This window comes from Budorcas taxicolor, chromosome 12 (genome assembly GCF_023091745.1).
Source record: "Budorcas taxicolor isolate Tak-1 chromosome 12, Takin1.1, whole genome shotgun sequence".
NCBI classification, from domain to species: domain Eukaryota; kingdom Metazoa; phylum Chordata; class Mammalia; order Artiodactyla; family Bovidae; genus Budorcas; species Budorcas taxicolor.
Window position 1 is genome coordinate 72550398 of NC_068921.1, and position 144179 is coordinate 72694576.

The window sequence follows — 144179 nt, forward strand, 5'->3', positions numbered from 1 at the left end:
CTAACACAATGATTCCATTTACGTAAGACTCAGAAACACACAAAATTAAAGCAATGGGTCAAGTAAGCCTTCACTGTTACTGTATAATTTGTACTTTGTAATATCTGGTCATTCCATGGTTCGTTAAGCTTCAGACTAACAGAAAATTAAGCATTAACTACGGAGCCAGGAAAAAAAAATCTGCAAACTCAAAACCTTTAGAATCGGTCTACAAAGTTTTAGTAAATAACCGTGTAGAAAGATTGTCTTTGGCTACTTCTAAAACGCCATCGGTAAATCAGACTGTATCCTAAATTCCAGTCCTTCCTCCGGCCATCCGAGCATGAAGCGCTGTCACCTACCCGCATTGACTCGCTGCCACGCTGGTCCACGCGGGTTGTGCCCGCTGCATGCCTAGACCACGGCTTCCATCTGTCTGGACAGTGTCCCCGGAGACGCCTGAGCGACATGTCCAGGGCTCAGATCTCGGCTCTGGTGTTCGGCGTCGGGGGCTTTGGCGCTCTCGTCGCGGCCACCGCGTCCAATGAGTGGAAAGTAACCACCAGAGCATCTTCGGTGATAACGGCCACTTGGGTTTACCAGGGGCTCTGGATGAACTGCGCAGGCAACGCATTGGGTTCTTTCCACTGCCGGCCGCACTTTACTATCTTCAAAGTAGAAGGTAAATATAATAGCTTTGCTTGGGGTGGAAGCAAAATGTCGCTTTTCCCCCTCACGGCGATCAAGTGTCTGCGTTCAGTCTGCTGTTGACTGGGTGCTTAATCCAAGTGCCAAGATTTGCCTAAGACGGATGATGTGTGTGAGTATTGGCTGAAAGAATTAAATCATGCCTTTTATATGGAAAAGGAAAATTAAGAATAACTATGAATATGGTGAAAGTCATTCAGTCGTGTCCCACTTTTTGTGACCCCTCCCCCATGGACTATACAGTCCATGGAATTCTCCAGGCCAGAATATTGGAGTGTGTAGCTGTTCTCTGCTCCAGGGGATCTTCTCAACCCAGGGATCAAACTCAGGTCTCCTGAATTGAAGGGGGATGCTTTACTGTCTGAGCCACCAGGGAAGGCCAATGGTTGTGTTAGAAATATCTAATGTGAATAATAGATGCCAAGGGAAAGGGCAGAGGTGACTGGCTTGTTTTCAGACTCGTTTCGATTTGCCTTATGTCATGGAGGACTCCATATACACACATATAGGAACACACACCACCAGAAACCATATGTTATACTGTTTTGTTTTCTTGGCCTCCCTGCCTGGCATGTGGGGATCTTAGTTCCCCAACCAGGGATCCAACTTTTGCCCCCTACAGTGGAAGCAGAGTCTTAACAACTAGACCACCAGGGAAGTCGTGATCCTATGTTATCCGAAATCCTTGTATTTCCTCAGGCCATTCTAACATGAAATCCATACACACACATGTATATACTCATATATATGTGTATATATACTTATATTCACAGTGATATGAACATATGAGAAGACATATAGTATTGAGAGTAAGAGTTTTTAGAGGGGTTTCCATATTTTTAAAGAACTATGCTTAGTAATAAAATAGCAGGACAAGAAATTTTTAAAGTAGAAGGGAAATAAAATGCACATGAGGTTTTCGTCAGGATTTATCAAAAATATGTATGTAGATGAGCTTTCAACTTTATGCGTATTAGAAACTATTGCAAGGGGTTTTCTTGCAACATACTGCAAGTATATGTATCCTCAAGAGGAAAAAAATTTAAAGGTTTTTCAGTATAATTTATAAGAATACCAAATCACTGTATAGTACACCTGAAATTAATATGATATTTAAATCAACTATACTTCAAAGAAAGATATTTTCATACCTTGGGATACCTCCAGGCAACAACTATTGGCTACTTGCTTGTTTGACATTATGGAATTACTATCTGCATCTGTTTTCTGCCTATTAGGTATGTTTACAAATCAGTCACAAGTTGTGGGTTTATTATACTAAAAATTCCCCCAGTAATTTATAATACATAGAGTTTTCACAATCAAATGGCAAAACTGAACCTTGGCCCCAGTAAAGAAAATGAAATAAAATTTTAACTAGGAAGTTACTAAAGCTTAATATTTTAAGGGGTTTTTGTGTCAAGTATTCATGTCATTAGTCCACAATGTGTGCCAAGGGATAAAGAGAGGATATTTAGCTAAATTCAGGAGATTCTAATGACAATCAAGGGAACAGTTCAAGCTTGGACACAGGCCTCCAAATAACATGGGCTCTCCTAAGCCCTCGTTATAGGAATCAATGCTCATCTCTCTTCAGTCCCAACTTGTAAACTTATCTTGGGATAGTTCAAAATTGTTCCTTCGGCTGTGGAAGGTTTCCCGAGGTGCAGGGGAAACTGTTAAAGGAGAGTGTTGTGGGGGACATGGTTGTCATTCCACAGACCTCTTGGCCCAGTTCCACCTCGGGCAGCAAGTAGAAGATATCTCATGTGGGTAAGTGTATTTCTTTGTTCTTTCCGGGTTTGTTCTTTATATATATACATACATATATATGCTCTGCTGCACTGTGCGTTAGTCGCTCCAGTCATGTCCGACACCTTGCAACACTATGGATTGTAGCCCGCCAGGCTCCTCTGTCCATGAGGATTCTACAGGTGAGAATACTGGACTGGGTAGCCGTTCCCTTCTCCAGGGGATCTTCCCGACCCAGGAATTGAACCAGAGTCTCCTGCATTGCAGATGGATTATTTACCAGCTAAGCTGGTATATATTTATGGTCTTCTATCTTTCATTCTCTATTCCTTAATGAAACCTAGTTATTGTGAAAAATAGGCAATCAACCTTAGCTCCAAAGTGGGCTAAAGAATCATTGTAACCTTTTATAACGATTTCAACAGCTACTTCCCTAAATGTATCTTAGAAAATGTGGAGTTAGAAATTTTGTTTCTAAATATTGTTGATGGTGATCCAAACAACCTTCTACCCTTAAACTTCATGCTCTTGACTTTGCTTCTCCATAGAAATATAGCGTGTTCTGTTCTATGTCTGCTGTGTACGCTGCACATGAGAGGTAATTTGGAAAAATTTCTTCACTGACAATGCTTCAATTAGAATTTTTTAAATTCATTTAGGGCTTCCCTGGTGGCTCAGAGGGTAAAGTGTCTGCCTACAATGCGGGAGACCTGGGTTGGATCCCTGGGATGGGAAGATCCCCTGGAGAAGCAACACAATCTTTCTACTTTCTTCATCCTGAATCAAAATCTTTATCAAAGACACAGGTTACTATTGAGATGTATGTTCAACATCAGGAACACTGATTCATAGTTTCAAGAAAATGGACACACAAACTTGGATTTCCTCATTCACACAGAGTCATTGCTGTCAACGCTAATTACTTTTCTTTTATTCTTTTTTTAAAGCATAACAGTGAGATGTTTGGAAAGTTTTCTATGCCAATAAGCTCTTAAATGTCACAATAATTTCAAACTGAGTTAAAAAACTCAGAAGCCAAAGAGGAATGAAAATGGTTGTATCGTGTTTTAAAATAATTAATTGATTTAAGCCTATACTGTCAATTTGAGACAAATCTTCTTAGGCCAGATTAAGCCTCCTCTAAGAAAGAAAAAGAGAAGATCTTTTTAAGCTGCAAGATTTTTTTCTTTGATGTTTACATAACTTCATGTCAAAGTCATACCTTCTTGTTGCTCACCATCTTAGATGCCCCAGTATAGCTACAGATTTTTAGGAACTCATTTAGATTAATAATGATGACATCCTTAAAAGATTTGATGTAAGCCAGGACCTCTTTGGACAAGAGGCATTTCCAGTTGTGAAAAATACAAGCCCCCTTTTACTGTAGTTATAAGGAATCAGTTTTAGGAGATTACCATATACTTTATTTTTCTGGGCTCCAAAATCACTGCAGATGGTGATTTCAGCCACAAAGTTAAAAGATGCTTACTCCTTGGAAGGAAAGTTATGACCAACCTAGACAGCATATTGAAAAGCAGAGACATCACTTTGTCAACAAAGTTCTGTTTAGTCAAGGCTATGGTTTTCCCAGTAGTCATGTATGGATGTGAGAGTTGGACTATAAAGAAAGCTGAGCACCGAAGAATTGATACTTTTGAACTGTGGTGTTGGAGAAGACTCTTGAGAGTCCCTTGGACTGCAAGGAGATCCAACCAGTCCATCCTAAAGGAGATCAGGCCTGGGTGTTCAACGGTAGGACTGATGTTGAAGCTGAAACTCCAGTACTTTGGCAACCTGATGCAAAGAGCTGACTCATTTGAAAAGACCCTGATGCTGCGAAAGATTGAGGGCAGGAGGAGAAGGGGACAACAGAGGATGAGATGGTTGGATGACATCACCAACTCAATGGACATGGGTTTGGGTGAACTCTGGGAGTTGGTGATGGACAGGGAAGCCTAGTGTACTCTGGTTCATGGGGTCGCAAAGAGTCGGACACAACTGAGCGACTAAACTGAACTGAACCATAGTTGTTCAGTTACTCAGTCGTGTTTGACTCTTTGCGACCCCATGAACCGCAGCACACCAGGCTTCCCTGTCCACAATCCCCTGGAGTTTGCTCAAAGTCATGTCCCTTGTGTCGATGACACCATCCAACCTTCTCATCCTCTGTCACCCTCTTCTCCTCCTGAATGCAATCTTTCCCGGCATTAGGGTCTTTTCCAATGAGGCAGATCCTCACATCGAGTGGCCAGAGTATTGGAGCTTCAGCTTCAGATCATAGGAACACTTGTAATTCAGTCCTCACTGTGGCCTGAAAGCTTCTTGACTCAATTTCAAAGCACTTTGTCGTCTTTAGACGCAATATCCACTCTAAGCTGTGTCTCTTGTTTTGTCTTCTTTGGTTGTTCTTACCTGTGAAATGGTGATGAAACGAAAGAACATAGGCAAAGCGCCTTGTACAGTGCCTGACACAGAGCCGTGCACTATAAAGGGCAGCAATCATTCCTATGAATACAGATTTTGATGCCGGGAGAGCTCACATCTCAGTGGTAGGAAGGTGACTGTTTCTTCTGCTCCATCTATTTGTTTCTAGCCAGGACAGTCGTAGCTGCTACCTGGGATCCAAAACCAAATAGAAGGAGGCCTCTGATCCTTTGTTGCACACCCTATGTCATATTTATGACAAAGTGAAGGCTATTGTGTTCATTGGATTAAAGTTTGTGCTTATCCTACAGGTTAGGATTCACTGTACATCATTAGCCAGGACCACACTTTGTGTCGAAGACAGTTTCTCACCGCAGATGTGGACCTGTTCCTTCTGTCAGTCACATGTTGCATCTGCTGGAATGGGGAGAAAAGGCCCCCTTCAGGCTTCATGGTGGGAAGTAGAGCCTCACCAGACCTAGGATGTGTTTGTATGCTCCTACCGTTACCATGCCGTGCTCAGTCATGTCCGACTCTTTGCAACCCTATACACTGTAGGCCACCAGGCTCTTCTGTCCATAGGATTTCCAGGCAGGAATATTGGAGTGGTTTGTCATTTCCTTCTCCAGGGGATCTTCCCAACCCAGGGATGGAACTGTGTCTCCTGAGCCTCTTGCATTCCAGGCAGATTCTTTACCTGCTGAGCCGTTAGGAAAGCCATTGGGATAGCCTATTTGTGTTCTGGGCAGTCAAAAATAGACAAAGGTTCCTTAAATATTCCTGGTTCTGAGCACTGGGAAAAACTTTGTGACAGTTTAATGTACTGATTTGATTCACATTTGCATTTTACAAAGTAATTTCACATACATGATCATATTTATCCAAAAGATGGTACTCTGTAGTTCCCATTTTACAGATTAACCGAGACTCACAGGAGAGTGTATTTATAACCTTGTATGGTTGTCTATAGAATTTTGGGGGAAATGTCCAGTGTTTGTACCAGCCTAAAACCTGAGTTGAAGTCCTAGCTCGACCACTATTTTTTTGTGTGACATGCATGCACAGATAAGCTACTTAAATTCATTGTTTCCTTTTCTCACTGAGAAGATGATGATATTAGTTACATACCAAAATTTGTGGAAGATCAAGAAAAAGAATCCTCTGTGTATGTGCGTGCTCAGTTGTGTCCGACTCTTTGCAGCCCCACCAACTATAGCCCACCAGACTCTTCTGTCCATGGAAATCTCCAGGCAAGAATACTGGAGTGGGTTGCCATTTCCTTCTCCAGAAGATCTTCTCAACCCACGGATCGAACCCATGTCTCTTACATCTCCTGCACTGGCATAGGATTTCTTTACCACTAATGCCACCTGGGAAGCCCTATTAAGTATATATTTTTAAATGTGCCTGGAATTTGTTTTAATCAGGGATGGTAAGATGCACAGACATGAAATGCCATCGAGGAGGAAGTTTCCACACTCACAGATCCCCAGAAGTAGGAGCCTGGATCCCCACACAGGCCCAGGCTAGGAAGCACTAGAGTCAGTCAGGAGGCTGAGGAGTGAGAGGAAAACAGAGGCAAGAGCTTTTATTGAGTTGTCGGGTACCCGCCCCAGGTTGATCACGATGGAGGAACATTGGCTTGATGTATGAAAGCTTGATCAAGGAGATCACTGGGATGTGGGCTTTGGATTAGTTGATTTGTCTCTGAAAGTGGCACATGTATTTTATCTCTAAGAATCCACTGGCCTTGGTACTGCCCTCCCCTACCTGCCACAGTGATGCCCTGGATGCCAGAGCACCGAGAATGCAGAAAGCAAGAAAATACAGGGACTTTCCAGATGGTCCGGTGGTTGAGATTCTGCCTTGCCATGCAGGGGACATGGGTTCGAGCTCTGATAAACAGCGAAGCCTGCCTGCATGCTCCAGCACTCGTGTGCCATAACTAGGGAGCCCGAGCATGGGAACAAATCATGCGCTAAGACCCCATTGCTGCAGCTAAGACCCAACACAGCCTAATAAATAATTTAAAAAAAAAAAAACAAGAAAATACAGTAAACACAGTATGGCTATGGAATCCTTTGGTAGTGTTTGCATAGGTAGGTCAGGAAGGCAAGTGCTTTGCCATCCCCCCTCCCCTTTATGGCCTCTCTTGCTTATCTAATGGGAGAAGGCAATGGCACCCCACTCCAGTACTCTTGCCTGGAAAATCCCATGGACAGAGGAGCCTGGTAGGCTGCAGTCCACGGGGTCGCTGAGGGTCGGACACGACTGAACGACTTCACTTTCACTCTTCACTTTCATGCATTGGAGAAGGAAATGGCAACCCACTCCAGTGTTCTTGCCTGGAGAATCCCAGGGACAGGGGAGCCTGGTGGGCTGCCGTCTATGGGCTCACACAGAGTCGGACACGACTGAAGTGACTCACCAGCAGCAGCAGCAGCAGCTTATCTGATTGTCAGTCTGTGTTTTCTTGTGGTGAATATTTTGTGTAGAAAAGGTTCAGATGTGTTTCTTCCCAGGTCCAGGGCTCCTCTCTCGCTCATTGTCCTTTTGACCCCGAGTGCGGCCAGCTGGCGCCGGTGAGTCTCTTCTGCTCCGATTCCCTGACTCACCCACAGACTAATTCGCATCCTCAAGCGGATGAACTCAAAGCGCATCTAAGCAAAGAGCATGCTGGGACTGGTAAAACCCACCACTGTTATGCATTTTTAGACACTTGCAGAGCATTTCAGAAAGCAGTAACACTCTTAAATAAAGCCAGGATAATTGGGCAGATTTTCAGGAGACAGCTGGTCTACAATTTAACTTGGACCAAATTTTTGTACACATTACAGAAAAAACTGATGATCAAAATTAACAGTCTGGCAAATGGCTATGGTATCATATTACAGCTACAAAAGGAATCCTCTAAGTAGTTGATTTGCTTATTCACTAATAAGTTCCTTTCCATTCATTAGATTCCCAGGGCAGCAGATGGGGACAAGTGAGGACAGGACCCAGGCCTATCCTCTGTGGATATATGGCTTAGAGGAGATGATCATTTAGCAAGCGATTAGCCCAGGACAGTAAGTGCTGTCTGGGGTTAAGTTCAGGGCATAGGCAGACTTCCCAGAAAAGCTAATGCTTGAACTGACTTAAAAGATGGGTAGAAGTTGGCCCAGAGAAAGGAAGGGAGGGCATTTCAGGTCAGGGGACTTATCCAGCTCTACAATTTATTAACTGTGTGACTCCAGACAAAAATGCTTGAAATATGAGCTCCCTTGTCTGTAAAATGGAAGTAATATTATTACTACTCTTTAATTAATTAAATATAATTAATATTATTATTACTTAGTAATATTATCTACTTTAGAGGGCTGTGGTGAGGAGAAAGTGAATTAATTTGTGCAGAGGATTCAGAGCAGGGCCTGAAGCATCTACAAACAAAGACCTCAAGGCAGAAGGAGCTAAGTGCATCAGGGACCATCAAGCACATCGGAAAGGCTGACACGTGGACATGCAGGAGCAGGCTCAGACGGGGTGCAGGTGCAGAGAGAGGGGAATTTGCAAAGAGACCTTTAAGCTTCATTAGGGGACTTAGACTTTGTCTTAGAGGCGCTAGAAAGCCATTGAAACATTCTGAGCAGAGAATTTCTGATGGGACTTGCATTTCAGAAAGATCCTGCAGTATTTCATGTGAGAATCTGAACCATGAGGGCAGCATTGGGAACTGACAAGGAGGGTGCTTAGAGGTAGAGATGATGAGACCAACTAACTTGGTGACTCATGAGGGATGAAGGGGTCATAGATGCTCTGAAGTTCCTGCCCAGAGACTTGTGGGCAGCGAAAGAAGAAGCTGGCTACAGAGCAGGTCCCAAACTAATTTCCATCCCTTCTCCCAGAAGTGTTTTCCAATACATAGCAAGATCTCAAGCAATCAGATCCTCAACTTAATGTCTGGCTTTAAACATCAATTGGATAGAATGAAAGATAATAGTTTGAACCGAATTTTTTTAAAAAACTGTGCGTTTTAGATGTTTAATAAAGAACAACAGGAAAAGGTGGCAGCCATAAGGATTAATGCAATCTGAAGTGCCATTAATAGCATAAGAATGTTAAGTTAGAAGACATATTCTCCCCATATGCTCCCCTGGGCACCATACTTCAAGGAACACAAATACAAACCACATTCATTGATTTGAGAGGAGGGTAACTAGGAGGATGGAAGGTCTTGAAATAAATTCACATGAGAAATTGTTTCACCTGGAAAAAGGAAAAAAAAAATGCTGGGTGTAGGAGGGACTGAGGAATGGGAAGAAGATGAGTAGGACCGATGGGTAGATGGTACCAGGGAATCAGATTCACAGGGGCTATGGAGAAATTTCTGAGTTGCCCAATGATGGAACAGGATGTCCCACAAAGAACTGGCTAGAAGCATCCGGAGGAGGCTGCTATTGGTCCTCTGTTAAAAGGTGGTAGAAATAATTCCTGCACTGGCTGGAAATACAGACTGTGTGCATACTCAGTCACTCAGTCATGTGCAGCTCTTTGCGACCCTATGGACTGTAGCCCACAAGACTCCTCTGTCCATGGGATTTTTCAGGCAAGAATACTGGAGTGGGTTGCCATCTCCTCCTCCAGGGGATCTTCCCAACCCAGGGGTTGAACCTGGGTCTCCTGCACTGCCAGGTGGATTCTTTACCACTGAGCCACTTAGGAAGCCCAGAAAGACAGACTAGGTAATCCCTCAAGTCAATTCCAGTTTGAGATCTGAGATTCTGTGACATGTAAGTAGAGAATATTTAAACATCAGTATTTCTGATTTGCATATTGCCTTATTTTTGGACAACTCACGAGCTCCATGCTGGTTACTTTGGAACAAAATAATAAAAAGACCTGTCTGACCTGGAGATTGTTCACAGTCCAGAAGGGAACATGAATTAAGGTAGTAAATGTTATAGTAATGTTATTAAATTTAAATCAATATATTAAGGTACGTTAGAATTAACATAATAATCATGCAATTCTCTATCTTGAACTGATAACTTCAAAGGTCCTAAGCAAGCCCTAGGGGTGTGCCTCCTAACCCTTGCAGAGGAAGGAAGGACTCCTGCTAAATCCAGGCATAGGGTAAGCCCTGGTGGCTGGGGGGAGAGGTGGATATAAGAGCACAAGTCTTGCCTTTAACTGGATTTCTTTGAATCAGTATTTTTGCTTTATATGAATCAAACATAGTCCATGAATATCACAGCCAAAGCAATCACCTTATTGGGAGACACATTTTCTGCATAACACAAAATGTGACTCTCAGTGACATGGGCAGGAAAATGAAGGCTAGTTTCTCCCTGTCTGACCACAGCAGAGGCCCTCATTCATTTACCAGCAAACCTCCAGCCAGTCACGTCTGGGGATTTTCACCCACTCTGCAGGACTCTTACAAACGTCCCCAGGGAAGCTGAGTCTCTCTTCCTTCCTCAGTCCTGCATGCCTGCTCTGTGCTCTTCCCACTATGATCAGCCTCCCACTTTCTGGAACAGAACAGTAAAACCGCTCTCCTGTTGAAACCTGGACCTCAAACCTCACATTTTGCTCTGCCCGCTGATGTCTGGGCTCCAGACAGTACATCTGTCTCATGACTGTCCTACCCACGAATTGCAACCTGCCAGGCCACTCAGTCCTGACCCAATGCCTGATTTCAACTCTGAGCTCCAGTCCCAGCTGGCCGGACTGCCTGCTGGTTTGCCCAGCGGGTTCTCCTGCCCCAGGTTCTATTTCCTTAGCAGAACAGGCTCCTCTCCTACCCTCTACCTTGGGAAGGACTATTCTCCAAGATGTGAGAATGTGGGCGGGAAGGAGTGAAGCAGGAATCACTTCCATGGTCCAGTTAATAAAGGGAATGCAGTGGGTGGTGGTCTTGGTAGGAGATGGAGCCACAAAGAGGAGCCAACAGATGCTATTTACAGAATTATCTAGAACTGATTTATGTCACCTGGGAAAATACCCAAGTTATCCTAATATCTTGTCCTATCACTTCATGACAAATAGATGGGGAAACAATGCAAACAGTGACAACTTTATTTTGGGGGACTCCAAAATCACTGCAGATGGTGACTGCAGCCATTAAATTAAAAGATGCTTGCTTCTTGGAAGAAAAGCTATGACCAACCTAGACAGTATATTAGAAAGCAGAGACATTGCTTTACCAACAAAGGTCTGTCTAGTCAGGGCTATGGTTTTTCCAGTAGTCATGTATGGATGTAAGAGTTGAACTATAAAGAAAGCTGAGCACTGAAGAATGGATGCTTTTGAACTGTGGTATTGGAGAAGACTCTTGAGAGTCCCTTGGACTGCAAGGAGATTAAACCAGTCCATCCTAAAGGAAATCAGTCCTGAATATTCATTGGAAGGACTGACGCTGAAGCTGAAATTCCAATACTTTGGCCACCTGATGTGAAGATCTGACTCATTGGAAGACCCTGATGCTGGGAAAGATTGAAGGCAGGAGGAGAAAGGAATGACAGAGGATGAGGTTGTTGGATGGCATCACCAACTCAATGGACATGAGTTTGAGTAAGCTCTGTGAGTTGGTAATGGACAGGGAAGCCTGGCATGCTGCAGTCCCTGGGCTCACAAAGAGTCGGACATGACTGAGTGACTTAACTGAACTGAACTATCCTAACTCCCTCTATTCCAGATTCAAGTCAGTACCGGAGGGTTAGGAGACCATAGCAGCCTCCCCAGGGAACTTCTGTTCCAATGCTGTCCTGTAGGGGCGCCCGAAGGTTCTTAGGGAGCAGTAACTACACTCTGCTTTATAGGGCTCTTTCTGCTTCTGCTTCCTGCTCCTTCATTAATCTCCCCTGGGAGTGCTAGGGGTGGGGGGGACTGCCATCGCCCAGGGTGGTGAGCCATCCAGCTTGTGCTCCAGTTACTCTAGAATCATAAGACAGACTCGCACCAGAGTGCTCACTCCATGTGGGCACAGGCATGCACACAGACACAGCTGGTTCTACAGCTAACTACACGTCCATACAAACTCTCACCATGAAAACACCTCTACACATCATGTGCACACACACACGCACACACAACTCACCATGTAGACATCTCACCCATATCCCACACCACAATCATCAGAGTCAAAAGACAGACTTAGAGACCAAGATTTTCACAGACAGAAATGTGGACCCAATGAATAGAAATGACCGATCACCATTCATCCTGGCCATAGTAACAAATAATTCACGTAGATCTGGGGTCAACACAAAAAAGCCATAATCCTGCCTCATCCTCAAATGCCTTCCTAGGCCTGGGCAGTGCCTAAAAATAACCTTCTATTACATCGCCATCATCTTTCACCAGGTCCTACTTTAAATCATTTCATCTCCTTCCAGGCCTTCCAGCTTCCTAAGTATTCCCTTGGGGGAATTTGGTCTCTGGCAGATTATAAATACTCCATGACCATCAGTTTCCTTCCTACTTCCTTCTGGAGGGCAGAACCTGAAACCTGACTTCCTGTTCAAATCCTAGGTTTACCATTATCAGCTGTGTGACCTTGGTCTAGTTTCTTAACCTCTCGTGTTTCAGTTTCTTTCCCTGTAAAATAAGGATGATAATAATATCTCCCTTATGAAAAAAATTAAATGAGCTAACAAGCGAGTTCATTATTATTGTGGTGGTTGTTTTCTCCAACCAACAAATCTTGCCTTCGAGACGATTTTGAATCCCGATTTGGTCATCTCCATGTTGGGTGTTCATTGGTAGGACTGATGTTGCAGCTGAAATTCCAGTACTTTGTCCACCTGATGTGAAGAGCTGACTCATTTGCAAAGACCCTGATGCTGGGAAAGATTGAGAGCAGGAGGAGAAGGGGACAACAGAGGATGAGATGGTTGGATGGCATCACCAACTCAATGGACATGGATTTGAGTGAGCTCCAGGAGTTGATGATGGACAGGGAGGCCTGGCATGCTGCAGTTCATGGGGTCACAAAGAGTCGGACACGACTGAGCGACTGAACTGAGCTGAACTGATGTTTAATATTGGGCTTCCCTGGTAGCTCAGCTGGTAGAGAATCTGCCTGCAGTGCAGGAGACCTGGGTTTGATCCCTGGGTTGGGAAGATCCCTTGGAGATGGAAACAGCTACCCACTCCAGTATTCTGGCCTGGAGAATTCCACGGACTGTATAGTCCATGGGGTCCCACAGAGTCCAACGTGACTGAGCAACTTTTACTTTCACTGTTTAATATCATACAAAAGCCTTCTGCATACTCCCTGTGGTCTCTGTGGAGCTCCTCCTCCAAAGGTAAAGACATCTTCCACCCAGTTGCACACTTAGCCCTGGATTTCCAAATCCAAGAGGATGCAGCATGATTTCTCCTCTTTGTTTTTCCCAGACTGCTGATCGCACACTCTAGTGGTGGTGGTTTAGTAGCTAAGTCATGTCCGACTCTTGCGACCCCATGAACTATAGCCTGCCAGGGTCCTCTGAGCCCCAACCTTGTCAACTGCCCAATCCTGCAGAATCCGCCTACCGCCCTCCCATTGCCCCTCCAGGAAGCTCTGCCTTGTCTGTGGCTCAGCCAGCGGTTCACCTGAGCTCAGCCTCCCCGCTCACCTGCTGCACTAGATTGAGAAAGACACTGTCTGCTCTTTGACTTGCCATCTGGTGCTGCCAGTTCATGCTTGCAAAACAGAGCTTCTTCCAGTTTAATTCTGAGAGCTTCTTGCCTTACTAAGAGCTCTAAAACCACCTCTTTAGTTATCTATTCTAGAATCGATCTGGGGTTTGCTATCAAGCACACCAATGGCCATTTCTGAAATGTACCCTTTTGAAATTTGGGGTATTTCCTTGACCTTTGCCCTTCTCCCTGGTCATTGCCTTCATGCTGAGATCATACCTGGTCCTTTCATCCAGATATTAACATTATGAAAAATCTCAGGCACCATTCACAACGTTTCCTTAGGGCCATAGCAAACAGCTTATATTTGAAAGGCGCAGCTGAGAAAGCAGAAAGTGATTTTATTAAAAAAAAAAAAATGTCTGATTATTCTGATTATTCGAGCATACTCACTCTCTGAGAACTTTCTATCCTCTGAGTGGTTGTGGGCTGAGTCCTTCTCTTGGTAATTAGTGACTCTGAGATATGGATGTGGCTGTTGGTCTTGACCATAAATCACCCAGCCATGCATGACCACCGTCAGCAGAAAACAGAGCTCCCCAGCTCCTCATCCGCTGAATTCTGAAGAGGGGCTGGACTGTGGGGCCCTTTCTGTGAGAGTTACTTTCTGCAGGTTACAAGCAACTGGGTAGAAAGTGCAGGGTAAACATAAATGTCATTCACTGCAAGCAGACCAGATTAGAGGCCGTCCCCAGCAGCAGCAGCAGCAGCAGCACCTCGAGATAGCCTGGTACCACTCGGGTTAACTGTGCTACAAAACATGTTTGAGGACAATTTCTCTGGAAGCAGTGGTTCTTTCGCAGGTCTTACTTTAACTCAAATGGTTGACAGGAGGAGGGGAAATCAGTAAGCTACTTCCTTCCTGAATTTTTTTCTCGTCAGGATTTTCTCCTCATTACTCTGTTGCCTGGCCATACACCACCCCCACAACTGAACTGTGCTTTCTTAGCTTCTTAAAAAAACATTTATAATTATTGTTATTAACTTAATTGAGAGCCCTTCTCTTCCTATTTACAAATCTTGATTCTTCCCTTAATCAGGATGCAATTTTTTTTTACTATTTAATCTTTATCTTATATATTTTCTTCTTATGTGTAAAAGTTATATTCTACACTACACCAACCTATGGGAACAAATGCTAAATCTTCACATTTCTGCCCCCAGTTCAAATGAAATCCAGGCAGAAACTCCAGACTTTTCCAGGGGTCGCTGCCCTAAATATCTCCGAGCTCCCCGGTAATGCCTATGATGATCTCGTCTCCTACTTGCTCTTGTCTCAGGGGAGAACGTGGATTCTCCTCAGCAGGGCTCAAGTTCCATGACTACCACCTCTGCACCATCAGCCTTTCCTCTATGTGAACACACTTTGCTTTCTATGCAACAAGTCTTCTAGAAAAGACCCCTAGGCATAAGTTTCCCAATGACATCACTGCACACAAGCTCCTCCCACCTAGAAATCCAGCACCTGCATTTCTCGTCAAGGTCATTCCACTATTGCTGGCCTCTGCGTCCACCTGGCTCCTTCCCCCTCCCTCCCAATGTCAACTGCAGAGAGGCTTGTCCCAGGGCCCCAAGATGGTGACACTTTCAGCTCACCTATGGGCAGGTGTTTCCCACAGAGACACCACAGCCGGGATGGCCAAGGCAAGACAGGTTTTAGTGTTGGTGCCACATTGGACCAAGACCTGGTCCTCCTCTCCAACGATTTAAAGAAGGCTGATGCTGAGACCACACCGCTGCTCAAGCTCCTCGCCCATTCTCCCCACCCATTTATGGGGTTGATGGCCAGGTGGGAAGGGAAGTGCTGTCCTTTCTACACTCTGGCCTCATCTTAGCAGTTCAGGGGGGATGACAGCAGAGTGGGTGGTGTGTGTGAGGAGAGAAGGATGCGAGGGGGCCTGGAAATGATGTCAGGGTCAGAACGCTTGACTCCCATGAAAATTTGTCAATATGAATAGATATTGAAGACAAACTCCATAGGACATGTCATAGTTACATGTAATGCAAAAGGACATTTGGGGGCTTAATTCCATTCCCCCATGTCACAATAAAGTTTGAATTCCAAGCCTTTAAGTCCAGTTGAAGGAAAAAATGCCCCTTTACAGAAAACCCTGGCTGGTGGACTTTGGCCAGTGGGACTAGGCCATTTTCTCTCCAGGTTGTTCTGTGCTAACCAGTCCTGGAGCCACAGAAAGAGATGGACATTGCTGTTTCTAGAGGTGTTGATAGTTCCTGAGCACACCGTGTCTTCTCATGCAATGTTTTGTGGTTCTCAGAGGCTGAATCTCATCCTGGGTTCCAGAAAATACAGCACACTGACAACCTCAGGCAGGCACCGGCCCCCTTGTGACTGGTCCCTTCTTCCCCCAGGGACCAGTGGGACAAGCAAAGCCAAGGGCCTCCCCCAAAATGGTTCCCTCGAGTTCTTCTGCCTCTAGCCTCCTCTGGTCCTCATCGCCTCCATGAAGCCCATGACAGAGTCCTCATCTCCCAGGGATTCCACAGCCTCATGCAACTCTCTTATGACTATTACTACCATCCACCATGTTTGTTTGTTTGTTTGTTTGTTTTTTGGACAATGATGTGTTGGTAAATGTTAACAACCAGTGCCCCAAAAAAGTACAGATAAAGCATAAATAAAGATATACAGATATATATCCTTATATGCACATGTAAGTACATATGTATGTTTATGATAGATTTTACTGATGCAGGACTTCCCAGGTAGCTCACAGTAAAGAATCTGCCTGCCAATGCAGGAGACACAGAAGATGCAGCTTTGATCCCTGGGTCGGGAAGATCCCCTAGAGGAGGAAATGGCAACCCACTCCAGTATTCTTGGCTGGAAAATCACATGGACAGAGGAGCAGGACAGGCCGCAGTCCATGGGGTCACAAAGAGTCACACACAAATGAGCAACTGAGCATGCACTGATATAAGGAATACGTAGCACACAATTTATAAATAGAAATAAGATGCACAGTAGTGGCGTTTTTTGACAATTTTTTAAATATTTATTTATTTATTTTACTTTTTGGCTGCACCACACAAGACATGGGATCTTATTTCCCTGACCAGGGATTGAACCTGGGTCTCCTGCAGTGGAAGCGCAGAGTCTTAACCACTGCCCATGAGGGAAGTCCCTAGATGCACAATATTCTTTATCATAAACCACATGTAATCTTCAGCAAATTGGACCAAGAATCTCCCAGTGAGTTGAACATTAATCCAGTGAAATGTTCTTTTTGTTTTGGATGAGGGAATTCTATCCCAGATAGGTCACACTCTCTCACTAACCTCAGGTCTGGTTGAAAGAAGATTCCTGTAATCCAAAACATCCTGCGATTTTAATTTAATTACAGAACACATTTTGCAAGTTAAGTTGGACTTCAGGATGACTTAGCAGAAAGACTCTGCTTTTACAAGAAAACAGGTGCCATCTAGAGCAATAAAAATGACCGCACCAGGCCAAGCAGTTAGAGACAAGTGAAAAAAAAATAAAAACAAAACTGGGATGGCGTTTACTTAACATGACATTAGGAGCAATAAATCTCTGTGTCATTCAAGGTTAAATTTTAATTTCACATTCTATAAGCATAAAATGCATTTGTTATTTTCATACTTCTCAAATCACAACTTATTTTTAGGTTCTGCCAACTCTTCCTTCTGATCTTTTACATCTGTCTGGAAAGATCACCAGCCTTTTCCAACCTCTGCTCTCCTCCTGACTCACTTTCCTCTAAGGAACTCCAAGGAGCAAAGGGAAATCTCTGCTCAGGAACATTTGAATATTCATCCACTCATCCATCCATCCATCCATTCACCTATCCATTCAATATCTTCTACGTGTAAGTCATCTTGCTTGGTCGTGAGGTCAAATCAAAGAAAACCAAGCTCTTTCTATTCTTCAAGAGAGGTTTAAACTTGAAGGGAAGAATGAAGCGAAGCGGGAACAAGAGAAAGATGGAGCTGATACACATAAATATATGATATGAATTCACCAGGTCATAAGTAGGTCCTGAACGGAACTCATCATATTCCCCTACAAACCACTTCCTTTTCCAGCCTTCCTCATGTAGTCATGGTCCCACAGCTGCTCCTTTGTCTTCAGGTAGCATTTCACTGTACCTGTCTCCTGTCCACCTCTATCGTTGTCAGTTATGCTTTGGCCCACTTCTTGAGGAGGTCTGTACCTTAAACCTGGCAGATCTGATTCCTAGTTACGTCCTCATCCCTGGAGATGACTCCAGTTTCCACAGGGAAGGACACTTCTCAAGACCATTATTTATGTAAAAAAACACTTTACTTTTTTCCTTCCCCATTCATCCCCATTGATAACCATTCACTCCCATCTCTAAATTATTTGGCTTTTCTCGTCAGAGGATTAACTTTCTAGAATTCTGCCTGAGTCCTTCCACTCTCTCACGCTGCACCGCAGTTTAAATCAAAGCTAACTATTCCTGCTACAGTGCAAATGCTTGAATTCTCTGTTCCTCTGTGAGACACAGGACAACAGAACCTGCTCTTTATAAAGCAATTTCCATGTAGTACCTAACGCTTTCGCTAGGCCAGCCTTTTTTCCTCCACATTTTTATAAAATATTTACAAGCATTTTCCCACAGTCCGTAATACACACAGGGAACATTCACCCAAGCCTAGGATTCCTTGTGATTTTGGGGAAGGAAGCAAGGAATGGGGCTGAAGAGGGGATGGGGAGATGTTAATAAAACGAAGGAAGAAGCTGTGAAAGATGCTGAAAGGGCGAGAGTAGCTACAGAATATCACTTCAGTGAAATGCTGGATTATGACCGTTTGCAGGGTTGTTTTATCCTGCTGAGGTGAGCACCTTGGTCTTTCAACTAGCTTGTTTTACAGCTCTGTTAAGGCAGCAGTTAACTTGTAGAAAACGAATGGTGATACAAATGATTGCTGCTCACAGCAGTGCAAACGATCCTGCACATGGCAATAGCGAGGAGGAGTTTGTCAGGGATGGACTATAAAAACTAATTGTATTATCTTACTGATTCCATCATGAATTAATAACAGTTCATTTTAAAATCCATTTTAAATTTACAATGGACTAATAATGACCATTTATTATTTGCATGAAAGCCATGATTTTTTTATTTTTTCACTTAAATGGTTTTTAAATTAATTTTTATTGGCATATAGTTGCTTTACAGTGCCGTGTTAGTTTTTCAGTCAGTCAGTTCAGTCACTCAGTCAGGTCCGACTCTTCGTGACCCCGTGGACTGCAGCACGCCAGGCTTCCTTGTCCATCACCAACTCCCGGAGCCTGCTCAAACTCAGGTCCATCGAGTCGGTGATGCCATGCAAGCATCTCGTCCTCTGTCGTCCCCTTCTCCTCCTGCACAGTTAGTTTCTCCTGTGCAGTGAAATGAGTCAGCCACACATATACATATATCCTCTGCCTGTTGGACTTCCTTCCCATTAAGGTCACCACAGTGCATTAAGCAGAGGTCCTGGTGCTATAGAGTATGCTTTCATTAGTTGCCTATTTCACACAGAGTGTCAACAGTGCATATGTGTTGATCCCAACCTCCCAATTCCTTCCACCCACTCCCTTTCCCCCTTGGTGTCCATATATTTGTTCTCACTCATGTCTGTGTCCCTCTTTCTGCTTTGAAAATAAGATCATGTATACCATTTTTCTAGATTCCACACATATGCATTAATATACAATACTTGTTTTCTCTTTCTGACTTATTTCACTCTGTATGACAGTCTCTAGGTCCATCTACAGCTCTACAAATGACCCAATTTCTTTCCTTTTTATGGTTGAATAATATTCCATGGTATACATGTACCACATCTTCTTTATTCATTCCTCTGCTGATGGACATTTATGTTGCTTTCATATTTTTGGCTATTGTAAATAGTGCTACAGTGAACATCAGAATACATGTATCCTTTCAAACCATGGTTTTCTCCAGATCTATGCCCAGGAGTGAGATTGTTGCATCAAACAGTAGCTCTATTTTTAGTTTCTTAGGGGAACCTCCATACTGTTCTCCATAGTGGCTATACCAGTTTATAACCCACCAACATTGTAGGAGGGTTCCCTTTTTTCCACGCCCTCACCAACATTTATTGTTTGTAGATTTCTTGATGATGGCCATTCAAACCAATCTGAGGTGATACCCCATTGTAGTTCCATTTGCATTTCTCTAGTAATTAGTGATGTTGAGCATCTTTTCATGTGCTTTTTAGCCATCTGTATATCTTCTTTACAGAAATGTCTATTTAGATCTTCAGCCCATTTTTTCTTAAGTCGTTTGCTTTTTGATGTTGAGTTGCATGAGCTTTTTGTATATTTTGGAGATTAATCCCTTGTTGTTTGCTTCATTTATAAATATTTTCTCCCATTCTGAGGGTTGTAGTTTTTGTTTTTTGTGTGATGTCTCTGTCTGGTTTTGCTATCAGGGTAATATTGCTCTCATTAAATGGATTTGACTTCCCTGGTGGCTCAGACAGTAAAACGTCTGTCTACAATGCAGGAGACCCAGGTTTGATCCCTGGGTCAGGAAGGGAAATTGCAATCCACTCTAGTACTATTGCCTGGAAAACCCCATGGACAGAGGAGCCTGATAGGCTACAGTCCATGGGGTTGCAAAGAGTTGGACACGACTGAGCGACTTCACTTACTTCATTTATACTTTGGAAGAGTTTGTCTGCCACATAGAATGGAATTGATTATTGAAGGCTTGCTTTGTCAAAATAGAGGGTATCTGCATTTTATTACTTACTAGAATATACATTTCAATAAAATTTTTAAAATCACTACAAGTAAATACAACTTAAACAAGCATTATCTTTATAAGATAAAAAGTGTTAAAAACATATAGTTTAGGAGGCAGATGAGTGTATTTCCAATAGTGAAAATGGAATTGGTTTTGAATGGTACCTTAAAAATGGAGAAGCATTTGAAAAAACAGCATTTATTTGTAAAAAAATTTATTGTGGAAATAAAATACAAAAATAGAGAAAATAATATAATCAGCTCCCATGTTCTCATATTCTACTCTCCAGTGATTATCAATACATGGCAACTTCTGTTTTTCTATAGCCACTCTACTCCTCAGCCTTACTCCTACCCTTCCTGAATTATTTTGAAGTGTCAGATATTAAAATTATTTCACTCACATATATTTCAGCCTATATCTGAAAAATATGTGGGCATTAAAAAGCATAGTCACAGGGCTTCCCTGGTGATTCAGTGGTAAAGAATCCACCTGCCAGTGCAGGAGACATGGGTTCGATCCCTGATCCAGGAAGATCCCACGTGCCACAGAGTAACTAAGGCCACATGTCACCTGCCACAACTATTGAGCCTGTGTCTAGAGCCAGGGAGCTGCAACTACTAAAGTCCGTGCACCCTGGAGTCCACACTCTGCAGCAAGAAAAGCCAGCATAGTGAGAAGCCCTTGCACCTCTAGAGAGCAGCCCCCGCTCACTGCAATGAGAGAAAAGTCTGCACCGCGACAAAGACCCAGCACAGCCTTACTAATAGCACAGTCTTATTAATATAAATAAATAAAATTATTTTTTAATGTCCCACATCAAAAAACCTTTTTTAAAAGAAAGTATAGCCACATAAATATCATGCCACCTCTCCCAGTTTACAGTATTTCCATAACACCATCATATCTCCAAGCAATGTTTTAAATAGACCTTATTTCTTCATAATTTTATCATTTTTACAGTTGATTTGTTTTAGTTGGTCTCCATACTAGACCCCTATATTCACTATATTGCATTTGGTTGGTGTGTCTCTTAAATCTCTTTTCATCTATAGGTTCTGGTCCCTCTCTCTTTTTTTATGCAATTTATCTGTAGAATGTCCCATACTTGTTGTTTTTTTTTTAATTATATTCCTGTGGGGATGTATTTCCTATAAAATGGTCATAAGATCTAGGCTGACTTCATCATGTTCATTTGTTTGGTCTTGCTTTGTTTGTGAAGAAGGCTTCATAGGAGGTGTTGTGAACTCTCACTGCATCTTATCAAGAGGTTCATGAAGCCACATTAAGAATCATTGGTGGGTTCTGGTGTTACAGCCTGTTCCATTCATTGTAAAATTTCCTATCCGTGTTTCACCTAATCTTTTAAGTCATTGAAAACCATTTGCCTTCATCCATCAGTTCAATGCTGCTGCTGCTGCTAAGTCACTTCAGTCGTGTCCAACTCTGTGCGACCCCATAGACAGAAGCCCACCAGGCTCCGCCATCCCTGGGATTCTCCAGGCAAGAACACTGGAGTGGGTTGCCATTATGAAAATGAAAAGGGAAAGTGAAGTCACTCAGTCGTGTCCTACTCTTAGTGACCCCATGGACTACAGCCTACCAGGCTCCTCCGTCCATGGGATATTCCAGGCAAGAGTACTGGCTGCTGTTGCTGCTAAGTCACTTCAGTCTTGCCCAACTCTGTGCGACCCCAGAGACGGCAGCCCACCAGGCTCCGCCATCCCTGGGATTCTCCAGGCAAGAACACTGGAGTGGGTTGCCATTTCCTTCTCCAATGCATGAAAGTGAAAAGTGAAAAGTGAAAAGTGAGAGTGAAGTCACTCAGTCGTGTCCAACTCTTAGTGACCCCATGGACTATAGCCTACCAGGCTCCTCCGTCCATGGGATTTTCCAGGCAAGAGTACTGGAGTAGAGGTCATAAAATAGCAATATTCCAATTCTATTATCCCTCTTCATTTATTAGCTCAAATTCCTCTAAAAGAAGAAATTTAGTTTGTAAACTATTTGGTTATCCTTCAATAACAACTTCAGTATAATTCTGCAGGAAAAATGTTGAGCAATTATTTTTCCCTTCTCTTTATTTCCCAATTTTCAGAATAAGAGTTTTAGCTTCCTTCAAAGGTGTGTGTGGGTGGGTGGAGGGAGGTAATGACATGAGCTCATAGATTTTTAACATATTCATTGTGCCTCAATCCTTCCTTTTCGTGTTGAAACTGTATAATCTCTGGCCTACAGAGATCTCTGTTTCTTCAGTTTGGACCCTAAGTCTTTGGGGTACAATCTTGTGGTCTTTGATAGTTCCGTGGCTTGTTGGTATATCAAGATATTCCAGGCTCATCCTTGACTTGGATTCAGCCATTTCTCCAAGAAGCTCTGTTCCTTTTAGTGGAAAATGTTATTTAGTAGCACAATCTAGATGCTAAAGGTGTTGGGGCTATGGGTTAGTCAAGGTATCTAGGCCTTTGTAACAGGCAGAGCTAGAAAGGATATTTTTTAAAAAAACAGAAAACACATATGCATTGTTACTAATATTTCTAAATCAAACTTAAGCTACAGGGTTTTTATTTAACCTCTTTGATTCAATCTGTATATCACTTTTTTCTTGCACTGAAAATCTTGGTTCCTAACAAAAAACATACATTTTATTCTGTGGCAAAATATATTATTATTTAATAACTGTATCAGAAGTCATAATATCAGTCAGGGGGAAATCAGCTAAAAAGTAAACTCCTGAAAACCATTTGAAATTTCTTTGAAGTTTGGGGATTGTTTCTTTTTATCTTTTCTTTCTTTTTTAAAAAATTAATTAATTTTAATTGGAGGCTAATTACTTTATAATATTGTAGTGGTTTTTGCCATACATCGATATGAATCAGCCATGGGTGTACATGTGTCCCCCATCCTGAACTCCCCTCCCACCTCCCTCCCCATCCCATCCCTCAGGGTCAGCCCAGTACACCAGCCCTGAGCACCCTGTCTCATGCATCGAACCTGGACTGGTAATCTGTTTCACATATGCTAATATACATGTTTCAGTGCTATTCTTTCAAAACATCCCACCCTCGCCTTCTCCCACAGAGTCCAAAAGTCTGTTCTTTACATCTGTGTTTCTTTTGCTGTCTCACATATAGCTAATCAATGACTATAGTAAAATTGCCAGATATAAAATTAACACAGAGAAATCCCTTGCCTTCCTATACATTAACAATGAGAAAACAGAGAAATTAAGGAAACAATTCCATTCACCATTGGGACAAAAAGAATAAAATACTTAGGAATAAATCTATCTTTTCTTTCTTGATATGTACCCAGCTAGAAATAAATGATCTAATTGGCTTGGCTTTGTGCTTGGTCATGTCCGACTCTTTGTGACCCCCTGGACTGTAGGCCCTCCAGGCTCCTCAGTCCATGGAATTTTCCAGGCAAGAACATTGGCGTGGCTTGCCATTCCCTTCTCCAGGGGATCTTCCTGATCCAGGGATCAAACTTGTGCCTCCTGCATTGGCAGGCAGATTCTTTACCACTGTGCCACCTGGGATGTCTACAGTCCAATTAGTGTGGTTTAAAAATAGAAGCATTTAAAAAGTTCAGGTTCAGCTGAAGAGAATTTTAGCTAACTTTGGAGGCAGAAATGACACAACCTGGAGCCATTATGATCTCAGGGCTGTAATCAACTATTTATTAACTCAGGTTTCTGCTAATTCAGGAAAGGATATGCACATTGTTATATTTGCAATAATTGCTTTCACTTAACCAGCTATATTTAGTAGGAGGTAGAACCTTGCTAATTATCAATTTCCCAACTGGTTGAGAGTTCATTTCACTCGTGAGGCTTTGGTCTTCTGGAGGCAAGTACAAAGTCCTAGAGCCACGGAGGGCTGGCTTGTTACTGAAACTTACAGGTCACCTGGTTTAACCACTTCAGTTAGCAGAGGCAGAAACTAAGCCCAACAGAGTCTGTTAACCTCTCTGACATCACACAGCTAGTTAACAGCAGGGACAGAACCAGAAAGCAACCTACCCTCACCCTCCATATACTTTGCCCTGCTCCCTTGCTCCCCTTGTGTGAATTTTTGCAATGAGCAGAGGCCCAGTGGAAACTTGAATCTCAAGACTCAAAATGATCAATGTTTATGAGCACCTGCCCTCCATCATTTGGTAGATATTCCTAATTGGCTCTGAGTACATAGCAAGATGGCTTTTACTGTCTACTTTTTCCCCTGTACAGGTAATAAACTGAAGAAAACCTGGATTTTGTACAAAGTTAAACCAGGAGATTCTCAAACATTTGAGACAACTTTCCCATACTCTTTTACAACATTACTTTAAAAGTAATTTCTACTGTCCTGGTTGTAAATGTTGTCTGTGTTTATCTAATTCAATAAATCACAACCATGGACTGGGCTAACGGAGATTTTCCAATAACCAGAACTCTCCAACTATGGAACTGGCTGCCTTGTAAATTAGTGAACGGAAGGCTGTGAGTTATCATCAGAACCTGCAGAGGCCACTTCTGCAGAGGTCGAGCGATGGGAATCAATGATATCCACGTCCTTTATAACCCTGAGAATGGATGAGAGATTCGGACACTATAACTTGTGTAATGTTTCTATTAAAGTGGCTTATTTGGGTTGGAGAGCAGAAACTGTACAAAGACACAACCTCTGTCTCCCTCCAGTTCAGTTTCCACTCACAGCTTTGACCTCAGAGCCTCAACATATCAGAGAACCAGCCAGAGTGAGCCCTGGAGGAACATTTCCATGGCAGGATCGTTCTGGGAGCCCCCTTCACACACACACAGGACAGGCTTTGTGCAAATCACAGCAACTGGCTGTCAGCCACGCTCTTCCTGATCTAGCAAGTTCTTTCCTTCTTTCTCTCTCTAGTTGACTTCTATTTAAATCATACACGTGTCCTCACTCTGATACCTCCCTGCACACATCTGAAGTTTATTAGAAGCTAACTCCTTAGTCCAAGGGAAAAAGAGAAGTGGACTCAGAAATTTGGGACTCGGAAAGTTGTTCACCTACAGCCTGGGTGCTTTCAAAGTCACCCACCAGGTACTGAGCCCTCCTGTGCCCAGGTTCCCAGACATATGCTAACGTCCCTGGAGAGGACACAGCTGCTGCTCTTCCAGGCTGAAGGAGGAAGGAGAGGAGAAAGGAGCTGACGCAGGAGAGTCTGGGCCAGAGCAGGGGTGGGGGTGGGGGTTCATCTCACAGAGGAGGAGGCATCCTGCTGGGCAAAGCAATGTTTCACTTGTGACCTGAGAGCAGAATGAGTCAGTCAGTAAAAGACAGAGGAGGGTTTCCAGGCAGTGGAAAGACAGGCCCAAAGGTCAGAACAAAGGAGACGTTTGTGGGTTCGAGGAACTGAAAGGGATTAAGACACATTGGAACTCAGGCTGGAGAGAGAGAAAGTCTGGAGATGAAGCAGGAGAGGAGGCAGGACTCAGGTGGTGGAGGCCTGTCCCCTCACCCTCTGATGGGCCGCATGCCTGTGTGCTAAGCCACTTCAGTCGTATCTGACTCGGCGACCCCATGGACTGTAGCCCGCCAGGCTCCTCTGTCCATGGGATTCTCCAGGCAAGAGTACTGGAGTGGGTTGCCATGCCCTCCTCCAGGGAATCTTCCCAATCCCTTCTATGCACACCGTCTTCAGTCCTAAAGGAGTCCTTCCGCAGCTTCTTACACACCTGTCAGGGTTTTTCACTGGGTAGTTAAAGTCCAACATTTGCTCAGCACCTTTTAGGGGCAGGCATGATATTGGGCCTGGAGAAAAGCAGTAATAACACACAACCCCCCATAAACTCATAAAATTATGTTCTGTCTTTTTAAAACACCAAATATTAACCACAACAAATACATCCAAGAGCCCAGAGACAAAAATTAAGGAATAAAAACACAAAACAAAACAACCCACCCCATTAACAACTTTAGACTAAACTTTAGAAGAGACACTTCTCTACAGTCAAAATCAAAACTTTAAGGCAATAACATTCTAACTTATTTGACAGTGCTTTTCAATTGAGGTATAATTGACATAAAACATATTAGTTTCAGGTGTACAACATGATTTGATACTTGAATATATTGCAAAGTGATTTCCACAGTAAGTCTAGCTAACATCCATCACCACTTTTAAGATCTACTCTTAGCAACTTTCAAATACACAATACAGTGTTACTGACTATTGTCACCATGCTCTATGTTACATCCCCATGACTTATTTTATAATTAGAAGTTTCTATATTTTTACTACCTTCAATCATTTCATCAGTTCAATTCAGTCGCTCAGTCGTGTCCGACTCTTTGTGACACCGTGAATCGCAGCACGCCAGGCCTCCCTGTCCACCACCAACTCCCAGAGTTCACTCACACTCACATCCATCGAGTCCGTGATGCCATCCAGCCATCTCATCCTCTGTTGTCCCCTTCTCCTCCTGCCCCCAATCCCTCCCAGCATCAGAGTCTTTTCCAATGACTCAACTCTTCCCATGAGGTGGCCAAAGTACTGGAGTTTCAGTTTTAGCATCATTCCTTCCAAAGAAATCCCAGGGCTGATCTCCTTCAGAATGGACTGGTTGGATCTCCTTGCAGTCCAAGGGACTCTCAAGAGTCTTCTCCAGCACCACAGTTCAAAAGCATCAATTCTTCGGCGCTCAGCCTTCTTCACAGTCCAACTCTCACATCCATACATGACCACTGGAAAAACCATAGCCTTGACTAAATGGACCTTAGTCGGCAAAGTAATGTCTCTGCTTTTGAATATGGTATCTAGGTTGGTCATAACTTTTCTTCCAAGGAGTAAGCGTCTTTTAATTTCATGGCTGCAGTCACCATCATTTCATACCACCCACCATATCTTCAACTACCAATTTGTTCTCTGCATCTCTGAGTTTTGTTGTGGTGGGTGGGTTTTTTTTTAGGGGGGTGGGGCTTTTGTTTTTGATAAAGTATTTTTAACTTCAGAGTGTGGATGAGAAGCCGGGCACCATGACCAGCCTCACAGTGGAGGCTGACTCTACTGACCATGGTGTTTAGAATCCAGGGCTCCCTGGAAATCGGGTTTCTGCTCAGGACACACCTGAGATCTTTATGTATATTAACAACACCCTGGGGAAGGGATGCATCACAACACGATGATACAACAAGGGCTGAGGAAGAGATGGGTCATGGGCATCCCAGGCAGCTGTAATACCCCATGACCCCAAGTAACAGGGACCAGGGAAGAGTTCTGTCAACCAGGCACCACCCTGTGACGGCTGAGTCGAGGCTAAATACTAAGAGCAATTTCCCTTCACATCCTATTTCCTGAAGTTCTCATTTTTCAGATTCAGCTGATCTCCAACCTGAGTATGCATTAGAATCACCTGGAGGGTTTGTGAAACCTGAGCCCCACTCCTGGAGTCTGACTCAGCAGGTCTGGGGAAGGGCAGGATATCTGTATTTGTGGCAAGTTCCCAGGTAACGCTGCTGCTGGCGGTCCAGGGACCACACTCAGAGAATCATTGATGTACTCCTTCCACAAAAACTGCCCAAGCCCTGCTTGGAGCCAGCTATTCAGCTTCAGAGGACACAAATCCCTGCCCCCCAGGGGCTCGCCCACTAGGGGAGGAAACAAATACAAAGGAAGTAAGGGTAACATAAGGCAGTAAAACAAGGCTCTACTGGGGGTTAGAAGAGGCTGTGATGAGCTCACTGAAGAGGAATGCCCCCCACCCCCACCCCACCCCCCCACCCCCCACCCCCCACCCCACCCCCCCACCCCCCACCCCACCCCCCCACCCCCCACCCCCCACCCCCCCATAGTCCTGGGGAGCTGAGAGCAGCTCAGCCCGGGCTTCCCGCATGCAGGGAGGGGAGTAGATGCAAGACCAGGAAGAAGGAGCCACGTGCATGGAAAGGGCAGGAGGCCCATGGACAGTGGTCTGTGTCTCAGTGGAACTGGTGGGGGAAGGGGGAGATAGTTCATAGAAAGTGACCAGGGATGGAGGAGGCATCAGAGAGACTGATAAACGGTCCTGAGGGGGGTCAACTGATGGGATCTGCCTTTTCGGAGGATGGTTCTGGGGCTGGGGTGGGGCCGGGGCGGTCTGGAGGCTGATGAGTGTAACAGATGAGACCATGATCCTGAGCTCAAGCAGGAGATAAAAGGATGAGGCTGGTGGCTCCCAGGGACACTTTAGCACGTATCAGCGCCTTGGTGAGGAGTGTTAAACCTCACAGGTTCCCTGGCTTTGGGCTTGTCTGGGGTGAACTGAGTCTGCTAAGCAGTTAAGGACACACACACACCAGCATCTCATGGTTTGAGCAGGAGTGTGGGAGTCACTGGCTGTGTCCCACAGCTTAGACGGGGCAGCAGCAGCAGCTCAGGTCCAGGGTTTAAGGGCCTCCTTGCCCCCTGCCTCCCGCACCCGCTACATATGGGGCCAGGGGGCATCCGAGTGGCCGTGGAAGCCCCCTGATGGGAGAAGCAAGAGGTGAGAAAGAAGAGCATCTGGACCTCAGCGAGGTCCTCTCTTCTGGGAGCTGCAGTTTCCTGGCGCTGCCATGACAAGCTCCACGGACTGGGTGGCTTAAGCAGCAGAAATTCAATCTCTCACCGTTCGGGAGTCCAAAAATCTGAAATCAAGGTCTGGGCGGGGCGGGGGTGGGGGCACTCCCTCTGAGGGCTGTGATGACCTGCTTCTCTTCTAGTTTCTGCTAATATGGTGACAATCTCTGGGGCTCCTTGGCTTGGAGACAAGGCACCACCATCTCTGCCCTTCTCTTCACCTGGTGTTCCCGCTATGTCCAAATGCCCCCTTTTCATAAGGACAGAAGTCAGACAAGCTGGATTAGGGCTGCCCTAGTGACCTCATCTTAATTACACCTGCAACAACTCCCAGTCCCATTCCGAAGGACTGAGGATGAGGAATTCTATGTATGAATTTGGGGGGTGGGAGACACAATTTAACCCATAATGTGCGTGCATGCTGAGTTGCTTCAGTCGTGTCCAACTCTGTGTGACCCTATGGACTGCAGACCTCCAGGCTCCTCTGTCCATGGGATTCTCCAGGCAAGAATACTGGAGTGGGTTGTCATTTCCTCCTCCAGGGAATCTTCCCATCCCAGGGATCAAACCTGGCATCACCTGCATTGACAGGCAGACTCTTTACCCCTGGGCCACCTGGGAAGCTCCAGTGATCCACAGGCACATTCAAATATGGAAAGCACTGGCCCCGACTACAGACAAATGAATGGACAGATGGGAGAGAAGAAATGTGACAAGTTAGGAAGGCGTCTTGGAAGAGGCCTCTAGCGATGAAAGCAGCTGCCATTTGGGAAGAAATGAGACCTATTGCTTCCAACCGTGGTCCTCACTTGGCTGCAGGGTGGAATCACCTGTGGGGTTTTATTAATAAAAAATGTTGACTCCTGCCTCCCCTCCCCCGAGATTCTGATTTAACTGAGATGAGGCTCCAGCCCCGGGATTTTACAGAGCTCCCCTTGTGATTCAAATTTGCAGCCAAGTTTGCAAACCCCTGACCTTTGCCATATTTAAGATATAAAGGACCGTACCTGTACGAGGAAAGAGTAAACAGGTCAGGTGATTCTGCAGGAGCAGGAGCGTGCGTTTCTGCATGTGGAGGGTGGGGTGAATGATGAGGGTGAGGCAAACTTAAAGACGCCCACCCCCTTGCCTGCTGTGAGGCCTTCCCTGGCTTTCCGCCCTCCTCACCTGGCCTAGATTCTGCTGCCCCCTGGTGGTGGTTTTCAGTATGACACCGTTGTCCCTGGAGGTTTCATACAAGCCCCGCCTTCAGTTCAGCTCAGTTCAGTCGCTCAGTCCTGTCCCACTCTTTGCGACCCCATGAATCGCAGCACGCCAGGCCTCCCTGTCCATCACCAACTCCCAGAGTTCACTCAGATTCACGTCCATCGAGTCCGTGATGCCATCCAGCCATCTCATCCTCTGTCGTCCCCTTCTCCTCCTGCCCCCAATCCCTCCCAGCATCAAAGTCTTTTCCAGTGAGTCAACTCTTCGCATGAGGTGGCCAAAGTATTGGAGTTTCAGCTTTAGCATCATTCCTTCCAAAGAAATCCCAGGGCTGATCTCCTTCAGAATGGACTGGTTGGATCTCCTTGAAGTCCAAGGGACTCTCAAGAGTCTTCTCCAACACCACAGTCCAAAAGCATCAATTCTTCGGTGCTCAGCCTTCTTCACAGTCCAACTCTCACATCCATACATGACCACTGGAAAAACCATAGCCTTGACTAGACAGACCTTAGTCGGCAAAGTAATGTCTCTGCTTTTGAATATGCTACCTAGGTTGCTCATAACTTTTCTTCCAAGGAGTAAGCATCTTTTAATTTCATGGCTGCAGTCACCATCTGCTTTAGGATTAGTATTAGTCACTCAGTCGTGTCCGACTTTTTGTGACCCCATGCACTGTAGCCCACCAGGCTCCTCTATCCATGGGATTCTCTAGGCAAAAATACTGGAGTGGGTTGCCATTTCCTCCTCCAGGGGACCTTCCCAACTGTGCATAAAGGAGACTTCATTAATGTGCATTAGAGGCTACCCCAGGTTAACTGTCATAGAAAACTGTCTCTTGAGCCTTTAAATTCTATACCAATTCTACACCTCTGGTTAGGCGGTTGTTTCTTTGTTTAGGCTTTGAGGTGAATGACCTGGGGTTCTTTGTTTCCATCAACCTGATTGCGAATCTAGAGGTGCAGTTGAAATGTCTATTTTTCTCGCCATCCTCAGAAGAGATTGCTGCACATCTACTCTACGATTCTCATTCTTTTCAGCTTACAATACAAATAGCTTATTATTTTTTGTAACCTATGTCTTATAATAAAGCAATGCTGAAAAATTAAATAGAAGAATGTTCAGTTGCCATATAGGCTACAAAAATGATTTGCTGGTGGTGATTTTTAAGCTTGATTCTAAATAGATGTACGAAGAATGGCACTTGGAAGACGTGGTTCAAATTTTGCTATTTAAGGTATCTTGAAATCATAGGCTCACTCTCCCTAAAATTTCAAAAAGCATAGAGCTTAGGCTCTTAAGGGTATAGCAGTGATTAAAGCTTTCATAGTCATTTCTAAAAAAGCAACACTTCATAGTTTTCTGTCTCCAATGGTTCTCTAATATACTTGTAGAAGGAAGGCAACAGAAAACCAAGAATAAAAATGTGAACTAAGCCCCGCCTTAGTTCATCACAAACCTGAGCCCGAGTCCCAAGGTGTGGCTTGCTGGAAGCAAAATCCTGGTAACTGTACAGGATGAGCAGCTCGGCAGTCGCTTCAGGAGTTGCTCCTGCGCAGAGAAGCTCAGGGAGCTCTAGGTCACTGGCCAAGCGCAGGTCTGGCACATGCCTGTGACTGGAGCCTTCCTGGGCCTGGGGTTTGAGGAAATTGGTCTTATCAGCCAGTGACAAGTGCCTATGATATCAAGCATCAGGACGTGCAGAGGTGTAAGGTGACAAGCTTCACAATAAGCAGCAGCTGCCCCTTATTCGGCTCTGTATTCCAAGATTGTGTTTTTACTTAACTATCACATTTAATTGTAACAAAAGCTTAGAGGGTGTTAGGATTCCCATCTCAACAGACAAGGAAAAAAGCCTACAGCGCTTAACGAAATTGCTCAAGGTCATTTGACTCCCGACAGATGACTCTGAGTCCCGGTGGAACCGCACAGTCTGTCCCAGCTCCTCCCGTGTACCAGCAGGACCCGGAGGTCTCCCTGCCCAAAGACCTGCTCAGCAGCTTCAGCCTGACTCCCCGGGTGGGTCCGTGAGGTCCCTCCAGGCGCCCGCAGCCACTTTGCTCCTACTGCCCCTGACTCGGGTCCTTCCTTCTGCAGGGCAGCCCCTGAGAGCCCCACAGTCTGCAGGAGGACACCCTTGCCCCATTCTAGCAGCTTCTCCCTGCAGCCAGCTCCCAGGGGTGAGGTCAGGCCAGGTTGTGAGGAGAATCAGGAGAGAAGCAGGAAGGGTTTGACCTCATGGTCAGCAACTTTCTCTGACCTGTGACCTCCCTCTCTCCTCCCTGATGCTTCCTGACCCTCAGGTCACCTCCTCTCCATGCCAACCCCCGCCCCCCAATTACAGGTGCTCCGGTAGCTCTGCTGTGGATCAGAGTCACCAGGAGAGGAGTCAGAATGCAGAGTCCTAGGCTCCAGCCCCAAAGATCTGATCCAGGGGGCCACTCAAGTGGGGCCTGGAAATTTGAATTTATACCAAAAAAATGCAATTCTGATACAGGGGGTCCTCTGAGCACACTTTGAGAAGCATTTAACAGACCTGCCACTCATATCTGTGACCTCAGGTCAAGAGTATAAATGAAGTCCATAGTATTTGCTTAAATATTCATAAGTTATAAATCAAGCTAACACACTCTCAGGTACACCAGCACTTCTCAAACTGTAATGTAAGCAGGACCCACCTGGGATCTGAAGATTCTGAGTCAGTAGCTCTGGAGCAGAGACCAAGAGTCTGTCTTCCTAACAGCCTCCCAGGCTACGTTGACGCTGCTGGTCCACAGGCCACGTTTAGAACAGCAGAGTCTAGGGCAGGGTGGGCAGGGTGTTTCCGTAAAGGACCAGGAAGTACATTTCCAGGCTTTGTGGGCCCCTTGATCTCTGCAACTCCTCAGCTCTGTTGCTGTAACACAAACTTAGCCTTGGGGAAATGTGAATGAATGAGAAGGGCTGTGCTCCAATGAAACCTTTCTTCTGGACACTGAACCTTGAATTTCATATAATTTTCCAGTGACACTAAATATTCTTCTTTGGATGCTTTCAACCTCTTAAAAATGTAAAAACTGTTCTTAGCTCACAGACCATAACAATAGTGGGCCAGACTTGGCCCCAAATCTCTAAAAGATAAGGATGCTTTAACATAACCATGACATCAACATCACACCTAAAAATAATTAGCAGTAATTCTTTAATATCAAATACCTTTCCATGTTTGAATCTCTGTCTCATTAGCAGATTCACCCCCGTTCTTAAACATATAATCACTAATCTGTCCTTTTCCCCTTTCCCCGTCCCCTCAGTAGCTCAGTGTCTTGCACTCAATCAGTTCAGTTCAGTTCAGTCTCTCAGTCGTGTCCGACTCTTTGTGACCCCATGAATCGCAGCACGCCAGGCCTCCCTGTCCATCACCAACTCCCAGAGTTCACTCAGATTCACGTCCATCGAGTCCATGATGCCATCCAGCCATCTCATCCTCTGTCATCCCCTTCTCCTTCTGCCCCCAGTCCCTCCCAGCATCAGAGTCTTTTCCAATGAGTCAACTCTTCGCATGAGGTGGCCAAAGTACTGGAGTTTCAGCTTTAGCATCATTCCTTCCAAAGAACACCCAGTAGATGGCATCATACTACATTTCACCAGTAGATGGCACTAAAATCATGACATTTACTAACTTGGTCTAAGCATTTACACAAGAGAAAAGTTATATGCAATTTGTAATTACAGGTGAATATAAGATTACAAAAATTGAAAACAGCCTGATTGCTCTGTGCAACATGAGATAAACCTCAAAATTTTCCAATTCCAAGAAAAAAGTTATTGCTGTTAAACAAATTTCAATTTTAAAAAAACCAAAAGAGAGAACGTAGGGAGCCCTTTCTCTATATTGAGGCTTACCTTTACTGTGTCAACATTCTAAGTGTTCAATAATGGAGGCCCTTAAATCTTCATATTCTTCTGCTTAAGAAAATATCACTGAATCTATTTGCACAGTTGATCTCTGTTAAATACCCATTACTAATGTACTGTCTGAACTATATTAAGTGTTCCTACCTCTGAATAAAACAATTTCTTTTCCAAACTTGTTCCATCCTATTGAGAAGAACAAGTAGTTAGGATGTGAGATTTGGATGGAGTCTTTAAGGCCATCTTGTCAAGCCCCCTCAGCTAACAGCAGACTGAAATGTCTCTATGAAATCACACAGCAATGTGATGGTTTTCTGTGCCATTTGCCATCTTTCTCCCAAAGATCTCCCTTCCTTCCCTCCATCCCTACACTGCAATAAGCATGAACTATTTAAAATATCTAACTACTCAATAATAAATGCTTCATTTTCATGCAAGTGTTTTCTATTTATGAAATATATGCCAATATTTAATAAAATATTTAGTGCAGATATTTTATTTGCACAAAACCCAAATTGTGCAATTAACCCTCCCCTTGGCTGTCCTTGAAATATATTCAGCAGAGATTTATCGGGTCCTGCTATGTCCCAGCAAGATCTTGTTCTCTTGCTCAGCTGGGTCTTCCATTTGATCTCACATCTTGTAATTTCCTAGAGAGAAGTGAAGACAGCTTTAGGAAATCAGCCTGGATTATGTTTCTAAGGGGCAGCATGTATTAACATGACACTTTCCAGCAGACGGTCACAGTAATTCTAAGAGATTTCTTATCCTCTCCTCCTATATTCAAGATATAGGAATATTAACACGATACTGGAATATCCTTTCTGTTTTGAAAATCGAGTCCTTTGTGCAGGGCAGGCCCTATACTACCCCCTTGACAGTTAGTTTTCACCAGATTTACTCCAAGACCCTCTTCTTTATGGTTCATCTTTCCCAAGTTCTGGAGCATCCGGGATCTTCTCCCTGCAGCACGTCTCAACATCTTTCTGGAAAGAGCCCTCTGCTCTGCCTCATTGCTTTGCTCCTCTTGGGCTCACCTGCCAAGCCTCCCCCTGCACAAGCTTCTGACCCCCACCTGGAAACAGACACACAGTCTCACCTGCGGCCCCTTTCAAGTGTGTTCCGTGAAAGATTCACGGGTGTCAGGGTGTTCCATAGTCAAAAATCTTGAGAATTAAACAAATTAAACAAATTTAAATACCTTTCCTTAAACTGCAGGATTTTTCACAGCCTTTGATCTCCTGATAGACATTGTGAGTCCTTTGAGATAGGGAGGGAGTGAACTGAGCCTTTTCCAAATCGCTCCGATTGAAGAGAGCCCTCCCCTGTATTGAAGGCTTCCCTGGTGGCTCAGACAGTAAAGAATCCACTTGCAAAGCAGACGAATCGCAGTTCGATCTCTGGGTCAGGAAGGTCTTCTAGAGAAGGGAATGGCTATCCACTCCAGTATTCTTGCCTGGAGAAGCTCATGGACAGAGGAGTCTGGCAGGCAACAGCCAATGGGGATGCAAGGAGTCGGACACGACTGAGTAACTAAGCACACACACCCCTCTGTATTAAGTCAGCTGAAGCTGCTATTTTTTAAAAAAAAAAAAAAAAAGGTTTAAACAAGAGACATTTATTTCCCACAATTCAGGAGGTTGGGAAGTTCAGATTCAAGGTGCTGGCAGCGTGAGCTTCTGCTGTGTCCTCCCCTTGGCAGCGGGAGAGGAAGCCAACCTCACCTAAGCCTAATTCCCTCCCAAAGGCCCCTCTCCAAGCTCCATCACACTGAGGGCTTGGGCTTCAACATCTGGATTTGCAAGGACATATTCAGTCCATAATAACGCCTGCTTTTATTCTTCTCATCTGTAGTATGTTGCATGGAGTAAACCTCGGGACACACACTCCCGGGTAGGCTCTGAAGGCAGACCACCTGAGATGGAAACAGACACTCCAATTCCATCCCAGCTGTCCCGCTGCCTCCTGACTGTGGGTTGTTTTTGTTTCGTTTTGTCTTATTTGGCCATGGGACATATGAGATCCTAGTTCTCTGACCAGGAATCAAAACTGTGCCCCATGCATTGGGAACGAGGAGGCTCCTGGACCGTCAAGGAAGTCCCCTGACTGTGGGACTTCCTACAGATTTCTCCATCTCACCTTGCTCTAGTCTCCTTATCTGAAAAAACAGGGTTGACAATGGTTCCCATCTCATAGGGTGGCTGTGAGGATTAAACGGGTCAATACCACGCATTGACAATGAACTGTATAATTAACCAGTTTATCGTATGAACTGTTACTGAGCATATTAATAATTACTAACTCATTTGATGGCAACATGTAATTTCTGTTTAGGTTGAATATTGCTTTTTACCACTGGGGCAGGGCCAAGCCTCTTTTTTATTTGCTTATTTTTATTGAAGTACATGTAGTCGGTGTACAATATGATATGAGTTGCGGGTATACAATGCAGTGATTCACAGTTCTTAGAGGTTATACTCCATTTACACTTACTATAAAATGTTGGCTATATCCCCTGTGTTGTACAGTGTATCCTTACAGAGTCTGTGCCTCTCAGTCCTCAACCCCCCTCTTGCGCCTCCTCCACCCCTCCTCGCTGGTAACTACTAGTTTGTTCTCTGTGAGTCTGCTTCCTGTCTGTTGCATTGACTGGTTAGCTGCATTTCTTGTATTACGCATACAAATGATATCATACAGTATTTGTCTTTCTCCATCTGAGTTATTGCACTTAGCGTAATGCCCTCCAAGTCCCTCCACACAGCTGCAGATGACGACACTTTGCTCTTTTTTTATGTCAGTCCTCTGTTTTAGACGGCAGACTCCTAGGGCAAAGTAGCCCTGAGACAAACAGCAAGAGGAGACCTTGAAAACGTGTGCCAGGAATCTGAAGTGGTGTGGCTCGATTTAAGGGAAAAGGGGCCGCTGGTCTCGGCGCCAGAGCTCTGTGCCAACCACCACAGCCCTGGCAGGAAGCGAGCTGTGATTCTGCAAAGGGCAGACCAGCCACACAATGAGGGCGGTAAGCCTGCCCCTCACCCTCTGCTCTCTGCAGACACAGTCCTGCTCGCTGTAAATAAAATTGCTGTTTGCATCGTCTTTGAACTGCATAGCAACTATCATTCTTATTTACCTTCCCCAATAATCCTAGAACAGAGAAACTTCAACACAAATATGTCCCTGAAATTTCAAAGAGGTAAGGGGGTTCCTTTATGTAACAAGACAAGAGATCTGTGCCAGCCGGGAAACCCAAGTGTTTAAAACTTGTTCAGCATTTTTGCAGCGCAAGAGTAGTTGCTAAACATCGCTCTCTCAAAAGAAAGCAGGCCACTGAATGAATTCTAGACAAAGGAAGTCCAAACAAAACTGGAGAATGAAAAGGGATGTCTCAAAATAATGTCAAACTTAAATTGAGATGATAATACACTTGAACATATTCGAAACCCACACAAAGAGAGAAACAGAATAAAGCTGATTTTTAAAAGCCAACCAAGAAAAAATGTTATGAGCTATTAGCTTCTAGATGTAATCAAACAAAAGCAGAGATTCTTTGTTAGAGCTCTTTAGAGCACTCGAAGAGTTATGGAGTCAGGCTCTTCCTGAGAAATGATCTAAAAGGTCAAAGTCAAGGTCTGAGGCAAGTACTTCTTTGGAACGCGCCCTGCAGCTCTCATCTCCTAGCATCATAGCATCCCATGCCCCTCCTTATTATTAGTTAATTGAATTCTCATGGGACCCATAAGGTCCAATTCCAGACTCTCAATAGATATTCTTTAAGGAGAAACGGAGTGGGATCTGTGCTCTGGGAGGAGAATCTGAACTGTTGCTGACAATTACTGGAGGCTCCGGACAGACAAATCTGAGAGTTAAATACTCCAGGGGTATGTTCATAGCATTATTCACAATAGCCAAGACATGGAAACAATCTAAATGTCCATTGACAGATGAACGGATAAAGAAGATGAGGTACATACATGCCGTGGAACGTTGCTGCTGCTGAGTCACTTCAGTCATGTCCGACTCTCTGCGACCCCAGAGACGCCCCCGTCCCTGGGATTCTCCAGGCAAGAATACTGGAGTGGGTTGCCATTTCCTTCTCCAATGCATGAAAGTGAAAAGTGAAAGTGAAGTCGCTCAGTCACACCCGACTCTTAGTGACCCTATGGACTGCAGCCTACCAGGCTCCTCCATCCATGGGATTTTCCAGGCAAGAGTACTGGAGTGGGGTGCCACTGTGGACCTGGAGATTATCATACTGAGTGAAGTCAGAAAGAGAAAGACAAATATCATATGATATCACTTATATGTGGAATCTAAAATATGACACAAATGAACACATGTATGAGACAGAAACAGACTCACAGACAAAGAAAATAAACTTGAGCTTGCCAAAGTAGAGAGGGGGAGGGGGATGGAAAGATTTGGAGTATGGGACGAGCAGATACATAGGATGGATAAAGAATAAGGTCCTACTGTAGAGCACAGGAACTATAGTCAATATCCTGTGATAAATCATAATGGAAAAGAATGTATATATGTGTATAACAGAGTCATTTTGCTATAGAGCAGAAATTAACACAACATTGTTAGTTACTTTTCAATAGAATTTAAAAAAACTTCAGGGAACCCTGTCATAATAGGGCCTCACTATATATATATATACAATATATATGAAATACATATTTCATATATTCATATACGTGAAAATTGAGGGCAGAGGATAAAGGGGCAACAGAGGATGAGATGGTTGGATGACATCACTGACTCAATGGACATGAATTTGAGCAAACTCCAGGAGATGGTGAAAGACAGGGAAGGCTGGTGTGCTGCAGTCCATGGAGTCACAGAGTCGGATATGACTTAACAACTGAACAACGTATATATGTATAATATATTGGCTGCATGGGACAGCTTGTGGAATCTTTGTTCCCTGACCAGGGATTGAACCTCTGCCCACGGTAGTGAGAGTGTGGAGCCTTAACAACTGGACCATCAGGGATTTCTCAGCCCCACAATATTTTGAGATTTACCTCCAACAGGTCGACTAACTTCCCACAGCACGTATTGAAGAAAAATCGTCTCATGTTTCCAGCAGGGAGATGGGGAAAGGAACCATTTTAAAATATGCCAGCGAGCTCTGTTCTTCTTAACAAGGCCCACCCTCAGGGGAAATCAGTTAACCAGGGCCTCACCTGCTGGAGTGTAATCAGAGAGGGGAACAGAGTGAAGTTTATTTTGTTAAGATATGGAAGGCCACACACAGGCATTCTTATGCACAGGAAAGGAAAAACATTCTATTTGCCTATATGTTAATTCTCCCACAAATCCTCTGCAAGAAACACTAATCACGTTTACCAAAAGATAGTGCAACCTTTAAACGTTCTTTAAAAGCATCCGTTTACTTATCTGCATAAATTACCGTTGAATATTATAACGTTTTTTTGAAAATTCTCACCAAGTTCAAGGCACTGAAATGTAAAGTCAGATCTTCTGATTCTATTTCTCTGGAAATTTAGCAGAACCTCAGAGCTGAAAAGGCAGGCATTGGTGTAGCCACACGGTTCATTCCTTGCTCAGATGCACAGTGGTATGCAAGAGACATCTCGGATTGAGCGCAGCGAGGTTGTTGACCGAGTCACTTATTAGCTCTTATTAGTATAAATACTATGGTCTTTGGAAGTTGATTTTGGTTCTAACCCAGGCCAACAGTCTCCTTGTGGCTTGTATGAAAGATATTTTTGGCTCCATAAGCAAAGCCAAGATGATTGTTGGCAGTAGGAGAAATAAGTACCATTTGAAAGCTCTCATCAGTTTATTGGATTACTGCCACAACTCTTAAATCCACTGATGAGGAAGTGGGCAAAGCAGTGTTTGCAAAGGAAGGTTGACCTGTACTAGGGCTTGAATGAAATAAAGACACAATGGTAACTTCGTTTGCAGCAAGCGCTCAGTTCCCAAGTTGCGTCCTTTCTCCATGGGATTCTCCAGGTAAGAATCATAGAGCCGGTTGCCATTTTCTCCTCCAGGGGATCTTCCCGACCCAAGGTTGGCAGGCAGATTCTTTACCACTGAGCCACTGGGGAAGCTCTTCTTAAGAAGGCCCTGTCTTGTGGCAAGACCCCTTCTTAAAAACGGAACCAGTTAATCGTTGGTAAGGTAGGTATAAGGAACTCAGCCTCACTGCCTGGTCTCTCAACGGGCCTTCTCTGCTGAGCCAGCCTGGGGTCTCTGCAGCTGCTGATGGGTGTGTGTGTGTGTGTGTGTGTGTGTGTGTGTGTGTCCTGCAAAATGAAAGGATAATCTCTGTCCTTCCCCCAAGTCCCTCCTTCCACATCTATGGTCTCTTTCCAAACACGCAGTGAATTACAATGAGTTTTCTTCAGAAGAGTTGACAGATCTCAAAAGAAGAGCCCACTCAGTGTAGGAAGGACAAACGGTGGACTTCATGCTTGAACCGTGGACCTCCAGAGGGAAGGGTGCCCATGGGCACTTCTCCCTGCCACCTGATCTCTCTCGAGCCCTCTCTCAGTGTCCATCCTGTGTCTGAGATCTCAGCTTTTAAATCCATCCGCTGCCTCTCTCCTCCGTCTCAGGGGGAAGCTCTGCCTTCTCAGTGTCGGTAGCCTCAACCCCTCTCTCCTCGCCCACGGTGGTCCTTCTGTGCTCAATAAAGGGGAAGGTGGGCCCAGTCCTCTTGTGAGGACAGGGTCAGTGGGCCAAGCCTAGCTCAGTCTCTTTAGCAGGACAAGCTGATGTCTTTACTGTTTTAACCGGAAGTAAGAAGACCTTGCTATGGGACTTCCCTGATGGTTCAGTGGTCCCAGTGCAGGGGGCAGGGGCTCGATCCCTGGTCATGGAACTAAATCCCATAAGTCACAACTCAAGGCTCACATGCTGCAACGAGTATCAAAGATCCTGTGTGCCACAACCAAGACCCGGCTCAGCCAAATAAATAAATAAATGTTTTTAAAATATATAAAGAGAGACCATCCGAATTTTTTTTTTTTTTTTAAAGAGCACTTTACTAAAGTGAGCTCTTTGAGGCAAAGAAGCATTGCTTTCTATCAGTTGACCCACAGGGGGCGCACATTGCCTTGTCACAGGAGAGGACACGCACTAGGCAGCCCCGACGGCACTCTCTCCAGCGTCTCCACCTTCCTTCAAATCCTATATCACATCCTTGATGCCAAGGTGAACAGCAGGAGCGCCTGCAGGCAGGGCCAAAATCCTTGAAAAATTCTTCTAGGTCTGCTCCAAGGAGCAGAGAGACAGGTGGTCAGACCATACACCAAAGCCTCAACACTTCTAGCTTCATAAAAATACTAGGAGTGGGGCAGAATATAACCAGATTTAAAAAAAAAAAAAACTTAATTCATCACTCACATAATGCAAAGCTCTCCACAACTCTACTGTCACCTAAAGGGATAATGCAGGTGCTTCCCCTCGCCTCTGGACACATCTCTGCCCAGCTCGCTCACTCAGTCTTCTCCAGGTGGTTTCCTCCACCCTGTTTTTGTCCACCTCTGACTCCTTGCTTATTTCTCCGGCCCCATCCCCTGGTTCCCCTTTCTCCTCTTCACACACAACTACCCTTAGAGCTCCCTGATTGTAAAATGCTGATCTTCCAGGTGTGCTGGTGTGTGTTTAACAATTTGGGGATGGAGTAGGCATGGAGGACTGATTTGTAATGATTGGCAGTCTCCGTGGTGTAAATACTCGCACCTCAGCAGATTGCAAACTTCCAGTGATATATTGTGAATGGCCTCTCAAAATTCCTATAATGTTGACTATGGCCAAGCTTTCCTAAGCCTTTGCAAGTGATCCAGCACACCACTTCTGATATGAAGAGTCACGTGGAATGTGGTAGTGTCCCTTCCCTTCCCCTTGGGGGAGAAGCTGGAATTAAATGGATAGTCTGTCTTGCAAGTGAAGATGTTCTCAGGGGATGACATTTGAATTTTGTTTTTGCCTACCCCTGTGATCTCAGCTCTACAGGGAGGAATTGAACCCCCACTCCCTGTAGTGGAAACTTGGAATCTTAATTCCTGTACCACCAGGGAAGTCCCTGAAATTTAAAATTTTCTAACTTTGCATTTTTCTTTGGCTATTCGTCCCTTTCCTCATCAATGTGCATGTTCACTGTACCCTTTTCAGGAAACTTCTGTGATTTTCCTGACCCCTCTCTGCATACTTGAATGTTTATGAATTCATTCCTTATTTTGCAGATCCTTGTATTTTGCACAAAGACATCAGCTCTTTGTGCTAGTATCACTTAGAGAATATTTATTCTGTTTTCTTAGATTGATCATAAACTTCTTAAGGGTAAGGATCTTATCTCTACACATGATTGACTCTTGAACATTTGATTGACTGCTTATTTGTAAGCCTGTCTCTGGTTTGCCTTATCCTAATCTTTCCTAGGCCCTGCATTTAAAAAATTATGTTCCTGGCTTAACATTAAGCCATATGTATAAATCTTTTATATAGAAGGAAATGTATACGTAATCACATAATTTTACATAATCACGTAAAATGTCTTTGCACATTAGAGTCATTTGACGTTGATAAATTCATAAATTACTTTGCAGGGAAATCAAAGGGATCAGATACACTGGTTCATTGGAGGTTTCCCTCTGTCACTGACTGCCTAGCTACCTGGGGCAAGGTATTCAGGCCTCAGGCCTGCAGCTGACAAAAGGGGGATAATTAGAAAACTTTCAGGGTGTTGGAAAGATTATGTCAGCTAAAAAATGTGTAGTATGGACTTTCCCAGTGGTCCAGTGGTTAAGAATCTGCCTGCTAAAGCAAGGGACACGGGTTCAATTCCTGGGCCGGGAAGATTCGACATCCAGTGGGGCAGCTAAGCCCATGCACCATAGCTACTGAGCCCGTGTGCCCTAAAGCCCACGCTCCACAACAAGAGAAGCCACCACAGTGAGAAGTCTTCCCACCGCAGCTAGAGAAAGCCCTCACACACAGCAAAGAAGACACAGCATGGCCAAAATTAAACAAATTTTAAAAATATATAGTCTTTAAACTCTAGTGTAAAAGTGAATATGATATATCTATCAAGCATAAAAATTTTATAGACATTAAAACATTTTACACTGCAGGGAACATTTGTTCAAACTCAGTAATTCTTGGAACTGCTACAAAATGTAGGATTTGACAACCAGTTTTACAAGAACCGGGTCCAGTCCCTTCACACATCCGAAAGTCAGACAGCCGTAAGAACCCCGAGCAGCATTAAGTGAAGTGAGATATTATAAACACAGATTAGTGTCATTTGTCCAAGCCATTGTGAGGTTTTCTTTAGATTAAAAAAAAAAGCAAAACAGATGATAGAATGGCAGAGAACAAAAAGGTAAGAGGAAAAAATTGCCTGAAACAAGGAGGCCTTTCAAACCTATGTCTATTAATAGAAACAAATATTGAGAAATGTGGGTGATGTGAAGGAAACTTTTTCAGAGAAAAGCATTCCTTCCTGCCAGAGTTTTCTGCAGTAGACAGGGAGGAGAGAAAGAGGTGAGGAGTCTCTTGGTGTTTCAGAGGCCAACAGTGTGTGCATGCTCAGCTGCATACGACTCTTTGTGACCCCATGGACTGCAGCCCCCCAGGCTCCTCTGTCTGTGGGATCTCCCAGTCAAGAATACCAAAGTGGGCTTCCATTTCTGTCTTCACCAGATCTTCCCGACCCAGGAATCGAACTCACATCTCTTGCATCTCCTGCACTGACAGGTGGATTCCTTACCACTAGCACCACCAGGGCAGCCCACAGTAGATTTAGGAAAAGCATTTACTGTAAAGATTCATTCTTCCTCCCTTCCTTCCTCCCTCTCTCTCTCCCCTCTTCCCCTCCTTCCCCCCATTCCTTCTTTCTTTATTTTTATGGAAATGGGAGCAACATGCTTGTCCAACATGACTTAAAGGGAGAGATGGGCAAATGCAGCAATGGTGGAGGTCTTAACTCTCTTTGAGGTAGGTGATTTCATCCAAGGACAGTAGCTTAGTTTCTGCCACAGAGGATGATGTCCTGGGAATTTCCCAGAGGCCCATCCACCCCTAGATACCAGGGGTCATCTTCTCTTTGCCACTTTTACCACCTGTACTTTGCAGTGAGCTGGGCAGAGGTGCTTCTGTGTCTGAGCTCCAAGTGCCTACAGGCTTACTTAGGAGAACGGGCTGAACCAGAACACAGAAGCTTGAGCTCTCTGCACAGAGAAAGTGCCTAAAGTGTTTTATCAATACCTGATGCACATTCAGTGTTTTATTACCTGGAATGAGGAAATTTCCTATCATTGTACTGGTCCTTAGAGTTCAAAATCAAGAGCTCCTACATTATTTATCACTCAATAGATATGTGAGTACCCGCTATCTGCCAGGCACTGTGCTGGGTATGGACTCATAGTGTGAAAGTGGAGTCGCTCAGTCATGTCTGACTCTTGGCGACCCCATGGACTGTAGCCTACCAGGCCCCTCCATCCATGGGATTTTCCAGGCAAGAGTACTGGAGTGGGCTGCCATTTCCTTCTCCAGAAGATCTTCCCGACCCAGGGGTTGAACCCAGGTCTCCCGCATTGTAGGCAGACGCTTTACCGTCTGAGCCACCAGGGAAATCTGAGATTTACATTTTACAACAACAAAAGGCAGACATGGTCTACACTGAAGAGTGGCTTGTTTCCTGGTTAACACAAAGACTGAAAATCATCCCACCTGAAAAATTCAAACCACAAACTCATTCCTTCCATACAACACCCTCTAACTCCTGTTGCACTTTCAGCCCTTCCTTCTTCCACACCCGCCCTGCCTGACGTCCTAGCTCCTTCTTGGACTTCTGAATTTGAAAAGCAGTAAAATAAAAAAAATTTGCTCTGAAATAAGAAAATAATTTTTTTTGACTTAAGAAAGCTAAGGAAAGTAAAAGGCTTGGGAAAAAAACCTTTGTGTGTGACATGAGCACTTGACATTAACTAATAAATATTTATTGAAAACATAATTGATAAGAATTGGGCTAGGGCTGAGATAGACCCTCCTTCCTAGACCATATATTCTGAGAGACATTCAGTACTTTTTTCCCCTTTGAAAAGAAGCACTAAAACTAGGTTCTCTAAAACCCCCACATTCAAGAAACTTTCTTATGAAAATGATGCTGTGTCCCTTGTTCCAATAACCAGCTACTGTGGTCCTTGTTGGCCACAATGCAGACAACGTGTGCAATATTGCTATTTGACACATTTTTCAAATATTCAACTTCCTGGAAGAAAAATACATAAAGGAGGGCCTGGAGGTTGTTGTTTTTGTTGTTTGTTTGTATTGGGTAAGGAGGGGTGAACAGGCTATCTTGAACAGGGAGATCTTGAAGTGGTGTTTATATAAAGCCCTTCCTTGCAGGAATAATAGGAGCTGATCTGTCAGATAAGTGCATTCCTAATACCTATTGGCTGGGGAAAATAAGCAGGTATCCCAAGCTGGCTTGTTTTTTAAAGTTGGTTTGGTTTTTTTTTTTTTTTGTAAATGAAGATTTGATGGATACCATGGGAGAAAGGGAGGGGGGTGGGAGGAGTTGGGAGATTGGGGTTGACACATATACAGTATTGATACTATATCTAAAATAGATCATTATTGAGAACATACTGTACGGTACAGGGAACTCTACTTAGGACTGAATGGGAAGGAAATCCAAAAGGGAAGCGATGTATGTGTATGTGTGTCTGATTCATTTGCTGTGCAGTAGAAACTAACACATTATAAAGCAACTATACTCCAATAAAAATTAATTAAAAAATAAAATGAAGCTCCATTTTATAGCTTCAAGATAATGTGTTAAAATAGCGAAATAAATAGTTGCTATAAATATATGTTGATCAAACAGTGGGAACACAGTAATAGAGTATTTCTCACTTGTATCAGTTGGCCCATTATCATGATATCCGTACAGTATCATTACATTCTAAATCTTCAGATAGATTAACAGCATCTTAAAAATATAAGAAACAACATGCAAGTGCCCGGAGATCCAACCAGTCCCTCCAAAAGAAAATAATCCTGACTATTCATTGGAAGAACTGATGCTGAAGCTGAAGTTCCAATTTGATGCGAAGAGCCAGCTCATTGGAAAAGACCCTGATGCTGGGACGGATTCAAGGCAGGAGAAGGGGACGACAGAGGATGAGATGGCTGGATGGCATCACCGACTGAATGGACATGAGTTTGAGCAAACTCTGGGAGATGGTGAAGGATGGGGAAACCTGGCGTGCTGCAGTCCATGGGGTTGCAAAGAGTTACTGAGTAAATGAACAAGAGAGAATGCAAGTGAAACTCTCTGAGATCTTTGACCATCATAGCTTGAGGCAGAAAGGATTCGCAGAGAAGGCACAGCAGCCTTCAGGCTTGTGTTTACTGTAGACACACCTTCAAATGAATGATTGTGTTTGGGGAGCCCATTATTTTGTTAATGCTCTCAAGTTCTTTTTTTTTAACTTCTTTTGAAATAAAAGAGAATAATGCTTTTACCAAAAATATTTACCAGTAGATGGGAAACTTAAGTGATTCCCAAAGAAAACCAATTTCCAAAAACCCATAAAGCCTCTATTATTAGGCAAACAAGCACTATACAGAGATCCCATCCCTCTGCCATTCTCAAGAACCCCTTTGGGAGTGGCAACAAAACACACTGAGAAAGTAACTTTGGGTGTCTGGGTGTGCATAGGCCGCCAAGGGGAAGACTGTCTCCTGCGGGCTTCATCCATATGTTATAAATCCTTTACTATATAAATTAAGAAATTAATCAGAACTTTTGGTGGGGTTGGGGGAGATTTCTTTCTGCCAGATATATGGCTAACTACATCTACTAACCACAGGCAATATTTATCCATGAAGTCATTTGTGATGAAACCATTCTCTGGGTTAAAAGATCATTTTCTCCCTTCCTCCCTCCCTCCCCCCCTTCCTGCTTTTCCACCTTTCTTCCCTTTTTTTCATGAACTTTATCTGCTTATCTTTGTGCTGGGCCTCCGCGGATGCGAGTTGGCTTTCTCTAGTTGCAACGAGAGGGAGCTCCTCTTTGCTGTGGGGTGTGGCCTTTTCACAGCAGTGGCTTCTCTTGTTGGGCAGCACGGGCTCTGGGGCTTCAGTAATTGTAGCATGCAGGCTTAGTAGTTGTGGTGCATGGGCTTAGTTGCCCAGTGGCTTGTGGGATCTTCCCAGCCCAGGGGTCGAACCCATGTCCCCTGCATTGGCAGGAGAATTCTCAACCAATGAACCACCAGGAAAGCCCAGTGAACTTTTACTGAGTATTTACTCCTGTACTATGCTAGGAGCTGGAGGTACAGACAGGAATGTGGCAGCCCTTGCTCTCTGAGATCTCTTTCCAGAGACAAACAAACAAATAATAGGACCATGAAGCCATGAACACATACTGACCTTGAGGATCTGGTGATGGAAGAAGATGGAATCATGGGGGAAAAGTTAATAGTTAAATTGAATCTTAAAAGATTGAAAATTATAGAAAATTATCAACGAGACAAGTGGAGAATAACTGATCTAGGCAGAGACTAAAATACACTCTATTTTTTTCTCATAAAGTTATAAATAGGTATAATATTCATAATTGTGCTAATTCTTCCCTGGGAAGATATTAGGAACCTTAGCTCAGACATTTAGACAGTTTGAACATACCCAATATTCAAAATCACATTTTAAAGTCTTTACATGCTTCCTCTTTCCAAAAGAATGTCAAAGCAGCTTATAAAATATATAATATAAAAGAAAGCATGAATAAATGAGGCAAGAAATGTAAGAATGTTCCTAAATATTAGGAATATGAAATAAAGCTTACAGCCTGCATGCCATGGGTCTTTGACAGTTATTGGAGATGGTCAGCAAATAGAATCTCAAGTCTCCTTCTTACCATGCGGTGAACATAATCAGGCACGATAATCATAGAGTCCATAAAAAAAAATCCCACCAGAGTTTCTCCCACAAATATGTTAAGAGGACCATAGTGGAGTGTGATGGTTTTGCTGCCTGGCGCCCATCCACTCTTACTCTGAAAACTAAACATAATTTTCCTCTCGGAGTGCCATCTTCTATTCACCCATGACCTACGTGCATCTTCTGGATTCGACTCCAACCTCCCCCTTGACCAGAGGTTCAATAGTTACTCAGACAAGACTATTGCGTGCACTGCATTTGGCTACAGGGATTGGCTCGGAGATAAGCGTATGACCTAATCAGAACTAATCTGGACCCAGTCAGACCACGTGGACTTCTGGAAAGAGATTCTGAACTTGAACATGAGAAAGCGTGAGTCCTGGAGCTGCCGCTGAAGCTATTGAGAGATCTCAAGAGCAGAGCTTATCTGAGAATGGGGTCAAGACGAAATGAGAGAAAGTAAATCCTGCTGACATCTTCTGTGCATGGATCTAACCATCCTTGAAGCACATTTAGACTTTTCAATTCCATGAGCCAGTAATTTCCAATTTTGCTTTAGCCAGTTTGTGCTGGACTGTTTATTATCTAATGATATTATATGGTGGAGCAGAAAACATTTCCAACAAAGTCATTATAGGAAACACACAAGATCTGTAAAACTTTCTCATACCCTCAGCACAACCTAATTGCTAAATGCCAAAGCTTAGCAAAGGGTTTCCCTGGTGGCTCAGCAGTAAAGAATTTGCCTGCAAGGCAGGAGCCGCAGGAGATGTGCATTCAATCCCTGGATGGGGAAGATTCTCTGGAGAAGGGCATGGCAACCCACTCCAGTACTCTTGTCTGGAGAATCCCATGGAGAGAGGAGCCTGGTGGGCTACAGTCCATAGGGTTGCACAGAGTCAGACAGGACTGAAGTGACAACATGCACACAAAGCACACTAAAGTGAAAGTGAAAGTGATGTCGCTCAGTCGTGTCCGACTCTTTGCGACCCCATGGACTGTAGCCCACCAGGCTCCTCTCTCCATGGGATTCTCCAGGCAAGAGTACTGGAGTGGGTTGCCGTTTCCTTCTCCAGGGGATCTTCCCAACCCAGGGATCGAACCCGGTTCTCCCGCATTCCAGGCGGACGCTCTAACCTCTGAGCCACCAGGGAAGCCCTAAAGTCAGTTCTAAATGGAACCAAAGCAGCGTGGACCCAAATGATAATGCTGATGTGACCCAAGAATATAAATACACTTAACATTCTTCACAACACTGCCAACGAATATTCTATCTTGACACCACAATTACAATATGAAGCGAGAGTTTTCTAATGGGATTTAAGTGTAGCTATATTAAATTGCCAACATCCAATGGATCATCAAAAAAGCAAGAGATTTCCAGAAAAACATCTCTTTCTGCTTTATTGACTATGCCAAAGCCTTTGACTGTGTGGATCACAATAAACTGTGGAAAATTCTGAAAGAGATGGGAATATCAGACCACCTGACCTGCCTCTTGAGAAACCTATACGCAGGTCAGGAAGCAAAAGTTAGAGCTGGACATGGAACAACAGACTGGTTCCAAATTGGGAAAGGAGTATCTCAACGCTGTATATTGTCACCCTGCTTACTTAACTTATATGCAGAGTACATCATGAGAAACGCTGGGCTGGAGGAAGCACAAGGTGGAATCAAGATTGCCAGCAGAAATATCAATAACCTCAGAGATGCAGATGACACCACCCTTATAGCAGAAAGTGAAGAAGAACTAAAGAGCCTCTTGATGAAAGTGAAAGAGGAGAGTGAAAAAGTTGGCTTAAAGCTCAACATTCAGTAAATGAAGATCATGGCATCTGGTCCCATCACTTCGAGGGAAATAGATGGGGAAACAGTGGAAACAGTGGCTGACTTTATTTTTCTGGGCTCCAAAATCACTGCAGATGGTGACTGCCACCATGAAATTAAAAGATGTTTACTCCTTGGAAGAAAAGTTATGACCAACCTAGATATCATATTAAAAAGCAGAGACATTACTTTGCTGACAAAGGTCTATCTAGCCAATGCTATGGTTTTTCCAGTAGTCATGTATGGATGTGAGAATTGTACTATAAAGAAAGCTGAGTGCCAAAGAATTGATGTTTTTGAACCGTGGTGTTGAAGGAGATCCAACCAGTCCATCCCAAAGGAAATCAGTCCTGAATATTCATTGGAAGGACTGATGCTGAAGCTGAAACTCCAATACTTTGGCCACCTGATGCGAAGAGCTGACTCATTGGAAAAGACCCTGATGCTGGGAAAGATTGACGGCAGGAGGAGAAGGGGACAACAGAGGATGAGATGGTTGGATAGGATTACCGACTCAATGGACATGGGTTTGGATGGACTCCGGGAGTTGGTGATGGACAGGGAGTCCTGGCATACTGTGGTTCATGGGGTTGCAAAGAGTTGGACACGACTGAGCGACTGAACTGAACTGAACTGAACTGAATACCATATTACCAATTAAGAGATAGAGTGTAAGCTTTGATAATCAATGAATACTCTCTTACTAGACAGAACAGAGAGCTGACCCTCCATATCCATGGATCTGCACCTGTGGATTATACCAATCTCAGATCAAGAATATTAACAATTCCAGAGAGTTCTAAAAAGCAAAACTTGAATTTGCTGCATGCCAGAAACCATTTACATAGTATGTTCATAGTCGTATTTACAACTATTTACATGGTATTTACACTGTATTAAGTATTATAAGTAATCTAGAGATCCTATAAAGTATACTGGAGGATGTACATAGGTTATATGCAAACACTACACCTTTTTATATGGGGCTTGAGCGTCCTTGGATTTTGTATCTGCACGGGTCCTGAAACCAATCTCCTTCAGATATTGAGAACAACTGTGTTTCTAGAGTCAGCCTTCCAGAGTTCAAATTCCTTTTCCATCACACTTATTAGCTTCAGTTTTCTCACCTGAAAAATGGAGATTATTGTATCACCTGCCACAGAGTTGCTATGAGGACAGAATGAGTAAGTGATGTAGTTGTAAAGTGACTTGAATCATGCCAAGAACACAGTTAGCACTCAAAAAATGTTGTAAAACCATTACTTTACCATTATCACATCCTTACAAAGAATCCTTTAAGGGCAAGACCACTCAAACATTTTCAGGTCCACACTTTGTTGTCATCCAGTCACCTCCTTGCGACCTCAGGGACTGCGGCATGCCAGGCTTCCCTGTCCCTCACCATCTCCCAGAGTTTGCTCAAATTCCACTCTAACACCACCCCCCAAAATGGATGACCTAGTCCCCAGAGTTCTGTCATAGATCATAACCCTAGTCATTTCCATGGGAACATTTACAAAGCCTAGACTTACCAATGGCAACCAAGAAGAGAAAATGCCACCCACAGAACGTCTGATTTTCGGGAAAGCAACTTCCTGATGACACAGATGTGAGACAGAGTAGCCGCAAAATGGACCCCACGTAACACAATCAGGAAAAAGTGACCAGAGTTATAGAACTGTCGGGAGATGTTGGTCAGAAAAAAAATGTTTTCGTTTTAGGGTGTGATCTGATATCATATTTCTGACAATAATTAAATAATTGAATCCATTGTTGAGGCCGCCACGAGTACGTGACAGCCACCGGCAGATCCACGTGACACTGGGTGCATTGCTTAATCTCGCTACCCCTCAGTCTCCTGGGGGTCACAGGGCACGTCTGCCAGGTGCTTAGCACGGTGGCCCGGACCCAACACAAGCTCATCCAAGCTCAGTGTCTCAGGCGGAGACTGAGTCTTCTTGCACAGAACAGAAATCACAGCAAACGGCATCTGCAACCTCTGGCATTTCTTTTTTCTCTCCATACACAAGAAATCTGAAGGTTGGTGGCCCAGGACTGGCCCGGAAGCTTGAAAAGGCAGAAGCCAGGTCTTTGTGACTCTCTGGGCCTTCCTCTCACCTATGGTCACTGGATGGCTGCCACAGCCATCACACCTACGCTGCAAGCTTTAAGCAGGAGCAGGAATGTTTAAGGTCTCTTCATTTTGTAATGGGGGGAGAATTGATATGGCAGGTTTCACTGCAGTTAGCTCCAGTACTCTTGCCTGGAAAATCCCATGGACAGAGGAGCCTGGTAGGCTGCAGAGTCGAACACGACTGAGCGACTTCACTTTCACTTTTCACTTGCATGCACTGGAGAAGGAAATGGCAACCCACTCCAGTGTTCTTGCCTGGCGAATCCCAGGGACGGGGGAGCTTGGTGGGCTGCCATCTTTGGGGTCGCACAGAGTCGGACACAACTGAAGTGACTTAGCAGCAGCAGCAGCAGCCGCAGCAGCAATTTATCACACCAGATCTTCTTAATAGTCATGGAGGCAGGCATGGGAAATGGCTCCATTTTACAGATGTGGAAATTGAGACGAGAGAGGTGAAGAAATCTACCCAAGGCCATACAGTCATAAGTGGCAAAAACAGGCTTCTGTCTCAGTCTACCATTCTCCTAGCTCTTAGTTGGTAACCCTTTCCAGCATACGATACTGCCACAGGGGGCAATCCTTTGTCAGAGGCACTTGGATGAGTTTTAAGACTATAAAGGGGCCAGTGGAAGATAATATCATTACATGTGAATTAAGGTACTGTGCTGTGAAATACTCTGAGAGTCTAGGTAAAGAGGACAGCGAGGGGTAGAACTTACAGATTAAGATGGGAGGTAAATGAGAATCATACATGAACCATTTACAAAGTCATCGATGAAAATCAGATAGTATAAGCAGATGAAAATCTAAAGAGCAGAGAAAAAGGTGTTGTAATTATACCTCTGCTTTCCCTCAAAATATAGTTTGAAGAATAATGTGTATGTGTGTGCACATGTGCATAGATGAACATGCATTCATGTGTGTATGCACATGCCTGATAATAGACACAATCATGTAAATAAAATCAGAAGTAACACCAGATTGTGTTCTAGATTAATAAAAGCTTTCAGCCCAAGTAGATAGATTTTTGCACAAAATATTCTATATTAAAATAGATTTCCCATATGGTATGTTATATATACATGATTTAAGCAACTTTTAATATTTAAATATATATCTTATATGAAATGACCCCACAGTAACAAAATCCATTTTTGTGTATTTTAAAAGAAGGGTAAAAAAAAAGAGGACTATTACAGAAATTATCATAAAAATTTACCTTCCAGAAATCAAAGTTTAATCAAAGCATTTCTTCAGTGATGAAAACAACTAGCAAGATAGAAAGAATGGTAGACATTTTAACCTAAGAAAGCGCCTGGAGCAGAATCGTGGTTTCATTTTTTGTTTCCTCGTCTGTAAAATGGGGATATTTGCCTCAGAGTTGTTTTGAGAATTAGATTTAATAATGTTTACAAAGTCCTTAGCATAGTATCTGGCATATATAGAATATCCAACATTAGTAAATTTCCTTTTTTCTGTAAATCGATTTAATTTTTCTTATCTTTAAAGAATTGGCAAAAAGTTCTCAAATGCAGGCATTAGGATTTTTATTTTAAAGCATTAAGTTATTTAATAAAGTTGAAATTCCAAAAGGTTTATCTTCTTACTTACTCTGCTGCTGCTAAGTCACTTCAGTAGTCTCCGACTCTCTGCGACCCCAGAGACGGCAGCCCACCAGGCTCCCCCGTCCCTGGGATTCTCCAGGCAAGAACCCTGGAGTGGGTTGCCATTTCCTTCTCCAATGCATGCAAGTGAAAAGTGAAAGTGAAGTCCCTCAGTCATGTCCAACTCCTAGCAACCCCATGGACTGCAGCCTACCAGGATCCTCTGTCCATGGGATTTTCCAGGCAAGAGTACTGGAGTGGGTTGCCATTGCCTTCTCCATCTTACTCTAATGGCTACTAAAAGGAAAGCTAGGCTTAAAAATAATTCCATGGATATATTTTGTAAAATTAAACTGCAACATTACTTCTCTAAGTTTCAAAACATACTTATTTTAATGCTACAACAATTGCCTTGGAATTTAAACACTACCATCCATTTTTATGAGGCAAGAAACCAAAAATTACTCATACTATAGAACTTTAACAAACTGTCACTGCCTCTTGGTTACGTCATGGTACTTACTTGTGCTTAAATCCTGTGAGTGCCATCTTGACCTCTCAGTGGTCAGGGTCCATATGAAAATTATCATTAGGCATAAATGCTTCAGCCAGTTCCTATTACTGTATACAAAGCAGGGAGTTCTGTTCCAGTAAGAGCTGAATCTCCAAAGATTTCCTTTAATCTCAGTAGTAACCTTCAGGTTGCATGTTCAGTCACTCAGTCGTGTCCGACTGCAACCCTATGGACTACAGCCCTCCAGACTCCTCTGTCCATGGGGCTCTCCAGGCAAGAATACTTGTGGGTTACCGTTTCCTTCTCTTGGGGATCTTCCAGACCCAGGGATCGAACCCATGTCTCCTGTATTGCAGGAGGATTCTTTACCACTGAGCCACCTGGGAAGCCCAATCTTCGTGTTACAGACCTGGAAACTCAATAGATACTATTAAAATCTCTTCTTGCTTTGCTTATGGATTTATTTCTTCAACCAGTAAGTTAGAGATGCTTTCTTTTCCAGTGATTGGAAATGTTTCCATCGGATTTCATGAAATATTTCTTCCATGACAAGTGAGATTTCCAACTAATTGGAGTAAGCATCCTTCTGTCAAAAGAATGTGCCATGTTTCACAGAAAACAGGACTTGAAAGGAGTTGTTAGGAAACATTAGCCTTATTAATATTTTATTTTTGTTGCTGTCAAGGGCACTGGGAACTCCAGTCTTTCACAGAGGAATTCCTAGCTTCTAAGTGAGCCTGCCTCCAGGCTGGAATAATTTAGTCACCTGACTTTCCTGTAACTTTTATTATTTTTGGCTTTGTGAAGCAGCATTTATGCACAAATGGCCCTTTTCCATGCCCTGAAAGTTCTTTTGGAGGACACTGAAAATCTTTTTTCTTTTTCTACTTCTCTGCATGAAGTGTGAAAAAATCGCTGATCATACCCAGGGCTCATATACTAATAATAAATACAGTTGGGATTCTGATTTTGTTATTATTTGTTACAAATAGTTTTGGGTTTAACATTGTTGTTTCTTGGTTTAGCAAGAGATAGCTGTCCCTTAAAACAAACTGATTAGATCTGATCATTTGGTACTGTTTTTGATAATTATGGTAAAGAAAACATTGTAAATTATCCTAGAGTCAAATCCACTTTAATTGTTATGGAAGGTCACTTACATTATTTAAAACACTGAGTTCGTTACACTTAAAAAAAATACTAGGAGTGCATGAATTTCATATATGAAACGACAGGCCACATTCATATAATGATTTTTAATGTCCATTCACATCAACTAGAAAGTGTGTTATTTCAAAGCACTTATATTTGTTTGTTCTTGAAAACTGGAGGGAGGCGGGGAGCATCAGAAAGTTTCCACAATTTCCCCTGAGTTATTTAAATTCACTTCCTGTACAATGAAGGCCCTGTGACATTTCCAGAGCTGCTGTTTATTTGGGGATGTGAGGGATGTTAAAATTCTTTGTGCTTAAACCACAATAGTTATGAGTAGCATGAGACAAAGACGCAGGGCAGGGTGTCAGTGGTCAGGCAGTCCTTACCGGAAGGAAAGAGGCTACTGCATTACTGGAGTTGAGGGCAGGCAAATCCACCCGGGTTGGCAAGCTGGGTAGAGGCTGCCAAGAAAGACTGACATCTGTGTTCCCTCTCTGAAGGAACAACATGTCTCTGTCTTCTCACGCAAAGGGGAGCTTACGAGTTCATACACTCGTTGCACCCTTTTACACAAAGGAGAACGCCTGCTACACGGATGTTCAATGAAAACAGCTCGTATGTCTCAACCATCCCATACTATTTATTTCTGACTATTCTATCTGTATGTTTCACTGCATTTATTTCCCTGAACTCACTGTCTTAACAGTGCGTGCATGCTCGATCGTGTCCTTTGCTACCCCATGAACTGTAGCCCATCAGTTTCCTCTGTCCATGGGATTTTCCAGGCAAGAATACTGTGGCAGGTTGCCATTTCTTTCTCTAGGGGATCTTCCCAACCCAGGGATCAAACCCTGGTTTCTTGCGTCTCCTGCATTGTAGGCAGATTCTTTACCACTGAGCTACCTGGGGAGCCCAATATCTCATTGTAATAGGAACAAAGAATTACTTTCTTTTTTTCTTTTTTCTTGAGGTATAATCGTTTCAGATGCGTGACATAATGACTCGATATTTGTACACATTGTAAATGACGTCCATAATACATCTAGTTAACACCCATCCCCATACATCGTTTTCCTTCATACATTTCTTTTTTTAAAAATAGAAAATAGAGAAAATCACTTATCTAAGTTCATATACTAAATTCCTAGAAACATCCCTTGCCCTTCAACCGCTTTACTCGTATGGTAAGTGAAAAGTGATCATCTCGATTACATATTAAAATATGGTGAACTTCAAATTAGAATATAACAGGGGTAACCTCATTCTTTATTTTGCATTCTAAGGCCGTTTTCATTTTCAGATGAGGATTTCAATATATTTAATGACCAATATGAAAATGTTCCTGGTGAATTTAAGGTTTTTGCTTCATTTTAGGAAGAATACAGAGATGAAGCAGGGAGGTTAGCAAAGTAAAGTGAGAAGTTATTTAAGCAAGAATACACTCTCAGAGGAAGAGTGGGCAGAAGGGTGAGGAGCTGCTACCCTGGGTTTCTTTGGCAAGCTGGTTATGAGGAGTGTACCAAAGAAGGGGTGGAATATTCACCAGGGAAGGAGGGGTTTGGGATCATATTCCCTGATTTTCATCCCAGCTCCTTCTGTCTGAGGGGAGGAGGGATTTTTGTCCTTATTTAGCTTAGATCAGAAGTGCCATAGCATCAATGTGTGATGAGTACTCCTTATCCGCAAGACTAATTTATTGCAATGAGAGCAAATGAGCAACAGATTACATCCAGATACAGGAGGTTCCCCAGCTTCCCATGTGGCTTAGTGGTGAGGAACCTGCCTACAGGAGACTCAGGTTTGATCCCTGGGTCAGGAAGATTCCCTGGAGAAGGAAATGGCAACCCACTCCAGTATTCTTGCCTGGGAAATCCCATAAACAGAGGAGCCTGGCAGGCTACAGTCTGTGGGGTCACAAAGAGTCAGACACGACTGAGCGACTAAACAAAACAAAACAAAAAAAGAGCATTCACTGCTTGCATACACTGCAGGATGTGAAGCTGGGAAGTCCTAGGTCCTACCTGCAGGGGCCACACTCTCACTGGGCAGCTCTGAAAAACTCAGCAAAGTTCAGTCCTTAAAGCACCATAGAATAAAGAGAAGAAACAGCTGCTCAGTCCTGTCTGACTCTTTGTGAGTCCATGGACTACACAGTCCATGAAATTCTGCAGGCCAGAATACTGGAATGGGTAGCCTTTCCCTTCTCCAGGGGATCTTCTCAACCCAGGGCTCGAACCCAGGTCTCCCGCACTGCAGGCAGATTCTTTACCAGCTGAGCCACCAAGGAAGCCCAAGAAAACCAGAGTGGGTAGTCTAGCCCTTCTCCAGGGGATCTTCCCGACCCAGGAATCAAATCCTGCATTGCAGGCAAATTCTTTACCAACTGAGCTATCAGGGAAGCCCTGAGGCACCATAGGTGAAGGATAAATACCCAAATGCCTAGCAACGTCTTCAAGGCCCAGCAGCGCAGGTAGCCAGGCCCAGCTCGGCTAGCCCCTCCATGCTGGTCTCGCTCTGCCTTCCTCCCGCCACAGGCCCTACGTGGACTGCTGGCTCCATAGACAGCGCTCTCCTCCTACTCCACACAGGAGTGTTCCCCGTCCTTCATGAAGCCCCAGCCCCAGCCCATTTCCTCAGGGCAGTTCTCCTCCACCCAGAGCACGGAGCAGGTCCTTTGTTACACAGCTTCAGAGGACAGTAGTCCTTTATTCCAGAGCACTGGCTCATCTCATAATCCTACGGTCACTGCAGGGGTTGTCTGAGGAGTGTCTGTCTCCTCTACTGGTTTTAAACTCCATGACAGATAAACTATATCTTCTTTTCAATTCCAGTCATATCCCCAGCTATCTATTTCACAGAAGGTTACACAGGAAAACACATAGACAAATGTTGGTTTTGTTGAATTGTTTTCCCTCAATAGGAAAGAAAAACACATACACATACACACACACACACACACACTCACACGTTGGTATTACCATATGAATCTACTGCCAGGGTAGCTGTTAATAATGTAAGTTCAATAAAATATTTTTAAATCAAAAGAAGAAAAATGTTTGTAGAATCATAGAATCTTAGAATCGTAGGCTGGAAGGGACTCTGTAGAGGCCAACCAGTCCACCTCTGTTTCACCATATTCCTGTTGAACTTATGAATCGTTGCTGTTGTTTAGTCGCTCAGTCGTGTCTGACTCATTGAGACCACATGGACTGAAGCATGCCAGGCCTCCCTGTTCCTCACCATCTCCCAGAGTTTGCCCAAGTTCATGTCTATTGAATTGGTGATGCCATCCAACCATCTCAACTTCGGTCTCGCCCTTCTTCTCCTGCCCTCAATCTTTCCCAGCATTCAGTTCAGTTCAGTTCAGTCGCTCAGTCGTGTCTGACTCTTTGCAACCCCATGAATTGCAGCACACCAGGCCTCCCTGTCCATCACCAACTCCCAGAGTTCACCCAAACTCATGTCCATTGAGTCAGTGATGCCATAAAGCCATCTCATCCTCTGTTGTCCCCTTCTCCTCCTGCCTCCGATCCCTCCCAGCATCAGAGTCTTTTCCAATGAGTCAACTCTTCACATGAGGTGGCCAAAGTAGTAGAGTTTCAGCTTTAGCATCATTCCTTCCAAAGAACACCCAAGACTGATCTCCTTTAGAATGGACTGGTTGGATCTCCATGCAGTCCAAGGGACTCTCAAGAGTCTTCTCCAACACCACAGTTCAAAAGCATCAATTCTTCGGTGCTCAGCTTTCTTCACAGTCCAACTCTCACATCCATACATGACCACTGGAAAAACCATAGCCTTGACTAGACGGACCTTTGTTGGCAAAGTAATGTCTCTGCTTTTGAATATGTTATCTAGGTTGGTCATAACTTTCCTTCCAAGGAGTAAGCATCTTTTAATTTCATGGCTGCACTCACCATCTGCAGTGATTTTGGAGCCCCCAAAATAAAGTCTGACACTGTTCCCACTGTTTCCCCATCTATTTGGCATGAAGTGATGGGACCGGATGCCATGATCTTCGTTTTCTGAATGTTGAGCTTTAAGCCAACTTTTTCACTCTCCTCTTTCATTAGGGTCTTTTAATTATTTTTTAAAGAACTTTTTATGTTAAAGTGTTGAAGAATTGAAACCAAATATATTCTCAGTTCTTCAGAGACTGATCTCTGTATAAAGCACTTTGTACGATGCTGGATTCACAGTAATAATTGTAATTATTATAATTAAAGTAGTAGTATTCTCAGAAAATCTATAATTCTGGGTCGTCCAGATGACCATTTTTGCCTTGCGGTCGCAAATCTTGCCTTGCAGCCCCATTAGTGTGGTCTTTGCAATGTCTCTCACATCTGTTCTTTCTTCTCTTTTCCCACGATCTTTGAAACAAAACTGTGTTTATTTTTCAGCCATTGACTGCATTTTAAAGCTCTCATTGAACTGTCTTAACACTCTGTATCCCAAAGAGGGCGCCAATTTCTCATGAAACATAGTATAGTATTTCACAAAATTCACTTGCTCCCAGTAGTTTTTAAATTTCACAGCGGCCGTAATTTTATCCAGAAAGGTTGTTCCAGTGGCATGTTTATATAAATTAAGCCCTATTGTGTGAATGCTAATTAAAGCGTTTTGCTTCTTCAGAGTAGCTTCAGAGAAAAGCCACACTATTGCTGTTAAATAAGTTGAAGTTACCTTTTTTTTCCAGCAACATCAAATTAAGCATTAAATGGGATTTTAAAAAATGTTTGTTTACAATCTACCAACTTTAGGGTGTGTTCCCATTCTTTGTTGTTGTTTAGTCGCTAAGTCGTTTCTGACTCTTCTCGACGCACAGACTGTAGCCCACCAGGCTGCTCTGTCCATGGGATTTCCCAGGCAAGAGTACTGGAGTAGGTTGCCATTTCTTTCTTCAGGGGATCTTCCCAACCCAGGGATCAAACCCCCATCTCCTGCTGGGCAGGCAGATGCTTTACCACTGAGCCACCCGGGAAGCCTGTTTCCATTCTACTACTGGCTTAAAAAATGACTGGTGGAGCAAGATATTCAGACCTTATGTGTGGGAAGTTAATAGGTTACCACGGGTAGGGGGGTTGTCTGCTGGTTTTGAGTTTTCTTGGCCATAGCTGGAACTGTTCCTATTTTGAACACTTTGTACTGTATGCAGGATGACTGTGAATAGAGGAGGTAACGTGGTTTCTGATCTCAGCCTCAACTAGTCGTTTAGGTTGAGTCCCTGTGCTTTGTGTACATTTTCTCAGGAGAATGATGTGCCAAAGAAGTGCCGAAGTGCTGGTGGGCTTCATAAATTCAGGTAATGGAAGTAGCAGGAAATACAATAATGGTAATGTACTATAGGCCCCCTTATTTAACAGAAACTCATTTAACTAAATTCTACACTCAAAATGTAAAGATTCAGGCACAATTTCAATTATGCCCTTCCAAATTTGAAGGTCCTAGGAGCCTGGCGGGTTACAGTCCATGGGGTCACAAAGGGTCGGACATGACCGAGCAACTAACACACACACACTCACACAGACATACACACCCACGCACACAGGCATTAATTAGCTTATTCTTGCCTCTATAACTGGCTTGGATTCCAAATTCCAGCTTTTCTCTCTATGATCCCTGACTGCCAAGTAATTCGCTGGTACATGGTTACAATGAAGGTTTACCCAGAAAAAATACTACCATTTTGATTGATCTCTAGCCCTTAAAAGTAAAGCCAATGATGAGTAGAGAATCACTGAAACTTTGCTAACTGATTACTCACTGGTGGCTGTTACTCAGAATCCAAACTCCGTCCTTGAGTGGCAACATAGAAATAGCCCTAAGTGAGGGCAAGAGCTGAATTCGCAGCCCCTCTTCTTCATGCACCAGTCTAAAAGGACATTGCCAGGACTTCCCTGGCAGTTCAGTGGTTAGGACTCTGAAATTCCACTGCAGGGGACACAGGTTCAATCCTTGGTCATGGAACTAACATCCTGCATGCCTCATGGCCAGAAAAAAAACAGACACTGGCAAGATCTGCGTATCTTTTCAATAGGAAACCAACATGGTGACAATAACCAAGCAATATTTCCAATTTTCATTTAATTACAAATCTACAACCCATTGCCAAGTTGTTTCCAAGAATTGCCGATAAGTGCTCATACCCATCCTCCTCATTTGATCAGTCGCTTCTGTTACGTCCGACTCTTTTCGATCCCATGGACTGTAGCCCACCAGGCTCCTCTGTCCATGGGGATTCTCCAGGCAAGAATATTGGAGTGGGTTGCCATGCCCTCCTCCCGGGGATCTTCCCAACCTAGGGATCGAAGCCAGGTCTCCTGCATTGGTAGGCAGGTTCTTTACCACTAGCGCCACCTAGGAAGCCCCTGATCAGAGAGTACCACAACTGATTTACCTCACTGATTTTTCCTTGTGATCAGCCAAAAGTTTCCTTTGTCTTACACCGCCCCCACAACTGCAAGGTCACTGTGTGTGCTCACCTTGAAATGCCCATGCTGCATCTTATCCAGCTTCCTCCTTTTCTGACCAGAAGATTCAATCTCCTCTTCTGTAGGGCACAGCCTGAACCCCGTTCATTTTCTTGGGTTTTGGCTGTCCATGACTCCTCCTCTTCCTCTGCCCCTGACACAGCCAACACCCTTATTCTGTTGTACCCCTATGGCAACACCTGGAACCCCGCTAGATTCCAATCCTGTAGACTCAACCAAGAAGGTAATTTTTAAATACTCATTTCATTTAAGTTTGATGCCAAACTTCATTACATTTCTGAAACTTTCAATCTGTCTTCAACAATGAAAACCAGATCAATCAACCACCAACAATATTTGAAGACGGCTGTGTGGAAATGGAGGGTATAAAGACACACGTATCAGTTCAGTTCAGTCGCTCAGTCGTGTCTGACTCTTTGCGACCCCATGAATTGCAGCATGCCAGGCCTCCCTGTCCATCACCAACTCCCGGAGTTCACCCAAAATCATGTCCATCTAGTCGGTGATGCCATCCAGCCATCTCATCCTCTGTCATCCCCTTCTCCTCCTGCCCCCAATCCCTCCTAGCATCAGAGTCTTTTCCAATGAGTCAACTCTTCACATGAGGTGGCCAAAGTCTTTGGAGCATGGTGATAGGGCTGGACGTTGAGTCGGATTTCCACATTCAGTATTTCTATTGAGACATTTGGGGATACGAATTTTTCAATATACCATCTCTGAAATGATCATTTTCCAGTTGGTACATGACTTTAAAATGTATGCCACATTTGCTGGCGTAAAATTCACACACCAAAATCAATCTGTTTAGAAAATGAGTTTGATTTTATAATAAAAGTTAAAAAAAGATTCAATTAGAAATGAGCAGCTGGAAGAAAGCTGTTGCATTATTTAAGAGCATTAATGATACATAAAGGTAAGTGGGTAATAAGAGCTAATTACAAGATGGTTTTACTTCTTATGGGAGTTATAACTTCTGCCTTTCCAGAACATTGTCATAATGACATTTACACATTCCTTTTTTTCTAAAGGAAATTGTGGAATTAGAAAATGATTATTATTTTGAACTCAAATGACAATGCTTCCTTGGGTTCTTATCCAGCTTCCAAAGGATAATTTTGATCCTTTGACAAAAATTTACCTTTACGAACTATTTACCACTGAAATATAGCAGAATATATATAAAATTATTAAAGATTACTTTTAATTGCTGATCTGAACGAGATAAGAAGCAGATGGTATATATGAAGCCATTGAAAATATCAGGAAAAAAACTAAACAAAAATTAGATGCTGGCTAGTGGCTCTGAGAAATGAATTAATTTCTAGAGTCGTTTCCCTTTATTACCTGTAAATATAAGATCACATCTGTAACTGAAGAGCTTGAATGAAATGTCATGTTTGTTGGAAGTTGCCTCTCCCCTCCGACACTGACAATACCAGTTTACTATCCTATGAAACGTCCTTGTTTAGAACTGAAAGAGATACGTGGTATTTTTCAAAGTTGGCATTCAGACTCTCTTGGACCTATTATGTTTGAGAAAGCTTGTTCACGACCCTGGGCACCAGAAGTTGCCTGCAATTGACAAGAATGTGATTTGCACACTGTGTGGAGCAGCCTCGTGGCCCGGCGGCCCGGGGCCCACACTGAGAATTCAGCAGCTATGCGTGCTCACCGGGGCCCCATCATTAACCTGCTGTGGGACCTTCTACAGATCGCGTAATTCCAGCCATGAAAATAAACACAGACACCAATGCCCCAGAATAGATCTGAGGGAATTAGACTGTGTGCACGAAAGCCAGAAACTGCCTTTCTTTCTAACACTGTTGAGGACAGGGAGTGATCAGGCTGTAGGTTACTGCTCTTTGCTTCCAAATAGGCAAACATAAGCAAGGGACTGTACCCAGGAGGAAGTGTGACAGCTGGGGTAAGGGTGAACAGAACTTGAGCAAAATTCAAGAACTGAAAGGTCAATCTCCGGGGCGGTGAGAAAGATTTCTCAGTGATTCTAACTCTTCTGCTGGTTCCATTTGTGGGCAATGACTCTGTCATTCTTGCCGCTTTAGCTCTGTAGCTGAACCTTCCTTTTGATCCTGTTTCTCTTTCTCTGTCTCCCCCATGCCTTCTTGTTTTTTCCTCGTCGGCACTGTTCAAAGGGAAGGAAGAAACTGTTTTTCCACAGCATTATTCATGTCCTCCCTCCATTGTTGGAGCAAGGCAGAATTTCACAGACTCTCTACAACCCAATCACTTTTTAGATGGAAAAATGGGCCCAAGTTCAGTACATGTAAGTCAGCAAGGTAGTAACAGCTACAACTAGTTGCCAGGTCCTTGATATGCCGGTCCAGTATTATTGCCATGCATTGCACTTAGTGTAACGATAAAAAAAACCCATCCCTCCCAAACCTCCCAGGCTGCACTGACCTTCTATTTTTCATATGTAAAAATGGTATTCTATATGCATTACTTCACAAGCTTAGGAATTAGGAGCAGGAGGAGGATTTGATGACACATAAACTCCACTGTTTCATGTATGTAAGACTATTTAATTTAGAATATGAATGTGTATACTTCAAAAGGCAATGTGAAGGCTTCCCTGGTGGCTCAGTGGTAAAGAATCCGCCTGCCAGTGCAAGAGACATGGGTTCGATCCCTGATTTGGGAAGATCCCACGTGTCATGGAGCAAGAAAGCCTGTGTTTCACAACTACTGAGCCTGTGCTCTAGAGCCCAGGAGGTGAAACTACTGAGCCCACACGCTGCAACTAGAGAGCAGCCCGAGAGCAGTGAAGACCCAGCACAGCCAAATACATAAATGAAGCTTTAAAAAAAAGCAATATGATTTTGAATTGCAATCACAAATATGGTTCATCTTTGACCCTGTTTGGCCAGAAATAATATTTTCCTAGAAATATGTATGCTACATTCAGCAAATAACTTTTAAAAATTATAGTAAAGATTAGAATTATGGTTATAACCATGAAAAAAAAAGTCATATTAGTAAAGACCCACATCTGTCCAGTGGTTAGGTAAAGCAAGGAGGTTGTTCAGTCCCTAAGTTGTGTCCGACTCTTTTGTAACCCCATGGACTATAACCCCATGGACATGCCATGGGATTTTCCAGGCAAGAATACTGGAGTAGGTTGCCATTTTCTTCTCCAATGGATCATCCTGTTCACATCTCTTGCATTGGCAGACAGCTTCTTTACTGCTGAGCCACTGGGAATTCCCAAACACTTGGCTAAATGAGGGTCTAAAATCCAGCCCTTTAAGAAGTCTTGTGCCCTGAGAGCTTTCCAGGTGGTAAGAAAAGAAGAACAGTGTCATTTTCAAACAGGTAGGATTGTGGAGGTGTACACTGCCTAGAGCCCAGCTGGGTTTTCCCCCAAAACCAGCAAAAGATAAGCATCTTGAATGTCAGAATTAATTGGCTGTTAGGAGAAATGGTACAAGAAACTCATGATTCTAATGGGTGAGTTAAGTTAGCACATAGCTCTTCCTGGGAGAGGCTATGGAGTCAACTCTGCTAACAAACAGGAAAAAACAACCAAATGAAAACATATGCTGCATTTTCATATGGTGTGATTCCTCACCATCTGTTGAGAAATTATTTAGTGATAATTATTTATATATGTATATGTGCTCAGTTACTCAAGTCATGTCTGACTCTTTGTGACCCTATGCACTGTAGCCCACCAGGCTCCTCTGTCCACGGGATTCTCCAGGCAAGAATACTGGAGCACATTGTCATTTCCCCCTCCTAGGGATCTTCCCAATCCAGGGAATGAACCTGAGTCTCTTGTGTCTCCTGAATTGGCAGGCGGGTTCTTTACTACTAGAACCACCTGAGAAGCTCCAATATATATAAATATTAAAAATCAGAAAAGGGAAATTATTTGAGGATTAATTTGATCATTTGAATTGTAAAATAAGGCCTTATTTTTGTTGCAAGATTATAATATGAAAGGATATGATTTTTCATCATTTAAAAAGATAAATTACTTGGAACAGCAAATAAAAATTAGACTTTGACAGAGTTTTTGAGAGCTTATGCTTAACATTCCATCATATTTTAAGTCATTTATCCTTTTGACCAATAAAATTAAACAATTTATCAAATACCCATAATATATCCAGTTTTTTAACATCTATGCTTTAATGTATTTGATCCTCTCAATCACATCTGAAAATTAGTATGAAATAAAAGAATTTTATTATCTGCTTTTCTCCTCTATAAAAACTAAAAAAATATCATTCAGTTTACTTAAACAAATTACACAGGGGGAAGGAAGTTCCAGAGGGAAGGACATATGTATACCTATGGCTGATTTGTTGATGTATGGCCGAAGCCAACACACCATTGTAAAGCAATTATCCTTCAATTATTGATACAATTTTTAAAAAATCTTTATTTACCATATCAAAAGTTTACAGTATACTTTTTCATGTAGTGTTTTGATCGGAAAGCAAAGCATTGCTTAACTCTATAAGATTACATGGGTGAATTGTACGCAGAGAAGTCATTGTCTTAAGGCATATTTATTTGTCGGAAAGATTTAAGTCCAAAATCCTAGCGTTGTGGCAGTTATAATTGTAGGCAAAACATGACATCGGCTTTGTTCTTTCGATCTTTTAAATAACTCTTCACAAATCCAAGTCAAACACAGAAACAGCTATTTCCACAGAAACAGCCAGAAAAAGAGGTGTGTCTATTATCTGTCTACCCTCTTATCGGCATAAATCTCCATTCTTTCCAGTTCATGCTGCGTGCTCAGTCGCTCAGTTGTGTCCAGTTCTTTGCGACCCCATGGACTGTAGCCCCCCAGGTTCCTCTGCCCATGGGATTTTCCAGGCAAGAATACTGGAGTGGGTTGCCATTTGCTTCTCCAGGGGATCCTCCCAACCCAGGGATCAAACCCATGTCTCCTGTATCTCCTGCATTGGCAGGTGGATTCTTTAGCACTGTGCTCTCTGAGCTGCGGGCCCTGGTGTGGGGTTACAACCACAAGGGGGACAGGGCGCATTCGTTGAATTCACACAAAAGTGCCTTACTGGCCAACAAGAGGCCCTAAGATGTGATTACTTCTCTCATCTTAAAAAATACTGACTCCCTCATTTCTATCGGTCTTTCTTCATCCAAAAGTCATCTTCTTAAGGAGGGCCTCTCTGGCTGCCTAACTAAAATTTAACCCACCTGCGCCCACTATGCACACACACTTTGTACAACATTCCCCTTCCCTGCTGGCTTATTTTTTCTCTTTAGCACATATTATCTGCTATACTAAGCCTTTTTCTCACCTTGTAATATTTGTCTCCTCCAGTAGAATGTCAGCTGTTTTAGGGCAGAGGTTTTGTATGTTTGGTTCACTGTGTCTACATTGTGTGGAAGGATGCCTAGAGCATAGTAGGCACTCAAATGTATTTTAATTTGTTTCAGTGAACAAATACTGCTGTTTTTTAAATGGGAGCAAAACACCTGAGTGAACTCTCCAGGCTGTTTCATCTTCTCAGGGCCATGGATCCCAACCTCTTACACTGGCTCCTCCAATCTCTTCAAATCCCTCCCAGAGGTCAAAACAGCCACCTGGCTATCACTTTCTTCAGACCACTATCCCCCTAGCTGGTCATTCCTTCCAGGTTTCAGTGATGTTCAATAGTCTCTGATCACCTCTGTTTTTTCAATCACTTCATTAAAGTCACCTCCAGCAAGTTCCCTGGCAGTTGAAGTTGCCTTCAAGGATATGGCAAAGGAAATGGAAGGCAAAAATCAGTGGACAAGAAATCTTGTCTTTTTGTCATGCCTAGCAATTAAAACATACTATTTGGTGATGAGGAGACTGTGGTTACAAGTTTCTTTTCCAACACTTGGACAATTTAACTCGAAAGGAAAAAAGCAAAGTCGGTCATGCTGACATGACCCAAATGCTTAATTCAGTCATTGTGTTCAACCTTTCATCATCTTCCCAGACACATAAGAACAGCACTGATATTGCTCCTTAGATGCCTTAAATCTCCAGTGTTCAGATATCTGTATGTCTATACATGGAGACGGCACAGCAACAGTGCAAAGCAGGAGCTGGTCCTTGCTTCTGCCTCCCGCCTCATCCCATACAGACATACAAACTTATATTAAAAACCCCTTCACCATCTCCTACCTTATCACCTTCAGTCCCAACCAATGTGTTACAGAGAAAACATCTTCTTTTGTTATTACATGTTCCTCTTGCCTCCCTTTTACTTTCATCCCTTAGCCTTGTTCCTTTCACCCTTTGTCTGTGTGTATGATAGATTCACAAACATTTGTACACACATATATACTAGTTTCCCCGACATTTCAGTTCAATAGTCCAAATTTCTCTCTCCCTACATCCCTATTCTCCCATAATCAGTAAAAAGAGGCCAAAGGAGAACAAAAAATAGTGATGGACAAAAGAAATATTCAGATAATGACTTCTCTTTAACTTTGGATACAGTGATGTGTGGAGATTTTTAGTGTTTGTCTTTGAATGTCCTCAAAACTTGGATGACTGTGCTATCCTTTAAATGTAAGAATATGAACTTTGGAGATATATAAACTTTAGGTCTTACAGTAATATAGCAATTACATAGTCAGGTGAAATAAGTTTGGGGAGAACATGAGAAAACCAGAACCATTCTACACTGCTGTGGGATTGCCACGGGGTAGAGCCATTCCAGATACAATATGGCAATACCCAGTGAGAGAAAAACTTGCCTTCCAGCACCTGAATGCAACACTTTTCCTTTGTTTTATTGTGGCACACCCTTTGTTGGTGAATATGGGTCAAAATTCCAATCAGAAAATAAGCATAAGAAGCATAGGTCATGCACAGTAAACAACACACACCATAGAACTCCCCCAATTCAGAATAGCAAGGAAAACTCTAATGAACTGTTTAGTGTGTATGTACATAAATATACATACACAAATCTACATACATATATATCCAATACATATAGACATCCACACACACACACACACATTTTAAGAAAAAAGACCTAGATATAAACTGTGATATTATGAATTAGTGTGGTCCAGAACATTGTTAAGCAGCATATTAATGAACTTCAATTGATCTAGTACAAGATACAGTCATGTAATAAAATTAAATAAGGAAATTAGGTATCCTGTTCAAACACTTCTGGTTATAAAATCCATTCTCCTAAAAAAATAAAGATAAATGTAGATTATGTAGGATTATTTTAATTTTTTGTATTTGTTCCTTTTTTTTACAAGTTAAAAGCAACTTTTCTTTTTTTTTTTACAATATTGTATTGGTTTTGTCATATATCAACATGAATCCGCCACGGGTGTACTTATACTCAGTGGATATTTACCAAATACATGAGCCACAAAGCATTGCCTTGCGTGCTCATGAAGTCACTTCAATTGTGTCTGGACTCTTTGTGACGCTATGGACTGTAGCCAGCCAGGTGGGTTGCCATGGCCTTCTCCAGGGGATCTTCCCAACCCTGGGAAGGGCATGGCAACCCAACCCAGGGATCAAACCCTGAGCCTCTTACATCACCTGCATTGGCAGGCCGGTTCTTTACCACTAGCGCCACCTGGAACCCCCTAGTAGAAGTAGAAGGCAAATGACTGACTACAAAGGAGTGTAGACTCAAGAGCTAAACTGGCTAAGCTGAAACCGCCTCCACCAGCTTCCAGAGCCAGTTACTACATCTCTCTGTGGTTCAGCATCTGTACAATGAGAGCGAAAACAGGACCTACTCCATAGGACTGTTATTAACATGAGTGCAGTGTTTAGAATGTAGCACCTGGTACCTGAAAGGTACCCGGGTACCCATGTACGTTTATATTAGATAAAAACTGGAGAAGGTCTACATTTGGAGAATTAAAAAAGGCCTCACAATTATTTGCTTATGAGTATGTTTTTGCAAGAACTTTCATTTCTGACCCCTAAAGAATTCGTTTTAAACTTCCACAGATTTTTCCCATGAAGTGAGCCAAATGGTAAACACAGGACTCCTGAGAGCTTGGGGTCAACTTCTTACCAGCTCTATTCTGAGGCGCAGGGAAGGGGGAAGCCTCTTCAACTGTAACAGCCACTAGAACAAGGCCCTTCCCACCTCTTACATGCAACAGTATAGAAAGTTGCGGGCTGGGAAAACAGCCCTCCACGTCTGCATACAGGTCTCCCATCTTCTCTTCTCAGTGCTGACTTACTCCCTCCCACATGCCTTCCCATCCACATTGGTCCCCCTTTCCTCCCATCCCCACCCTGGGGCTTCCCATCTCTTTTTTTATCCCTTGTCCTTATTTCTTGTTCCTTTCTCTTTGTATTTGTTCTCCTCTCACTTTGTATTTGTTACCTTTATTTTAGCTCAGCTGGTAAAGAATCCACCTGCAATGCAGGAAACCCCAGTTTGAATCCTGGGTCAGGAAGATCCCCTGGAGAAGGGTTAGGGTACCCACTCCAGTATTCTTGGGCTTACCTGGGGATTCAGAAGGTAAAGAATCTGCCTGCAATGCGGGAGACCTGGGTTCGATCCCTGGGTTGGGAAGGTTCCCTGGAGGAGGGCATAGCAACCTAATCCAGGATTATTGCCTGGAGAATCCCATGGAGAGAGGAGCCTGACGGGCTACAGTCCATGGGGTCGCAAAGAGTTGGACATGACTAACACATTCACTTTAATTTTATCTTGTAGTTGTCCACTCCCTTTTACATTTAACTATAAAGAGAGGTAGGGAAATTAAAGAGCATGAGTGAATTGGAATAGTACCCATTTTTAAAAATATCTACCATGTTCCAGATCCTTGATGTTCATTGTCTCCAATCTTCACAATAACTTTGAAAAAGCTATTATTTGTTCTCATTTTATAGTTGAAGAACAGATACAGAGGAATTGGGTGACCTGCCAAAGCCACACAGAGAGAATTTTATCCCACACCTTTACAGCTCCTTCATCTGTTTTCGGCCCAACATCACCGCTTCATAAGTGAATTGAACTACTTACTGTACTTTTTCCTTGTTAACTTTTTATGCAACTTAAAGGTTAATTTCCATTTATAGTTTTTACAAAATATGTTCCATATTCCTCCTCTATACAATACATCCTTGAGCCTATATTACACCCAACATCCTGTATTCCCATTCCCCAGCATCTTTACTGCCCCTCTCCCCCTTTCAACTGGTAACCACAATTTTTTTTTTTCATTTTAATGTCTTTTTAACACCAAAACCATTTTGCATTGGGGTATATCCAATTAACAACATTGTAGAAGTTTCAGGTGAACAGCAAAGGGACTCAGCCGTATATATACATATATCCATTCTCCCCCAAACTCCCCTCCCATCTAGGCTGCCATGTAATATTAAGCAGAGCTCCATGTGCTATAGGATAGGTATTTGTTGGTTATCCATTTGAAATATAGCAGTACATGTACATGACCTTCCCAAAGTCCTTAACTATCCCTTCCACCTGGAACCATAAGTTCATGGGAACCACTGGTTTTGAGCTTTATCACACTTCTAAAACACAACGAGAACAAAGAGTTGAAAATAAACCTATTCTTAGAGACTTTTCAAACATACATTATCTTCGTACCCCCATGTACACACCCATATACATGCACACCCTGTAAATATAGCAAAGGATATACACTACTATGTATGAAATAGAAAGCTAATATAGAAACCTGCTGTAAAGGGGACCCTACTCAGTGCTCTGTGGTAGCCTAAATGGGCAGGAAATCTAAAAAAGAGGGGATATATGTGTACGTATAGCTGAACACTTTGCTGGACAGCAGAAAATAACATGACATTGTAAAACAACTATACTCCAATACAATTTTTTTTTTTTTAATGCAGTTCCCAGGTCAAGGATTTGGGACCAACTTCACGGGCATTGACCTGAGCAGTCACAAATGACACTCACTTAGTTTAATGCTCTGCCATCACCATGATGAATTTTTTAATAATTTGTTAAAAAATAAGCACAGCAAACTGAGTGTGTGTGTGTGTGTGTGTGTGTGTGTGTGCTCAGTCGAGTCCAACTATTTGCGACCCCATGGACTATAGCCCACCAGGTTCCTCTGTCCATGGGATTTCCCAGGCAAAAATATTGGAGTGGGTTGCCATTACCTCTGCCAGGGGATCTTCCCAACCTAGGGATCAAACCCGCATCTCTTGGGTCTCCTGCATTGGCAGGTGGATTCTTTACCACTGAGCTACCTGGTAAGCCCAAATATAGCAAAGAAGGGAGAATAATGTCAAGAAGTGAGTAGAAAAGAAAGGGGCAAGGACACCAAGGGAAACCCTTGCCTGTTTTCTCTCCTTGTTGATTTTGTCTGTGATTAGTCGTGTTCATTACAAGTCATGGGCTCAGAGATTTTTAGAGTTCAAAGTGGTCTTGGAGTCCATACAAAATAACTTCGTTTTTCAAATGAGGAAGCTGCAACTCAGAGAAATGAAATGATTTGCCCCAAACACATAGATTTACTTTCTGCTCTACCTGGATATGGGCTTCCCAGCTAGCTCAGATAAGAATCTGCCTGCAATGCAGGAGACCCAGGTTCAGTTGGGAAGACTGAACCCAGGTCTGATACATTGCAGGCAGGGGTTGAGAAGATCCTCTGGAGAAGGGCTTGGCAACCCACTCCAGTATTCTGGCCTGGAGAATCCCATGGACAGTGAAGCCTGGTGGGCTACAGTCCAAGGGCTTGCAAAGAGCTGGACACGACTGAGCAACTAACACATACATATATACAATCTGGATCAGCTGGTTGAATTAATACTCATAAGAGGCTCATTGACCAGCAAGTCCTAGAAGTCCCAGCATCCCAGAGTGAGAGTGTTTCCAGACTGGAGGCGTATTCACCAAGACAGCTATGAGCCACTGGCACCTCAAACTCTCCAGGTGCCCAAGAGGAATCTAGATAGTCTTAATATACCTCAGAAAGTCACTGAGCACAAGTTCGTGTGCCCAACGCACAGTGAGGCCAGACAACACGGAAACGTCAGAGTTTAGAGCAGACGAAAGTTGATTTCAGGACAATGCAAGGAGACCTGTGGCTCCTGCCCCAAAAGGCCCCAGACTTTCTGAGGGGTTTCAGCAAAGCATTTTTAACAGCCAGGTGAGAGGGGGAGAGTCACAGAGTAAGTGGTCATCTTGTGCACAGTTCTCTGACTGGTTGACTGATTGTGAGATAGGTAACAGGGTGGCTAATTTTAATCAGTCCTTGGGTACCAGTAGGTCTGAGGGCTACATGCCCAAGACTATCAGGGAGTTAATTCCTTCTATTTGGTTGGTGGTTTTTAGCATCTGAAAAACTCAGGAAAGATGCATGAGATACCATTATCCAAGCACCTTAGAGAGGAACTACGGCAGAGGATGTGGGGGAAGGGTCCTGTTTGGTTACAAGAATTGGAAATTAGTGTTTCAAATGAATGTATGAAAGACAAGCTCTTAAGATATACGGCATTAACTTCTAACGCAGTTAGCCTCAGAGGGTACCGGATGTCAAAATAAACCTCTGTTTCCTTATAATTTCCAAAAAAAATTATATACATAGACACACATATATGATCAATGATGCAATGATAAGCATGAGTATTCGTTCCTGTAACTACTCCTCTCACGCAGTACCTTTCATGCTAAGTAACTAACAAGTATCGTAGAATTAGGATAGAGCATTAAGATAAACTAAGAGTGTCAGGGGAAATGAAGGGAAAAGAATACAGATATGCTATTTTACTATCTTAGTATCGGTGTTAATGTCTTCTTGAAGGTACTGTAACAATAGTTGGCTCCTGGGCAGTTGCTGTTGTTTTTTTTAAGTTAATACCGCATTTATCAGGACGTTAGTCCCTTCCCACCTGGTGAGCAGCATGTCCCCTCATTGGAATCTAAGAAGGAGCTAGTGTATACTGAAACCAGATTTGATGCTTAGAAAATCCTTGAGCTGTTAAAAGGCACACCTGTGTTGTTTGGCAGCTGAGTTGAATCTCAAGTAAAGAATTTGTGCAAATCTCTGGTTCAGTCGGCTAAACTGGTTTCACTCCCATTGAACAAGTGTGGGGTGGAGGAATCCTCTATTTTTCCTTAACAACCATAATAATGCCAAATAAATAACTTCCGATGTTAAGTCTCAGCAGCTTAGTTCTCAAATGTGGAGAGGCTCAGAATATATTTCAGGCCATTTAATGTCTTTATGTCAAATTTATTATAAATTAGTACTATTCATACCAGAAAAGAAACAATGCTTATTTTTTTTGGAAAGGCCAAGTTAATGTTAATTAAGACGTTATCTTGAATAATTTGGAGAAGTAACTTTCTAACTGTATCACTTTTGTGTTTAAATTAAGAATGGTTTGTTATGACTAGTTACATAAAAAGTTCAGTAAACTGAATCCTAAAGAAAATAAGGAAGCATTTATCAGTTGAAAGGTACTCTGTAAAAGGGTTTTCAGATTAACTGCAAAGGTTATTTGGGACTCTAGAATCTTAAAGTGAAATAGGTCATTTATCCATTACTTCCTTTAAAAAGACTCTCTTCAATCTGTCTTCCTTTTTTTGGACATTCTTAATTTGGATGATGTGGTTTCTTCTGACTAAACTGGTTTTGAAAAGCTTAAGATATAAGACATTTCTAAGTAAATACTTGATTCACTACATAATATTCTTTAGGTGTTAAGGAAAGTTAATAGTTTTCATCCTTCGGTCAGGTACTTGTGGGCTCTAAGAAGTCACTCTTCATAGTTAATATGCAGTACACGCCAGCGAAGAGAAGTCTGGGGCTGTGAAACCTCACGGAACAGACAAAGGATAAAAGCAAAATAAAATTAGTCAAGTCCACAGGCATAACGACCCTGGTCTGTTTCAGCTGGCAAAGGAACTAATAGTGCTGCCACACGGTTCATAATTTATGGGCTGTTTGTGGTATTTTCAACCCTTTTGAAGCTGTGTCTTATGATCTCTATAGTAAAAGAGTATTTCTTTTTTCAACGTTTTCAACCAAGAAAAGTGAAGTGAAGTGAAGTCGCTCAGTCGTGTCCGACTCTTTGCGACCCGTGGACTGTAGCCCACCAAGCTCCTCCGTCCATGGGATTCTCCAGGCAAGAATACTGGAGTGGGTTGCCATTTCCTTCTCCAGGGGGTCTTCCCGACCCAGGAATCGAACCCAGGTCTCCCACATTGCAGGCAGACGCTTTAACCTCTGCACCACCAGGGAAGCCCAGGAATATTCTTTTTCTCTATAACACAAATCATCCAGTTTGCTAAATTGACTTTATATACATGAATCTCAACTGGTCAGAGCTGTGATGTCCAACCTGACCACGCATTACAAGTTTTGGAAAAATCACTCCCAGAGGCACCCCGAGAGATTCTGGATTACACGGTCTGGTGATGTGGCAGAGTCTTCCTTGGAGGTCCAAGCTAGAATTTAGAATTTGTTTCCTCCGAAAGCTATATTGCAATGATAGGTTTGTGGATATTTTAAGTACAGTTTGCAAAACTACATTATTTGTTAAATAAATCTGTGGGGGCTAGTCTGAAGCACCAAATTATTCTTCACAGTTGTTTTTGTAAAACCATGTACCTGTGGTTCCAAATGATGGCATTCATAACCAATTTATTAATAAATTAGGATCTTCATGAGTCTTTAAGGTCACAATACTAGACTTATTGTGTGTCAAAAGTAAGTCAGGGTCTTGCAGAAAAAGAATCAACAATTTTAGTGAGAAACTACCATGAGGAAGACACAAGCAAACAAAGACACTCAAACAAGGCCAGGAAATAAAGTCCCAAACCGACATCTGTGCACATTTTACCTTTTGGAAAGTCCATAGGGAATGTTTTGGATTATGACTTCTTGTGTTGTTTGAACAGTAAATTGGATTAAAAGAAAGCAGATCATCCAGAAAGAAATATGACATAGAAATAATGATGTAAATATGCTGGAGGGTATGAAACCAGAAAATAAAATCATTTTGAAATGGCAAATCATACAAAAGAATAGAGGACACCTTGTTGTCAATACTCAAACTGGATCCCCATTTAGCTGGATCCCCCAGTAAACCCAACATTACACAGCACGACAAGCTGGGACCAAGAGGAGCATAGTAGTGGAATCACGTCTGCATTCCACCAGGTAAACTGTCTTCACCAGTATTCCCATTCACACAAGCCGTGAAATGGTCAAGCACACACATACACACTTCCCAAGAGCTGCTGCATGGCCCAAAAGTAGGACTTAACTCATGTTTTCTCAGTGCAAATCACGGCAGTTGCATGGATGTTAAAGAGAGACAGATTTGGACTCAACAGAAACAAAAACTTGCTCAAAGGCTGTCAGTACAAAACAAAACCAGAGCACACACCTTGCCACTCGCTAAAACCTGAAGTTCTGAAGGTTAGAGCGTGAACTGAATATTATCTCTAGAAATACGATGATTGTGTTGAGTGTGGAGTGTGTCCATACAATCTCCAATGGTCCTCCCAAATCTGTTCGGATGTTTCTATAATTCAATGCTCTCTCTTCTCCAGAAACATCAAATCACTTCTAATTTCATTCTATACTCGTATATTATTTTTTTTAAGTGACAAAGGGGAATTGAGAAATTCTTCACAATGAACCAAAGGGTCCCTGCATAAACATTGTGAAGCAGGCTTGTTGTTCAGTCACTTAGTCGTGTCTGACTCTCTGTGACCCCATGAACTGCAGCATGCCAGTCTTCCCTGTCCTTCATTATCTCCCTGAGTTTGCTCAAACTCATGTCCATTAAGTCAGTGATGCCATCCAACCATTTCATCCTCTATCACCCCATTCTCTTCTGGCCTTCACTCGTTCCCAGCATCAGGGTCTTTTCCAATGAGTCAACTCTTAGAATCGGGTGGCCAAAGTATTGAAGCTTCAGATCAGCACCAGTCCTCCCAATGAATATTCAGGGTTGATTTCCTTTAGGAAACAGGGTTAGCTAGCTTTATTATAGCACTGATTTAAAGGTTCATTCCAAGAACTTTGGACCTCCCAGGTGGCTCAGTGGTACAGAATCTGCCTGCCAATGCAGGAGACACAGGTACAAATCCCTATTTCGGGAAGATTCCTTGGAGGAGGAAATGCAACCCACTCCAGTATTCCTGCCTGGAAAATCCCATGGACAGAGGAAACTGGCTGACCTACAATCCATGGGATTGGAAACAGTCGGACACAAAAGAGCACCCTGGCACCAAGAGCTTTAAAGGGACAAACAATAAAGCCAGTCTTTGTTCTCTCATTTTTGCGCAAATGTGTGACCTCTGGAGCCAAAAGTACACCCTGATCTTTAAGTTTACTTTCAGACAGCAATGAAGGAATGAGTTTATCTCTCAGTTGGATGCTAAAGGTGGAGCTGGTAAAAAAAAAAAAAAAAAAAGTAAAACAAGATGCAGAGAAGCTGAAACAGACCATCGTAGAAGAGACTCAGAAACGGAAGGAACCCACAGGAAAATGTCTTAAATGCATGTCCTACGTGTAGTGCATTGGTATCAGCAGGCCAGCGTTGTGACTGGAACAGTCACGATCAGGACTGTAAAGAAGGTCCCCTTGCAGCCTGGGCTCTGCACAGACCGCTGTTCTGAATTGAGGTCTGTGTCACCCACCTCCCTGCAATGACCTTCTGCATGCCGCCGGGCCGAAAGGAACTGCAGAAGCTCAGGGCAAGGCTGACTTCGAGCCCAGAGGTGCAGTGATCGCTCCTTGACAAGCTGAACTGGGTCACCCAAAAGAGCGTGGCACGAAAACCTTTAGAGTTCAGCGGGCCAAGGGCTGCGTTAGCAGGCCGTGTCCTTTCCGGGCATCAAAAGCCTTTCTTTTTTTTTTTGTTCTGCTTTTACAAGATACTCTGAACGCCAAGCTACTGCCAATGGGTAGAGCCGGGGAGGGGAAAGAGGGTGGATGCAGCAGGTCGTCCACATTCGGCTGCCAATTTGTTCAACAGGAGAGCCCCTCTCCACGGTGCCTCGGCCCCGAGATGGCGAGCAGGGAGTGGGGAGCCGCAGGGACGCGCAGGGTCGCGTTGGGCCAGCAGGCTGGAGGGGAACCCGGGCAGCAGCTCCGCGCGAGCCGTTCCTGCTCCCCGAGGGCGCGTCCCGGGTCCGCGCGCGCCCCCTAGCGCCGGGTCCGCGGGTGGGCGGGGCGACGGGGGCGGAGCCGCGGGGCCGGGCGTGCGGGGGTCGCTGTGCGGCCGCCGAGTGGGGAGCACGAGAGCGAGCGCGGCGGCAGCGGACGGCATGGCGAGCACGGCGTCGGAGATCATTGCCTTCATGGTCTCCATCTCCGGCTGGGTGCTGGTGTCCTCCACGCTGCCCACCGACTACTGGAAGGTGTCCACCATCGACGGCACGGTCATCACCACCGCTACCTATTGGGCCAACCTGTGGAAGACGTGCGTCACGGACTCCACGGGCGTCTCCAACTGCAAGGACTTTCCTTCCATGCTGGCGCTCGACGGTCTGCATCCCCTAGCCCCCCAGCCCCAGACCCTCGCTCTCTCCCCTCCGCCCGCGGTTGGGCGCCCGCTGAGCCTCACGACCGCCGGCGGGACCCCCCCACCCCAGCCCCCAGCCGTCCGCCCCGGACTCCTTCCCAAGCCCGACCGCGCTTTCCCTCTCGGTCCCTGGAGGAGCCGGGGAAGAGTCCCCGGTGCCCGTGGCCCGCCTTCCCCGGACATCTGTCCCGAGGGGGCGCCTGTTTGAGCCCGGATCCCCGGGGCGGGTGAAAGGGGACGCGCAGAACCGACCTGGGTGGGGTGGGTTCCTCTCAGGCGACTGGGATGGAGGGAAGCAGGTCTGCTGTCCTAGGAGTTGAGGACTGAGTTTTGGGACCCCGCCTTTCTCTTGAGAACTGTTGGAGCAGAGAGTCACGGAGAGGCGGCTTGCCCTCTCCAGCCAGCACTCCCAGAAGGGCTGGATTCTGATTTAAACGGACTCGTCAAAGCAAAATCTGCTTGTTCTGAACTCCTTGTAGCCATTTCATTCGTGGCTTAAAAAGTGGGCTGGGGGAAAGGAAACATACTGCAGGGGCAACCCCCCTCCAAAAAAAACCGCTAAGTATCTGCAAATGGATCTGCTGGGCTTTAACTTTTGCTGTAAATTTTAGGAAAATAAATAGTTCTTGCTTGTGCAGCAGAGAGTAGCCGAATCCTGGCCACCCAGAATCTTGTGCGGGGGAAACTGACAAGTTCTGTGCGGCTCTCCTAAGTCCGCATCTGCTGCCAGTTGTTCATGAGACTGTTTTCTAGGCTGTTCTTGTTAGCTGCGCTGTATAAGGTATTGTATTAGAGCAACAGGTGTTCACAAAGAAAACTGGCTATTTTTAGTTTCAAGAGGAATGGTACCTGTCCAGGCGGTGACACTGATTGCTCAAGTTCTAGGCTCCTTGCTCCCAGGATTTCACAGCACATCGTTCCTGGCAGAAACTTTAAGAGAGTCATTTACATGAGTTCTCGGTTTGAGGTGTTTTCTTTTTCTTTTATTACCGCACAGCAAGTCTTTGTTTGCGTAGCTGAGTAAATAACAGACAAAATTTAACTCCCCTGAGATGGTGCTTGCCACGAAAAGCAAACTCTTGCTCAACAGAGGTATTTGGTGGAAACCCCGCCGAAGGGAATAGGTATCTGGTTTTAGATGAGTGACACCTGGGTCTGCCATGGTGGTGTGTAAAATAAGTAGCTGGGATGCCACTTATGGTCTGGAATGACTGTTGAATTTCCTGTGCCCTGCAGAGCACACATCCAGATAGATGTTTGAACAGGCAGGCTCGTTTCTGTGGTTTCCATTTAGGAATATGGATTGACAGTTGTTGTTCTAAACACGTTCGTTCTTCTCTTGTAACTGTCTTGTCACTGAGAGGCTGCCAGGCAGGTGCACTTTCTTCTATGGGACAGTTGGGGGACAGAGGTGGCAATCAAGAAATAAATACATCATGAAAATGATTGGGTGTAGAATAGTGAAGCCCTCACCCTGTGTGTGTCAGGTGAGAATAGACATCATGGTCAAGATCTGGGGGCATGGGAACTTTGCTGGTGGTCTGTGGACTAAGACTCTGAGCTCCCGATACAGGATGCCCAGGTTTGATCTCTGGTCAAGAAACTAGAACCCCCATGTCCCAACTAAGACCTAGGGCAGCCAAATAAAGGATTCCCAGGTGACTCAGTGGTAAAGAATCTGCTTGCCAATGCAGGACAAGCAAGAGACATGGGTTCAATCCGTGGGTCAGGAAGATCCCCTGGAGAAGGAAATGGGAACCCACTCCAGTATTCTTGCTGGTAAAAATCCCCTGGACAGAGGAGCTTGGCAGGCTACAGTCCCTGAGGTCGCAAAGAGTCGGACACGACTGAGCTACTGAACACACATACAGGCACACATATGAATAAATAAATAACTTTTTTTAAGAAAGATTTGGGGTCCAGAGAGGTAGTGAGGAGGAAGAAGAGCATACCTTTCAACCATCCAGCTCTAAAGAAGAGGCATGACATTTGTATACAACTCCGCTCACAAAATGGCCTTCCACGTGTGCTGTTGTGTCTAGAAAATGACTTTACAAAACATAAATGACATCACCGCTTGTTCTGCCTTGTTTTCAAGTTAATAACATAGCTTTCCAAGTCAGTACCTATAGAAATGACTCTTTAACGACTGCATGAATACTGTTAAATAAACTGGTTTATTTAACGACTTACCCACTGTTGGACGTTGGGTAAAGCCTTCCTAGGTTTTCACTGTCGTTAGCGCTTTACGGAAAACCTTTCTGTTTGCTTCTTTGTGCGTATGTGTGTTTCTGTAGTGTAAATACTGAGAAGTAGTATTGTCAGAGCAGCCTTCATTTTATTAGTCAGTTTATACTGCCAGATTAAGTCCACCTAGAGTATGAGAATACCCATTTCTCTCTACATTCTCACCACTAAGTTTCTCATCCAGTTTAATGGGCAGCAACCTATCACGTTATTCTTCTAGTTGGCATTTCCCTGATTACTGGGATTTTGACCATTTTATCATATACTTGTTGATCACTTTTTTTCCTTTTATGAGTTGCTTGTCTGTATCTTATGCCCATGGTTCGGTTATTTCCTCTTGGTTTAAATGATTTTTTTTTTTTTAGATTATAGATGTGGGTCTTTGATTTGTTAGATATGTTGCAATCTCAGCCCATTGCTTGTCTTTTAAATGTGGGTGTCTTTTCTCATACAAAACATTGAAATGTATCCTATAATCCAGTGTATCAGTCTCATCGTGCTGGCTCAGCTTCTCGTGGCTTAAGAGGGCATCGCCTATCCCAAAGTGATCATTTACTTTTCATTATCTCCCAGGATAATATTTGAAGGGGGGAGTTCAGCCACGCAGCTACATTTTTCCCTGTAGAGAGAAGTCAGTTCCCCCCACTTACAAGTGGAACTTCCCAGAACAAGCCCGTTTGCTTGTTGATGCTGTGCAGTGAACTTTCGGGGCAGCCACATGTGCTTGGATGCTGGCCCTCAGTCAGGTCCTGCCCATAGCATGGTCCACTTGGACTTCTTGATATTGCATTTGAAGTGAAGGGAGAAAGCTGCATTAGCAGGGGGTGTTGTGGCCGCAGCCCTGAGTAAGCCAACCCTCCCCTTAACCCAGGCAGAAAAATCCAAGGGAGAGAGAAGGCTCACAGTGCTTCCCTGTCTCATCTTAGGTGGAAGAACGTGTCTCTTGGACACAGAGGATGGGGTCATTATTCTGAATTTCCTGTATGAGGTCAAAGCTCTGATTCCTCATTGTCAAGAGGTATTATTGTTATCCCAGTTTTCCCTATAAGGAAGAAGCTAAATGCACAGATTGAATGTAATGCCATGTTAAGATTCCAACTCTAATTTCTGCCTAGAATCAATCTTAGTGTTAGAGACAGGAAGCTTTGATGTGTTTCTTACCACTCACCAGACACTTAGTTCATATTATTCCTCCTGTGAAGTAAGTGCTGTTCTCCCTGGGTTTTACAGATGAGATAGCAGGCTTGGAGAGATTAGGGAATGTAGTCAAGGATACACAGCAGGTAAAGAGAGGAACCGGAGCTGAAATTCAGAGTTCGTGTTTGCCCCTCATACCATCCTTCTCACAAAGGATCTGCTAAAAGCACATTCTTTTTTTTTCTTTCTTCCTTCAATCAACAACTAGCAAGAGTGCTGCTAGGAAATTGTCTCCACCAAGTGGATATTTTTATTTCTGCTAGTTGGAAAATAAGGTACGTGTGGAAAACATTTAACTTTTACGGGACACCTTGAAGGTTTCCTCCAACGGAATTCATTAAGGTCATGGTATTTTACTAATTGAAAAACCCACGGTTGAACGAGCTGGTGATTTCTGTTTATTGCTAACCCATATTCCTTTCAAAGCACCACTTGAACTACAGCTGGGAAGCATTTTAAGCTATGCTTTAGTGTTTTTTTTTTTTTTCAGTTTATGCCATCTATTTTTGTTAGTGGGAATGTTTGTCATTTTTTCCAAGGAAGTTAACTATAAATTATACTTCAGAGAACTTCTGAGCAAATATGTTCATGCCTCAGCACTTTAATGTGTTAATTAGCTATTAACGGTGTCAGTAAATTAGACCTGTCAAAAATAATAGCCTCCTTGACTAGGTTTTTACCACCACTTCACTTGAGGGTGTTACTTACAAATTTTGACCTCCGGAACTGTTAAAAAGCAAGGTTGTAGAAGTCTGCTTTGCAAAAGATAAACTCAAAGAGTTTGTGGGAAGTCACCCAAGGCTTGAGTCTGTGGGTGTTTTAAGAACCAGTAGCCCCTAATTTACAGACCTCGAGCCTACCAACAACTGCGTTCCATTTATGGCTGGCAGTGGAGTTTATCCCAGGAACTCCAGACCCTGCAGTGCCTTCCTTTGTGCGTGTGCTGTGTGTGCTTAATCGCTCAGTCATGTCCGACTCTTTGCAACCTCGTGGCTCCACTGTCCTTGGGATTTTTCATGCAAGAATACTGGAGTGAGTTACCACTCCCATCTCCAGGGGATCTTCCCCACCCAGGGATCGAACGCCCATCTCCAACATTGTGGGCGGATTCTTTACTGTCTGAGCCACCAGGGAAACCCTTTATGCATGTGATGAGTTAGCAACTTATTGCTACTCTTCTCATGGTAGGCAGAGTTACCTTCCCCTCCACATCAGGGTTCTGGTTGGTTCTGATGAAGGACTGACATCATCAGAATCTGCTCTCTCTCTAGCTCTCCTCTTGTGCCAAGAGGGCAGAGCCAGTCTTTTTGTAGGTATCAGAGCTGAGACAGGAGAACCGAGTGAGAAATTCAGAAAAAAATAGTATGAGTAATGGTTAAAGTTTAAAGCCTACTGTTATTTTCCCCAGTCATATTAAGGGGTGAATGCACCAGCTTGGGATTCTGACCACTGTGTACCATCTGGGAAAATGCATTCCACGTTCTGAGTGATCAAATTGTAGACTTAACCGTTTGCACGGCTTGTGTATTTTCTGTACACAAAGTCTATGAGATTACTAAGGTAAATGCAAATTATGGTGGATGATAAGGTTTTCTAGAATAGTTTTTTTAAAAAAACATTATAATAGAGGTTATGGGCTTCCCAGGTGGCATTAGTGGTAAAGAATCAGCCTGCCAGTACAGGAGATGCAAAGATGTGGGTTCAATCCCTGGGTCGGGAAGATCCTCTGGAGAAGGGAATGGCAACCCATTCTAGTATTCTTGCCTGGAGAATCTCATGGACAGAGGAACCTGGTAGGCTACAGTCCATGGGGTCACAAAGAGCTGGACATGACAGAGGCTATTAGTACTACTAAATCACACATACACTTTCTAGTGTGTTTAAGATTGCAGTAAGAATCAGCTAAAACATCTCAAAACCATAGGTTGAAACAAATGTCAAAAATTTTTTTGAAACCACACTGTCCCAGTAGCTCTGGTGGTAAGTGATGAGCTAGTTGCGGTTTCTCTGGAGGACTCTCTTTAACCTTGCAAGGGGGAGGGAGGTGGGAGGGGTGTTCAGGATGGGGAACACATGTACAGCTGTGGTGGATTCATGTCAATGTATGGCAAAACCACTACAATATTGTAAAGTAATTAGCCTCCAATTAAAATAAATTTATATTAAAAAAAAAAAAAACCTTGCAAGGAACTAACAGGCTTCCTCCCCCTGTGCTTCTGCCGCTCCCTGGGTTTGGCTGGGGGACTTGAGGATTGCAGCTTAAAATGGAGCTGAGTTAGCATTCCGCAGCAAACACACAGATCACCCTTGCAGCACTATTACTACCAAAATAAGCCTCCCTTATCCTGTTTTGCAAAAAATAAGTTTCTTTTACTGGGTTTTTTTTTTTTTTTTTTGACAGCCTCACCATCAGTAAAATTATTTTCTGTCTGGAAACAGTTCACACTATAAAATGGAAGATTGTTGTCCTTGCTTTCTGCATTTGGGGTGTTGTTCAATTGCTAAGTCAGGTCTGACTCTGCGACCCCATGGCTTGCAGCACGCCAGGCTCCTCTGTCCTCCACTGTCTCCCAGTATTTGCTCAAACTCATGTCCATTGAGTTGGTGATGCATCCTAACCATCTCATCCTCTGTTGTCGCCTTCTCCTCCTCTTGCCTTTAATCTTTCCCAGCATCAGAATCTTTTCCAATGAGTCAGCTCTTCACATCAGGTGGCCAAAGCTTCAGTTTCAGCAACGGTCCTTCCCGTGAATATTCAGGACTGATTTTCTTTAGGATTGACTGTGGTTTGCATTTGTAGAGGCCTAAATTTGTTCAATTAATTAGAACATCTTCTGGATACTCTTCAAAATGGATCCTGGGGATAGGAATAAAACTTAAAATTTTATTTTTTGACCAAGAAACATGGCCTGGAGGCCACCTTCCGGCATTATTCCCTGAATATATGATTGTTGTAGCCTTAGAATTATTACTTATGTGATTATCATAGCCTTTGCCTGAACACAGTAGGAAATGACTTGGTGTATCTTGGCACTTATGAGTTTTTTCAAATTAAAAAGTTCAATTCCAACTGTAAACCCGATAGATATTATGTTCATTTGTTCAACAAATATTTACTTACACTGGTGTGTCATCACTGTTTCAGAATATAGCACTGTTTCAGGCTGAAGTATACCTAATGACATTTTTTAAATGTATTCATTTATATCCTATTAATTTAAAATTTGTTAATGTCTGGACAAAAGCCAGTCTGAAGTTTACCATCATCCTGGCTGGGCAAATAAGAATATATGACTAAGAAAATGAGTGGTGTAGGAGGAATGTTCAAAGAAACCAACAGAGCAAGCTTTTAGGATACTTGGAAAGCATCCATTTGTATGCAGTTAATTTCATAATTATAAAATATTCTTCTAGGAACTAACCAATGCTTATTTAAACCCAGTGTTATTGTATGTGCCCTGAAAATTTTTTAAAAGGTCATGAAAATACATCTTGATTTAGATTCCTCATGGTTCATGATGATATTTCAGTTGGTCTCATTTATAATCTTTCACTAATAGAAGATGTGAATCTTTGGGAGCTCTGCTCAGTTGTAAGGTTTTCAATGTCAAAATCATCAAAACATCTGTTTTAAAGGTCTGATGTGCAAAGGAGTAAGAGGGTTGAGAGAACGGCGGATGAGGTTTCTCAGGGTGAAAGGCAGTGTCATGTGGATTTTGTAGTCAGATCTGGATGGGATTCATTCCAGCCTCTTACTCACTCATCCCTGGCATATCACGTAGCTCTTGTGTGTCTCGGTTTCCTCACCTGTGACTGTGGAATAATAACACTCAGAGATGTAGCCTGAGGATCCTGCATATGCCAGACTGAAAAGTGTACCACAGGGATTAACTTTCTTTCCATTCTTGCCTGTTTTAAGCTGTTTTAACCATTTTTCTGTCTTTTTTTTTTTTCTTTTTTTTCAGAAAACAGAAAGTCATTCAGGAGGACAATGTAAAATGTGTTTCTCCCTGGACAGCCACATGTTTTATGCTAATGTAAATGCCCTACTGTAATTGCAGGTTACATCCAGGCGTGTAGAGGACTTATGATTGCCGCTGTCAGCCTGGGCTTTTTTGCTTCCATATTCGCCCTGATTGGCATGAAATGTACCAAAGTCGGAGGCTCAGATAAAGCCAAAGCTAAAATTGCTTGTTTGGCTGGGATTGTATTCATACTGTCAGGTAAATAGTAACTTTCTTCCAAACAAGGGGCTTCAGGATGTTAATGAAACACCCGGAGTCATAGTCCTTTCCTTCTGATGCTCTTTAGGGCTGTGCTCAATGACCGGGTGTTCCCTGTATGCAAACAAAATCACAACAGAATTCTTTGATCCCCTCTTCGTGGAGCAAAAGTAAGTATTCTTCTTAAGTCTATATGCTTATGGCTTACAGGAAATGGATTTAAAATCATCTTCTAAATTAAGGTACCTAAATTTCCTCTATGGCTTATGAAAGTGGGGTATACTGATAGAGGCTATTTGATGACATCATTTAAGAGCAAACGGTGTATGTGCTCCATTGGCAAAAGATACCCTGAATCACTGCATTACTGTTACAAATGTCTTGTAACATACTTGTCTGTAAATAGCTCAAGGCTTAGGATTTAGAACGCTGAAGCTCGTCTACTATACATTGTAAAACTGAAGTCAAATAGGGGGAAAGTGAAAGAGAGGTGTAAGATGGGGAGGAAAGAAGGAGAAAGTGTGATAAACGAAAATTAAGTGCTTGCCTTGATTGCTGTCCATCCAAAATGATACTTGCCAGCTTTTAGGCTGTGGGCCAGTTTCCATCGCAGTCATTGAGATGAAAACGAGACTGTGGTTCTGAAGATTAGAAATGATTAAATGATAGTGAATAAAATATTATTTTTCATTTTTAATCAGCCTTTTCCATTTGTTCTGTTGACTATGGCCTTAACAAGTTCTACCTAATAAACCTTTGTAAAGAAACTGTACATGATGCAGGGTCTTTAAAAAAAATTCTCTAAGAGTGGCACAGACACCCAGATGTGACCAGTTTCAGCTGCGGGTGAATGCTTTGGCACTTACAGACCAGTTCTCTTGTTGCTGTTGGTTTTTAACTGTGGCCTGTTGCTTTTTATAGTTTCCCTAGGCTTATTTCTTTGCTTTGGAAAAAACCCAAGGAATACCAAATTAGAAATCATAATAGATCAAACAGTTTGTCTTCCGTGAGAATATTCCCATAGATTCCTGTAGAAAACTGCTCATGTATGCATGTGTACTGCTATCAACCAGGCTGGGGATTTTCTTTCAGTCTTCAGATAAAATACTATAGAATTTTAAAAGAGTAATTACTAAAATGTCTGATCAGGATCCATTACTTTTTTCTGGTGGATTTAGGAATCTTTAGGAAATGATTTTTCTAGTAGTGTCTCTTGTGTAGTTCATGCATAAATAGTAAATGCTTATATAATGAAATATAATGAAAGTAATAGATAACACATGTTATGCCCCTACCATTGACCAAGCAGAGCATTGCAAATATTATTTTATTATTTTACTCTTACAATATCCTCTAGTAGAAGAGAAGGAGACAAAAATTAGGAAAATCAATTCGCTGAAAATTGGCTACCAACACAAAGTAAATTGATTCCGTAGGTCTTAAAGTATTTAATGTCTGAAGTGAGATTTTGACTTTGGCATATTCTAGGGGAGAGGACTTCCCAAGCTGGCATTTCCTAGAATTTAGTAATCGGAGCCTCTGATGTAGTTTGTGCATGAACTCGGAGAGGAATATGTTGGAGAATTGCTGCCAAAGGCAGAGCCAGCCCTAGGGGGACTGGGGTGAGGGCACCCCTCCAGGGGTGTTCTGATTATTTCCTTGGTGTCTTCACTGATGTTCGTGAGAGTAGGTTCCTTGAGATCAGAAAACACTTGTATATCATCTCTTATTTGCTTAGCATGGTGCTTGGTTAAGTGAAATCCTGATCTGCAGAGCTAGTCCTCTTGGGATTAGTAGAAAAGCCTTCTGTTATCTCAGCAGACTGGGGAAGCCTCTGCGAAGATGGAGAGAGAAGGCCAGCTCCTCCTCCTCTCCCATCTGTATCATGCATTCATCTTCCTAGAGCAGCATCTCTCCCTGCAGCCCTAGATGGCTCAGCTGGGCACAGGGATGTGTGTGTTTAGCAGTGAGGAACAGGTGTTTGCCACATGCTCTAGTTTAAATTTCTGGTGACAGTTCATGGCCTAATATGTGGACTATCTTGGAAAATGTCTTGTGCACTTGAGAAGAATGTTTATGCTGTTGTTGGTTGGTATTCTCTGTATATGTCTGTTAGATCTCATTAGTTTTTGTGTTAAGTCCTCTATTTCCTTATCTTCTGGCTGGCTGGTCTGTTCATTACTGTGAGTGAGATATTGAAATCTCCAACTATGATAATAGAACTGTTTATTCTTTTTTTCCATTCTGTCAGTTTTTGCTTCATAGATATTCTGTCATTATGTGCATAAATGTTTATGGTTGATATATCTCTTGCTGTATTAAATCTTTCATTAATATAAATAAATAAATAAATTTCTGGTGAGCAAATACCTTCCCTAAGATGCATTGAAAAACAGTGAGCCGCAGAACCTGATTTTGTTGCTGTTGTTTTTCTTAAGGATTCTCTACCATGTAAACTGAATCTTTGTGGATTTCCAAGACTCACCTTGGTTGCTTACGTTAGACACACACGACTAAGCTCATCCACAGAGTTCCCACCACATTCCTACTATGTGCAGGAAACTCAGGAGGTGCTTTATTGATGAGGGAACAAAATGAGTGGCTTCTGATGTTTCATTGGGGTGAAGATTGTGGCAGCTGCACCGTAAACAGTATCAGGCTTTGTATTCAGTGGCTGATTATTTCCGAAACCCTTTCTTTCCCACAACTTATCTGGGAAGATTTTTCTTCCTGCCTACAATCATTTGATTGCAACTGCAATCTTTACAGAGTTTCACCTGGCTCTGGTTGTGTTCTGCCATTTCCCCATTTTCCCCCCTTTTGTTTTGCTTTCTTGCTTTTATTCAAGTTGTGGTTATGTTTTACGGCTCTAGGATGGACTCCTACAAAGCCTTGAAAACTGTTTCTCAATGCTTCCCTTTGGGCTGTTTCAAACCAACTTCCTCCTTTTTATTAAAGCAAAATCTACCAAATTGAAACAAAATCTATCCTCCTGAAAGCTCATGGTCATAAGCACCCCTTGGTATGATTCACCCTATCATTTTGTTGAAATATACATTATTCTCACCATCTGTTGTCCAAACCAGTATCTTCCTGAGTGTCTTGCTTTGTTTTTTTCTTAAATAGACGGTTCCAAAGAATTGATTGGCATAAAGAAACTTCTCTTCAAATCATGCAAAGTTAGAGTATTAAACCCATTTCCTTAATTGAGAAAACAGAACATCTGATCTTAGATTTATTCTCTTTCAGTCAATGAGATTTATCAGTAACATTTTGGCCCTGATAGTCATGGTTTGGGTCTTATCATACTCAAGCCTTTTTAATTTCAGAGTTTTTGAAACCACAGAGTTACTTACCTTTAGCATGCTTCATTCCTGGAATACAGTTGGTTTCTACTTTAGTATCTAAGTTTTACTAAGGTAAAATATTTTCAGTGTTGTGGTTATTTAGTAGTTTAGAAATAAACAGCTGTCTGCTTCCTGGTAAATTCTCATTCCTGTTGTCTATCAAGTTAAATGCACAGCAGACAATTCAAGAAATATGTTTCTAGATTAGACACATTTTCCCAAGTGAACTTGAAAGGGCAATCGATCTCACTAGGTGGCCTTGCCAAGATATTTAACTTCTCTACTCTGTCCTTATTATAATTTAATGAATTATAGATGTTTGTTTACTTAAGCTTGTTCCAATCATGAGGTTATTTGGAGAATGAATTAATCCTGGTAAGAGGGTCATAAAGTCTCAGGTAAGGGATTCCATAGCAGTGCCAAGTGTTAAGAACAAACCGGAATTTGACTGTTAAATATTAAGAAGGATTCACTTTGTTCTGTGGTAGGACTGACCACTTGAGATCATCAGAATTGCTCTGATGCCTTTTTCATGCTGGCAGAACTTAATATACTTAGAAATCAAATGTTTGGCAACTGCGTTTTGTTTTCACTGACCAGTATACAAAGCCACGATTTCCAGTTTGCCATGCTTCCTGGTGACTCAGCTTTTACCACAACCCCTTTCCCTCTCCTTTTCACATCCTGGCCCACCTCTGTGTATCCTGCCGGAATTGCATTCTGGGTGAGGTGCCCACCAGGGTGCTCCCTTTGCTCCTGGTGCTTCTGTTACAATCCCACTGGGCAGTGGCACTTGCCTGTTGGTCCATCTTCCAAACAAGACCAGGAGTATCTTGAAGCGAAGACCACATCTTGCTGATTTGGGCATCTCTTGTATCTAGTCCATACTCTATGATGTTTACAGCAAGGAAGATTAGTAAGCAATGGTGTATAGCTGTCTGTCTGTCTGTCTGCATCCCTCTTAGGGTGGAAAGACTGAGCATGCTTGGGAAGATTTGGTTTAAGGGATGGGGGAGGGGAGACCTCAAGAATGAGAGCCCTGGATCCAGGCTGCCTGGGAGAGAACCGCAGCTCTGCCATCTTTTAGTGCTGTAGCCTTGAAGAAATTACTTGTCCTTTCTTGTGTCCTGTGTTCCTCATCTGTAAAATGGGGAGAGTGAGAACTATGGGTTTATCATGAGGATTAAATGAGATAGTACATTTCAGCTGTTTAGACTGGTGCCTAGAGTAGGCACTCAGTGAACGCTATTCTTTTAAATGGGACTGACCCTTAAGCAGAGGCTATTACGTAGCAGTTTATTTATTTTCCATTTCCTAAATTTGAGAATTCTCCACGAAGTTTCCATATGCAAGTAGATGCTTATTTAAATTATCCCTTTCTACTTGAGCCATGGTTTGGGAGGTGCCTGCCACTATTTCGTGGCCTTTTGGGAAGCTCTGGGTAGGAAATTTTGTGGTGTCTTGCAGATCACTGAGTAAGCTGTTAACTAACATGAATTGCATAAGGGAGAGGAGAATTTAGCAGCCTTGGGAGATACATGGATTGGTGGTCACTAAACAGCCTGCTTCTGGTACCTGGGACCCCAAAAGAATGTGGGGTATTTGGGGGAAAGGTGTGCTTGTAGATAATGCCTGTAGAATGCTTGTTCATATAAAATCCACCCATGTGGTGATATAGAGCTTGGATTATATAAGTGTTAGTTGCTCAGTCATGTCCAACTCTTTGCGACCCCATGGACTCGGGCTTACCAGGCTCTTCTGTCCATGGAATTCTCCAGGCAAGAGTACTGGAGTGGATTGCCATTTCCTCCTCCAAGGATTATATAAGCCTTTGAGTTATGTTTCTTTTGGATGGTAACATTTAAAAGATCAGTATACCAATGGAATTCAATTTTTAAAAGTTAACATTGATAATATATGGATGTACTTCCTAAACTTGGAACTTTTAAAACATATTTAGTTGTTTTAAGGTGACGGCAATGTTTTGGCTGCTACCACCCTTGATTAACATAAGGAGTAGGGCAGTATGTTTGGAAAAAAGTCCATCCTTGAGGTCAAAAGACTTGGCTTCTAGCTCTGCAACCTCTAGCAAGCTCACTTTTCTCTGGGGATCTTAAAAGGATGAGGGTTTTTTTTCTTTTGTTAAACAGTTTTTGTTTTGTTTATGGAGGAGCCGCAGTTTCTTTTTTCAAGTCCAGCAAGCCCTGATTTTAATTACTACCCTCACCTCTTTTTGTGCTGGGTGAAAAGACAGCCGGAGGGAATTCTGAAAAAAAATTCCATACCCTAGAGCCACTGAGAAGGCAATGAGCTGGGGAGAGAGGGAAAACTCACATCTTTCTGAAATGACAAGCCCCAAACATTGCACTGATTGTATCTTTTCTTATCGATCCCATCTTTTCCTTAGCTAAGGTGAAAAGGGAGAAGGAGTAATGGCTAAAAGCTTGGGATTGGTTTATGGTATCCTTTGCTATGCGAAAGCTTTTAATTAAGCCCCATTTCTTTTTTTTTGTTTGTTTTTATTTTATTACTCTGGGAGGTGGGTCAAAAAGGTTGAGATTAACTGATGGACTTTGCTATTCAGCAGAAACTAACACAACATCATAAAGCAACTAGGTGTGTTAGTAGCTCAGTCGTGTCTGACTCTTTGTGACCCCGTGGACTGTAGCTTACCACCAGGCTCTTAAAGCAACTATACTCCAATAAACATTAATTTAAAAAAAAAAAGCTCGAGGATTGGAATCAGTTATGGGTTTTAAATCCTGGTTCTACTATTTACTTAGCTGAGGTATGGGGAGGCAAGTAATTTAAACTCACTCAGGTTCAGTTTTCTCTGACGGTAGGAAGAACTATCTCTTAGAATTGAAGATCAAATATGATAGTACATGCCAAAATACTTAACACAAAAACAAAATCCTGCTACAGTGATCTGATGGTAGCTGTTGTTATGGTGGACTCTTACTTGGACCACATCTATACATATTTGGGAGAACATGTAATGTTTACATTGCAAACACATGTTCTTCTGCTTCTGTTGTTAGGCTTCATTGTCCTTTAATTATTTGTTTAATGTCTGACCATCACCTCTAGACTGTAAGGTCCTTGAGAACAGCACTGTGTTTTCTCATTCACCCTGAAACACATGATTTGAACAATATCTAGCTTGTCACTGCTCTGATGGTGTCACAGGGTAGGTGGGATACACGTGCTCCCTGTAGATGGCAGATCAAATGATAACAGGGCTTTGGGTGCAGGAAAGACAGAGATAAGAGGTGTTCCTTAGTCTGTTCCCTAAGGATTACTGTGCATGTTACTAGGCTAAAATAGGAGGTGAGTATGGAATGCATCAGAATTTAGACTACTGAGTGTGGTTCTAGCCCAGGCTCTCTCGTTAGGAAATGAACAGTAGCCTGGAGTCCTAGCACAGCCAGGTGAATAAGAATTAACTTCATCTAATAATTCAAGGTATATTTTAATGCCTTAGATCATTATGGTTCTTTTTTGGGGAAACTCTGGTCATTAATCTGTGCTTTACTTTCTATAGAAAGAAAAATGTTCTCTATTGCTTGTTTACTAGATTCACAATTATATACATGAATTCAGGTCATAAGGCTGCTTTTATGAGTCCTTTCCATTGAACAGAATGTGTGAGACATAATCCAAGAACGACGTTCTGATCTGTAAAACAGAGATCAGTCCTCAGCCTGTCGATCCTGCATCTGTCTGGTGCTAAGCAGACTGGTAGCCTTTCCGAATAATGAATAAATTTTGGCGATTGTAACAGCTCATAAAAGGCTGGGAAAGCTGGTCTAGGGCCAGGAAGATGTTGTTAACAGAAGACAGACCTGCAGCAGATCATCTGAAATTTGGATAATCTCCTGAGGCGCTGAAGTCAGCTTTTCAGTTTTACCAAAAGTGAAGAAAGATTTCCAGGCAGAGATGGAGTTTCCCAATGAATGTCAGAGGAGGAGCGGCCCGGAACAAACCTGAATGGATGTTACGTGGCTCACCCTCAGTCCTGTCTTTCAAAAACACTTCCATTTTTGCCAGATCACGCGCACTGATGGGTGTGAATTCAAGCCACTGTTGAATAAGTCTGCTGTACGTGTCTTTCAACAGAAGGAAGAAGAAAAAGTCTCTAAGAGAGAACCACATCACAGAATCCCTCACATCCAATTATTAGAAGCTACTGGTATAGATGTGGAATCTGTTTAACACTTTAGCTTTAAAATGGTTCTATTTATTAAATATTTGACTCTGACAGAATTCATAAAATGCTCAAAAGGAAATGATACTCTTCTTGGAATAGAATCTATATTTAGTGACTTCAAGAAAATCTAAAAATATGTTTAAAAACAGAAGTGAACCAGTTCCATGACCAGGGATTGAACCCGTGAACCTGCAGTGAAAGGTCAGAATCCTAACCACTGGACCTCCAGGGAATTCCCAAACCAATTTTTAATATAAGCCACACTGGTGACTCTTAAATCCCTTCAGAAAGTTTCAGTTTGCTTAAATGAATATAAAGACATAGTTCCCAACATTTGAGCTGTGTGGGTAGTTATCCTCTGATTTCTCCCCAGTTGTATGTTCTTTTTAAATGAATTCACAGTGCTGAGCTGTGATTTGAGTTCTACCAACCTGTGCCCTAAGGGACCACTATCAATTATTAGAGACTTATTTTTAACCATGATCCTGGCACTGGCATCCTGTTTTAGAAAGCTAAATGTTTAAAGAAAAATCTCAGACTGTTTTTTCCAGGAGTATTTACACTGAAAGTTAATATACTAATACATAGTTTCAGGAGAGAAGACAGCCTAAGCTCTAAGGAGAAAAGTAAAGAAAAATAGAAAGTAATGTTAAATTGTAATCCTATAATAATGTCCTCCATGTCGAAATGTTCAGTGTGCTCATCCTTTAGTTGTCTTTGCAGTAAGAGCATGACAATGGATGGACTGGATGCCAGCTTACTGTAGAAATTGCAGATATTTTAAAGAGGTCCATTGACCGGTACCTACAACTTGGCAGGCCCTCTGCTCGTTTTATTTGTATAATGTCATCCAAACATTGTACAAGAAGGGCCTATTGTGGGAATCCAGGATATCCTTTGTAGATGTATAACATATTTAATGAAGGTATCTTTTATAAAACTACAGGTTAACACTCTTGATCTGGCCAGCTCTTTTCACCTGGACACTTCACTGTCCAGTCCTCTTTGAAGCTGGTTTTTGCGGACACTGAAGGCTTTTTCCCCACTTACACTGACCTTCTGTTTCTGCCACTGCCTCAGATTGGAGCAGTTGGAGAAGTTTCATGGTTCCCAGAGCCTAATCAGTGCTTTAGTGCAGAATGGGGGTGCTTATAAGCTCTTCCTTTAGCTCTCACCTTGATTCCCCAGGTAAAGCAATGCAAGAGTGAAAAAGAAGGGATCACGAGGCAGTGTGTATTATGTAACAACGGCAACCCACTCTGGTACTCTTGCCTGGAGAATCCCATGGACAGAGGAGCCTGGCTGGCTACAGTCCATGGGGTCACAAAGAGTTGGACACCACTAAAGTGACTTAGCCTGCATGCACACGCCAAGTTGTAGTGTGTATTATATAATTCACCTCTTCCCAGTTGCAAATGGAAGCTGTGAAATTAACAGAAAAGCCAGATCTGGAATTGGGCAAGTAGACCACCAGGCCCTTGTCTTGTGTAAAGGCTGCTTCCTGCTCCCACTGGCCGGCGGCCGGGGCCACTGTCACACCACCACTGCTGCCTGCCCCTGCCAGATGGGAGTTCAGACATAGTGACCCAGCACACCGAAAAGGATGAGACACACCACAACCCCTGAGATTTTGGTATACTTTCCTTGTTCTGTATTTGTTTCTCCATACATATATATATATCCCCTAGAAAGGATATCCTCCAGCCCTCCACGTGACTTCCTTTGTTGTTCTCGGTAGTGCTGTTTGTTGTATGGTGACCTCTCCAGGGCAAGGGCTGTCTTACTTACTTTGCATCTGTTCTAGTCATCAGTGGTGTACTATGGCCTGCCATCAAGGAGAGGCTTCATAGCAGGCTGTCACTAAATGATACTTTATTCATCTCTCACTGGACTGTAGTGATAAGCACGATGAGGCAGCATCTATCGTGGACACTGTAGAGGAAGAAAAATGATTTTTTCCTCTACTCTCCTAGGCTCTCTGCTGAGAAGAAAGATAGATTCATAAGAGAAAACTGGAGTTTATTTATATGTACCCAGTGGCGTGTAATTCAAAGGGTGGCTAGAACTTGGTCTTATATAGCATCTTAACAAAAGAACAGTACATCTGTAGAGAAGTGACAACACAAAGGAAAAAGACTTTGAGCTTCCAGAGGCACGAATTGTGGGAAGGCACGTGAGGGACAGTCCTAAAGGAAATCAGTCCTGAATATTCATGGGAAGGACTGATGTTGAGGCTTAAACTCCAATATACTTTGGCCACATGATGCGAAGAACTGACTCATTGGAAGAGACCCTGAGGCTAGCAAAGATTAAAGGCAGGAGAAGGGGACAACAGAGGATGAGAGGTTGGATGAAATCGCCAACTTGATGGACATAAGTTTGAGCAAGCTCCGGGAGTTGGTGATGGACAGGGAAGCCTGGAATGTTGCATTCCATGGGGTCGCAAAGAGTCAGTCACAATTGAGTGACTTACCTGAATGTAAGGAGGGAACTAATGAAAAATGCAAATTAGTGAAGTTTGTTAATGTAGGTTGCTCCGGTGCGACTTGTGGGCTAAGCAGGGTGTTCAGTGTGTCTGAGAATTAACTTCTTCCTGGTAGTGAGGGGATGGGGACAGTTCTACACATTTATGCCCTGCTTTTAGGCAAACAGGGAGAAGGCAGAGAGCTTTCCTGTTTCTTCTCAGTTGCTTTTGGTCCCTTGTGCCAAAGTGGCATAGTTGGGGTGGCATGTTCTGTCACCCTTTGGCACCTTGCACATGACTGCACACAGCAGATGCTTAACCACTTACTGAGCTGAACCAAAATAAAAGCAGAGGCAACTTTCCTTTTTCCATCTAAAACCTGCCTAAATAATTTACCCTGCACAACAGGATAAATAGATGGAAATGTTTGGGCTTCAGGCAGAGCCCAGAGGCAATGTGCTGGCAGAGCCAGGAGGCCTCACCTTGAGTCCATGGCTTCTGCTTTACCCAAAGGCATCCCGATGCCTTCAGCTTCCTTTCAGCTTCCTTTTGGGATGTTGGGAAGATACAATTGAGTGAAGGCTATAAAAACACTTTGAGAAAAGTATAAAGCATTCTTTACAGATATTATTGCTTCCTGTATAAGCTCCCATAGCAAGTGTATTATAAGCATTTAGTAAGTGTTGGCTAGTAGTGTTAAATGCTGTTTACTCCCCCAATCAGTAAGCTTTAACACTTGTGCTACTCTTCACAGGTATGAGTTAGGAGCTGCTCTGTTTATTGGATGGGCAGGAGCCTCACTCTGCATAATTGGTGGTGTCATATTTTGCTTTTCAATATCTGACAACAGCAAAGCACCCAGGTATGAAAAGAGACAAAAATGACCTGTTAAAAAGTACAATACTATTCTAAATTGTTATATGTGGGATAAATTATAGGTAGTTCTTATGATTCTTAGAAACTTCAAACACCCAGAATTGGGAAAGGTTAAGAATATATAGTAAATATAACATTTAATATGGTAAAATTATATTGAATAGAATATAGATAATTATAGTTAATTTAAAACACAGAGCTTGTGTTGATATAGGACAGAAACCAACACAATATTGTAAAGCAATTATCCTTCAATTAAAAAATTTTTTTTGATGAAGCATCAAAAAAAAGCAGAGTTTGACATTCTTACGTTCCAAAGCTATTGCTGTAAGTAGAAATTTTGTCTAACTTTAGGGGCATATTCTTCACTTTGGCCTCACAATTTTCACATAAGTGGAAATTGCTGATTAAGGTCATCACAGTCTCCCAAGATTCCAGGAAGATAAGTTTTATGTAAGTTTTGAAGGAGAATAAGTGAACAAACTAAGAAGCCATGAGTTTCTTCTGAGATCCTCTTAGTCACACTAGCTGTTCTGAAATGACATTGAATGATTTCTTGGGCTGAGAAGGAAGAAAGCTAAACATAATCAGGGAAAGATGACTTAGCTGTGACAGAAACGGGGGGATGTGGTTTCTTCCCATTTTTGTTTGTCCTACGTGTGAAAGACCATCTGCCAAACCGTTTTGCCTTTCAGAATGGGATACACGTACAATGGGGCCACGTCTGTCATGTCTTCTCGGACCAAGTATCACGGCAGAGAAGGAGATCTCAAAACCTCAAACCCTTCAAAACAGTTTGATAAAAACGCTTACGTCTAAAAAGAGAGCTGCCTTCAAGCTGTGTCTTGAGCTTGTTCTAAACATGAACTGTTCACAAAATGATGCCATCAAGGCCCTCCTATAATTAACACTCAAACTATTTTTAAAATATGAATTTGAAGAATTTGTTGATTCTTGGATGTAAATGTTCTTCTATAGTTACATACTAATCACTTTCTGTTGTGGCTTTCTATAAAAAAAATAAACAGGCTATTTACAAGATTTGTATATATCTTATACATCTGTGTTTAACACTAAAGATTCCAGCAGTGTTCGTAATGTAGCCTTCTTAATCACCCAGACCTTGCAGTATTTGTCCCCATTTTTTATGTGTTTGTTCCTTCATATATTAAACAGAGTGTATTAAGGAGTCATGACTTGTAAACAGTATGGGGGTGATCTGAGACTGTTCCTCAGATGTCTGGGTTGAATGGACATGTACTGGCTGGGCAGAGCCGATTGCTAGCTGCTGACACCTATCTGTCACCACTGTGCTTCTCAACGGCTGCTCCAGGAAGGGCTCACGGGGCCAAGATGCTACTGCCCACTACCTGGCTGGTCCTCCTTAAATACCTCCTCCTCCGGTATAGAGAGCAGATCTGGATACCCTGGACATGGCCGACTCTGAGGCTGACAGAGGAGGGCCTGGAGCCGCACGGTCCCTGCCTCACTCAGAAACAATGGACCGAGTTCCTGAGGACCTGTGTCGCTCAGGCTGTGTGTGGGGAACCAACTGGCAATGGAGAGACAGCATTTTTTTCAAGACATGTAAGTTCCTCCAGGGATCTCTGACCAAAGACAATGTTTTATTTCTCAAGCCAGCCCTTTCATCTCATATCCACAGGGCAATAGTTACCTCAGCCTGTGTGTGCCTGTCGCTGCTCTAAACGCTCTGTGTGCCCTCAGTCACTGCAGCCTCATAGCCACCCTCTGAGGTAAGTACTGTAGGACCCTGAACTGACAGAGGATGAAATGAAAGCAGAGAAGCTGAAGCGACTTGCCACAGCAAGCGACAAGACCTCAAGGACTTTGAACTGAGGCAGTCTAGGGTGAAGTATATAGTCTCAGGCTGTGGCTATGAATCGCTTAGCCATGTCTTCTGTGACTCAGGTACCCAACAATACCAGTCACAGCATGGGTGACCGTGATATCTTCCTCAAGCCTGAAGGACTTAAAAAGGAAAAATCACATTGCTTGGAGGTGCTCACTGAAAAGAAAATGGACGAGTTTATTACTGATACAGTAAACTTTTTTTTTTTCCAGACCATGATAGTACTTAAATACCTTTTCCGGGGATACAAATGAACTGGAAACCACTGAGGGAGGCTGGGTACTATAAGCAATGTGGGCACAGGGTTTGGTGAATGTGTGTTTAAAACAAATTTTAAAATTTTTAGAGCTGTACTGGTGAAGAAAATATTTTGACTGTATTGAATTTTCACAGCTTCTGAAGAATTTAGGGCGACAAGGAGTCAAAGTACAGAAAAACTGTCCAGAGCCAAAAACATTAGCCGTGTGTCTGTGTCAGGAAATATAAGGGGATGGTCCAAAGGAAAATGAGCAATTCTAGTACAACCTAACATGACAGGACTAAACAGAACATCAGCTTTTGCAACACAGATGCATAAAGACTTGTGTTTCTTAGCAGACGGCCATCATCGTTCCCCAATCCTTGCTGTTTAGGAATAAAGACTCGGCAGACCCAGGACTTGGGAGCTGAGGCCTGGTTTAAAGCCTGCTTTTGTCATTTTTCTAGTCATACGGCTTTTGGCAAGTTACTGTATAGCTTAGTTCCTCACGTCTTTAAGAAGAAGATTAAAATAATATGTCTCAAAGTTGTTCTCATCAAATGAACTAATAACATACATTAGAACAAGGAGTTCAACGGATCTAAGTGGATAAGTGAGTGAACACAGGAGCCCACGTGCCTTCTTAGGCATTGTTGTAGGTTACTTACCTGTGTCTTACTACAGTGAAGATTTGATGCAGGGTTTATTAGAGCTTTTAGAAACTTACATTCAAAGCAGGTATATTTGCATTAAATGGCCTTTATGGGAAGTTTTTAAAAAGGTAAGTGGCCCACAAGTAAAAAGGACCCTGGTGGGGCAGAAACAGATAAAGGAAAAATTGCTCTTTTAGATCAGCATGTTACATGGCATGGCTACCAAGACAAGCTTAAATCCTTGAATGAGATGAGTTTAACTTGAAATCAGTTCTAATAACTCAGCCACAGTCACAAGGGTGTCACTGAGGGTTTTACTTGAAAGGCTGACAAAACAAAGAGAGGTCCAAATCCTAACAGACCATTTAGTTAAAATATTACTTTTTGGGGGGAAACAAAAGTAGAGATAGTATCACAAAGTATAAAAAAAAATGCAAAAAACAGTTTATATGAACATGTTGACTATTGATAATGTCACTGTTAAGAATATAGCTAAATTAGTTTTGAGGTATTTTCGAATGCAGAAAGGGCATTTTAAAAATAAAAAAAAACTACAGACACATATGAATTCAGGACTGACTCTATTCTATTCAGTCTGATAACTGATATTTAAAATGGCTACATTTTATTCATAAAATATCCAAGGTCAAGGTTATGCTGCAGAAATAGTATTTTTAAGTTCTAAAACATGCTTACAGTGGCCCAAAGCTGCATATGGTAAAAGTACTTCCGGAAAATGTAGTTAATATGGGCATAACTATATTCTTATTAACTCTAAATTTACTTCTAGATGAAACATAAGCTGTCTACTCTTTAAAATTTCACTGATTTCCACCAATTCCATTTTAAGGATACTAACAGAACTTTATAGTGAAACACTTCCAACATGACAATGTACATAAGAAAGATTTTTTTTTAAAGTTCAGATGCAAACTAAAACCTGCTATTAGTTAAAAAAAATTCACTTAAAAATTAGTTGAAAAAAATACACCTAAACACTAGAGTACTGTTCTGAAGAAAAAACTTTTTATGACTTCAGTTGACACATTATTTTTAAGCAGCAGCAGCATTCTTAAACACCTTTATATGCTTCAAAATACTGTTGACAATTTGTGTGTATGTGTTTTTAACACTGTATTAGGTGCCATTAAAGAGACTCTTGTTCTCTGAGAGCTGGTTTCCTTGTTATTGCAGGAGATACTGTCAGGCAGGACAATCATAGTTGCATAGGCAGTGCTGAAATAGCACGATACCAAATACTGCTGAAGTCTGGACGGACCTCCTGACGCACAGGGTGACGGTTACACGTCTGAAGAGTCGCTCCATTCAGTCACAGTTACTAAGCTGCTTTTCAGTGTACTGGACTCATCCTGAGGTCCTGTGTGGGAGACAGGGCGGGAGGGAGGGGAGGCCCCAGTGATTAAACGAGCACATTGTCCAGCCAGTAAAAGCTCCATAACTTCACACTGTAATTCGTCACTCGGGCCTGAGTCGGCTTGCCAACCCCACCCCCCAGCTCCCACAGGCTGGAGCAGGACTCCGAGGACCATCCCACCACCGCAGGACCGCCCTGTCTCTAGGTCAGCCTCACAGGGCCCTCGAAGCTTCCACCCGGTCCCCACCTCCTGGCATTCAGCACAGCGCCTGGAGGCAGGCAGCCATTAAGAGAGGAGAATAAAATTAACAAGCCAGGGAGGGCCTACATGCTAAAAATAGGTTCTCTAGCATAGATGAGCTAAAAGGTGAAGTTAGATCAAAAGTGCCTTGAGCCACTGAAACAGCACAGAGAATTCCACTTGAGCATGACTAGGGATGTTTTCTTTGAGGGGCGTGGGGTCATGGCAGTGGCAGGAGGAAATGTACTCAGGGCATTCTGAGTGTCCTGAGTGTCCCGTGTCCTTCCATAGTCACTGGAGCGTAAATGCGTCCTTATGATGAGGATGGATGCTGAGACATAGCACAGAAAACTTATGACGGTGCCAGAAGAGGTCAGTGTTAACAACTGACACACTGGTGGAGAGAAGAGATCAAGTGAAGACACAGGCAGCAATGGTTCATCTTAGAAATGCAGGGTGCGGGGTACAAGATCCTGCTATAAACAGACCAAGAGATGTGCATGTATTCATTTAAAATTATAGATGGTGGGGGGGCGGGGACTAAAGTACTGAAGAGGGGGCATGAGAGGTGCAGGCAGTGGAGAAGGAGCCAAGTCTTCATCTGTCATATCAGCACCTAGAAAGTTCACGTCTAAAATTGCTAAGTCTAGAAACAAGTCTGAGCCAGTTACTTGCAGGGATATAGGATGGCTAGGAGGAGGCACTGTGTGTATGTGGGGTGGGGGGGGTGGTGAGGGGGCACGTGGAAAAGAACTTCTCTGATTCAAAAAAATACAAATAATAGTTTCTGATTTTAAAAATTAAATGTGTTGAGAGGTTTAGTGACTGGACTTATTATTCAGACTCTAGCCTGGGTGGATAGGATCAATGGCAGTAAACAGCTTCCCTGGTCCTTCATTCCACTGGCTACAATGCTCCAAGAAGAATCTTCCTTGGAAGAAAATAACAATATTTAACACATAGACAGATGAATACAGGAAGACAGGAAAAAAGTGGCCTCATTTAGGTATGTATCAGAAATGTAAATTTCTAGGAGGCATTTCGGAGAAGGCAAAGGCACCCCACTCCAGTATTCTTGCCTGGAAAATCCCATGGATGGAGGAACCTGGTAGGCTGCAGTCCATAGGGTCGCTAAGAGTCGGACACAACTGAGCGACTTCACTTTCACTTTTCACTTTCATAAATTGGAGAAGGAAATGGCAACCCCCTCCAGTGTTCTTGCCTGGAGAATCCCAGGGACAGGGGACCCTGATGGGCTGCCGTCTATGGGGTAGCACAGAGTCAGACATGACTGAAGCGACTTAGCAGCAGCAGCAGTAGCAGGAGGCATTTACATGAAGAGTATTTGTAGGGGCACTTTCAAAAATAGATGTTTAAAATTTTTAAAGATAAAAGATTAGACACTGAAATTAAAACTTAGAAAATTAGTAAATAGATACTAAATCAGTAAGTTGTTCACATTCAGTCCTTATTAAAATAATGTTTTTTAAGTCACTCAGTTGTGTCTAACGTTTTTGTGACCCCACGGACTGTAGCCTGCCAGGCTCCTCTGTCCATGGGATTTCCCAGGCGAAAATACTGGAGTGGGTTGCTATTTCCTTCTCCAGGGGATCTTTCTGACACAGGGATCAAACCCACGTCTCCTGCTTGGCAGGCAGATTCTTTTCCGCTGAGCCACCAGGGAAGCCCATTAGGGTAGTCTGGTATTTATAAAGGCTTCTGGTAGACACCAAAGCTGCAAACCTTCTCCCTTTGGTCCTTTCGGGTTAGCTGCACCCCAGGCATTTGGCACTTGAGTAGAATTTGACTCATTCTTCACAGGTGGAGGAGGTTCCTTCTGTTCTCTCCCAGCTTTTCTCCCTATAGATCTGTCTTCCTCTAAGGATGATATGTCCCAGTCATCATCGTCCACATCTGTACACTAAAAAAAAAAAAAAGCGGAGAATAATGAATGTTCCCTAAAGAAACCATGTGTGTTAGAGCCCCTCAAACAGACTGAGCCACTGACGCTAAATGGTAAGAAGTTGGGAGCCTCAGAGGGTCTCTCATCTGGTCATCTCCGAGGGCGATGAAATGGGTTTGGAAATCTGTGCTTCGAAAGCAGAGGGAACCACCTCTTTTTGTCTGTTGCCGTGGAAATGTATGTTTCCTACGCAGCAATCGTGAATTTAGAAAATTCCAGAAACTATGTTGTAAAGTCAAGTCAGGATGCTCCCCAAGGAGCATGGGAAGGACTGTGTCTCCAGTGCACTTTCTAAGGAAGACACAGTGGCTCTTGACTGATGTGACTTTTTGTCATTTGGGGCTTGTGTAACACAAATGGCACTAACTTATGAAAGCAGTTGGACAGAATGTTCTGGATTCCACAGATGAGCAGAGGAAGAATTAAATCTAGTGTAAGCGAAAAATTAAAGAAACAGCAACTACTACTGGAAGACCCAGTCAACAAAGAGAAGCCCACCCAGGTCTCCATCCACAGGAGCACTTCCGGGGCCTGGTGCCAGATCTTGGAGTGTGTCCGAAGTCTCAAGGAGGAGAGCTCGGCTTTGTCCTCCGCTCGGGTCACAGTCTCTAAAGCATGTCTTATGACTCCAGCTGCCAAGTGGGGATAAACTCTGAAAAGTCCCTATTTCACTTCCAGGTCATGTCTTGGTAGCAAAAAGATTCCTGGACTCAGATCTGAAAGTCCAGATTCTGTTCAGTCACAAGTTTCTGTGAACAAACTACCTAATATCTGCCAGTGTCAAATAATACACGTGACGGGATTCTGAAAACCTGTAAAACCTGATAAGCATAGGATGTATTATTACCAGCTATCCTTTCAGTATCTTTGATTCCCTATGGAAATGCAATACTGAAAACAAGATAAATTAAAAATCTCAACCTCTACTATACTAATAATTGTATTTGTTTTACATTTCACTACAAAATACAATTATTATGATATATTCATTGAAAGATGAATTTGTGTATGTTTAACAAGTAAAAGTGACTTCACCTTTAGATCTTCTTTTAGTTCTTTTTTGATGAATGTGTCAGCAACATTAATTCCACCAACTGGCTTATTCATATTTCTGTGATTTGAAACCGTCTTTTCAACTTTTCCAGTTAATGTTTTAATGGAGGTTCCTATAGGACCCATAGAAAACAGGTAAAGTTTAAAAAATTAAATCTTCAGTTCCAAAATAATCTTACAATGTGAGAGAGACTGTGTGTCAGTCGCTCAGTTGTGTCCGACTCTGTGCAACCCCATGAACTGTAGCCTGCCAGGCTCCTCCGTCCATGGGATTTTCCAGGCAAGAATACTGAAGTGGGTTGCCATTTCCTTCTCCACAGAGAGTCCAAGCATCACAGATAATGCCTTTTAAAAAATCATGATCTTCTAGACTAGAAGAATAACATTTTTATTTTAAATCAAAAAAAGGAAGTTATTCAGACTCATGATCAGAAACTTTAATTTCAGTCAGGCAGCCTGTGTGAATGGATATTCATATGGTATTTTCAAAAGCAATTTTAAAAGTTTTATTTTACATATTATAAAAATACATGGTATATACAAATTCTATACAATAAACTAATTACATCTGATATGTTTACATATCAATTAAGAATACACAATTTTTAAGTTGCATTAAACAGAGTTTCTTTCTTTTTTTTCTTAAATGACACTTTTGCCTCTTCTCCTTGGCAAATTATCAGCAATCACCAACTTGGACCTCACGTTCCTTTAGAATTGCCCCATTTTCAAGAGGCAACATGGTGTGTTAGAACAGTTATTCTCAAAGACACACAGTATTAGGGATTGAATTGTGTCCCAAATGTGTATGTTGACACCCTTACCCCCATTACCTCGGAAGGTGACCTTACTTGGAGACAGGACCTTTAAAGAGGTAATTAGGTTAAGGTGAGGTCATTAAGGAGGACCCTAATCTGACACAACTGGTGTCGCTGGACAAGAGTGGAAAATTTGGACACAGAGGCACCCACAGAGAAAGTCAATGTGACGAGACACAGGGAGGAGACAGCCATCTACATGCCAAGGACAGAGACTCAGGGCAGGTCCTCTCCTCCTAGCTCTCAGAAGAAACCAACCTTGCCACCTTGATTGTGGTCTTCCAGCTCCTATGAGACATTCTGTGGTTTAAGCCACACAGTGTGTGTACTTCATTACAGCAGCCCTTGTATTTGTTACTAATATATCCAGACACCCCCAACCCCTTCCTCTCCTTCCACCTGAACATCAACTACTTGCTAAGCCCCTTCCATTTTTCCTCAGGCATCAACAACTTTTTGATTAACCCCATACTCTCTTTCCTGGTGGCTCAGATTGTAAAGAATCTGCCTGCAATGCAAGAGACCCGAGTTGGATCCCTGAGTTGGGAAGATCCCCTTGAGAAGCCAGTGACTACTCACTCCAGTATTCTTGCCTGGATAATTTCAAGGACAGAGGAGCCTGGCAGCCTACAATCCACGGGGTCACAAAGAATCAAACACGACTGAGGGACTAGCACCTTCATTTTACTTTCACATCGTTTCCTCGAGAACTTTCTCAGCTCAGATGCCCCGTATGGAGAGCTGAGAACCACTGTCCACAGAAGCACTGTGGTTGAGAACCACTGTCCGAAAATCAAAATTTCCAGATGGATTTTCAGTAAAGGAAAGCTTACCTGTGGGCTTGGGGGAAATATCAGAGTCCTCAATTTCACTTCCCTCGGTCCAGTCAGTGTCGCTTTTGACGACAGCGCTCTTTCCAAAATTACTCTTGTTGCTTTTAGACGACAGCACAGGAAGTACATCTGGGGAAGTGAACGCCTGGATGAGGTCGTCAGCATCCAGCTCCTCCTCGGAACTGAAGGGAGGAGTCCTAAACAAATCAAAGCCCAAACAGGGGGCGCTGTTTCCGTGTTTCAGGATTTACAGACAATACGGAGAAGGCAATGGCACCCCACTCCAGTACTCTTGCCTGGGAAATCCCATGGACGGAGGAGCCTGGTGGGCTGCAGTCCATGGGGTCGCGAAGAGTCGGACACGACTGAGCAACTTCACTTTCACTTTTCACTTTCATTCACTGGAGAAGGAAATGGCAACCCACTCCAGTGTTCTTGCCTGGAGAATCCCAGGGACGGGGGAGCCTGGTGGGCTGCCGTCTATGGGGTCGCACAGAGTCAGACACCACTAACGTGACTTAGCAGCAGCAGCAGCATGCCCCTTAAAGAGGGTGGAACTTTCTCAAGAGAGCCTAACAAATGCCCGCGTGGCCACAGAACAAGATGGCGGCCAGGCCGAGGCCTTACTATGCAAAAGGCAGAATGGTCATTTCAAATTTACATCTGCCAACCACATGCCACATGGCCTAGCTACCAAAGTGGACTGAAGTTAGGACATTACTCCTCTAAACTCAAATTTTGTATTTTTTTAATATTAGTTTTTACACACCTAAGAAACATATTTTATAGTGGAAAAAAGTATTTCTGGGATAAAACTATGCTGTCTTTTAAAATAGTGTCATTTGCAAAGAGTCCACACGACTGAGGACACACACAGGCATGCATGCATTACTAACGAAGATCATGGCATCCGGTCCCATCACTTCATGGGAAACAGACGGGGAAACAGTGGAAACAGTGTCAGACTTTATTTTGGGGGGCTCCAAAATCACCGCAGATGGTGATTGCAGCCATGAAATTAAAAGACACTTACTCCTTGGAAGAAAAGTTATGACCAACCTAGATAGCATATTCAAAAGCAGGGACGTTACTTTGCCAACTAAGGTCAGTCTAGTCAAGGCTATGGTTTTTCCTGTGGTCATGAATGGATGTGAGAGTTGGACTGTGAAGAAGGCTGAGCGCCGAAGAATTGATGCTTTTGAACTGTGGTGTTGGAGAAGACTCTTGAGAGTCCCTTGGACTGCAAGGAGATCCAACCAGTCCATTCTGAAGGAGATCAACCCTGGGATTTCTTTGGAGGGAATGATGCTGAAGCTGAAACTCCAGTACTTTGGCCACCTCATGCGAAGAGTTGACTCATTGGACTCATTGGAAAAGACTCTGATGCTGGGAGGGATTGGGGGCAGTAGGAGAAGGGGACGACCGAGGATGGGATGGCTGGATGGCATCATGGACTCGATGGACATGAGTCTGAGTGAACTCTAGGAGATGGTGATGGACAGGGAGGCCTGGCGTGCTGCGATTCATGGGGTCGCAAAGAGTCGGACAGGACTGAGCGACTGAACTGAACTGAACTGAACCAAGTACTTTTATATGAATACACACACTCATTTGTAATATCATGTCAATCATCACCCCATTTTAAAGTGAAACAAATTCAGAGCAGTATCCATTCATTTAAAAAATATTCACTGAGTACCTAAATTCCACACAATGTTCAGTTACACTACATCCCATGAAATAAAGCTCTTCCCATGAGATTATTACATGAAAAGTGCTTCTGAAGGGCGAGTTATCATTTACAGTGTCTTTATTATATTTATTCTCTCTACTATGGAATTCAATTATCATAAAATTAGTTTTACTCATAATTAATAACAATAATATACCTACAACTTATTGAATACCCGCAAGTGCCAAGCACTGAGGCCAAGTCCTTTTCATATGTTCTCATTTTAATTTGTAGAACTATCCTGTGAAAGAGGAAGCATCATCCCATCTTACAGATAGAAAAGCTGAGTCTTTAAACAGGTAGTCAACTGAATCAGTGTCACACAGTTAAGGAACGACTGAGATAGGGTTCTCAGTATCCTAAACAAGCCTAAAAGAGTAAGGTCTAAGGCTGTTAACAACTTCCGCAGGAAGCTGGAACACTAAAATTCTATCCAGATACACCATCATGGATCCAGCCACTAAAAAGCAACATCACGCATTCATCATGCTTATTGAAAATTACTAAACTAGGAAGGCGTGGGGGTGGGGAATAACAAACATGACTCAGGTGTGGTCCCACTTGTTAATGGAGGCCACAAGTGATATTGACTTAGGATAAAGAAATGAAGGTGTAACAAAGGAATCACAGATTAAATATGATATGTAATAATTATGGTTCTAGTGAACCACAATGAACATACTAATTTACAGTAAAAGGAATGTTCAGTGAAAAGAACTTTTAAAAACCACCTTTCCCTGCTCCCTCAGTACTCACACAATAGTGGAAGACCTCCTGGGAAAATGATCTTCTGTGGCATTTTTCTTAACTCTAAAAGCAAGAGAAAAATATTTCCAGCATGAGCAAATCATGTAATTTAAAATAGCGTTCTATGGAATTGGTGATTTTTACTTTATTAGAGGGTGAGCACTTATGAATCTTCCTGAACTGAGAGAAGGGTAGGCATTCCAAGTATGATTCTCTGTTGGGTCACACACTGCTGTGGGCTCAATGCCTGTGGCCCCCTAATATTCCTGCATTGAAGCCCTAGCCCTCAGTGTGATGGTATCTGGAGATGGGGTGATTTGGTTTAGATGAGGTCATGAGGATGGGGCCCACGCTGAAAGGAATTAGTGCCCCCGTAAGTAAAGGAAGAGAGACCAAGGCTCTCTTGTTCTCCGGCTCTCTTGTTCTCCTTGGCATATGAGGACACAGTAAGAAGCTGGCCATCTGTGAGTCCTGGGAGAGAAGCCTCCCAGAACCTGACTATGTTGTCTGGCACCCTGATCTCAGACTTCCACCCTCCAGAAGTGTTAGAAAATATATTTCTGTTGTTTAAGCCACCCAGTCAATGGTATTCTGTTATAGCATCCCAAGCTGAGACAAATATTAAAAAAAAAATTAGAGTTGAAAATACTCACTTTGGAACAGATGTTCTATCAGAAAAAACAGGTCTTTGTCTAATCAGCTGTCTGCTTTTGGGAGGAAGGTGTATTGCTTTGGGTAGTTCTCCAGTTGAAAGGGTGTCCATTTGAGAAGCACCATACCTGTCTGGAATAGTAGTGTCATTTGTGAGTCTCCACTGCATGAAAAGCAGAAGAAAATGCTATAATACTGTCTACATTGGCACTGAAACAAACAAGCCCATCTCAAGGGTCTAGAGTCCATACTACAGGAGGTTTTTAACTGTAAAAACACAATCTAAAATGCAACATTTAATGGTTCAAACAGTAACAGAGTTGCCGATTAAGTGCCAAGGTTTGTGAACCATATAAAATCATGAAATGGTTGCTCTATCAATATTTCCGCAGACATGAAATGGCAGTGGGTGACAGTCTTACCTGTGGACAGCAGTGTTCTCTCTTCAATTTTACAGCTGACCTGATGTTCAAGGAATTCTCGAATTTGCTGAATGTTAGGTATTTGTCTTTCTCGCTCATGTCTTGTTGATTCTACAGTTCTTAGCACTCTATTCAAGTGATCGCTTGGAATACCACGTATATCCTGAAGGAACAAAACATTAAGTTAATCAATTATCCTTTGATGTTTTTCATTTCATGGATGTTTGTCTGCATTAACCGTGCCAATCTTTCGTCCTTACTGCTATATGTAAGATGGGGATATATAATACATGGTCCCAGCCCCAAAAGGAGCTCAAGGTGCAACGGGACACATAAGAAGTATGTAAGATTATACATGGCTGGTTAGGAATACTGTGCATTTGGGATCAGGACTGAATGCATGGAAGGCATGTGAGTGACTGATTATGACTGATTAACCAACAATGCAAGATGTGTGATAAACACTAAATGAATCCACAAGGGTTGGAGGAATTCAGAGATTCAGGCCATCAGAGGCCTCAGTGGCCCAAGAAGGCTTAAGGCGGAGGCTGGGCTGTGCCCTGAAGGATGGGTAGATGAAACAAGTAAAAAGAAGGGTGGGATCAGATGGGGGCACCTTGTGGGGAAGGCAGGCGATGAGGCAGTAACAGTCAAGGCGTCCAGGGGTTAATGCTGCAGAGGAACAGGTGAGGAGAGCAGAAAAGGAGACTGATGCCACAGTGAAAAACTTCAAGGCTAGTTACACCACAGGTAAGAAGAAAAGCATCAGGCTTTCAATTATGAAAATGCCATAATTTAAGAGGTGATTTTAGAAAATTCTTCAGGATTTGAAAGGTTCTAAGAAAACCAGTTAAAGAGTGATTTATTCATGTATTCGATATCAGTGTCACACACACACACTCCCATCTCCTCCCTCACCTTTCCCTCAGTCTTCCTCATTCCAGGAAGTGGCCCCACCACCCATCCAGCTGCCCAGGGCAGAAATCTCCATCATCAGATCGACTGCCACCTCCAAGCAGTTTCTCTGACCTCAATTATTCAATCCCTTCTACTTTTCCTTCATTTCACATCCTATAATCATTATGGATCTACCACCTGTTTGTGTGAGCAGGTGTTCAGCGCCTGTCTTCCTATACCCTGATGCTGGATGCAAAGACACAATTCTGTACAAATGTCAGTTCTTCCTAAATAATACACAACATTTAAAGCAATTCCAATCAGAATCCCAGCAGGGATTATTTTGGAACTGCAGCAGCTGTTTCTAAAGTTCACTGGAAAACAAAATACGAAAGAACTGCCAAGAAATTTTTGAAATAAGACTAATAAAAAGGCATGGCCTGTAACAGATACTAAAATACAGGACAAAGTTACTAAAATTAAACCAGTATGGTGTTAGCAAACAAATGCCAAAAAATTGAAAGGATAAAATTATTGAACGTCCAAAAATAAATCCAAATGTATGTAAAGATGTCCTTTATGATAAAACTGCTTTTTCAAACAAAGAAAGGGTGGGTTATTCAACAAAAGATATTGAAACAACTGGTCCAACTGGAAATAAGTTTAGATCTCCAACTCAGTGTTTCCAAACTTAATTGCTAAAGCCCAGATAGACAAAAAAGTAAACAAAAACCTATACATTCTATTTTTAAAAAGGGTGTTTTTATACTCATAGGATAAAAGTAAATGTCCCAAATGAAACATATAACCCCAGAACCATATGCAGCTGCAACAGGAGCTCTCACACACTCATAGGGATATTGTCAATGTTTATACTTTGGAAAGTTATTTGGCTACACCTACTAAAACTAAACATGTATAGTCTTAGAAATTTCAATTCTAGATATACATCCAAGAGAAAGGAATGTCCATGTCCACCAAAAGACAGTACAAGAATGTAAAGCCAAAAAGCCCCAAACTGGAAATCCAAATGGCTCTCAACAGGAGAACAGATATAATGTAGTGTATTTATACAACACAATGTTACAGTACAAACTACTGTGAAATGAAATAATATGAATGAATCTTAAAGAAAAAATCATAACCAAAACAAAGGACACAAATACTACACGGTGTAGGATTCCACTCATATGAGGTTTAAGAACAAACGAAACTAAATCTGAATAGCCACTGCCTCTGGTTGGGGAGTACGGAGCAATATCGACTTAGAAAAGCCAAACAGAGTCTGCTAGGATATTGGAAATGATGGATTTCTTGACCTGGATGGTAGTTACAGATCATGCACACACACCCCACATACATACAAATCTGTAAATACACATCTTTGTATACACACCTACATTCAGATACATACAAATGTATGCACATGTGTAGATACACATATACACATGTATGCATATAGATTCATGCACCTATGCACACATGAATACACAATATATACACACAGATCAACATATACAAACAGCACGTGCATCTGCACACATAAACACACATGCATGCATGTACACAATGAACACATGTCCATGTGCACACAACTGTACAAGCCACGCACACAGGTACGCATAATTTTGCATTACACATTCACACACGCACATGTAATATGTATACTCGTACGCAGAAACAGGAATATATAAATTCAAGTTGTTCAATTCAGGTTTTGTATTTTATGTATGCAACCATTCAATCTGGCAACACCATGAAATATAATTCATTCACCCATTCATTTAATAAGTGCTGCTGATTTTGTAATAGACATAGTTTAGAGCTAACATCAGAATGTAAGCAGCTCTGCAACTGCCTAGAGGCAAATCCTGGCTCCTTCATCACTAACGTGTGACCTGCATCAGTGACTTCACCTCTGCAAAATGCAGATGAACTGACTTACCTCAGAGATCAATCTCTACGTTTAAATAAGTTAACACTGGGAAAGCTCTCTGAAATGTGTCAGGCACATGGTGAATGCCAGCAAAATGTTTAATGAATCATGTTGCATTAGGCTCTGGTCTCCAAATGTAACAGAACTGGCATGCCACCTCCTCTTCTCTGATCATTTATTATTTAGAAAACAAAATAAAACTAAACCAGTAAATATTCCCAAAGTGAGTGAACTTACTGCATTAATTCCCAAGGTTTCCAGTTTCTCCACCAAACTCTGCTCCAAGACGGTTCTTATTTCCTTAGTGAGGGAAGGGTTATTCTTCAAAGTTTTCCTTATATGTATCTTGTTGTCATTTAATTTCTGTTCATTTTCTCTTCCTAAAATAAGGTTTTTATAATGTGTAAAAAGGAATTAAACAAATGTATCAAACCTCTAAGCAGAAAATGGCAAAACACAACTTCTAAACAGCAAGCAAGCATTTATAATGTTTTCAAGTCTTTGAATATTTTAGTCATTCAGCATTATATATAATCCTTAAGTATTATAGCTTTTAAAATTATCTTAAGCCTGCTTCAAAACTTCAGGATCTTCAAAGACTTTTTCTTGATTACTCAACCAAATTATAGCCAGATAAGTAATGTGAGAAATAAGTCTCTAGAGATATTTAAAAGTTTAACATTTTATCCTAAAATTATTTTTACTACTTTCTAAAGAAATCATCTCTCCTAAATCCAGTTAGAATTTAGGTTTCATCTAGTGAAGAAAAAGCCTTATTTCTTTTAAATAATTAAGTTTTATGTAATAAATTTAGTGGATATTAAGTTCACATAAAATTTCAAAATGTGAAGATTATGATCTCTCTCAAAATACTTACTAAAATGTAAAAGAAATTAACAAAAGTCTTAGGAAAAGTATATTTTGTCTAAAACAACCTAAAGTTTGAAACAAAAAATAACAGGAGAGAGTCTCTCAATGTGTCCTTCCTTATTCCTTTTATTTCCTTCTAGAAAAAAATGTCTAGTTTAAGAAGGTTTGGAGAAAGGGGCAGGACTGTATGACCTTGAACAACCGAGTGCTTGTGTCAAAGGAAAATGAAGGCTTAGGAGACAGCCTCAGTGCTGGGCAGTTCAGACCCTTAGTGAACACCATAGGCAGATCTGGAGAAGGTGATGATGGTACTATTGTCACTTTGAAGCCTGTTCTCCTAACAAAAGCATTTCACCCAAAGAAAGTGGCACCAAATTCCACTGTCCAGGTCTGGGGCTGCAGGTCCCCACAGAGACTCCGCTCTTTCAAGGTCTCACCGGCCTCAGCAGATGGGATTTCTAGGTTCCCATGGCACGTGGATTTGCAGAATATCTTAACAACATGCCTTTTGGTTAAGATGCTTTCTAAACACTAGTTCAATTCCAACAGTAAAGAATATTTCTCTCCATTGTTAACAAATTTCAGGCAAAATTAGCCACATTATTATTGGTCCATTAAGTAGGAGGGAAAAGCCTGCATGATGATGCTTTTCTACACTTTGCTACCATGGCTCACTAAATCAAAATTATGAAATTTTATATGGGTCGATATGGATAAAAGTCAGATGTAATCTTAAATTTTATATTCTCAGCATTTATGCTGCTGTTTTCCCAATATTCTGAAACTACAAAAAAAAAAAAAAAAGAACTTCTGCCCTAGGAACTGAGTCCATCAAAACCTAGAGGGCTTAACTGCAGACAGGGCTGCCGCTGACTTTGGCTGCTGGTTGGCCATCAAGTCTGCAACTGTCCAGGGCTGAAAGCAAAAAGAAGTACCAAGAGAGAGCCTGGAAGTCATAGAGCTACTATTGAAATAGATGCACCTCCTGTCTCAGTAGGGCAGAGATAATTCTTTGGCCAGCATCTCAGATACAAAAAAAAAAACAACACAGAAACACAGTCTGAAGAGAGGCTCCGGGACATGCGGCCACAAGCAGGGGTCAAGCAACACCCGGAACGGACTGGCCACAGTCTAGAAGAGTTGCAAGGCCGTTGACAGAGGTAACTGAATTCATTTGCTGGCTGGTCCAAGTTCACCTTCAGCCCTGATGACAAGTTCATTTTGATGCCTAAGTTCCCCCAAATGATGGAAGATTTCCCTCTGTCCTTAAATTCCTTCGTAAGTGGGTGCTCACTTTGGAAAGTCATTTGTGAATAATTAGAAAAACTTTTATACGATGAAGTCTTATGAGCCTGGGGCTGGCAAGACAAAAGCGAGAGAAAGAAGGTAGAATAGATAGGAAAAGATAATAAAGATAAACCTTTTCTGTAAAGGTGAAATGAATAACTTGAAAGACGATCAGAACTGAAGATTTTTAGGTAAAGCACATATTGTTTCACCAAGATCAAGACAAACTATTCTAGAAATCTGCATTTCCTCTAATTAAAAAACATAAAGCATGCCCAAGCAGATGGCCAGGCTAACGCATAATAGCCCATACATGTAATCAGTTATATCAGACTCATTAACGCACCATACCATTCATGGTAAGCAAATAATTGTAGTGCAAAGCAAGCAGTTAAACAAAACAAAAAGCAACACACAACAGAATTTCTGAGTTGGAACCGACTTGATCGTCTAGTACTCAATTTCCTCATTATTCACAGGACTCTAAAACCAGAGAGGTAGAGAATTCCCCAAAGGCCACCCAGCCAGTCCTGCAAAGGCTGGACCTGTTTGCCTTCTTCCATCACTTTGTCCTTTGCATTAAACCATGGAAAACAGAAAACCTGGACGTTAGTCCCAGCCACTGTCACTAATTAAACTCAATGACCTGGAGCAAGCTCCTAATCCCCTTGTGTTCCAGGTTTCTGAAAAATAAAATAACCCCTGAGATCCCTCCTGGCCCTCACATTCTACCATCCAACGGAAGTGAGATCAAGTCTGCCTCAAAGGATGAGTTAATTCTTGGTAAAAAGCTGTAGTGTTTTTGCAAATCACTGCCAAAATTCAGCTGCACAGGCATTTGTCTGCAAATGTTAGTACAAGCAGAGGAATTTATTGATGGCAATTAGCCTGCTGCTAGCCAGCTGGCTCCACGGAGGCACTAGAAAGATGTAGTCACTGGTTTCTGTAATAGTGCGCTGGGACTCAGTTCATCCCAGTGGTCCTCAGCACTCACCCATCTCCACCAGAGCTGTGTCTGAACACATGGTGGGTGGCAAAGATGAGTTTCCCAACTCTGCTCCCTAAATGTGGCAACAGCCAATGATGGTGTTTGCCATCAGCAACGCAAACCTTACATTGTCTGAAGTAGAAGAAAGCTAAAAGAAGCCCAGGCAGAATGTGCAGTGGGTGAAACCTAGAACTGAAATGGTGATGATGGACAAACCAGGAGTCCTCTTAGAACCTAGCTGACTCATTTTAAACAGTATGAACTATGTAATTGGAGACACTAGTTTCAAAATTTTGGACCCTATCTATGAACCTCCTGACATTTTCATTGGGATTCTTCCAAGAATGAGGGATCTTGTGTTCCGGACATCATTAAATGATACTTATGAAAAAGCAAGCATGTTACATGCAAGTAAAATGAGAAAAAATATCATGCAGATGTTACAGATATGCTTGATTTAGTCCCTTCTCAATCTGTATCCTTATACAAAAAAAAAAAATTGGGACAAGTCTAGAGAACACACAAGTTATAACATTAAGAATTTACATGTTACAATGTATAATTTTACTTTTCTTCCTAACAAAAATGATACAACCACAGCCCATATAAATATTAACAATTTAAGAATTGATGCTTTTGAACTGTGGTGTTGGAGAAGACTCTTGAGAGTCCCTTGGACTGCAAGGAGATCCAACCAGTCCATTCTGAAGGAGATCAGCCCTGGGATTTCTTTGGAAGGAATGATGCTAGAGCTGAAAGTCCAGTACTTTGGCCACCTCATGCGAAGAGTTGACTCATTGGAGAAGACTCTGATGCTGGGAGGGATTGGGGGCAGGAGGAGAAGGGGACGACCGAGGATGAGATGGCTAGATGGCATCACTGACTCGATGGATGTGAGTTTGAGCGAACTCCGGGAGTTGGTGATGGACAGGGAGGCCTGGCGTGCTGCGATTCATGGGGTCGCAAAGAGTCAGACACGACTGAGCAACTGAACTGAACTGAACTAACTGAAAGAAGTAAAATATGGTAAAGCATTACTAAGGAGAAAATTATGAAAAACTGATCCAAATATAACTGTTTTAGGATCTCTAAGTCATTAGAAAATATTATTAATAATGTAAATAAACATTCACAAACTTTAAAAATTAGTTGATAGGAAATAATTTTTATTATTACTGCCAAATAAAATGAGGAAGCAGTAATAACTTTAATTAACTCCCCAAACCTGTAACAGCTCTCAAATTCTGCCACTGAGATATTCTGCATGTAAATATTCCACATTCAGAGCTTAGACATTATGCCTTCCTTGCTATTAAAAACAATTTTTGAAATGGGCACTTTACTTATTCATTTGGTAGATTCGGGGTATGAGAAATGCCTATTGTGGTATTAATATTTTTATATAATCTGGCACACAACTGTGTCAATTTTTCACCTGATCAGAAAATCTTGGCACTGACATGTGGCTTAAATTTTTTTTTCAAGTTCCCTGACATAGAAAATTTCTTACTCATATGCTAAAAAAACAGTAAGGCAGGGCGGAACTATAACAGCACATTATGGGAACAGGATGCCAGAATACTACAGACAGATTGGAAATATAATCCAAACATAAATGCCTTCCTAATTTTGATACCCTACAATAAAACTCAAGTACTTCCAAAGCTTGGGTTTTAGCATCTAAATGTGATTGATGCAGGTATAAACCCTGATCAAGCTCATTGTTACCTTTTTCTTCCTCTGAAAGTTCTTCTATTGGTTCCAGTATGTGCGATGAGAATGCCTGTTCTATTAATGAGGAAAAATAAGAATAGCACAGACAGGACAACAGCAAAGTAAAGTCAGTTCCTTTCAAACAATTTTGAAAGACATTGTTCCACTGTACTTTAACCAGGCCTGAAATAGCAGGCCTGAAATGGGAAAAAAAGGTTAAGGCAAGGCAGTCAGTTAAAGTTGGTTACTTTTCCACAGTATCTGCCCTTTCTATATATTTTCTGTTAACTTCACTCTCAGGAAATTATATTTTTAAATAATTAGGTTAAAATTTCTTGCTCATCACCTTAGTGCCAGACATGATTTCTTTAAGGCACAAGGACACAACTGCAAAAATTCTTCTTCACTTATCCCTAAAAATATTTTTGACACATATATATTTCCCTTATATAATATATATATATTTCCCTATATCTTATATACATTTTCTTATATCTTATATCCTTATATTTTGTATCTATATTTTTCCTTATATAAAAAAATATTTTTTTTCCTTATATCTTAATCAGGTAGCTAAATAGAAAATTATCGAAACAATTTCAATTTCCAAACATAAAAACATAAAAAATTCCCAGGGCCCTGGGGTTCCCACTTCTTGTTAGCCCTAGGGCCTTCGAGTAGAAGGACCAGAATAGTAGAAGGGCAAGGAGAGGTCTCTTGGGATCAGCAGGAAGACTTAGACCCACTCTCATCATACACCTCTGTGTCCCTAAACAACGTTTCATGCGCTCCCAGAGAATCAACGGGGTAAAGCTGTCATCAACAGATGACAGATGAAGGTGGGCTCTTCCCAATCCCACCCCAGAAGAGTGAACAGGGGAGATGAAGTCTCTGGGTGACTTCCTGGGGAAATGTCACCGTGCACACACAAGAAGACCTGGGGCAGCATGGATAAAGCAAACCCCATCATCAGCAGAGGGAAGAGGAGGGCAGGATTTGGCTGACGGTCTAACTAACCACAGCAGTCAGGCATTAGGCACAGAGGGAAATGCAACCAAAAGTCTGGCTTAGGAGGTGCCTGGTTCACTCATTTTCAGCCTGGAGGCTGACACAGGTTTCCTGAACAGAGAGCTGTCCACCTGCCCCCACAAACGGAAGCCATTTCATTCCACCACCAGACCCCAGGGTGGGTGACTGGGGAGGGTAATAGTGGCCAACAATTACTCCCTGGGCTTCCAGGCACAGACCTAAGTGCTTTGCATGTATTATCTCAGATTTACTACCTCCTACTCTGAAGGTCTTCTAATTTATTAAAGGGTATTTATGGTACTCTATTTTAAGCATATAAAAATATATATATAAACACACACATATATATAATAGCTATGTTTAAGTGTTTATAACTAGGCTCTTACAGCTAGTTCAGCAATATACTCAACATTTCTAACACTGACTATATGGGAGAAATGCATTTTAAACTACTTTCAAATGAACTGTCAGCACACAGTGTATCAGTAAATAGGATTCCACTTTAATTCTGAAACATAAACACGGCCCCACCACAAAGGAGCATGTGATTTGAACCCTGTAACACAAGTGGTGAACACCACAAATGTGCTTTTGAATTTATTATTCAGCATCAAGATTTTAAAGTTATACATGTGTAACTATGGGTGGTGGTGGACGTTAACTAGACGTGGTGATTATTTTGCAACATATACAAATATCAAATCATTATATTGTATACCTGCAAATAATATAATGTTATATGTTAACGATACTTCAATAAGAAGTTTAAAAATTAAAAAAGTAAGGTTACACAAGTATTTTCCTAATTTGAACTGCTGAAAACAGAGATTTAAAAGGATAGCTAATTTCATTTTTTAAGTCACATAGTTTATATTTTATTGTAATTTCTGAAAAAGACAAAAATAAAAGTTATGAGGAAAATGTTTATAAAATCTTACAATATCATAATATACATACTTATAGGGATAATCCTATGGTTTATCTTTCTTGAGTCAGGATTAATGCCAAAATCTGACATTTCCTACAGTGATGCAGAAGGCAGGGGAAGGACAGATTCCTGAATCTGGGCTCCTACAATAATAAAGGCTGAGGAAGTGAGGTTGACCAGACCCCAGAGCACCGAAAGCAGGCTGATATCCCAAATTTGGGACGGGAGGCCTGCCATCCTCATGCTTTATAAGCTGAGACCTCCAGGGTAAGAGTTGAAATGCTCAGAGGCTTCCAGAAAAATCTTTATGTCAGTCTCCCACCATTACCTCCAGAAGAAAAACCCCCAGTTCTTCACCCAGCCCTTTCTCCACTGGCTGACTTTGTTGGACTTGATCGCCCCACCCTAGAAGCTACTGTTTAGCCTGTGCATGCTCAGCGACTTCTGCTCCAAAGGCCTTGGCTCATCCACCCTGACCACAGCCCAGTGGAGTAGCCAAGACTCTTCTCCCCATCTGGCAAACAAGGAAACCCAAGTCTACAGTCTCATGACTCAATCATGAATCCAGGCTGCTTCCAAACTCCAGGCTCTTGGCCATGAAGCTCCAATGCCTTTCCACCGATGCCATTTGGTTTGTTTTCCAGACATCGCCCAGCCAGTACCTGAGCTCATCATGTTCTGGCCTTTCTCTCTCCTTTGCTCCCCAATCACTCACACAGCCTTTTCACCAATCCCATAGAACAGCTGTTGTGTTCACTCCCTCCCATTTCATCACCATAACCCCAATCCCTAGGTAAGGAATCTCTTGTTGCTTAGTTGCTCAGTCATGTCTGACTCTTCGCAACCCCACGGACAGTAGCCCGCCAAGCTCCTCTGTCCATGGGATTCTCCAGGGAAGAATACTGGAGTGGGTTGCCATTTCCTTCTCCAGGGGATCTTCCTGACCCAGGGACTGAACCCACATCTCCAGCTTGGCAGGCAGATTCTCTACCACTGAGGCACCTGGGAAGCCTGTCACAAAGGAGAGGAGACCATTCAAGGACAGACTAGGAATCTCTCAGACTATGTCTAACATCACCAACTGATCTCCCAGCTCAGATTCTTTGAATTCTTCGTGCAGCTCAGCTCTCCAATCCTGCCATGCTCAGTCTCTGAACATTCAGCAGCTATGAAATGCCGCAAGAACGACCCAAACCACATCACTCAGTGGTTGCCATAAGCAACCTCAACCAGCATCCCTCCAATTTCTTCTGCACATTCCCCACTCTGTCAACGAGTTCATCGGCACCAATAATTCACATCCAGTGCTCTCCTGCCACCTTTTGCTGCTAATTTTTGCCTGTCTCAGGGGAAAGGAGCAGCCAGTACCCCTCTCCCTAGGGCAATGCATATCTTATAACTGTTCACCTCGACTCTGGACAACTCCACAATGCCCCTCCCACCTCTAAAACTCCCAGTCAGCCCTGCTGAGACCTCTACTGCAGCTGCCTCTGGGATCAACGTCCCTTTAACACCCAACCCTGCTTCTCTCACGGGTGTCATCTGAGAGCAGTGCCCAAATCTCACCTGCAAACCTCCACCCTGAAGCCTGTGTCTCGGGGAACCCAACCTCAGGTGGTGAGTAATCATGAGATTTTTCATGGTAAAGGACCTCATCAAGGTTTATGATGGAACAAAAGGAAAGACAGAGAGGAAGCTGGACTAATTAATGTTGTGCAATCCGTGACCAACCCTCCCTGTCCCCTCCAACCCTCTGCCCCACCCCCAGCACCTGGGGAAGCTGCCACGGCTGGGGGCGGGGGCAGTGGGCCCCCGCCAAGCCGGCTCCTCACTCCTAACCATTGAGATGCTCACAAATCAGCTTTAATCCCAATCCAAGGGCTGTGGGCCTCATGCCAGGCTGGCATTTAAAATGAGCATTTCAATCACAGCAGATGCCAGCAAGGGAGCATGGCTAATTCATGCAGCCCCCGCCTGGGCAGGGCAGGATCCACATGGAACACGATGCTCTAAAACATCAGACTTGTTGGGACCTTGGAATCAGCCCCAGATAGCATTCCATGCCTACCATACATGTCCCTGCTCGGGCGCCAAAAATATAAAACAACGAAAACACAGCCCTCATATAATGTCAGATAGGAGGCTAGCAATAACAAAGGAGAAACAAAAGAAACTAAAACACATGTTGACATATAAAAAGAAATAGCCAGCAATGCCTTATAAAAATCAACGCTAAAAAAGGAGGCAACAGAGAGATATTAACCTGACATAAATAATATGAATAGACAATAATTGTTAGAAATGATTTCCTCATATATTCGTATATAATTCGTATTGAATATATTCATATATTTATCTCTGTTACTGGTTCAAAGGGAAAAAAACCCTGCATGTTCTAAACACTTGAAATTAATAACATCCAATATGTGAAGAATTTATGCATTATGTATTATAAACACATGCCCAAGGGAACCAATCCCCCTGAAATGATCTTAGGAAAAAAAATCAGGGGCAGTAAACACTTCATCAATCAGTCAGTGAGTAAAGAGAATAATTACCAAAGGCCATCATACATGAACCACAATATTTCTGAAGACAAAAAGTCCAACTCAACTGGCCATGGATTTAAGTCCAAAGTAAAAGGCTAAATAGAGAAGTAGAATGAAGTAATCATTAGATTCCAGAAACATCTGTAGGTAAGACAGGAAAAAGATGGTCCCCCTCCCACTTTAATTCATTTAACACACAGCAGACCACAGGAAAACAATATATCGAAAACATACCATAAAAACTGCTAGCACCTTAGTTGTATAAAAATATGTTTATAAATATTCACCCTGTCTACTGGATCATGTTAATAACAATTATTACCCTGTGACCTGCTCCAAGACTTGGATCCTGGCAGCAATTTCATCCAGGGGTTCCTACTTTTTCCTTTGGTTTCCATCACATGTCTTTTCTAGATTTTCTCAACCAATCCCTGAAACTGTTTGCTTAAAAAAGGTGACTAGCTGCCACATTGAAAGTTATACAAACAATCACGTATGCCCTGTGGCATGTGCTGGTTGGCTGGTCTAGTAGGAAAGTCACCCTCTTACCCGATACCTACTACTTCCCACCAAAAATCACAAATGCTCCAAGAACTACTCAGAGTTAAAAATCTCTACTTGTGAGCCCAGCAATAGAGACATTTTCTACTTTATGACTGGTAGGTTTGACTAGTTCATAGTAACATTACATAGGAAGACTGCAGTTTTATTAACTGTTTTGCATTCATCAAAATGTTTTGTTTGCATAAATAATCCCCACAGAAGAACTTTTCAGTTAATAAGTTATCTAACTCAGGTGGAAACTGTATATAAAACGCTGAGACTTTGCTGAAACTTACCATGTGCCATTGTTAGACTCGACTTCGCATCCAGTGTCTGGGGGGCTGGGGCATTCACTGAAAAAGCATAAAAATGTAATTACAGGGTCCTGTATATACAGCATCAACATCTGAACATGAGGATAAACTAAGTATTTATCAAATTAGTCAAGGTACATTAATATACAGATCATGAGGGAACAAATGTTTCAAATGACAAAGATAGCACCAACTAACCTAAACCAAATTTATAACAATTTGAAATACAAGCCACCCTTTTCAAATATACAAGTCAGTGGGTTTTAATACAGACACAGAGGTGTACAATCATACCCACTCTCAAGTTTTTGAACATACTCATTACATGTACACCTCCCCAAATACCCATCTCTATTAGCCCCATCTCTCCTTCCCTGCAGGCCCGGGCAACCAAGGATCTACTTCCTATCTCTATGGATTTGCCTATTCTGGTCTTTACTTATAAATGGAATCCTACAATTCGTTATGTGACCTTCTGTAGTCCGCTTACTTTAACTTAGCATCATGTTTTCGTGTTTCATCCATGTTGAAGCATGTGTCAGCATTAGCATGTATTTTTATGGCCAACTAACATTCCATTTTGTAGATAGACCACATTTTATTTATCTGTTCATTAGTTGATGGCCATTAGGGCTTTTTCCACTTTTTGACTATTAAGAATAATGCTGTTATGAATATTCATGTACAATAAACCAATTTATAAGACTACCCCAATCACTGGGCTGAAAGACGCCTTTTAAAGGCATTAATTCAGCTACAGCCTTTGGAAGAATATACCTGATTCAAGTAAGACTGAAAACTCTTTACATCAAAATATCTCAGAAAATTAGATTCCACAGCCTTTCTTCTAATACTGAAATTTCTATCTGAGGTTCCTCTCTCAACTATTTGTCTTTACTGACTCTTTCCACAGCTTATTAAAAACAGATCTTTAATTTTAATCCTATCTAAGAAATATGGTCACAAGCCCCAGCTACCCCTGTAGGCATAAAATTTCATCTTTACAATGGCTAGTGTGAAAGTGTTCAACTTCTAACTATGGGTAAACTGCTACCGATTCTGGAAATATGGCCTTCGAACCTATCTGCAACTTGCTAAGCTAGATCCAGGTTTGACAAACTACAGTCTATAAGACACACCAACACCTGCCTGTTTTTGTAAATAAAGTTTTATTGGAACATGTTATTGTTTCAATGGGCTTCCCAGGTGGTGTTAGTGGGGAAGAACCCACCCGCTAATACAGGAGACTAAGAGGTGCAGGTGCAATCCCTGGGTCAGGAAGATCCCCTGTAGGAGGGCATGGCAACCCACTCCAGTATTCTTGCCTGGGAAATCCCATAGACAGAGGAGCCTGGTGGGCTATAATCCATGGGGCCGCAAAGAGTCAGACACAACTAAAGCAACTTAGCACGACTATTCCAATATTGTGCTAAGTATAATTAAAATATAAACAACAGTAATTGAACGTCTTGTAATTTTTCCATACTTCTCTGAAATGCTTCTGTTTTCTCCTTAGCTCTACCCTTGGCACTTCAATTGCCCTCTCCTCCTCAGCATCTCTCAACCTCTTCAGCTTCCAGGACCAACATCAACAGGCCTCAAGAAGCAGTTGAGCATTTAAAACCATCAGCGCTTTCTAGTCAATTGTGCCCAGTTCCCAAACATGCTCATCAGTGTCCTTTCATCATTACAAGTCCTGGGCCCACATGCATGGCGTTCCGTGCCCGGCCTCAGGGCAGGCCCTCCCTTAGTATTCAGATCCTGTTCACATGCTTTCCTGAATGGAAAAAAAAATATTTCAACTAATATGAAGAAGACAATCCATGCATTTCTCAACTGTACAGATTATGTCTTTTTGGATTCTAGCCAAATCCTGACAGCTCTGGAAGACTGCGGTGCTGTGACTTTGTGAGTGACTGACCCAGGGGCCTTGGGTCAAACCCTGCAGCACGGGGTCTCAGAGATGCCAAAATGTGGTGGTCACGACACACAGTCACATCGTCACAGTGCTTTGCCTTGGGAAACCCAGAGCACGCCCTGGGGTGATGCCAAGGAATTTTTAGCCATTCTTTTATTAGGCAAACTGTTAAGGTAATAGGTATGGCTAACCAAAACCACCACAAAATCACACGGACATTTATTATAGTGGGTTTTAGAACCAGGTCATGTCAGGAATCAAAATAGATCGTTATGTAATCTCCAGACACACTGATGTTCCAAGAATCATCTCTAAAAAGAATAAGTAGAAGTTATATATGGGTTTAAGCACTTTAAAACTATCTTTAGAACCCTGAGCCTATTATAGAAACTTACTTGGTACAGTTGGGGCAGTTGGCTTAGATTCAAAAGTTTGCCAGGTTAAAAGATTCCCTGAAATAAAAAAAGATAAATTAATAACAAAACCCACAAGCTATGGGTTATATTTTGCTAGTGTACATCCTAATATTTTCCCCCAAAATACAATACATGAAATGTACCAACATGTAGCGACTTGTTACAACAAAGATGCAACAAAGATGCTTAACATAAATCCCTTAAAAGTTAACTTTTTCCTAAAATTATTTTTCAAATATTTATTCTAATTATTCAGGTTTTCCTAGTTATCTGAACTGTAACTATTCCAAGAGAAGTTACAGCCACCCTTTCCAAAACTTGATCTTAAAACAAGGAAAGCAAGTGTCTAGGTCAACATATAGCTCAATCTCATTTTACTGCACTTTATTGTACTTTGAAGATATTGCACTTTTACAAATTGAAGGTTTGTGGCAACACTGCGTTGTCAGGTGACAGCATTTTTAGCAATACAGTATATGTGCATTTTTTAGACATAATGCTATTGTACACTTAATAGACTATGGTATAGTATAAGCATAACTCATATACACTGGAAAATCAAAAAAAATTGTGTGACTCACTGTATTGTGATTACTGGTTGTATTGCAGTGGTCTGCAACTGAACCTGCAATATTTCCAAGACATGCCTGCATTTCTCATGACCCCAGAAACAGGGAGGAAATGCAACCCATACACCCAGTCCCAATTCCCAGTTGGCATCCCTCAAGTAGACAAAAGATGCCCTACTATCTGAGACAGATGGGAACCAAGACTGGGACCACTCAGAAGGCAATCAGGCAGAAGGCAAACTTGATGCTAGGATGGGAGACTCTGTACTTCTGACTCCCAGTCCCGCTTCTAGACCAGTTCCTGAATGTTGTGGAGATGGGTGGCTATCATTACTATTTTCAGTAGGCTGTATATCCCCCCACTATGCTTAGAGCAAACCCTCAACCCCAGCAGACCATAACATAGACTTGCCCATCAAGCCTCCATAGCACTTTAGGCTAATTAAGAGTTTACTATCAATAACAATAGCCAACACTGCTGAGTATTTAACAGGTGCTCTTTTCATGTTTTCCCATTTAATCCTCATAACAAGTCTATGATGTAAATACTACTAATATTCCAGCTTCTGAGCTGAGGAAACTGGGGCAGAGGTTCACAAAGCTACAAAGAGATGGGAGCTGAACCCAGCCTGCCTCTGGACTCTGCGCTTTTAATCCTAAGTCATCTAACTGCACATTCATCCAGGGGTACAGTTACTGAGCATATACTATGTGCATAACAATACTCTGATAAAAAGGACAGGAGACCATTTGATGACAGATTAGGTAATTGAAATTTTTCAACTCTCTGGGTTGTGGTAACAGAGCTCCCAAGTCAAAATAACTAGAGGAACGTCATCTTAGCACCCATGAACCGTCTCAGTCCCACATTCACCAACGTTCAGCGCACGGTTAGGATGGCCCACCTTGCCTTCAGCACTGGGATCCTGGTCCACTTACCTTTGGGTTCACTGACACTGTTTAACGGTTTACTGGTGAACTCCTTAATCTGCAAAGAAGAACAGTCTTTCAGCGATCCATGTTTGAAACTAGACAGGGATGTACTGGATGGTCAACAGATACTCGGCTCAGTAAATGAACCTTTTCACTAAATGCCCCAAAGACACAGGACATGTGGACTTTAATGACATGGAGACAAACGTTTTATAAAAGCAGCATTTGGATTCACCTGCTTCTCAAAGGAATTAGCGAAAGCAATCCTTAGGTGCCTTCACATTTATCCTGAATTTTAACTGAATAAATCTGATTGCTCTATAGTATTTCAAAAATACTTAAAAAAATTATTTTATTGACTTGGACAAACCACGGGGAGTGAGGAGGTGGGAAGATATTCTATCTTCATCTTATCCAACTTACAAATGCTCTAAAGACACGTTCTTAAATAAGTTGCACTTTTTTCAGAAAAATGGTGCCCATATATATATATATATATATATATACACCAAAATACCTGCTGTCTCTGAGTGATGATTAGCTCGTTCTGTTCCTGGAGCCTCTGCCCTAGTTCTTCTATCCTTTTCTTATAGAAGACATTACTTGCATTTAGATCGTCTATCATTGAAGTTCGAAGTTTCTCTATATGTGACAGGAGCTGCAAGAAAATGAGGAAGAAAGGCATGCATATGGAACCTGCAAGTAAATTTCTTCTTTCTGCAGTTTGTATGTACACACCTCACCTTCTCACTGGCTTATGTTATCTACACATTGACTAGCTCTCTGATCACCATGTCCCCAGGCCCTGGCTGTTACAAGGGGCTTCATCTCTGTTCCCAGGGAGCTCATGGCCCAAAACAGACAACATTGATCATGTGAATGGCGTAGTGACCCATTACATGAAATCACACAGGGAGGAGCGGGGATAAAGGACCAGGCCACCCACAGAGCAACTCCAACCCCAAGCAGCCCTCACATATCATCCCAGCTGGAAAGCACACTCCCCCAGCCAGAGAGGCCAACTTAATTATTTTATATACCTAGCAGTCTCTGTCCCTTAGCAGGTTTTCAATAAACATTTAGTGAGAAATGGAAGGGGGTTGGGGGTTGAGGAAAAGAGGAAGAGAGGAGCGAGAAGGGTGGAGAGAGGGTGGAAAGGATGGATGGAGGAAGGGAAGAGAAGGAAGGGAAGCACAGGGCAGATAGATCCAAAGATGCACAGATTCATCTCTAGAGGGAATATCAGTTCTGGACAAGAATTGAAGAAAAGGAACTTCCCTGGTGGTCAAGGCTAAGATTCATGCTCCCAATGCAGGGGACCTGGGTTTGACCCCTGGTCACGTAACTAGATCCCACAGGCCACAGCTAAGATCCTGCATGCTGCAAAAGACCCAGCCCAGCCAAATTAATTAACTAAATATTTTTTGAAAAAGAATACAAGAATTTGGTTTCAAAAATTCAAGGAAACATTCTTAAAGCAATTTCAGACGTTGCTTAAAAGGAGGAGAAAAAACCCTTGGTAAATGGCACGAAGCACATTCCAATTCTGTGGCTTGGGAATGGAGACAGGGAAGTGCAGGTCAGAAAAGGCGGGTAACTGTGTTGAGAGGAGCACAGAGAGAGCCTGAAGCAGCATTTCCTAACTGGAGAGGTTCGTTTGTTTTTTAAACAAACACTCAACACGTTTTAAAGGCTAAAACGTTAAGCATATCTTGTTGAATCTACACCACAGCATCATGGATACATATTTTGACTATGTTGTTCAGATGGGGAAACTCAGGTCTAGAGAGGTAAGTAGCTGACCCACATGCAGACAGCTGGAGGAGGGAAGAGCCCAGATCTCAGCTTTCCTGTCTTCCAAGTCCACACTCTCAAACTTAGTGTCTGTGTCATGAGATGTGTTAAGAAATTGTGCATGCGTGCTCAGCTGCCCAGGCTTATTTTACTCTTTGTGACCCTATGGACTGTACACCGCCAGGCTCCTCTGTCCTTGGGATTTCCCAGGAAAGAATACTGGATCGGGCTGCCATTTCCTCCTCCAAGGGATCTTCCTGACCCAGGGATGGAACCCGTGTCTCCTGCATCTCCTGCACTGGCAGACAGATTCTTTACCAATGAGCCACTTGGGAATCCCTATTCACAAGAGTGAACAAGAATGAACCCTAAAATAATGGTAGACTTTGGGGGATAATGAATAAATGAATGAAGTCGCTCAGTCGTGTCTAACTCTTTGCAACCCCACGGACTGTAACCTACCAGGCTCCTCTGTCCATGGGATTTTCCAGGCAATAGTCCTGGAGTGGATTGCCATTTCCTTCTCCAGGGGATCTTCCCAACCCAGGAATCGAACCTGAGCCACCCGGGAAGTCTTTGGGGGATAATGACATATCAATATAGATTCATCAGTTGTAACAAATGTATCACTCTGGTACAGGGTGTTGATAATACGGGAGGCAGTACATGGCGGGGGTGTGGGGGGTGGGGTATTTGGGAACTCTGCATTTCCTCTTCAATGTTGCTGTGAACCTAAAACTACTCTAAAAATAATCTAATTTACATTTAATAGACACATAGCAAAAACCAACAACAAAAAGTTAAAGCTCTCCATCAATACATAGCAGGGTCTTCCCTCTGAAGGGCTGTGTGCTCATATGAGCCCAGACAAACAATAGGTTGAACCAAGTTACAAAGGTTTCCTGGGTAAAGACTAGAAAGAAACCTTACATATCCCAATGGATGCTAACAATCTCAATGACAGGAGAACACTGTCAAGAACCTTCCCCACATTTTCAGAGACCACTGTAAGAGTGCCCCTCCCAAGACAGTCTGGGAAATCCTGAGCAGGAAAGCAGAAGGCGAAGCCAGTAAAAATGTCCAGGGGTCTAGGGGGAGGTTTAGGATCAACAATATGGGGACTCATTGCAGGACCCAAAGAGAAGGAGGACTTAAGAAAAATGATGGGATGGCATCCTTTTGATACTGGAATTAAGAACTGACCAAGAAGGTACAGAAAGAGTCTGCTGAGAGAGGAATGTGCTAGTCTGAAGATGAGGACTAGCCAGAACTTATTTCAAAAAGCTGGTGGCCCTGGAGCTCATTTCTTTTCCTTTTTTAATTAACTAATTCATTAATTTTTGGTTGCAGTGGGTCTTCATTGCTGCAGGAGGGCATTCTCTAGTTGGGGCGAGCAGGGGCTACTCCTCATTGCAGTGCGTGGGTTTCTCATTCCAGCAGCTTCTCCAGTTGTGGACCACGGGCTCTAGGCACGGGGCTTCAGTAGTTGTGGCTCTCGGGCCCTAGAGCCCAGGTGCACGGGCTTAGCTGCCCTGTGGTACATGAAGTCGTCCCGGACCAGGGATCAAACCCGTGTCCCCTGCATTGGCGAGCAGATTCTTATCCACTATACCACCAGGGAAGTCCTAGAGTTCACTTCTTGTGACTTTCTACCACTGCGAGTTTTACATTTTTTTTCTCTACCAGCCACATCACCCCATTCTGCTGCCCTTTTACTACGTGACCATTCCACAACGTCCCAAGCTCTGAGTCTTCTGTTGGGTGGAAAAGGGCATGCCACCATTTACCTGTGGTTCCCTTTGAACTCCTACCACTGCTATTTAAAAACAAAACCAAAAAAAAAAAGACTGCCAAGAATTTAGGTAAAGCAATAAAAAGTTGGCAAACGCAACTTCCCGTAAGCAGAGAAATACAATATGTGCATTGTAGGAACACAGTAGGCACCAATCATGTGGAATAATTGATAGTCAGGTCTCGGGCACAGATTACTAAACCTGAGGGAATTCGCCCCTCTGCTGGGGTTTAGGAGGAATGAAGGGAGAAGCAAGGAGCTTCTGAACAAGCAAAGCCAACAGACGAGGGAGCAGCGTAGCCTGCTGGCAGCACCAAAACTCCCCGCTCCCAGCACACGGGGCGAGGTGCCTCCCTCAGAACCAGACCTTCCCTTCCTCTCTGTCACCACCTGCAGGGGCCAAGTGGAAACATCTACAGCTTACACAGCAGTCTAGCTAGAAAGCCACTGAAATTCCCACAGCTGCCTGGAATGCAAGAGGCTTAAAGGAGCAAGGGCTAAAATCACCTATTAAAAACAAAACCTGAATTTCTGTCCCTAAACCCCTGTGTGCTAAAGAAGCCTTGAAGAATAAAAGTAGGACTTCAAATCGTAAGAGCAGTGGTTCAAACCATGGATCCAAAACACAATGATCTGGGGTCTGCTGCTGTTGTTATTGGTGTTTATTTTTTTCCAAACTCTGCATGTCCCAGACTCACCTGCCGAATGAGTCTCGGGAACTGCTGCCTTAGAGCATCTCAAAGGAAAGATTCAGGGTTCTTACAGAAAAGCAACTGCTCTAAGTTGTCTGTTTCCCTCCCCTGCTGGCTAAGTGCCTCAAGAATGACAGGTGAACAAGGCAGCGGGGCAGATAAGCAGGGACCCAAGGTTAAGAGGATCTGGATTCAAATATCACACTCACACTAACAGAAAGCTCTTTCCACCCACTCTTCTGCCCCCTACAATTAGCATCCCTCTCTCTGCAAAAAAAAAAAAAAAAAAAAAAGAAGGCTGAGTGATCCCCTTGTTGGCCACCTATCAACCTTCTGCATTCATTTAGCAAATATTTAGTAGGCCCCTAAGAACGGATGCTTTCAAACTGTGGTGCTGGAGACGACTCTTCAGAGTTCCTTGGACTGCCAGGAGATCAAACCAGTCAATCCTAAAGGAAATCAACCCTGACTATTCATTGGAAGGACTGATGCTAAAGCTGAAGCTCCAATACTTTGGCCACCTGATGCAAAGAGCCAACTCACTGGAAAAGACCCTGATGCTGGGAAAGACTGAGGGCAGGAAGAAAAGTGGGGGGACAGAGGATGAGATGGTCGGATGGTATCACCGACTTGATGGACATGAGTATGAGCAAACTCAGGGAGATGGTGATGGACAGGGAAGCCTGGCATGCTGCAGTCCATGGGGCCTCAAAGAGTCGAACACAACTGAACAACAACAACAAGAACATTTTAGGAACATTATTAGATTCTGGGAATGCAGTGGAGGAGTAAACAGAGCCCTTCCCTCAAAAGGCTAATGATCTGGCTGGAGAGACAGAGAATAAACAAGTAAACTAACAAGCTACTTAAAAAGTGATCAGTCAGAGTTACACTTGTGAAGTGATGAGAATAATTAAGGGAGAGGATCGCTTCCCTGGATGGAGCGGTCTTGGGTGACTTCAAGTGTCTTAAAGGAGGAGAATGAAGGCAGGAGCGATGCTCTCCTATTGGCCTTGAAGAAGTCACAGTCAGGTTGTGAACTGCGGAGCTGAGGGTCTCACTCCACCCTGACTCCCACGGCTGACCATGGGGAACTGCACATTGCCAACCATCTGAACAGGTTTTGAAGAGGCCCCAGAGCCCCAGAGGAGACAGCTCGGCTGACACCTCCAATGCAGCTCATGAAACCCCGAGCAGAAGACCCAGATAAGCCGTGCCTAGACTCCTATCCCATAGAAACTGTGACATACTAAATTTGTAGTAATTTGCAACAGCAGAGAAAACTAGGGCTTTCCTGGTAGCTTAGATGGTGAAGAATCTGCCTGCAATGCAGGAGACCTGGGTTTGATCCCTGGGTTGGGAAGATCTCCTGGAGAAGGGGGGAGTGGGAACCCACTCCAGTACTCTTGCCTGGAGAATTCCATGGAGACAGGAGCCTAGTGGGCTACAGTCCACGGGATCACAAAGAGTAGGACACAACTGAGTGACTAACACTTTCACTTTCGGAGAAAACTAAATCAGAGGGGAAGGAGCCAGCTGCATAAGGAGCAAGGGGAAATACCTCCCAGAAGTAAAAAACCACATGTACAAGGAGAAAAAAGGCTGCGTGTTCTATAAATTACCAGAAGGCCATCATAGCTAAAATAGTAGGTTGAGAGAGAGGATCAGGACGAGCTGAGTAGCCAGGTTGTTCTGTCTGCTCTGCAGAGAGCAGATTACAAGAGGAAGGCTGGAACTGGGAGACTGGATAGACCCAAAAGGGGTTTCCCTTTTGGAAATGCTGGGAGCTCAGTGGAGAAGCAATGGAAGGCATAGAAATGTCCAGAAAAACATGGATATGAGATACTCAGCAGGACCCATCAATAGCCTGGAACTGGGAGTTGAGGAGGAGATGGGAATCAATGTCTGCACTTGAGTGGACGAGGATGCCATCAACCAAAAAGAAAAAGATGTCTGGGAACAAACCCAAGGACCTCATTTTAGACACATCACATTTAAAAAGTTGTGCAGAGGCCGAGTACGAAGCTGGCTATCTCATCTGGAGCTCAGAAGGGTGGCTTAGGTTGGAGAAATGAATTGGGTGTTATATCTACTCATAGGCCAGCCACTATTTTTAACAAACTCTCTCTGTCCAATTGCTGGAGCAATAGAACCATGAGAAATAAGTTTCTGTTGTTTATCAGCCACCCAGTCTATCCTGTTTGCCCAAAAGGGGATACAAAGGGCTATAAAACACATACAATTTAAAGTGAAAAAATAAACAGATGTTTTCCTACCTAAAAATCTCAAATAAATTTATTTTATATTTTTGCACTATTATAAAAGCATCTTAACACTTAAATTTCTGATGTACCTAGCAGAAAGGAAATAGGTGTTACAATTAATTTTTGTTTTCATTAAAATGACTTAAAAAGTGACTTTAATATAAACAATCCTCATTTTTATAGACAGACCTGGAGATACTGTGGATTAAGTTCCAGATCATAGCAATAGAGCCAAATTGCAATAAAATGAGTCGCATGAATTTTTTAGTATCCTACTGCATGTAGAAGTTATGTTACACTACATTGTGGCCCATTAAGTGTGCAATAACATTATGTCTAAAAAACAATATACATATGTTAATTAAAAATACTTTATTGCTAAAAAATGCATCATCTGACAATGCAGGGTTGCCACAAACCTTCAATTTATATAAAACACAATTATCTGCAAAGTGCAATAAAACAAGGTAGGCCTGTATTCAAAACTTAGATTGCCACTCTGTAATGTAGAAAAATTAGAAATATGTATTCAACAATGAAGAAGAGATTAAATAGTTGATGATACATCAATAAGATCATCATGGAGTCATAAAAATAATCACAATTTTGAAGAATATTTTAAAACATAGGAAAATGTTTATGATATATTAAATTAAAATGTATAAAGTTATAGATATAAAGCATAATTTAAAAACTCTGAGACAAATTATATGTATGGGTTTCTATACCTAAAGAAGCACATTTACAGCATCAAAAAGACTGAAGAAATTATAACAAAGCAGTAGCACTGGTTATCTTTGGCACTGGAATTATAAGTAATATAAGTTTTTGTTATACATTTCTCTACAAATTGTTTTCAGTGGACAAATACTATATTATAAAGAGAGCAAATATTCTTTTCAGAAAGACCCACTTTTTATAGGCCAATCATTTCTTAATCTTACCCGGCTCTTTTCTTTCTTGTGTTCTTGATGAAGAGCCTGAACACGAGCTGTCCACTTGCTTTCCTGCAAAACAGTAAAATAGGAGAAATTCAGGTCCAACTATAATAATGACGGGCTTCCCAGGTGTCACTAGTGGTAAAGAACCTGCCTACCAATGGAGGAGAAATAAGGGACGTGGGTTTGATCCCGGGGTAGGGAAGATCCCCCGGAGAAGGGCATGACAACCCACTCCAGTATTTCTGCCTGGAAAATTCCATGGACAGACGAGCCTGGTGGGCTATGTCCATTGGGTCGCAAAGAGTCAGACATGACTGAAGCCACTTAGCATGCTCTCATAATAATGACATCTACTCAGAACGAGAGCTTCTTTTTCAGTGAGTATCTAGGAAACCCAACTATTTGGGTAACATTTTAGCAGCCATTTTTAAAGACGAATACAGTCAGAAACTAATCACACTTGCACCTGGTTTTCACCTTACACGCTGAGGCAGAGGTCAACAAATATTTTTTATTAAGGGGCTAACAGAAAATATGTTAGACTCGGGGGGCCAGATAACTCACTACTACCAGGAATGGGACAACAGCCATAAGTAATATGTGAATGAATAGCCACAGATGATACATAGTAGCAAGGCTGCGTCTTAGTGCTTAGCTGTTCAGTCCAGTCCGACTCTGCAATCCCATGGACTGTAGCCAGCCAGGCTCCTCTGTCCATGGGGATTCTCCAGGCAAGAATACTGGAGTGGGTTGCCATGCCCTCCTCCAGGGGATCTTCCCTACCCAGGTATAGAACCCAGGTCTCCCACATTGCAGGCAGATTCTTTATCGTCTGAGCCACCAGGGAAGCTCTGTGTTTCAATAAAACTTCATTAAAAAAAACCAGGTGTTAGCCTGCCAACCTAAGAAGTCAAAAGGAAACGTCATGGTTTCTAGTCTATAGGTTATGCACTGACAAAGCTCACAGGAAGGCCTCAGACAAATTCACGTGGCACCTGAGAGTTTCATAGCCGAGTCCCTCAACTAGTGAGAGAGCAGCCTGCTGGGAGCAACCAGCAGGACCCAATTCCTGATTCCCTACCGTGTATCTGCACCTCATTGGGCAGCTGCAGCAGGCTGTGTGCGTGCAGGCTAAGTCGCAACAGTTGTGTCCAACTCTGCGACCCCCTGGACTGTAGACCTCCAGGCTCCTCTGTCCATGGGATTTCCCAGGCAAGAATACTGGCATGGGTTGCCATGCCCTCCTGCAGGGGATCTTCCCAACCCAGGGACTGAACCAGTGCCTCTTATGTCTCCTGCATTGGCAGGCGGGTTCTTTACTACTGGTGCTACCAGGCTGGTAGAGGACTAAGAGGCAGGCCCTGCCCTCCCTGGGGGCGGTCGGCGGGGGAAGGTACACATAACAATGGGAGGTTTCCACATAATGGCATGTGGTCAGGTCCAGCTTGGAGGACTGTGGCATGCATTAACCCCGAGGCCCAGGAGAACTTTCCAGAAGAGACGCCATTCCAGCTGAGTAAGTGATGGCGCCTAAAAACTAGGAAGTACATGACAAAGAAAGCTGGAACCAGGCGCTTTTAGGCACTGCTGGTGTGTCAAGGTAAAGCCAAGAATGGTGGGAGATAGCAGGACCAGATGCCCAGGGACTCAAATGGTTCTAGAGTTTGTTCTGTGAAAAACAGGGAGTCACTGAAGGATTTTAGACAGGGTGGTGATGTGTTCAGCCTGGCTGCAATGCAGGAGGTAGATTTGGGGGAGAGAGGCAAGACAAGAAGCTGTGGTTGTAGTCCATATTCACAAACACATCTACTTTTTTAAAAATTTTTAAATTTTGTCTTAGGGTATAGCTGGTTGGGCTTCCCAGCTGGCGCTAGTGGTAAAGAACCTGCCCACCAATGCAGGAGACAAAACAGATGCTGGTTCGATCCTTTGGTTGGGAAGATCCCTTGGAGGAGGGCATGGCAATCCACTCCAGTATTCTTGCCTGGGAAATCCCATGGACAGAGGAACCTGGCGGGCTACAGTCCAGGGGGTCACACAGAGCCGGACACAACTAAAATGACTCAGCACACACACGCAGAACCGTTTAACAATGTTGCGATAGTTTCAGGGGAACAGCGAAGGGACTCAACCATTCACATACACGTATCCATTTTCCTCCAGACCCCCTTCCCATCCAGGCTGCCACACAACACTGAGTAGTTCCATGTGTTATACAATAGGTCCCTGAAAAACACATTTACTTTTTAAAATGATGTAATACTGCTTTTTGAAAAAAAATCATGATTTCATAAGCTTTAATCTGTTTTCTGGCTAAAAAAAGTTCTCCTAAGTCACTGTGACCAAAAGAGCCAGGATGAAGGCCGTACTGATTACTGAGGTTCACTTCCAGATGACTGTAATTCATCTGATATGTGTAAAAGATCATCAGTTCACCAGTGCAGCTTATACGCTCTGAAAACACAGTCTGTGCTTCAAAATGCCTTTCTATGCCTTTCGAAAGTGGGCCTTCATCTGAAACATGAAAAATAACTACTAATAATATAAACTAATTCAAACATATATCATTCGAGGAAAAATTAAACAACTTTGCCAGACGTTCTGTATCCACATCTATTAGTCAATCAGTATCTAATAAAGAAGGCTGAGTGCCAAAGAATTGATGCTTTTGAACTGTGGTGTTGGAGAAGACTCTTGAAGAGTCCCTTGGACAGCAAAGAGATCCAACCAGTCCACCCTAAAGCAAATCAGCCCTGAATAATCATTGGAAGGACTGATGCTGAAGCTGAAGCTCCAACACTTTGGCCACCTGATGTGAAGAACTGACTCATTTGAAAAGACCCTGATGCTGGGAAAGATTGAAGGCAGGAGGAGAAGGGGACAACAGAGGATGAGATGCTTGGATGGCATCACTGACTCGATGGACATGAGTGTGAGTAAGCTCCAGGAGTTGGTGATAGACAGGGAAGCCTGGCATGCTGCAGTCCGTGGGGTTGCAAAGAATCGGACACGAGTGAGTGACTGAAGTATCTAATGAACATCTATTATGAATTACACATGCAATAGGAGACAAGAAAAAAAGAATTAGCCACTGTTACCATCACTGAAAGAGACACTTTTTCTTAGATGCTGTCACCTATAAATTACCTCAACAAGAAAAATCAGTAGTCACCCACTTCTACATACCTGATTGTCAAGTAGCTGCATCACATTTTGGAAATCCTGGGGATGCTGTGGACGTTCTTCTTTAAACTCATGTGCATCTTTTAGCGTGCCTATGTTAGACTTGATCTGCATATTGGACTTCTGGATTTCTGACAATTGCTATAAAAGAGAAGTAAAAATCACTGGTAAAAATGTTCATACTTCTATAAGACTGAAGCAGAGGGCCTCCCTGGTGGCTCAGTGGTAAAGAATCCACCTGCGAATGCAGGAGACGCGGGTTCAATCCCTGATCCGTGAAGATCCCACATGCCGCGGAGCAACTAAGCCCGTGCGCCACAACTATTGAGCCCGTGCTCGAGAGCCTGGGAGCCGCAACTCCTGAGCCCACAGGCCACAACTACCGAAGCTGGCGTGTCTTAGAGTCCATGCTCTGCAACAAGAGAAACCACTGCAATGAGAAGCTTGAGCTTCATAGCTAGAGCATAGCCGCAGCTCTCCGCAGCTAGAGAAAAGCCTGCAGAGCCACGAAGACCCAGCACAGCCAAAAAAATAATGTTTTTAATTTTTAATTAAGAAATAAAGACTGAAACAGAGAACAAAATTGGGGAGCCGGTAGCCATACATTAAATCTGACTATCCTACAAGACACTCATCGTGCTTCTCTTCACAGTGGTTTTCCTGTTTTACTTCTTCCAATAAAAGAATATGCACAGGGTGAAAAAGGGAAAGGAAAACCTAACCTTCTAATCTTAGGCGATGGGTGATGGGCAGGTGAACAGTTACCAGAAACAGGAATTGGGTGCAGTTGATAGACTGGGTGATTTAGTGAGGCGGCCAGAAGGGGGCGACAGAGGATGAGATGGTTGGAGGGCATCACCAGCTCCAAGTTTGAGCAAGCTCCAGGAGATGGTGCAGGACAGGGAAGCCTGGCATGCTGCAGTCCACGGTGTCGCAAAGAGTCGGGCACGACTGAGCAACTGAACAACAACAACTGTCCAAGAGCTCTGATGCTCAGACCCAAGGGAGGTGATGTGGGGACACCTGAACCAAAAGGGAGCTGCCTGAAGGAAGCCCTACAGAAAAGACACAGTGAGCCACCCCACGTTAACTTCCCCTCAACTTTTCATCTGCAAATTACAACTTACGGAAAGGTTGAAAGGACAGTACAATGAACATCCATTTCACTGCCACCAATAGCTAACTAACCCTGGGCCACATTTGCTTTATAGACAGCGGCTGGCAAACTTTTTCTGTAAAGAGCCAGATAGCATTTGACTTTGGAGACACGTAAGGTGTCACAGCGACTCAACTCCATGGCGGCAGCACAGAAGCTCCATAGAGAAAGTGTAGAGGAAACCACACAGCTGTATTCCAAAATACTCTCTTGTAGACACACCGGAAGGTCAATTGATACCATTTTCATGTCATGAAATATATTTGCTTTTGACTTTGTTCAGCCACTTTAAAGTGTAAAAACCTTTCTTAGATCAAGGGCCATACAAAATCAGGTAGTTTGCTAGATTTGGGTCCCAAGTCACAGTTTGCCCATCCCCATGAGAGGGTTCAGGGCGTTTTAGGGAAGGATCTTCGCAGTTTTCCCAAACTACCCCTCTGTTTCAGTTTATAAAACATGTTGCCCCTAGAGGGAGCTCAAGAATCTTCCCTGGTCTCCTTTGCTTCCCTGGGACCAAGGCTGCTCCCACAGGGAAGAGGGAGGGGCTGCATTTAATCACATCCAGCTCATCCACCTCACTCAGACTGAACAGGCCTGTCTTTCTGGGTCAGCTTCTTTCTCCCACATTGGGGATCTGTGTCATTCTTTCTAGACAGTTCCTTTGGAACTTTGGAAAGCTCCAAAAGTTGGGGAAGGGGTTATGGTTTCAGGTTATCCAAACCTAATGAGTTAAGCAAGAGGGCCCTTCTCTGATCTGACCCAAATGTACCAAGTGTTCTGCACTGGGGTTTGGGGCCAGAGCTCCTGCTCTTAAGGACTTGCTCTGTTTTCCACATGCCCGAGCTCCCTAGGCTCTCAGGGAGGACGGGAGTCTGGGCCAGGGCACGATAAAGGAACTTGTGGGTCTGAGGGCCACATTGCCACTGTTATGCCACCTCTAAAGGCCACAACTCTGTCGATGCTATGAGGACTCCTAGGTTTAATACTCACATATTCTAATGCTGAGTTCTTAGAAGTCAGTTCTTTAAACTCCTTCATAAACATTTCCTTGACTTTTTCCATTTCATCAACTAGTTTCTCCTTTTCTTCTTCTTTCCATCTATCGAATAACTTCAGAAATTCTTCCTCTTTTGTTTTCTGCATTTCATATTCCTGAAATTGATTTAATACATGGCTTTAAAAGCTCTGACATGAAGCAAGCCTGCAGAATTTTAAATAAATGGGCACAGCTTCACCTCACATGGGTCGGTGAGACTTGCAAATTTCAGTTAGGCCTTTCTTGTTTTGTTGCAAAAAACACTGCGTATAAAGGGAGGTCTGTGCACAATGATTTTTCCCAAACCAGAGGCAGCACATAGCATCCTTTTGTCCTTACATCTCTTAAAGTATAAACACAGAGGTCCAAAGTCTCAAAACTTCCTAGAGACTATACAATCTTCCAAGACTGAATCATGAAGAAACCGAAAATCCAAACAGACCAATAAGGAGGAGAGACTGAATCAGTAATCAAGAGAAACTCCCAATGAAGAGAAGTTCAGGACCTGATGGTTTCACTGGTGAACTCTACTGAATATTTAAAGGGAATGAACCCCTATCCTTCCCAACACATCACTGCTTCAGAATTCAGCCTCATACCTTAGAGAGCCTGACTGCGTGGGCATGCTGTGCAGCCTCTAGCTGAGACTTGGTGAGCTGCAGCTGCTCCTTCAACATGTCGATCTCACTTTGGAGCTTGTCCGTCTGAGCCCTTGCCTTATACTCTGTTGTAACAGAAATATCGTTAAAATACCATCTCTTAGAAGCCCATTGGAAAACTTACAGGGTACAGTGCTACTAATAAGACAAAGACAAAGGAAACTGCTTTTCCTTGGGATATTACTCTTTTTCATGCTGCACGAGCCAACTTTACTCTTTACTTTGTATTTTCAGCCCTTTGCATCATTGGGCACCGAATTATTTTTAAGCAGATTCTTTCAGCCACTGGGTTGAGGTTGGACTAACCCTGCAGAGGCAGGGTGAGAGCCCGTTCAGGGAGCAAAGGAATAATCCTGGGCTCTTCTCCAAGACGCCTGTCTCAATCAGAGAAAGGAAATCAACAGCTTCAACTGCAGATACCTCAATATTGAAATCTCTATGGTCACCATCTTTCTGGCTCCCACGGAACTCTCCTGAACATGTCATCAGTGCTCAGACAAGCAGAGGCCGGCACTCAAAATGCAAACTTGGGCCACAACCCATCCACGGGGCAAAAATGAACTACTGAGAAGTTGTAAAAGGAAGCAACAAGTGAAGGGAAGAACACTTATGTTCATGTACTTACATGCAGATGTACACATGACTGAATGGATATACATGTGTCTGTGAGTGTAGACATGAAAGGTATGGAAACCAAAGTAGAAAGTCAGAATCTCAAAGATGACCTGAAGAAATAATACTCATTTCAGAGTCTGAAATACTCTCTGAAACGAGTATGAGATAGAATAAGATACTGAAACAGAAGAGAAAGAAGGTCAGTTTCACACTGAAGAATGATAGGTTAATTTAAAATATATTTAATCTTCCCAATTTCTCCAATATACTGTTAAACTGTATCCATGATTAATGGCTTACAAGTGGAATTTTATGCTATTCATATTGTTTATACAAAGCTCAGCTGTCTCCTAAATAAATCTTTCAGAAATAGGCAGAAATGGAAACAAGCCCAAAAGGGAGGGAAAAGCAGGTACAGGTAGTGAGTAACAAGCTAGAAGTATAAACGTCCAGGTACCAAAAACATTCAGATCATAATGAGCATTTCCATGGGTTACTGTAGCAATCTGTAGAGTTGCTCTGATCTGCTCATGGAGAAACAGGCCTTGCATTCTTCGCTTCTGAGAACATTTAGATTAGTTGCAAACCTGGTTCCTTCCAAGCCACAGAGCCCCTCCCCTCTTCTGTTCCTTCAATTAGCCCCTCTAGGCACTGGTTAATTCACACTGGCACCCAAACACATCTTAGTATCTCTCACTGCAAATAAGACAATAATCTTCCCTTGGTCCCACTTTCCCTCCAGATACTGCCTCCTGTCCCTGCTTTCTCTCCCAGCAAACGTTACTGAAATAAATGGCTGTAATCGACATGACTGCTTCCTTGCCGGATCCTCAGCTCAGCTCACTCCACTCCAGCTTTTGTCCCCAGCAGTTTGCTGCCGCAATGTCAAGGCCACCAATGGCCATTTGGTCACTTCTTGGTCTTTATCTCACTCTGTGCCTCAAGATCATTGGGGGTCACTGCCTCCTCCTTGAAACCCTCATGCCCCTTGGTTTCCATGACAACACTCTCTCCACTTCCCTCCTGCCTCCATCACTGCAATTTCTCACTGTCAGCTGCTCCTCCTGGGCTCCTAGTGGGGGGCTGGCCCTGAGTTGTCTTCTCTTTTTAAGTGACCTCATCCAGCCCAGTTCTGCTAACTTCTCCCAGGTTTTTATCTCCAGCCTGGGCCTCTACCTTGACCTCCAGCATCCTCACATGCATGGCGACTATATGTGTGACTTGAGTGTACCCAGAGCCAACCCAAATTCCCCATCCTTCTTCCTCCCTTAATGTGCTCCTCTCCTGGTCCTCCCCTCAGTAAACATGATAACCATTCACCCATTTCTACAGGACAGAAGCCCAGGATCATCTCTACTTCATCTCCAGCTCCCATGTGGAGTCATATGGCTGTGGGCTCTGTGTCCAGAATAAATCCTCTCCATCTCCACGTCTCCCACCTCCCGTCCTGGTCCGGCTGCCGCCTTCTCTCCCCTGGGATACCTGTTGCAGCCTCCTCACGCTTCAACCTGCTTCCACCTCTGTCCCTACCGTCTGTTCCCTGCCCACTAGTAGATGGGTCATGTAAAGTTACAAATTGGAGGCAATTCCATGGGCATCGCATGGTTAGGACTTGGTGCTTTCACTGGCAGTGCTTTGGATCCCTGGTCAGGGAACTAAGATCCCATAAGCTGAGTGGCTCAGCCAAAAAAATATAAAAATACCAGTCCAAATTACATCATGTCCCCACCCCTTCAACTTGAAATCCTCCAGCGGCTTCTCATTATGCTGATTAAATTGCCCACATTCCTAACCAGGGCATTTGAGGCCCTACATGACCTGGCCCCTTCCTAGCCCACCTCTGCTCACTCTGCTCCACCAAACTTTTATCTGTTCCCTAAACACACCGGCCTGCACCGCCCCCCAAACACAGCTGACAGCGAGAATTCCCTTTGCCTGAGATCTTCATTTCCTAGATTTCCTGCATGCCGGGATCCCCTCATCATTCTGGCTTCTGATCAAATATCACCTCCTTAATGAGGCCTTGGCTGACCACCAGGAGTCACTCTCAGTCCCATTCTCCTACTTTATTTTCTTCATTGCACTTGCTGCCACTTGGAAACATCGCTCATTTGTTTAGACGTGACTCCTCCATCCCCTCTATTAGGATGTAAGAGAGCCAGACAGGGTCTGTTTTGCTTATGGCTGCATCCTTGAGCCCTAATGCAGTGCATGGCACATCACAGGGGATCAATATTCACTTAATGAGTGTTCAAACAAGGACTATGACACTTTCTTTTAAAAGGATTGAGAGATGCTTTGGACCATGTCTCGCTGAAAAAAGAAAAAGCTACCAGAAATAGTATCTTTATTATAGGGCTAAAGAAAATAGCTCTCTGAAGCAGAGCTCACTACTTACCAAGATGCGAATCTTCAGGGTGACGGCGCTGAATATGACTTTGTAGGAAAGCTTGGTTCATAAAGGCCTTGTCACAAAAATGACACTGAAAAGAAGAAAGCAATGAATCCAAGTGTCTCTAACAAGTGCCCTTCCACCTAATTTGAATTAAAATCTGAGTACCTGAAGCACTCCCTTTTGGGGGCTTTTCCGCAAGAGATACCAGCCTGGCAACTGATGCTGAAAGCATAACTAAAAAGACATTTACAACCGGGGTGCTCTTCCCAAACTGAACACATGCCAGTGAAAACCATCTCAGTTAACGGAGCCCAACATGGTGGTTTCTGGAACCCTTGAGGCTGCTCCCGTTACACAGCTGGTTCCCAGCCCACCATCACCAACTTGTCCGTGACACTCCAGCCATGCCAGCCTTCTTCCTGTCCCTTACGCAGGCCAGCTTCAGACACTCTGCACTGGCCAGTCCCCCGCCTGAATTTTCCCCAGACTTTCCCGCGAAAGTCTGGCTCCTTCCCAACATTCGAGATGTCATTCATGGAACATCTTCCATGCTGGGGCTGTGCCGCACATCCGTAAGAAATCTTCCTGGATACGCTCCCTGTCAGGCACTGTCTTTTTGCATCATTGTCTATCTCACCACTTACTATTATCAAGTTTAGTTACTTCCTTTGCTTCTTATCTCCTGTCCAGTTCCTCTAGGATCTAGAATGTCAGCTTCCTGAGAGTATGAACTCTCTTCTCTTTATTCACAGCTTTATCCCCAGAGCCCAGCATTAACAGATCACTGATTACATGCTTAGGAATATTTGGCCTCCTAAGATGAACTTACTGAAAAAAACCAATCTTGCCAATATCTCTATTCTCTACTTTTTAACATAATTTTTAAACAAATAACAACAAAAACCAATCAACTTGTTCATCTATATCCTTCCCCAGGACTATTCTTAGTAAATCCTGGATATCATGTATTTCATCCGTCAATATTTCAGAATCTATCTCCAAAAGGATTTTCTTTTAACACGATTATAATATTATCATCCCACCTTTTAAAATGTGTAAATTCCTTAATTATTGACAAATAGCCAACCAATTATTTTTTTCCCAATATTTCACACATTGCCTTAGAAAACATTTTTGCATTTTTTTAAAAAAAATAATTATTTTTATTATTTATTTGACTGTACCAGGTATCAGTTGTGGCATGTGGAATCTAGTTCCCTGACAAGGGATGGAACCTGGGCCCCCCACATTGGGAGCACAGGGTCTTAGCCAGTGGACTACCAGGGACATCCTTTGCACTTTGTTTTGAATCAGGACCCAAATAAAGTTATATCTTGCAATTAGTTGTTTTGTCTCTTAATTCTCTGCTAGTCTATAGGTTGAACCTCCAGCTCTCTTTTCCTTATAACTTTCTTGATAAAGAAAATGAACATTTGTCCTGCTAAGTTTCTCTCAGTCTGGATTTTGCTGCTTCAATCCTACTGTGCTATTTACATG

General features: G+C 42.9%; 2 protein-coding genes and 1 non-coding gene across 3 annotated transcripts in view; 1 reads left to right on the forward strand and 2 right to left on the reverse strand.

Annotated features, from left to right (window-relative positions):
• The first annotated feature begins 447 nt into the window (after nt 1–447).
• On the forward strand, nt 448–97488 carry LOC128057730 (claudin-10). The gene is made up of 6 exons (XM_052650223.1): nt 448–604; nt 77841–78068; nt 85611–85772; nt 85861–85942; nt 96548–96655; nt 97365–97488. The coding sequence occupies exons 1-6, from the start codon at nt 448–450 to the stop codon at nt 97486–97488; spliced, it is 861 nt and encodes a 286-aa protein (XP_052506183.1).
• On the reverse strand, nt 48956–49027 carry TRNAS-GGA (transfer RNA serine (anticodon GGA)). Its single transcript has one exon. It is a non-coding gene; the product is annotated as a tRNA-Ser (tRNA).
• A 3235-nt stretch (nt 97489–100723) lies between the features above and the next one.
• LOC128057753 (cilium assembly protein DZIP1-like) overlaps nt 100724–144179 on the reverse strand; it is a 46200-nt gene continuing 2744 nt past the window's right edge. The window contains exons 3-20 of the mRNA XM_052650249.1: nt 142686–142770; nt 139613–139737; nt 138968–139129; nt 136825–136962; nt 133642–133704; nt 126673–126813; nt 126162–126210; nt 124633–124689; nt 122302–122358; nt 116972–117031; nt 112336–112478; nt 109266–109428; nt 108846–108975; nt 108202–108255; nt 105714–105910; nt 104045–104175; nt 102790–102967; nt 100724–100808 (exon numbers count right to left, since the gene is read on the reverse strand). Of these exons, the coding sequence (XP_052506209.1) occupies nt 100732–100808; nt 102790–102967; nt 104045–104175; nt 105714–105910; nt 108202–108255; nt 108846–108975; nt 109266–109428; nt 112336–112478; nt 116972–117031; nt 122302–122358; nt 124633–124689; nt 126162–126210; nt 126673–126813; nt 133642–133704; nt 136825–136962; nt 138968–139129; nt 139613–139737; nt 142686–142770 (2010 nt within the window). The 3' untranslated portion in view covers nt 100724–100731. The remainder of the gene's footprint in view (nt 100809–102789; nt 102968–104044; nt 104176–105713; nt 105911–108201; nt 108256–108845; nt 108976–109265; nt 109429–112335; nt 112479–116971; nt 117032–122301; nt 122359–124632; nt 124690–126161; nt 126211–126672; nt 126814–133641; nt 133705–136824; nt 136963–138967; nt 139130–139612; nt 139738–142685; nt 142771–144179) is intronic.

Bases quoted from the DNA above. Each gene is read 5' to 3' on its own strand.
- LOC128057730 (XM_052650223.1), top strand. From the start codon at position 448: ATGTCCAGGGCTCAGATCTCGGCTCTGGTGTTCGGCGTCGGGGGCTTT. The intron at 605-77,840 runs GCAACGCATTGG...GCGCGGCGGCAG, and splicing joins GCTCTGGATGAACTGCGCAG to CGGACGGCATGGCGAGCACG. The intron at 85,943-96,547 runs GTAAGTATTCTT...TACTCTTCACAG, and splicing joins CCCCTCTTCGTGGAGCAAAA to GTATGAGTTAGGAGCTGCTC.